The sequence below is a fragment of the Zootoca vivipara genome, chromosome 15 (assembly GCF_963506605.1).
Source record: "Zootoca vivipara chromosome 15, rZooViv1.1, whole genome shotgun sequence".
Lineage (NCBI taxonomy): Eukaryota > Metazoa > Chordata > Lepidosauria > Squamata > Lacertidae > Zootoca > Zootoca vivipara.
The window spans coordinates 42,764,089-42,902,737 of NC_083290.1; the positions used below are offsets into that span (position 1 = coordinate 42,764,089).

Below are 138,649 nucleotides of genomic sequence, written 5' to 3' on the forward strand. Positions count from 1 at the left end.
AATATTTGAGGGGAGCCGCCCCCAGTTGATGGTCATTGCCATTCAAATGGTGCGTGCCTGCTGGAGCCAGGGTTTATATTCGGGGGCTTTATGTGAGGGGCAGAACCTCAGTTAGTTAAGTATTTTTATTGATTTAGCTGCCCCCTGCTCCCCTGGCTATGCTCACGTGTGTCCTGCGTGATTGATTAGGTGGAGTGGGGCTTACCTGCTCCTCCCTCATATTTTATTCAAGTTGGCACCCCTGACATCACCTAAGATTCAGACCTGCATGAAGCCAGGGTGTCGGGGGACTGGTTTGCTGCAATGTGAAAGTTCCATCTGTGTAAAAAAGGTAAATAATAATAATTACATTTGTGTAATTATATATATGGCTACCCATTCACACATGGAAGGCAGAGCCAACCATTTAGTAGAACTTGAGAGCTTTTAAATTCATTTTGGGAAGCTCTCCATACCTCTTTCTGTCTGTGTTTGTGAACTGGTTCAATCCATGGGTCTCAGGAACAATACTTAACTGCCAGTGTGGGGGAACCTTTGGCCTGCTTGGTGTTGCTGAAATACAGCTCCCATCAGCCCCAGTATGTGCAGTGACCAGTGATGATGGGGACTGAAGTTCAGCAACATCTGGCAGCCCAAAGGTTACCAACACCAGCACTACTGAAATAAATGAGAGCAACATGGGATCTCTCCTGCAGTTAGACAATGGCCTCGCCTCCTTGTCCCTCTCTACACTGCCCAACCCAAGCTCTTATGGAACGAAAAATATGGTACATTCATACATACCTGAGATGCTAGGATAGGAAGCACCCACATGATCCCACATGATCCAGCCTATCTAAACACACGTGGTGATGTGTCAGGGGAGCATCGTTAGAGCAGCAGGCACAGTGCAAAGGTTGCTTGAATTGGTCCTTAGATGCCATGGCAGAGTCCAGAACGAAGCTTCTTCACTGAAAACACCACCCAAAACCCTCCCATGGTAATACTTTGGGAAGTGAGGAATATGGGGAAAAATAGAGGGGCGTGATGGTTGCATTGGAAGTTAGCAAGGAATCCGTAGGGACTTGAACCCCATCCTGGGAACCAGGAGCACCAATCACCAGCGTCTTTTGCTTTTTTTCCCTGCAATGCAACAAGGCGAAAAGCAAAACCTGAGAGAACACTCTGTGAATGTTCTCCTGGGGGGGGGGGACCTTAAGAGTTACCTTAAGAAATCTGCTGCAAAAGGCTTCCACTTCTGACAACTCAGTCACTGCAACCTGAAAGAGTCTTAGCACAAAGAGTTGTAAACGGAACGCAACAGAGATTTTCTCCCTAGCCAAGCAAGGGATACTCACCTAAATGTCCTTCAATCCTGGAATACCATTTTGACCGCCATTTTTGATTGACGCTAGATAAACCATTAATCTAGAGGGGCAGAACAGAGAGATGAGATTCAGACTTAAATCTCTGCCATTAAGCTTGGTGTGGAAAGAGGGAAGATTGCTCAATGCTCACCCTTTCGTTTGTCCATTTGAGGTGTGACTTCATATGTCTGGCAGCTCCTTCTATTGGGTTGCAATGTAGAGTCACTAGCTTGTTCCCAGACATCTTCCACCAAGGAACCCCACCGCCTCTGGGGTTAAATCCATGTTAAATTGGGGGTCGGGCTGGCATTTTGATTACACGGGAGAAAGTCCCACCAATCAGAATAGCTTACTTCAGAATAAGCGCGCTGAGCGCTCGGGGTGTCGAGCCTTAGGTTTTCTCTTTGCAAAAACTGACCCTGAAGGGAGAAGGGAGACCCATTGACTTCACTCGGGCTTGCCAAATCCCCGCTGAGAAGTCGCGCGCAAGAGCGGAGCACGCCCCTCTCGTTCGAGAAACTGCGCGCTCCCTAGTTCAGTGCGCCCTGCCTCAGGATCGCAGCCGGGTGGTTGTGGTGGTGGAGGAGGAGGAGGATTGGTGAAGAGGATCCAATGCAGCGGGGAGGAGCGCCAGGCACCAATCCCTGCGAGGGGCCCGCCTGCCCTCCGCCACCCGGTATAAATGGCCCTCCAGACGCGTTGGGAAGCCGAAAGCCGGACTCCGCAGCAAAACTTTGGCCCAGCGCCGGGGCGCCCCCTCTCAGGCACTCGGCGCCACAGCACCTGGGAGGTCGGTCATGCAAGCAGCCGAGCAGCGCCTGGGTGGCGGTGGCGCTGCCTGCCCCAAGCAGCTGACCTCTTTCCTCATTCGAGACATTCTGCGCCCCGGGGGCGCGCCCACGTCGGAGTCCGGCGGGGAGGCGCGTTCACCGGCCCGGAGGGATCGGGCCGGGGCCAGCCAAGCCCCCGAGAAGCTCTGCGCGGCGGACGCAACAGGTAACGGAGGGAGGAGGGGTAGCTACGGCTTCGTAGGGGCGGAAGCCGGTGTGCTGACGGTCGGTCCCGGACTGGCAGACCCTTGTTCAGTTCCCCACTCTGGACTTGGAAGTTCTCGGAGCAGTCGCTTAGCCTGGCCCACCTGGCAGGGTTGTTGTGCGGGAGGGAAATGGCAGGGAAGGCAATTTATGCTGCTCCGCGCCCCTGCGCGGGCAAGGGTTCAGCGAAAGGAGAGAAACCGATAGCTGGCCTGCAGGGCTGCAAGACCTTCAGCTCACCGATCGGGCGAGGGGACTGAGGCATCCTGCAGCTGCGGCTGCCTTGAGGCCTGTCTGTCCCGAAGTGATGGAGCAATTGCGTGTTGGGAAATTGGGTACCGTTTTGTAAACTCTTGTCCTTGTTTTAAAAAGGAGGTCCCTGCAAGAGGAAAACTAGCATGGTTCCTGTAGTGTGGCCCTCTGTCTGCCGTGCTAGTTTTCATCTTGCAGAAAGGTTTATATATGGGGGCTATTAAAGAAATGTTTTCGTTGCCCCATTTGCAATCTGAGATGGTGCAGTCTGTTCTGTCCCTTTGCTACCTGAGTCTGCCATGTGTAAGGTAGAATAAGTTGAGACTAGCTAACAGTCCCTCAGGGTGAGTTTTGTGGTTGAGTGGGGATTTGACCTCTCCAACTAAAGTCCAACACTCTTAACCATAACACCACACTGCCCCATTTGCACCTTACATCTAAAGCAGTATTTAAATAATCAGATTTCCCCAAAGAATCCTGGGAATTGTAGTTTCTTAAGGGTGCTGAGAGGTGTTTGGGACCTCTTTTCCCGTCACAGAGCTGAGTGACCACTCCCAAAGTTGGGAAGAGGGATTGATGGTTAAACCACTCTGGGAATGGCACCTCTGCAGGGGAATAGGGGCCTCTGAACAACTTTCAGCAGCCTTGATAAACTACAGTTCCCAGGATTCTTTGTGTGGGAGTAGAATTCATGATTGCTTAATATGGTATATTGCCATTTTTACATGCATGGTTCATATGGGGCCTTGTAAGCAATATGCAAAGATCAAGAAAATACACAAAATGCTGTGTTGTCATACACACATCACATGTGCAGTGTGATTGTGTGGTTTACAGTGCTGGGGAGACCAAGGTGGCCTAAACATGCCATTTGGTTGTAGGTTGTGTGTCTCTCTCTTCTTCCTTGCTTCCTTCCATCACCTCCCTCCCAATTTTTTGGTATTGTTTAAATAGGTCATAACTTTCCCCTTTCTGCTTCTCTACTAGATCAGACTGCAGAGGCCTTCCACTCTAATTCTGAGAACCCCCCCAAATCCTTACTGAGACTACCAAAGCAGCAGAAGCGTTCCCGGGCTGCCTTCTCCCATATGCAGGTCATAGAGCTTGAGAAGAAGTTCAATCACCAGAAGTACCTGTCTGCACCTGAGCGAGCCCACCTAGCCAAGCACCTGAAACTCACTGAAACCCAAGTGAAAATCTGGTTCCAGAACAGAAGATATAAGACCAAGAGGAAGCAGCTGGCTTCAGAATTTGGTGGGCTTGATAAGAACTCAGCAATTCCAGCCTTCAAAGAGTGTGACTTCTCCAGGGCTACTCTGGCCCTTTCTGTGTACCACAGCTACCAGTATAATCCATATGTCTACTACCTGAATGGCTGGAGTCCGGTCTTGTGGTAACTAATATACTGAGTAATCTACTTGCCACAGGGTCTAAAAACACTCTTCAGCCACCACCCAGTCACTGACTTTGCTACAGTGGGATAGATTGCAAGTCAGACTTTGCCAGAGAGAATTGGCTTCCTCCTTTTTTATTTTTTCTCCTCCGTCTTGGGACATCCAGGGAGCTCACAAGGTGCTCTTGATCTACAGCTATGGATAGTGCTGTGTTTGCTTCCCATGATGCAATCTGGGTGGCATGCAAAATAAATATTATAAAATATGCATCCATTCCTGCAAGGGATCACAACATCTTTCCTCGAAAGTCAGTCTGTAAAGTAATTCCCGACCTGCATATAATGTGCAGCATGTTTCACGTGTAGGGAGAGAGATACTACTATATTGTGAGAAATGCATTGAATGATGAAAACTCCAGAAGTGTTCATCCCTGCTTCAGGGGGAAACCAGCGCTCAGAAGGGCAGCACATCCTTTTTGTACAGAAAGCCCCCAGTTCAATCCCTGGCATCTCTAGTGAGAAAGATTGAGCAGTACAGCAGTCTTGAACCTTTTATGGCCTGACACACACACCCCTTGCTCCCAAACATGGATTTGGGGACCCACTTCTTAATTATTAATATTCTTTAAATTATAGATATGTATGGCAACAGGGCTGCTTTTGTGATCTGCCTTAAGTCAGGCTGTGATCCACTGGTGCAGAGAGCCAAGCTGATGCCATCCAGATGTTGTCAGACTCCACCTTCCCCCCATCTCTGGCTATTTGCCATGCTGGCTGAAGCTGATGAGAGTCCAGCCCCATCTGGAGGGATCCAGGCTGACTGTCCCTGCACTCCTGGGAAGGGATAAAGCTCGGGTTAGAGCAGCTGCTTTTCATGAGGAAGGTCCTGGGTTCAATCCCAGCATCGCCAGGTAGGGCTGGGAGAGAGATTCCCTGTCTGAAAGCCTGCAGAGCTGTTGCCCGTCAGCATAGTAAATACTGAGCTTGAGAAACCAATAGTCTGACTGGGTGTAAGGTGGCTTCCTATGACCCACCATTTGAAGACTAATGAGGGTGGGGAAGGACCTTTGCTTGAGACTCTGGAATAATGTCGGTCAGTGTGGTGACCTCTAAATATTGTTGGACTCCATTTGCCCACCAATCCACTAGCCAACATGGCCAATGGTTGGGGATCACATAATGGGCTATTTAACCATGTTTGGTGGGTGCCACATTGATTTCTTTTGCTATGAAGAGATCATAGCTGCCAAGTTTTCCCTTTTCTCGCGAGGAAGCCTATTCAGCATAAGGGAAAATCCCTTAAAATAAGGGATAACTTGGCAGCTATGGAAGAGATACTGGCAATCATGGTAGACAACAATGGGCAAGAGAGCCAAATAGTCCCTATTTTCATCAGAGAAATGTTCAAGGGTATGTACAATTCCTGCTGAGAGCACATACCCTCCAAGTTTGCCGATTTTCCAGGGACAATCCTGGAATTACAGAAGCTGTCCCAGTTTCTGATTTTCCTTTTTCCTCCCCTCACCGTATTGGAGAATAATTAAAAGAGTGTGTGTTTGTAGGTGCAAAAACGGAGGCCTGTTTCTACTGAAAATAAAATACCTGCACCAAATGCAGGAAACAGTGAATCTGGCATGTGAAGCTCTTCCTATAATTTTGAAGGAAAGGTCACCAGTCCACTTTCAATTCTTCAATTGCAATGCTTCAGCAGCCAGCCATTTTTTAGGAAACACATGGAGTGTTGATTCCTTTATTGTAAATGGAGCCTTACACTGTCTACACAGAAGTAAGTCCCACTATGGAGCTTACTCCCTGGTATGTTCCTGATCATTCTCACAGTTTCTATTATTATTATTATTATTATTATTATTATTATTTTATTATTATTATTTCAGACAATTGCTATATCCCACCTTTTCCCCTGACAGGGACTCAGGGCAGCTTACAGCTAGAATTTTATTTATTCTATTTATCTGTGGAAGGGGTTGTACACGATCCCTTCCCTCACACATTTTTTTCTTTACAACAATCCTGTGAGGTAGGTTTGGTGGAGAGGCTGCAATTGGCTCAAGGTGATGTGTATATGACATCTGTGTTTAGCAAGATCAAACGTAGGGGAAACTTCCTGGCGTGCTGTTGCTCCTTGGGGACTTGTGGAAAGTGCATTCAAAACCTGTGGTAGCAATGAGCCTTGCACACTAGGCATGCTAAGCTGTGGACAGCTGAACTTTTAGAAGTTTAAGAAGGAAAACGATTGGAGGAGCAAATGCAGCCCATAGCCATTAGACTGCCTCACAAGTACTTTTTTATTGGTTGTTTTAAAAAGTGCTTGTGCATGGATTTCACATTTAAAACCTGCCCAGAAATGGGACAGAGCAGACTTCAGGCTATATACACACCATACATTTAAAGTACATGACTCCCCCCCCCCCCCCCGCTCCAAGAACGCTGGGAACTGCATTTTGTTAAGGGTGCTGTGAATTATAGCTCTGTGATGAGTAAACTCTTTTTGTTCCTTCTACTTTCTGGAGTACTTGACAGAGCACTGAAGCAAGGCCTGCACCTTTCTTTTATTTTCTTTGATTGTAGGTTTGTTTGTCTTACGCAGAAGACACAGCTTCCTGTGATGGCAGTAAACATGCATCTCTTCTGTGATGCAGCCCTCTTCCACACATAATTTCCCTTCTCACTAAAATCAAGCATATTTGAGGGAACCTCCCTCTGCCAGCCTTCTCTGACATGCAGGAGCAAGAGCTGCTACCTTCAGTTTGAAGTGGTGCAATCAGAATCGGTGTTAGTGACTTATAAAAAGACAGGTTGCTCAACATCACACAATTTATGCACCATGAAAAGACCAAATCCAGCCTGTAAGCAAATAATATGCTTAGTCGCTTCCTTTAGCATAGTTTATGATCCAGTTGTTTGCATATTTACTTGGAAGTAGGTCCTCTTTTATTAAGTGAAGTTTACTCATGTGTATATGTTTCCAGGCTAAAGGGTCAATCTTCTGTATCCCTACTCAGAAGTCCAAGTGAGTTCAGTTAGGCTTCAGATAAGTTTTGCTTTTCAGAGCAATCCTATACATCTTCAGCCAAAAGCCAATCCTTTTCCACGCTGTGTTCCATGAGACATATTCCCAATAAGTGTGTTTGTTTAGAATTACAACCTTAATTTGCCATAATCAAGAGATGCTGACACTAATCCATGCTAGAGTCACCTCAAAGAAGTTGTTTGTTTTATTCCTTCTGTTCCTTTCTCCAAAGAATAATAAATTGAGACAATAAGATGTATAAGCTTCCCAGATAAGGGTGATTTTTACTTTTCTACCGTTGTTGGAATTGACTCTTTTGTTGGCAGCCACACAAAATGATGTTATGCATACATGCAAGAAATCTATCTGAACAATTTATTTGTTTAAAGCTACTTTGGAGTTCTGGATTTCACAAGTATATCAGCAAGTGTCGGAGCTGTGTGTTAGCCTTTCACACAGTTAGATGTGCCGCTTATGAGCACAAGAATAATTCCTATATCTGACAAACATTCACTAACTGTGCAATCCTATAGGTGGGACACTTGGAAATAAGCCCTGTCAAGTTCAACAGGTCTCTCTGAGTTCAGTGGGACTTACTTCTGAGTAGACATGCATATAACTGTGTTGTAAACCCCTAAGAAGCTTGTTTGATATCAGAAAGCTGAATACGTTGTGGGAGGGACATTTAGACTGTATGCACACTAACCCATTTGTTACACAAATGTTTCTTCTAGGGCTGCTGGTTGAGTTAGGTTTCTTAGCTGCTTAGTCCTCTGCCTTTCATTTTAACCAATCAATTGTAAATTAGTGTGCATACTGCTAAAATATCAACAGAAGTGCCTTTGTGAGATATTGAAGGAAGTGTGAGATAAGTTATGATTGAATAAATGTTGCTGTTTGCTGGAAGGAAAAACTATTTTTAGTATTTTCTGTTTAATTTCTCATTGCAGTCATTCAGCAGAACCAAAATCACCTCAAGAAATACAGAGAGAAGAAGAGAGGGAGAGGGAGAGGGAGGCAGATGTGTGCCCTTAAATCCCAGCCTCACCAGTTAAAATGTATATCCAGTCATCAGTGAAACCAGGGACTTTCAGATTTTTTTCCCTGAGAAACATTGGGGTTCCTTGAAAGCTCCTCTAGACCAGGGATGGAAGGAGCTATCAATTTTGGTGGATGGGGCTTGGAGAAAGTTGCCTGGGAGGCCAAAGTGGAGGTTGCTCCCCCCTGGTTCAAAGCTTGCTCCTTTGTTGGGGACACATAGTGTTCCCAACATTATTGGACTCCAGCTCTCACCAGCCCCAGCCAGCATTGCTCCTGGTCAGACATTATGGGAGTTGTAGTCCACCAACATCTGGCTAGCAACACATTCCCCACATCTGATCCAAAGGCAAGGTGGCATTATTAGACAGCCTAAAATTTCTTCACTGCACCACTGATGGGCATTTTTGTGCTCTGCTTGTTAGCATCAAAAGGCCATTTGGCTGGGTACTATTGCAGTTCTTCCGATCTGTCGTTCACTGTGAAATCATTGGCATGGCACCAAACTATGTGGGGGCCCACAGCACAGTGCTGCCAGTGGCCCCCTCCTACAGCACACACAAGACTGGGCTCCCTTCAAAAGTGGCACAGCTACCCAGCCTCTGCTAAAACATCTGCCTGGGCCAAGGCAGGCAGTAGCAGCAGCAGAGCTGGAAAAGGTCAATGAGGCTCCCTTCTGAGGGTCCCTCAGTCAGTGCCCAACTTGGCCGACTGCTGACACCAGTCCTGCAGGAAGCACTTCTTGGGATACTCTCACAGACATTGAGGCTGATTGCAATACAGACTTGGGATGGCCTTGTGCTTGGAGCAGGTCCCAGTACTAAGAGTAAAGAAGAAGCTTTGTGTGAACAGGGTCTATAAAAAAATAACAATTGCTTGTTTTCTAACCGTTCGGAATGTAGCTTATCCTATCTGCAGGAAACCTTTCCCAGCTCTTTTATCTTGTTATTAGAGCCTATATATTCTGGATGATGCAGCCCCCGCTCTTCACCAGCACAAAGAGCAGAAGGTCATCGCTAAACAGTTAGAACAATGTTTCGAAGCCCAGCCTGCTGCTTATCCACTTTGGAGAAGGTGATTGCGCAATGCAGAGCCAGAGATTGATTTCCAGTCTCTCTGCCTTTCACCAAACAAGATGCTCTTTTAAACACAAGATCAGGTTATTAGGACATAAATCTAGTGGGATGGAGGACTTATTTCAACACTCTCTATCTCTTATGGTGGTTGCACTCTCAAAGGATTGCTTTCTGCTGCCAGGACATCCGTCCATTTAGCTCAGGAATGTCTATATTGACAGGTGGTGACTCTGTGGTTTCAGACAGTCCTTAGCTGCAGTTGGCAAGGATTTCACTTGGTGCTGCAGCTCAGTGGTAGAGCAATTGCTTTGCATGCAGAAGGTCCCAGGTTCATCTCCAGATCAGAGTGGGACAGTCCCCTGTCTGAGACCCTGAGGAACTACTATCAAAGCAGATACTACTGAGCTAGAAGCAGCTTTCTATATTAAGCATACAGAGCATGTGCTCTGCCAGTGACCTACAGCCTCTCCCCGATAGCTACATATGTCATCTGCCAAATCACCAAGTCCACCTCTCTCAAGCATGAAAAGCATACAAAAGTCCTCAATGCCTTTTGATGCTTTTGGTGGCACATTGACAACACAGAAGAGATGGAATGTCAACCCTTTGCTTTACATCAGCGCTTGCCACTTTTCACAGGTGATGGGGCACATTTGGGAAGGGCCATAACTCAGTGGTAGAGCATACCTGTATGCTTTGCATGCAGAAAGTCCCAGGCTGAATCCCCAGCATTTCCAAAAAGGTTCAGAATGTCCCAGTCTGAAACCATGGAGAGCTCCTGCCGGTGTAGACCCTACTGAGCTAAATGGACTGATGATCTTGTTCAGTGCAAGGCAGTTAATTCCTATGGAGAAGGCCTATAGCTCAGCATTCCCCCAACATCTTCCAGCAGAGCTGGGAATGCCCTTTGTCTGGAACCCAGGAGGGCTGCTACAAGTCATCGTTATTCCATTTCTTAAGAGACAATGGAGCGTACCTCCAGGGGTGAAGTCAAACAGCTGTGCTAGCAGCACCAAAGTGTCAAGTCTGGACAGCATTTCTGGAGGTCCTGGGCTGCCCAGGTGACAAGACCTCCTCTGCCTCGCTGATGTGGTCCAAAGGAAAGCAGAGCAATACATTTAGCACCAGCTTAGCTGCAGGAATCATACAAGGTGCCACCCAACCATCTTAGGGACTCCACTCCAAATTTGTGTAGGGTTTACTCCTTAGCTTTTTCTTCTCCCGAATACATCCTGCAAAACAGCTCAGGTTTAGGATCAGAGTTTTCCTTCTCTTAGATGGGCTCCCTTCCCAGGTGGTGGAGCCCCACCTGCCCACTGCAAGGTACTGTAAGCAATACTCAATGAAATGCAGCAATCTGATTAGTTATGAGGCAGCTTCCTATGCTCCTGCTTATCTTACTTAAAACGTTCCTATGCCGCACTTCATTTAAATGATCTCAGAGCAGTTCACATAATGCATTAAAATCCACATAATAGTAGACTAGTTTCTTCACAATAAAAAAATTCCTTCAGTAGCACCTTAAAGACCAACTAAGTTTATATTTTGGTATGAGCTTTCGTGTGCATGCACACTTCTTCAGAATGTTCTGAAGAAGTGTGCATGCACACGAAAGCTCATACCAAAATATAAACTTAGTTGGTCTTTAAGGTGCTACTGAAGGAATTTTTTTATTTTGCTTCGACTCAGACCAACACGGCTACCTACCTGTAACTAGTTTCTTCACACACACACATCTCTCGCTATCCTCCATCCAAGCTAGCAAGAAGCCTTATAGTTCAAGGAGACTTTCCAGCTAGGCAGAAAACTGTATGTAGGAAGATACAAAGCAGGACCTGTGAGGTGTTGGGCCCTGGGGGAGAGTCCCATGGGCCAGGAAGAGAGGCCTGGGGAGCCACATTTGGCCCAGGTGCTTGACATTCCCCATCCTAGCTTTGCATGTTTACCTCGGTAGGCCAGCCAAATGTGCAGTTAGCAGGAAGGCATTTCCACAGCGGGGGTTGGCAGCTGAAGGTACGGCAGCCGTGTGCAGCATGGCAGGGGGGCACATGGCCTTGTGAAGCCCCGCACATATTTTTTTCAATTCATGAAAGGCAGTCATGTAAACTATAATAGGCTGTTCCTGAAACTTCCTACCAATTGGTAAGGAGAAGTGAAACAATATTTTAATCACAAAAGACAAGGTCAAAAATTGTTTTTCGGAGGGAGAGTAACAAAAAAGGCTTTATGCTTTGATAACCAAATAATCCAAGCGTGTTAATGAAGGATCTAAAATCACAACAATGTAAAATGGAAATGATACACTTCCTCTTGATGAATGGGCAAGAGGAAGACCCACCCCAGCTTATGGAGACATTAACGTTTTCTCCAGCATTAACACAACAGACTCTTGTTTGCAAGCTACTGGAAAAAGGAGGCATCATTTAATGTCTGTCAGCATGCGTTACACTCCACCGCTAACATCTCTATCCAGATGAAATGGTGTTGAAGGCTGATATAACATTTACACTTGTTCATGCCAAATTGTTTTATTTCACGCTACAGAAAAAGGAGCTGCTTTTGGATAATATTGGACTGACATTTGCATGCAATCCAATGCATACTTGGCAGGCAGGCTGAGCCAGAGTGCCAAGAGAAAGCATCTACTTAACAGAAGGAACACTTGCAGAGCAGAGAGATGTGGGAACCCATTGACACCAGCAGGCTAACATAGTTCATTTGCCTTCGGGCTGGTTTTGGGTTCCAGGTGGGCTCCAGGCAAGTGTTGTCTGGTGACCACTCCCAAGATCATCATCATCATCACCATCATCATCATTTACTTGTACCCCTCTCATCTGACCAGCCACTCTGGGCAGCTTCCAACAGAATGTAAAAGAACACATGGTACATCAGACATTAAAAGCTTTCCGATACAGGGCTGCCTTCAGATGTCTATGGAAGGTCATATAATTGGTTATCTCTTTGACATCAGATGGGAAGCTGAGGGCATTCTACTGGTGTCCTCCTGACATCAGTGCCCCATCACAGGCATACAGGAGCTCTGGAATCTGACACATACCATTTTAGATCTACCACAATGCCAGTTGGTCCTGGTTTTGACCCCACCCTCCTCCCTGCTGAGTTCTACAAGGGCCAATACTGAGACTAAGGAGGAAGAAGCTGACAGCCAGGACCACCTGCTGGGCTGGTTGCAAGGAAGAAGGCAGGTAGGTGAAAGCTGGCTTGGAGCAGACTGAAGTTAGTGGGGCAGTGCCCCATTTGCCCTAATGGACCAACCTCCACTGTCTAACAGTGAAGTGTTCTGAACCTTTCTGTGACCTCATAGTAGCTCAGCCAATGGCCTGGTGAATGAAAGCTCCCAGTATAGAAATACTAATGAAGGTAAATGAGGAGTGTGGTCATGTCCAGGGGACACTGTTTTGAGTTTTCTAAGGAAAGAGTGGGATGTAACAACTATCACCACCATCATCACCATCAATGGAAGAGTGTACACCACAGAAATAACCAGGGCCACCTATAGACCAAACAGCAAAACAGAGTAAGAGCATTTGTTCAACTTTTGAATACTTGCAGACCATTTCACAATCTGCTGCATGAATTATCCCCATCAGATAAGACAAATAATTTACACACTAAGTTAAAAAAAATCTATATTTATTCATGCAAATTGAACTGTTTATACCATTTGTTTTGGCTATTGCTGAGACAGTTAACCTTTGAAACCTATCTTTGAGATCAGTGTTGCCTCCCTCACCTCCAAGCCTAGTGCTGGAAGCAGTTGCCTGGGTCATCTGCCTCTAAATCTGGTCCTAATGACAACCCCTTCAGATGGATTGATACTTTTGGAATAAGCCTCCCTCATAATCTCGAACAGGCATCCCCAAACTTCGGCCCTCCAGATGTTTTGGACTACAATTCCAGTCTTCCCCAACTGCTGGTCCTGTTAGCTAGGGATCATGGGAGTTGTAGGCCAAAACATCTGGAGGGTCGCAGTTTGGAGAAGCCTGATCTAGAACATATATATCTCATATATTTGGAGCCTGGGGTCACATTTACAAATCTAAGAAACTGTTGTGGGCATGACATAACATCCATTTCACAGATGAAAAACAGGTCATGCTCAGAACCCGCCTGCCCCAATAAAGTTGGCAACACACACAACAAACATACACACAACAGGCAATCTCCCAACCAAACAGCAAAATGCAACAACAACAACAACAACAGCCCGCCAACAATTTAAAAACATTAAAAATGGTAGGACAAGGAGGCCTTGGCAGGCACCAAGGAAGAGGTGGTGGTACCATTGATGCCACGTTGAGAACCCCAGATCCATCATCCCTTGCAGCAATTTGATGGATTCAAAAATCAAGGAAAACTTTTGTAATTTTGGCAAATTTGAGCTAAGCCCCCAGAATACGGTAGTAGCACTGCTGACTAACTCTGACCTCTGACCATCTTTGGAGGATGTGTATAAAACACAGATTGCCAAAGTACTGTTTCCTGTGTTTTGCCATGGTGGAGTGGGGAGGGGAAAATGTTTTCAATCACTCCCCCAAAACCCTTGCTGAATTATTTTCTCTGTTCTTACCGGGGGGGGGGGGGCAAAAACATGCCTGCATTTCTTTAGTAAGGGATACCATGCCACAGAGACAAGCAGAAAAGGATAAATCAGCAAGAAAAATGAACCAGAAGGCAATTTTTCAAATATATCTGGACATAGCCAGCAAACCCAGGAGTTCTTGGAAGAGACCCAGATATTATAGGGAGTGGAAGCTGGAATTGAAAATTAAACTGCTGATATCATAACGCATTTATACACATCTATCATGTGACCAATATTCTAGAGTTGGAAACAGTCCAGAAAAGGACAATGAAAATGATCAAAGGGACTTTTCTGGACCAATAGAAGAAAAGATTTCTTTATGCAGCACGTAGCTAAAGTATGGAATTCATTCCCACCAGAGACAGGTTCAGTGGCTTTAAAAGAGGAGTGGACAAATTCATGGAGGATAAGCCTATCACTGGCTACTAACCCCGATAGCTACCGGTATGTTCTGCCTCCACTGAAATCACAATCAGGCACAGGGCTATTGTCTTGCTTGCAGGCTTCCCTTTGGCACCTGGTTGGCCATTGTGAGAATAGTATACTGGACTAGATGGGCCACTGTCTTGATCCAGCAGGCTCCTCTTCTGTTCTTCTGTGTTGCCCAGAACTAGACACACAGTGTGCTTTGTTTGAGAGGCATGGCTTGTGTTTTCAACTAGAGGACACAGAAGCATTGTAAGATACTCTACTGAAGGAGTTACCAGATAAATTGATTGTGTCATCTGAGTCTAAGCTGTAATAAAAAAAAGTTACATAGAGCTGGAACACATTTTTCATCTAATGCAGTTAGATTTTGTACCATTTGCATCTATTGGGTGTATCCATTGGCAGTTCTTCTGCCACACAGATAACATTATTGAATATTTGCAACACTTTCTGTTTTTGCTGGTCTTGTAAATGTTCTTCTCTGAGAGGCCAAAAGTAAGCTACTTTCTCACCTTGGCAAAGTATTGGGGAGATCCATCAATCAACTGGTCAGGAAACACTAACAAAGACAACCTTGACTGACCCTGAAGCAAACAAGGTATTGTTCTTATCAAGAGGGAAATTCCATTTGAAAGTGGAATGACATCACAGCCTCCCCAATGGGCATTCCGTATCAGAGGTTTTGCCAGCATGATTAGCTAGTGTCACTAAACCTAATGCGATCTGTAATTTTTAGCTGGTTAAAATTATAGGTGGAGAGTTGTATCCAACGTTTGTTGTTGTTGTTGTTGTTGTTGTTGTTGTTGTTGTTGTTGTTGTATTATCTGTACCCTACCCATATGATTGGGTTGCCCTAGCCACTCTGAGCAGCTTCCAACAAATATACTGTACCGTGGTACCTCAGGTTACAAATGTTTCAGGTTATAAACGCTTCAGGTTACAGACTCCGCTAACCCAGAAATAGTACTTTGGATTAAGAACTTTGCTTCAGGATGAGAACAGAAATCGTGCTCTGGCGGCACGGCAGCAGCAGGAGGCCCCATTAGCTAAAGTGGTGCTTCAGGTTAAGAACAGCTTCAGGTTAAGAACGGACCTCCAGAACGAATTAAGTTCTTAACCAGAGGTACCACTGTAAGAATCTGAAGAAGTGTGCATGCACACGAAAGCTCATACCTATGACAAGCTTAGTTGGTCTCTAAGGTGCTCCTGGAAGGATTTTTTTTTTTTACTACGTCAGACCAACACGGCTACCTACCTGTAACTTGTAAAAGCATAGGAAAACATCAAATACAGTCATACCTCATGATACGTCTGCTTCATGTTGCATCTTTTCAGGTTACGAACGCACCGAACCCGGAAGTCCGTTACTTCCGGGTTTGGCGCATCTGTAACCTGCGTGCATGCGCAGAAGCACTAAATCGTACTTTCTGCATGCGCAGAAGCGCCACATTGCATCACGCGCGTGCACAGATGCGACGCTTCATGTTGCAGCCTTTTCATGTTGCGAAGGGGCCACCGGAACAAATCCCGTTCACAACATGAGGTACCACTCTATTAAAAACTTCCCGGTACAGGGCTACCTTCAGATGTCTTCTAAAAGTTGTATAGGGATTTTTCCTCTGCCTGGTTCCCTTTAACCCCACTTCTCACAGTGAGGGAACAGCCAGAAGGCCCTCAGTGCTGGACCTCAGCGTCCAGGCTGAATGATGGGGGTGGAGATGCTACTTCAGGTATACTGGGCAGAGGCCATTTGGGGGTTTAAAGGTCAGCACTAACACTTTGAATTGTGCTCAGAAAAGTACCGAGAGCCAGTGTAGATCCTTTAGGACCAGTGTTATATGGTCCCAGCTGCCGCTCCCAGTCACCAGTCTAGCTGCCGCATTCTGGATTAGTTGTAGCTTTTGAGTCACCTTCAAATGTAGCCCCATGTAGAGCACATTGCAGTAGTCCAAGCAGGAGATAACCAGAGCAAGACAGTCTGTGGACGCGTTGGGTCTCAGCTGGCGTACCAGATGGAGCTAGTAGACAGCTGCCCTGGACAACTGTGAGTCCAAAATGACCCCAGGCCTGTTCTTTCAGGGACACAGTTACCCATTCGGGACCAGGGAATCACCCACACCCACACCTACCCATCCCCTGTCCCCCAGAAACAGTATTTCTGTCTTGCTGAGATTCCACCTCTGTCGATCAGCTGAGAGATCCAGCAGGACCAGGAAATAGCTTTCACCTCTGTCCTTAGCCTGCCAAAGTAGGTTAGTTATACTCATAGCAAGCACACCATAATTAATGGACATGACTACGGACATGACTATGGGTTGTATCCAATCATAGCCCTACTCAGAGTAGATCCAGCGAAAGTGCTGATTAAATACATGAAAGTACATTAGCCAACATTTGTTCCTTGCTCTTGAATCTTTTCCCTAAACGTCTGTACAAGATCCACAGGACAGGGGAGCGTGGCGCCCTGCGGGGCTTTGTAAGCCAGTGCCGGTTGTTGTTTGCCACCTGTGCCGTGGATTTTCCCACCCAATGGAGCCAGGTATGCTTTATGGTTAGTCTGCTCGCAGGCCCGGCACTTGCTTGGGCTACGCCCTATCTTGAGGCCAACGACCCCCTGCTGGGGCATTTGGACAATTTCATTGCTGCCCTGGAAGGCATGTTCGGGGAGCCGAATCGTGCTCAGATGGCTGAGATGGAGGAACTCCCGAAATTGTTATGGGAACTAAAAGAAATGAAGTACAACAGAATACAATACAGATTGGAAAAATAAACCAGAATTGTGTGGAAACTGAAAAAGGAGTAATTTCACCAGAGAGTTTAGAGAAGAAAGACGAACACTCATCGGTTCTGGATAATGCAATTGATTCTAAAGAAGAGGAGGAAGTGGCATGGAACATTGTGCTCCCAGTGAGAGTGGGGGAACAAGACCCATGCTTGACTCAAAAGGATTTTAAAGAAGAACCAGCATGGAATAATGCCCTTCCAGTGAGAGAAGGAGAGCAGGATCCATACTGGGGTCAGAATCTAAGGGGAACAAAAATTGTGAAAGGACTGAAAAGTAGAAATCTAGATGAATGATATCATGTTAGAGTTAGAGAATTGGGGAGACAGCAGGTGACGAAGAAGGACGTGTGGTGGATAGGATGTGGCAGAGTGGGAGTGGGGTGAGGAGTAATAATGGATGTTATTTTCTGACTGATCAGGATGGTCCGAAACTGGAATGGCCTATGGAGCTGGCTGAATCGTCTGGGAGACTCCGAGTCCAGGGGAGGCGGGGCTGAATCAGATCTAAGTGTATAAATGTTATTAGGATAGAAGAAGCAATATCTGAATTTATGGATAATTTTTGGGAATAAATTTTAGGCTAAGGGATGAAATAGAAGATAGAGGGTTGGGAAAATAATTTTTGATTGGGAATAATGGATGATTATAGGTTAAGGATAATTGATGTTTATAGATTAGGAATAACTGAAAGATAATGGGGAAAATGTTAAAATGGTCTAAGATACAATATGAAGATTGCTAAAGTTGGATTTGAAAATGGACCCAGTGAGGGGGGAATTGAGGAAGTCAACAATGTTAAGTAAAAATGAAAGATTGTTGTAATTGATATGTTGTTTTTTTCTTACTTGTGCTTTCTTACTTTGTTTTTTGTTTTTTCTCGTATTTTCTTTTTGTTTTCGTGCTTTTTTGTATTAAAGTGAATACGGTAAATATTATTCAAATTTAGGACTGTGTGGCTGGTTCCCCTGCACAGGGTGCTGAGCTGAGGGGGGGTGCCACCATAACTATGACATTGTGCACATGTAGAACAGAAGGTGCCAAATTTTGGGCTCACACAGGGCACTGGTGAAATTTGAAAGACCAAAGTCTGCCCTTTTCCCATGCTTTCCAAATAGACACTTATAACAACTGCACTTTCTCTCAAAGCGCTGATAACAGTTAAAGAGGAAGTGCCTGGACAGAGATAAGTTTAAGGAGTTTTTCACTGCCTGGTTGGGCAATATGGCCACGTGCTGAAAGAACTGGGCAAATGAAATAACCAGGTGAGAGTTTCCTTATTTATTATTTCAATCCTCAACTGCTTCCTTAAAGTGAAGATACTGCCACCTTCTCAAAACTCGAAGAAGCAAAGAGACCACAAGCAGCTCACTGAAAAACTGGGCTGTCTTCCAGACACCCTAGTACAGGCCCAGGCAACCTTGGCTCTCCAGATGTTTTGAAACTATAACTCCCATGATCCCTAGCTAAGAGGGCCAGTGGTCAGGGATCATGGGAGTTGTAGTTCCAAAACATCTGGAGAGCCAAGGTTGCCTATGCCTGCCCTAGTATATAAAGCTTCTCACCAACCATTAATGTTTCCTTTCCTCCCTGCTGGGTAAACAAACGTGAGGTTATCAGCATGATAGCCCTCATCTTTTTCTAGTGACTCAGAGGCTACTCATCCAAAGTTTGGTTTATTTCCTGTAAGGAAAAGAGGTGCATTTTATAGAGTTTTGTTCCAAAATCATAAAAAGTAAATAATTAAAATATTAGCTGTCTTCAAATTTTGAAGTGTATCTGAAGAAGTGTGCATGCACACAAAATATCATACCAATAAGAAACTTAGTTGGTCTCTAAGGTGCTACTGGAAGGAATTTTTAAATTTTGTTTCAACTACACCAGACCAACACGGCTACCTACCTGTAATTCAAATTTTGAAACAGAGTTCAAAAACATGCCAAGGAATATACAGCAGACCGATTCCTTTACATAATTTCCCCACTCAGTAAAATAAAGGGTTGTAGCCACTACAAGTCCTACTCAGAGTAGACGCTTTGAAGTTAAAGGACATGGCTAACTTAGGTTTTTTAAGTTCACTGGGTTTGCTCAGAGAAGAACTTGGTTGGATGCAACTGGAAATCTGCTGCAGACAATAGCTTAAACTTCTACAAACCCACCAACAGGAACAGAATGTGGTCTTTCACATTTCAGTGGCGCCCTGTGCAAGGCCAAAATCCAGTGCCCACACCTCACCTCTTGCCTTCCATTCCGCTCAATTCACTGCATCATGGTTGCGACACCCTGCAGTGCCCCCTAGGCTCAGCACCCAGGGCAGCACAAGCAGTCATGTTGCCCTAAATCTGCCTCTGCCACTAAGACCTGAAGGACCGGCCTTCTCTGTTATAGACCTGCACAGTCAACTTTCATAGACACATAGAATCATAGCATTGTAGAGTGTGGAAGGGACCCCAAGGATCATCTAGTCCAGGCACGTCCAACAGGTAGATCGTGATCTACCAGTAGATCACTGGATGTCTGTGGTAGATCACTGACTCTCCCCAAGAAAGCTCAACAACTTTGACCTGACCCCCCCCTCCAAACGGGGCTTTCCTACTCCCTAAAACAAGTTCAACAACTTTGACCTCAACCCAAAAAAGGGGGGTAGATCACTGCCAGTTTTTAACTCTGTGAGTAGATCGCAGTCTCTTGGGAGTTAGTCACCCCTGATCTAGTCCAACTGCTGCAGTGCAGGAATCCTGCCCACAGCCATCCCTGGGGTGGGGGGGTGGGCCACTAGAGCCACCTACCTTCTGGTTAACAGCCAGGTGCACCGACCCATTGCTCCACCTGAGGTCTTCATCTGAGATACCTAGAGCTGTGCCAAAATTTATGTGGGGGGGGGGGAATCTTCATAACATTTCTGAGAAATATTGGGGAAGGGGTTCATTTAAAGGATGTACCGCCATGGGATGGCAAGGCTCCCTTGCTCTACCTCTTTCCATGTGGCTGAAGAAAGCATCACAGCAGAGGGGCTTCCTTTTTTGCAGATGGGGATGGGCGTGTTGTAAGGGCAAGCTGTGGCAAACTGAACTTAAGACTGGAACAATTAGAAACTGAGAAAAACTGAAATTGACAGCTCCCTCCATCCCTAGCTGTGGAACGTTGCCTTCATGTCCTGCTCACCACTATGGGAGACAAGATGCTCACCTAGGTGGACCTTTGGTCTAATTTAACAGGGCTCTTCTTGTGCTCTTGTAAAGGTAAAGGGACCCCTGACCATTAGGTCTAGAACAACCACCAGAAATTATTGAGAAGTTTTTGGCCTCTGTCTGTCTCAAGAGACAATGAAGTGCACCTCCAGTGTTGAAGTCAAACCACTAAAGAATCTGCTGTGGCTGTTGTTGTTGTTTAGTCGTGTAGTCATGTCCGACTCTTCGTGACCCAATGGACCAGAGCATGCCAGGCACTCCTGTCTTGCTCTGCCTCCCGCAGTTTGGTCAAACTCATGTTTGTAGCTTCGAGAACACTGTCCAACCATCTTGTCCTCTGTCGTCCCCTTCTCCTAGTGCCCTCAATCTTTCCCAACATCATGGTCTTTTCCAGGGAGTCTTCTCTTCTCATGAGGTGGCCAAAGTATTGGAGCCTCAGCTTCAGGATCTGTCCAGCAATTCATAACTGCTGCCTCCCAAGTTGTTTTTGCAGCACCCAAGTGACTTCCCCAAGGTGCAAGCCTGGGCCATATATCTGGAGTTCCTGGGCTGCCCAGACAGCGTCTCAGCCTGCTCTCAGCCTCAATGATGGAGTCCAAAGGAAAGGAAAGCAATACATTTGGCACCGGTTTGGCTGCAGGAGTTGCCAGAAGGAGGCTTACAATGTGCCAATCCAGCCATCTTAGGGACTCGACTCTGGATTGCATAGGATTTACTCCTGAGCTTTTTCTTCTCCCGAAGATGTCCCACAAGGCAATGGGATGAGGCCAAAGAGACAAGAATTCCAAGTGCAAGGCACCACTGTGGGAAAGGGGACTTTCATGGGCCCTCACACCATGTATCCTACCTCATTCCATGATGATAGGTACCACCAGGAGGGCCTCATCAACCCACTTTAAAGCTGGTAAACAGGAGAAATGAAGAAGGGACTGGGGAAAAGGTATGGCTAACTGGCTGGCGTTTGTAACAGGAGTACGTCGTGCAGCAATATTGCAGGTTCCACAGTATTTATTGATGTGGATATAAGAGGGGGGAAATGCGGTCATTTATATTGTTGTGCACCCTGTAGAGCAGGGAGAGGAGGACCTATGGTCTTCCAGCTGCTTTTGGATTTCAGCTCCCATCAGCCCCAGCCAGCATTGCCAACACTCAGAGATGATGGGAGTTATAATCTAACAGCAGCTTTGGGCTCTTAGGTTCCTCACCCGACTGTAGAGCAGTGATTGTCAGAAACCATGATGGTATAGGAGACATCTTGTCTGATTCTAGTCAGACTTGATGCAAGGCAGTTTTGAGAGTTTTGTCATGGGAAAAGCTGTTATCAACTTCTGGTCTAAGCTAATAGCCACACTGAGCAGGTTATGCTGACAACCAAGCTAAAGAGTGTTTGTCCCTTCCAGGTGGACATATTTCTGTACCTTGTCAGGCTCCAGAGCTGACAACTCACTTAGGTTGCACAAACAAAAATCCACTCAGGGAGAATAATTCAGGGGCCGAACAGGAAGGATGAACTTGATCCAATGTTTTTTGTGAAGAAAAGAAACCCATCTCACAAATATCAGCATAAGATTCCTGTTAAAAGCCTGCTGTGTACCAGTTGTTGACTGTCCGTTGCTCTTGCAACTTTAGTACAGTTTGTTTTGTAGAGATTAGCAGATCGTATTAGCTGCCTCCATGCCAAGAAAAACACCCTTGCTGGGGTGGCAATGTGTCCTACTTTACGGAGGACAGTCCTGTCTCTGAAGGTGTTCTCTACTTGAAGTACTGCCCAGTCCAAGACTGGTTTAAAGATAAAGAACCCTAAGAAGGGAAGCCTTGAAGTTATCAATAGTGAAAACCTGCCCAGCGGAGTGGGCCAACACACTGGTCAACTGGTCACAGTCTTCTCACTAGGATGAGATGTTTGCCTATTTCAATTATAGCAATTATTGCTAACTTTAGAACTCCCAGCCCTGTGCCACCCCACCGATTTTGATGGGTTGGTCTCTTGGAACAGACCAATATAGCTACTGCTCTGGAAAGTAAGGGAAAGCAATTCCTTCCCAACTTTATGTTTGCTTATTTACTTAACAAGATTTATACACCACTTACTGGAACAAAATTCCTCTAAGTGGGTTTACAAGACCCTCTAAAATATTAATTTAAAATGCCAATAAAAACAAGCCTTAAAAGAAAGTTCATAGAATAATATTTGGAAGGCACCCCAACGGTCATCTAGTCCAACCCCCTGCAATGCAGGAATCTCAGCTAAAGCATCCATGACAGGTGGCCACCCAATTTCTGCTTTAAAACCTCCAGTGAAGGAGAGGCCACAGCCTCCTGGTGTTACATTAAAGAATATAAATACATAAAACAAAAGCAGTAATTTAAAGACACTCAGACTTGCAAAATCATATGCCTCAGGTTGCCAGAGGGGAAAGCGTTTAAAGCAGGTGCTGAAAACGAAATAATGAAGGCTTCTGCCTAACATCAGTGGGCAGGGAGTTCCAAAGTATAGATGCTGCCACACTAAAAAAAAAAATTGATTTCTTGCAAGTTGGGAATGAATATTCTGTGCACGTGGCAATTATTCAAGTAAACTGGTCTCAAACTGTTGGAGGCTATATACACCACTAGTAACACTTTGAATTTGATCCAACAACAGATCAGTGGCCAGTGCGGATCCCTGAACATGTTATATGCTGACAGATTCTTGAGGCAGCGGCAGCAGATTATGCATTCCTTGCAGGCCAGATCTGCTGCCCTGTGGATCCTGCCATCTGAGGCAGTCGCCTCATCTTGCCTCATGGGTGGGCCAGCCTTCACTTGCTTGTGGAAGAGGGAAACTTTGGAAGGAACTTTTAATGAGGACAAATTTGGAACTCATTCGGAAGGGCACATCTTAACGGTTTTACAGCCTGCATTTCCACGCTTTGTTTTGCTGCATATTTTGTTATTTTAAATCTGTGTTGGGGTTCTCTTACCAAAGAGCACCTGCCCCAAACTTGGATTTTGGTATGCAGGAATTCTCTTCCTTTTATCTTTTTCTCAAACCAACAGTAACAAGAGCTGTTGAAAGTTGTATTTTTCCCCAGAGGCATTATGGAAAATTAAAAGGGGCACCGCTCAGTGGGGTGGCTATTTAAATTTCCCATATGCCCTGGAACTACACTATGGAGTCACTGTGAGACACTGAAATGGCCAGCAGCCACCAGGTTAGAGGCATCTCTTGGAATTGTGGTATATCAGTTAATAAAAAGCAGTGGTTGTATGTCTGCAGCCATGGGTGGCTCCAGAGGAGACAGCAGCTCCTTTCCCTTCTCCAGTGCCCTGAAGGGGGGTATTTTGTTCCCTGAGCATTAGCCAGATTCTGCCTCTGTTCACACACACCATTGTGGAGCCTCTGCTTTTATTTGACTAGCTAACAGGATTCTTCCCCTCCCTTTTGAATGGCCTTTGGTTGGGTATTGACAATATGTCAAAAGCTTCTTGTCCTTTATTTGTGCCAATGAAAAGAGGAATTACCAGGAGTATTTATCTAATAAAATATCTTTCACCAGGGGACCGTTCCATTGTATTTGCAAAGCAGGCCTCAAGGTCCTAATCAGCTTTTACACATACCTTGTTGAAAACGATACATAGAAAAAGGATGTATAACCTTGAGACTTAAACAAAGGAGATTTAAGTTCTATGTGGGTGCAACTGTTCAGCCATCAGCCTGTTGGTAGAAGGACCACTTAGGGCGTTTGACCTTGTGGCTTAAGAAACATGATGGTGTCCTCTGGATGTCAGCTTCTTCCACACTGAACAGAAGAAACTGAAAATAAGAGTTACCACCCAATTTCTATTTTTTAATGCTTTTATTCAGTTGTGCATTCATAACAAAAAGCACTAAAGTCCATCTCCCGCCACTCACCCCACTGAGGAAGAACCCACGTGAAGAACCCACGTATTTTACAAATTAGGTTGCGCTACAGTTGTCCATGTGGAGATGGAGCCTGCTTGTTGTTGTTTAGTCGTTTAGTCATATCCGACTCTTTGTGACCCCATGGACCAGAGCACGCCAGGCACTCCTGTCTTGCACTGCCTCCCGCAGTTTGGTCAAACTCATGTTCGTAGCTTCGTAGCTTTCCTGCCATGCAGGAAAATAATAAAAAGACACAATATTTCCACAAAATTGTTAAGAGTCTTGAGTTTGACTAAAATCAGAGCAGTATTGCCAGGTTGGAACTTACCAGAACTTGATGTGGCATCATTAAGTACAGTGAAGACTGGTGAGCCCTGGACCTGGTGGGGTGTCCAAGGGGGCTACTGGAGATGGACCAGTCTGTTCTGCTTCTCTTCCCATCCTCTTCTCTTGTAACTATACTGAGAACACTAAAGCAATGCAGTTGTATAATTAGCTAGCAGGGCTGGCTCTAGGGGTAGGCTGGTTGGCGCAGGGTGCCGGGCTGGCAGGGGGGCGCCGCGCGGAAGCCGTGCTGCGCGCACCAGCCGTGGCAAGAAACGGGGTTGGGTGGGGGCGCCGGAGCAATCTCCACACCACGGCACCCGGGTGCCCGACATGCTTGAGACGGCCCTGTTAGCTAGCATCTAACTGAACCCTGAGAGAGGTAGGCTAAGAGATGCCTCTTCCTAGGGGTCCAACCTCCAGAGACAAGGGTGAAGAGTGGGACCTGTTAGCCATAGCAAACTGCATGGTTGACTGTACTGTCGAAAGCTGTGATTAGTCACAGAGGAAATGGACAGAAAAGACTCCAGAGAGTCTCTGAAAGAGAGGAAATTTAGTAACTTGACTGTGGGGAACACAGAAGTACTGGGTGCAGTGCTGGCTTTTGAAGCTCAAGAAAAAATACTGGTAGGGCTCTGTCACATCATATCTCTTCTAAAATTCAGATAGTTGTTTATTTCCTTGACATCTGATGGGAGGGAATTCCACAGGTTGGGGGCCACTGCCGAGAAGGCCCTCTGTCTGGTTCCCTGTAACCCCACTTCATTTCTTTTTTCCCAAATAATATTTATTGATTTTCTAACATTCCAAATTACAAAAATTCACAAAAACAAAAACAAGAAAAAAACATAAAAACAGGAATAAAAACATAAAAAAGAAAAACATATCAAATCTAACATTTTAATTAACATTGTAGACTTCCTCGATTCCCCTCACACTGGGTCCATTTTTAACTAAGATAATAAGAATAGACTTGTTGGGAAAAATCGGGATTATATTGGACTATAATGGTTGGAAAGAATTTGGAATTTGGACTAGAATGGCAGCAAGAATCGTTACTCAGAATCCTCAGATTTTGAAGCATGGGAAGTCAAAAATGTTATGATTTGGTTTAATAGATATGTATCTGTATAATTTGGAACAATTGATATGATTGGTTTGTAAGTGAAAATTTAATAAAAATTGATTTTAAAAAAATCTGGAAAAATCCACCACTCCACAGGCTGCCAGATTGGAGCTTCACGTTGTGAGGGTAGCAGATTGACTCAAGGCACCACGTCTCTACTCCGCTCTCTCTCGGCCCCCTTAATAGGGCTTACTGGGGGGCGGAGGAGACAGAAAAAGGTGCAGCTGAGTCCCTACATCTCCAGAACGCTAAATCTGGAGCTCTTTCGGGCGTCCGCAGCCCTCTCACGGCTCCCCCCTCCCTCACAGCGCCAGAGAATCTCGGAGCTCAAGATTCTCCCGCCAGTCAGCAATGGCGGTAGACCGAAAGTCCCCCTGTAACCTCACTTCTTGCAGGAAGGGAACTGCCAGAAGGCCCTTGGAGCTGGATCTCAGTCTGGGCTGGACAATGAGAGTGGAGATGCTCCTCCAGATCGAAGCCATTTAGGGCTTTAAAGGATAACACCAACACTTCGAACTGGGAGCTTTCCCTGGTGAGGCAATTTTAGATTCTGGACTTAATGGTCTTACATTGCTCACTCTTCGAATGCTTCCCTTTCTTCAAAATGTGGGAAGCCAGTCCAGCTGCTTTGGGGAGCCCTCCTGCTCATTCTGGGGTGTTCCAAGGGCCAGAAAGAGAGGCCAGGGACTGCATTTGGCCCCTCTGCCACCACAGCCCCCCCCTTGCCCCCAGTGTTTCTGAATTTACCCTTAAAGGAAAACTGGGCAGGGTGGTGGTGGGGAAGTCATGGTTCAACCATATGATGTATGGCCAGCCATACAAGAAAGTATCAGAAGGCCTGACCTGATCCTGTGCCTTTAATTCAGGTTGGCCAGACCCTACTTCCTTTACTACAGGATCTGCTTTCATTCTTCTTCTTTCATTAATGAATTGCTTCCTATGAAGCATCATCATTTCACAATACAATAAAAACATACATAAAACAACTGCACATGTAAAAGCAGTTAAAGACTGTTTTAAAACAATTACTTTTATAAAAAGTTTCATATCCAATACAGATACCAAATGGGATAAAATTCCCTGCTTAGAATGCTTTTCTTGAAAGAGGAAAGTCTTCAACAGACACTGGAAATGCAACAGAGATGATGCCTGTCTGATATGTAGCAAGAGCAGGGATGGGGAAAGAAATCTGTCCATTTCAGTTCTCTTGGTTTCCCATTCTTAAATTCAGGTTTCTGCATTTTTTAATCCTCATGAAAAATCATCAGCATTTTTGTGCTGGTGGGTAGTAAAATGAACACATTTTCTTATGCAATTTTGAGTAATGAACACATTTTTGCAAGCAGCTTCTCCTAATATAATGCATTTCTGCATGCAATTTTCACGAATATATTCATAACATATGCATTTTTGTAAACATTGGTTGAAGAACTGAATCACAAAATTTGAAGAATGCAAATTTCAAAGAATGGCTGTCTCTTGGTTCACATATTGTTTATATTGCATAGATATATTGTGTAGATAGGAAATAATTGAAACAACATTACTAGAGTTAACACAATTGATTTATTAATTTTTTTGTAATCTTGATGCAGCTTTGCTTAAAGTATGTGCACGAACCTTTCATATTTGACCAGGGATAGATTTCTGGTCAGTGTCACTTGTGCATTTGTTCATAAATCAATTCCATCATTTTTCTGCATTAATTCTTCTTATTGTTTTTAACCTGCCTCTCTTGAATAAGTCCAAATCTGCAGAAGGAAATCAGGGAAATTGCTCAAAAATGTGTATATCATAGAATTATAGAATTGTAGAGTTTGAAAGGACCCCTGAGGGCCACCTAGTCCAATGCCCTGCAATGTAGGAACCCTTCCCACAGCCATCACCAGCCTTCTTCTTTTTTGCCATTTAATATTTTATTAATTTTTAACAATACAATAGTCATTTTCAACTCATTTTTCCACATTTTATCCTTTTGGCTTTTTAAAGCCTTGACTTCCATCAACCCCTTCTAATGATTTTCTAACGTTTATTTCTAACATCTATACTTCACTTATCAAACATTGATTTAAGTTATTACAAAAACTTATCACTAAAATCCAAATTACAATGACTTTTCTCTTTTATAACTTACAAAGCTTCTTGCAATCCTACCAACGTAGTACTTTGAATGCAACTGTCTTTCAAATAGTCTGTAAATTTAGTCCAATCTTTGCACCACACTTAGCACAAACTATTTAAATACTTATTGTACCTCAAAGTATAATATGAAAATGAGCTTTAAATTTGTGCAATGTTCCACTCTAGTTCTGGAAGTGGGTTTTTATAATGTGAAAATTATCAGTTAGGGAAATGTCGTGAAAATGCAGTAAACCATCGTGCACATACAACCTAGGACAGTTCCAATCAGGATCCACAGAAATTGTCTTTCTCAAGCATGCCCATATCAGACACACAGGAATAATTGCAAAATAGCTGATAAGAATAGACCCATTGTCTTTGTTTTCACACAGTAGAGCAAAATCTGGTTTTTTGCCTCACTAGTTTCCCATTTTCTTCCTAGCAGAAATCTGAATGGACTTTGTGGACAAATAAATATATTGTCATTCTTTTCCTTTTTCATTTGCAGAAAAAACCACAGGTGTGGCTAAAAAAAAGCTCCCCTATACTTTATGTAGTATCTTGTCGTCCAAAGTAAACACGGGCTTTAATGACATTGTCAGGGAAGAGAGGTGAGATATTTGCCTCTGAAGCAGCAATAATATTTGATTGAGAAACAAAGCATCAAGTAAACGAGATAATAATCGCATGCGGTGAACAAATACTGCCCAGATCCTGGATTAAAGGACGTGACAAAAGTCATCCAATTCCAACTGATAGAACTTTGGCAGCCAGAGCTGGACACAAAATTGGGGGAAGGTGGGGGAGTTTTCGGAAACCAGTACAGCATGTAGTTATTTGATCTGTCATGAGCTGGTGACAAGCATTTTGCACAACAATCCAGAGGATAATTCTCTTGCACAAATCTCATTTCAATTCAAAGCAAACCACAAATCAGATTATTCTTCATTTCACAGATCCCCACCATTCATTCTCTGAACAGCATCCGTGCAAGAAAATGGTGACAATCTAGTTTCTGTTTCGCTCCGGATCTGTACCTAATACTGGTTGTAAAACTGCAATGCTTAAGTGCCTGCAGTATCTTTCCAAACAGGCACACCACCTTGACCCCTTGACACTGGGTGCCCGGGGCATGCTGACATCACCACAACATGCGCATGTGCACATGTGAAGTCAGCACACCCTGCAGCGTGTGTGTGCTATGGCTTAGAACTTGAACATGTGTGGGTTCCCACAGCCCCACATAGATGGTGCCTATGTTTCCAAGGGAGAAGGATGGGAAGAAAACCAGAACAGCTTGGTCTTGACCCCATGGCTTCATTGGCCATGCCTCTGGGACCTCCTAGCAGCCCCACAAGGTCCATTGGGCACCAGCCAACACTGGGTTGGACCAAAACTACACTGGCTATTTTAGCCTCCAAAATGCCCCAGGAGTTCAGCCAACATGTGGGGCACTGCAGGGGAGAAATGGGCAGGGCCACCAAGGTAAGCCTCCCCCACAGGGCTCTCCTGAACCCTAGGAAGGTCCAACATTGCAGGAGGGTTGACTCACTTTGCCAAGGCCTCTCAGCACCAAAGCTTGTCCTCTTGATAGATGACATGGATTCTCACATAACATATTAAGGCTGGATCTACAATGATCTGTAAAAAAATGCTTTTAAAAAGTAATATAGCTCTCAATGCAATTTTCTATTGACTGCTGTACAGCGCCCTCTGGTGTCACATTTTTATAACACATTTTTAATGTTTTATCTGAGCAGTGTAGATTAGTCCTAAGTGACTTTCATTTAACAGTCAGCTGATCCTGGGTTAGGGGAAACTCCTTTAAAAGTCTCGGCAGACAAGAAACAAGCTACTTGCTCCTGGTCCTTCAGCTACACTAGGTTATTCCTGAAGGAGAATTCCTTAGTGCAGCCGATCCCAGCTAATTGTCATGTTTTTGGCTCCACGGTGCTCTCTTCAAGCACCAACAAGCTGCTGAAAGTTGGGGCTGTGTCTGCAACCCCCCTTTTGACCCAGTCTTGACTTTGCCTGTCCCACACATAGCCTGGTGAGCCAAATGGGGAAGCCTGGAGGGGCTAATTAGGCATGTGGGCTGTGGGTTGCAGGTCCCCACCCCTGATTTAACCCAGTCTTCCCCAACCTCATGCCCTCTGGATATTGCTGGATTCCCATCAGCCCCAGCCCACATGGCCAAGGATAATGGGGCACCCACTTGGGAAAGGTGAATTTAATAGCTTAAGCAAACAAATGATGGATTCCAGGGTGTGTTAAAAGAACTGGTGCTCACATAACAGGTAAACTTTGTGGCATGTTCATCCAGAAAAAAATATATCCCCAAGGATATTAAAGCAGCCCTTTTTCAGGAACATTGAATACATTATTTTAAAAACTAAGCTCTTCTATTCTCTGTGCTCTTCGGAATCCCTTTGGCACATTCTCTCCTTTGTTAGAGCAATGGCTTATATTGAGCTGCGTCACCTTGATGGGGCAGGGAAGCTACAGGTGATTCAATATTGTTACAAGCCACCCAATCTCCGCCTTGGGGTAGCAAGAGATCCCAGGGTTCTAGGCACTTAACCAGGGTTGTGTTTCTGTTGGAAAATCAAGATACAGCGGAGACAAGTGTTTTGTGTGTGTGTGTTTTTTGAAAAATGGTTTATTGTACATGTATTTACAACCTGGGTTTTGATGGAGAGAGTTCACAGCATTAAAGGCATCCCTCCATTTACACGTGACCGCATAAATAATTAAATACTTCAATTCAAACCCAAAAATGGCAGGAAAGAGCTGGGGAGTCCCTGTGGTTCACGAGGAGATCCTCCCTGGAGCCCAAAGAGGATGTCGCTGAGGGTGGTGGAAGCCCCAAAGAGACCAGAGGTGCAGTGGGGCTTTGGTTATGCTGCTCAGCCTCCCCGCCTAACAGCTAATGGTTGTGCAACAGCAGCAGCCGCTCTCCCACACATCCTCCAGCCTCCTGCCAGTACCAGAGATTCAATTCTAGTTGCGGATATTTTGGGATAAAGTATTTTTTGTATGGATTGAAGAGAGCACGGAAGAAAGGGTGTTTAAAGGGTGCTTAGAGGGGGCTCCCCATTTTATGCAATTTCACTTATGTGTGCAGAATCCCGGAATGTAACCCTTGCGTATTGGGGGGGGGACCTATATGTAAAACTTGAAATTCAGTCATTTTCTTGTATTTAGAAGCCCCAAACTGTAGCTTGCTTAATTTGTGCATAAATTTGGGGCTGCAGGTTGGATCCAGTATTAAATGCGCAAACACTTTCCTGTACATGTGCAGTGCTCCAGCTTCATGGAGATGCATTTCTGCGCAGGTGGTGGGCAGAACATGCTGAGAGGTCACCTTTGAGGACAGGGGACTGAATCCAGAGGTACTCCTTCTCTCTGACAGCTGGTGTGGACTGCCAGCACCCATAGTATCAGTCATCTTTTTCACATGGAATATTCTCATAAGCAAGGGAACAAAACAAATGAAGCCAATGAGTTGCCCTCCAGATGCATTGGATTACACCTCCCCGGGCCCTGACCATTTTGGGGGGGGGGCTGATAGGAGTTGCAGGGCCCCATCTTGGTTTTCCCTAAAATGGAGCTTGGATGGGGGCTGGGCCAGAGATTGTTTCTCACTTTGCCAGTGCCAAACTTTAGGAAGTATCTCATAAGTGGACTTCTTTGCTGGTCCTCTAGCATACACACATGCATGCCAGCTAAAAAGGTGCCCTGGGATTGTGATGTCCCGCAATCTGGATTAGCCTGGTTTGCTTGACTGATGTGTTTACCTACAGGAGATGGAGCAATAACGTGTTCCTTATGCTTGATAAAATGTCTTGAATAAGTTTATATTTTGGATTTCATCATCGAATAAATATTTAAACACCCCCTTCCCTCTTTGTCATAAATGTGTGTGCTTTTCTGAAAGGTGAGAGATGTATGAGAACGCAATAAGAGCTACTGATCTGAAGATCTTAGGGGTGAGTAGTTGTGTGTGTCGTTTTTATCTGAATGTGTAATCTTCATTATGCGTAGATGTATTGCAAATCTGTTCTGGCACAGCACTTAGAATGTTAGTCTACTGTTTACCAACTCAGGAACAAACTAGGTATGATTTGAGGTGGCCCAACCTGGGGACCCAGGTGGCGCTGTGGGTTAAACCACTGAGCCTAGGGCATAGCTGCCAAGTTTTCCCTTTTCTCGCGAGGAAGCCTATTCAGCATAAGGGAAAATCCCTGTAAAAAAGGGATAACTTGGCAGCTATGGCCTAGGGCTTGCTGATCAGAAGGTCAGCGGTTCGAATCCCTGTGACGGGATGAGCTCCCGTTGCTCGGTCCCTGCTCCTGCCAACCTAGCAGTTCGAAAGCACGTCAAAGTGCAAGTAGATAAATAGGAACCGCTACAGCGGGAAGGTAAACGGCGTTTCCGTGTGCTGCTCTGGTTCACCAGAAGTGGCTTTGTCATGCTGGCCACATGACCTGGAAGCTATATGCCGGCTCCCTCGGCCAATAATGCGAGATGAGCGCGCAACCCCAGAGTCGGTCACGACTGGACCTAATGGTCAGGGGTCCCTTTACCTTTACCTTTAACCTGGAGAAGCTGCTAAATCTGCAGCACCAATGGCATGGGGGGCAGGGGGCATTTTCAGTCCAAAGGCCACATTCCCTTCTGGCAGCCTTCAAAGGGCCACATGCCAGCAGGGGGCGGGGCAAGAGGCCAAAATGAGCAGAGAAGGGAATGCAAGCCAGATGGTCCGCAGCCCCAGATCACTCCCTCGTGACTTGCACAGGTAAGAGCTCCACCGTATTGTGCAAGGAGCTGGCACTTGCCATGCACTTTTCACTCTGCCCCTGCAACCCAACTCAAGAGTGCCATGGGTTGAGAGTAACAGGCATATTAAAAGAGTACGTGTCAAAGGCAAACCATATGAATCACAGTTCCAGCAAGTGCAAGAAATGGTACCTTTCCTGCAATGACAAGCCCAAAGATGTCACGCATCAAGGCGTTTTTGGCTTTGGACAAGTCAGCCCCGAGGCAGGTTTCACCAGCTTGGTGCCCACCAGCTCTTTTGGACTCTTACTGCCATTAACACAAGGTGAAATTTCGTTTTGTCTGCATTTCATTGTGAACCTGCTTCATTTCCACTTCCTGAAGCAGTAGATGTATTGATCCTCTGTGTGCCTGTTGTACCGCAGAGGGCTTTTACAAACCATTGATCCAATCCAATAAGACAATCACTCCATCAAATTCCCATACACCTTGCCTGCCAAGGTATAATTAGTTAATACTGTTGTATCTGTACATACCAGTAGCATTAATGTGGTATACTCATTTATTATAGTCTCTTTGCTGCAGCTTATCCTTAATCTTTGTAAATACAAATCCGTATCAACAGGAGAGCTTCAGAGACAGCGTCCCCAGTGTGTGCCCTCAGAATCACTATAAAAACAGTGTGAAGAGATCAGCCAAATGCAGAAGAGTGCTTAAGGAGTAAGGCAGAAATTGGCTAGAAAAAGGCAATTGTCTTGCAGTAATTGCTCACATGCTGTAATGTAACTATTTGTACTTTTATTTTGCAGTCAGTAGAATCATGTGGATTAGCTTTTCCTGGACTTCAGACAACAGATGGAGGGGAGCAGGAAAAGAGTTGCATGTCTGAATTCACTCTCACTTCCCCACAAAGAAAACTACGAAATATGGACTCTCTTAATTTTTAGTTTCTTTAAACATGGCACATAGCCCTTTTAAAGCTACATGAAAGGGGAGCCAGCATAGACTTTGCATTCCAAGGCAAAGTTAGCAGATCATAGTGAACTGTAAAGAAAGAAAAAGAATGATTACACCCTGCCACCTTTTGGCAGAATGCAAAAAAAAAGTTTGCTTTCTTTGTATGCATGAACATAAAGATTTTTATTTTTGTATTTGAATTTTGGAAAAGAGAAGCTCTCCCTCCTCCAACCCCTTAGAACAGTGTTTCTCAACCTTTTTTGGGCCACGGCACACTTGTTCCGTGAAAAAAATCACGCGGCACACCACCATTAAAAAAGTTTAAAAAATTAACTCTGTGCCGCCCTATATTGACTATAATTATGACTGTAAGAAACACTTGCCAATTGCTGTGTTGGTTGCAATCTCCTGTAATAAGGCTTCACAAGCCGTCCGGCGGGTCAGTGTTGTGTATTGGCGGCCGCCAGGCTCGTTTGCACTGAGCTTTGGGAAAGAGGAGGAGAAATACTGCTTTCTGGCGGGTCAGTGATTAGTATTGGCGGCCGCCAGGCACGTGACAATGCAAATCACCCTTCTCGTCGCGGCACGTCGCGGCACACCACCCAGCGTCTCGCGGCACACTAGTGTGCCGCGGAACAGCGGTTGAGAAACACTGCCTTAGAAACCCCATATTTCAGTTTCTGAACCCCCAATATCTGCTTCCACAGTTTTAAATCTACTTGCACTGCCTCATGTGCTAGACATTATTTCATAAAATAACACAGGCTACGTTTTGTACTGACCACTAAATTCTGTACATTTATGAGTTTCTTATCAACTACCAGATCATGAAATCATTTCCTAGGGTCTTGGAGGGGGTCAGTGTCTTTCTATCACCCATCTCCAAATACACAGGTGTTATTTCTACATAGAGTGTGTTATAACATAGCACTGGGGCCTGCAAAATGGTACCCACAGACACCATCAGACACCATTTCCAAGCCCATCATGAGCCACTGCCATTCCCAATTTATATATTTTTTTTATTTGTCGGGAAGGGGGCTGTTTTTTGGCTGTGTTTTATTTGTTGGGGGTGTGTTCTACCTGCTGCTGTGTGTGGGGAGTCTCACCAATCACCAAATTTTCTTCTGTAAAACAGTTGTTTTGTGGAGCTTCCACATGCAAAAAAAAAGATAGGAGCCGCTTTGCACATCCATATGATGCCAAAGTCAACAGATATGCAGAAGATGTACCTCTGAACACATATTTGTGTGCTTACAACACATTTTAAGGCACATGTCTTCACTTTGATGTGAGTACCAGGTTTGTATAAGGGTTTTTTCCCCAAAAAATAGAAAATATCCTAGAAGTTGATAGGGAAAACCTAAGAGAGAGAGAGAGAAACCAAGCAGCCCAGTGAGGCCTGAGCATGCTGTGGCCACAGAACACTCACTGGCGTTAGGGTGGGATGGGAGAGAGGGCGAAAGGGGCCAAGGAATGGGCAGCTAGAGTCCTGAGCATCAGCACTACAACATTTTGCTCCAGGTTCCACTTGTTATTTCACCTTAATGCATAAATTAGTCTTCCATTTCGAGGGGCAAAATATTCTTCACATGTCTTCTCCAAGGTACCTATGTCAGCCGAAAACAAAGACAGAGGACACCCAGGTTCAAATCCCACCCCATCCCTCAGTCATGAAGCTCACCGAGTAATTTTGGGTCAGTCATTCACTGAGCCTGCTCTACCCACAGACAACTTGAGTATAAGTTCCTAGTTACCATTTACCTCCCTCCCCCCCCCCAAAAAAATCAAACAACATATGGAAATCAGATCAAATATTTTTATTTTAAGCTCCAGTGTTTTAACTGTAGCAGCATTTCTCAGAAAAACAACTTTCTCCTCTGTTAAATATATACATATATGTAGAAACATTCTTTTAAAAAGTAGACATTGGTAAATACATAAAAATGCAAGTTTAGAAGAACAAAATATCAATTTTTTAAAAAATCCACCTTTTTTAAAAAAAATGTGCGTTTATAGCATGCAAAGCAGCAATGTGTGCACTTGTCTGCTTTGTTTCTTAAAGACCTTTAAAAAAAACTAGAATATTTTAATTTCTTAGTAGAGAACTGTAAGCCAAGACATGGCATAGCGTAAGATGGCTTCAGAGCAGAGGTGGGGAGTGAGTAGCCCCCCAGATGTCATCGGGCTCCCCATTCCCATCAGCCTCAGCCAACATTACCAATGGTGAGGAATGATGGCAGGTATCCTCTGTAATCCCTGGAGAACAATTTCCTACCCTGCTTTAGAAGGTGAGCTCCAGCCCCAGCCACTGAAGCATTAATGAGTATTCAGATTTTTTTTTTTTTTTTTAAAGAACAAAGAATGCACTCAGAGAACATCCCACTGACGGCTGTCAGAAGCTCCCCCGGATCCTTCACAGATCAGCTTCTGAGAAGCCAGCCTAGTTCATGGTGACATCCTAGCCTCTGATCTAGATTGCAGGGAAATCAAATCAAATAGGCATCAAGGGAGACCAGTCTTTAAATGTAAGCCTGTCCCCAACTGGTGAGGTTTAAAGCAGAAAACACTATGGCGAGGCTCCTGAACCCTGGCCTCCCCATTCTACCCCTAAAACACACACACCTTCAGCCAAGCTCACTTACAGAACTACAATCTGGCTAGGGAAAATGATCTCAGGAGCCAGACTGCTGGTGTGCACATGTAGGGCTGGAACATAGCCAGCAGGAGGGTGGTCCAGCAAGCCCCGCCCCCATGCCTCTTTTGTATTTTGAATCGTATTCCCAATAGAATAAAAAATACTAGCCAGCACAGCTTTGGGCTGGGTCAGTTATATTTGGTTGATTTTAGACTGCAACTGTCCTTAAGGTCACAGGCATGTATTAACGGCAGCAGCATAAGGGACACGGCTACAGATCTCCACCCCACAGCAACTTCTGTCTTCTCATGCATGCATTCTGCAACATTATCAAGCAGAGATGCTGCTGTGAACTGGATCCCTGATTGGCTAGCTTGTGCTGCTTCATTTTCAGCCACACCATTAGTCAATGCGTGAGCTGATTCCAAACTGCTTTTCCCAGAGGCCTATTTTCCAACTCGACTGGAAGATTGCTTCACACTTTCTTGTGATAGAGGGTTTTGTGCATAACAAAATTTAAAATGTGCAGTGATTAAGCAGGCATATGGCACAACCAACATGCTACAGACCCTTGTAGCATGTTCCTGTAGTGGAAGACTTGTGGTTATCCACTTGTGGTTATTTGCTTGGGCAAAAGCAAAGTTGGGTCCAGTTCCAAAAAAACTATGTCACTAGTTCTGTGCACAGTTCATCCGAGGCAGATTTGGGCTTCTCATTGAAGAGCAAGCCCTGTCCAAACATACACATCCAACAAACATCTGAAAAGGAGGGGTTTTGAAAAGCAGTTAGTAGTAAGGCATTGAGCAGGCCAAGTGAGGGTGCATCCCTGCTATTCAAAGGTGGAAACAATTGGCCATGAATCCTTGCCTTAGTCCTGTGCATTCTGCTGAACGTATATCTGGGCTGTAGCCCTTCAGAATGTAAGATGGAGGTTTACATTATATATCAGGTGTGGTGGAACCTCCAGATGTTGTTGCACTACAACTCCCATCATTCCCAACTAGACTGGGCACTGGTAGGCTTAACAGGCGTGGGAGTCCAACATCCGTACAAAAATTCTATTGGCATAGAAATCTAGACTCTACGGGAACCTAGCCTAGTCTTCTGCCTGACATGCTGGGACAGGTATAGAAATCAATTTTAAATTTCAGTCCTCAAGACCAAGGTTATTGCTAAACTATCCTCTGGTTTTTATGACACTCCAGAATGTCTTTCCCCTCTACATTCCAAAGGCTGCAAATGCTACATACACACTGTTAAGAGAATGAAAAATAATCCTATTGATTTTGCAATCTAATGTCCATTTTCAGTTGAACAAACAGGCAACTAGCCATGATGCACACACATTCGTCTTCCAACAGTAGCTGCTATAATAATTCTGTTTTCCCAGTCAAGTAATGCACTAACCCTGCTTTTAGCCAATGTGCCTCTAGCTCTCATACATCTCCAAAAAGGTAACAGCAAAGATTATTCCCCCAAAATAGGAAGTTACTCAAGGACCAAGTTACTAAATGTATGTTGGGACTGCTGTCTGCATTTATATCCAAGTTATCAGTGTCTGTATTCAGAAGGGCAATGGAAATCAGCATGCAAGAATACTGCAGAAGAACATTTGACTGAAGGTATTGAGTGGTACCTTAAAAGAAATCCTTCAGCTTCCTGGAAATCATTCAGTGAGAAGTATTATCAGACTGGTTTTAAAACTTAGTGCAAGCTTGACAACAAATTCGGCATAGAAGCATTGTAGTTAATGGATATGTTTAGCTTAGGTTCATTAATTTCAATGGGTCTACTCTGAGTAGGATGCAGAGGAATACTACCCAAAACCTCCTTCTGCTCCAAACGTATATGCTAAGAAAGCCGAGAACCAACAGACACATGATTTTGAAAATGCTTAAGTAGTGATTCAAGAGGTGTTTTACAAATTCAACTGTGCACCTCTTTCAATCAATCTTTGACCACCAGGAAAAGAATCCTCTTTTTGCTTGGGAACACACACACACACACACAGAGAGAGAGAGAGAGAGAAGAGAGAAACCCACCTAAATCAAAATAAATGCCACAGCAGGGGGAGGGGAGATCAAAATTTGTCTGATATAACCATCAAATGAGACAGGACGCCATTTTCAGATTGGTTATCCCTCCACAGGCAGACCTTAGGACACCTTCAGAATGCAGATGATTATCCCTGTCAAGTAAAGGGCAATTCCAGATGTAGTGCTTTGGCAAGTGATCATGGCAAGTTCTAGGGCAGACCTCCATGTTATGCCCAACCCTGAAGACAACACTTGTGTCAGTTACTCCCCAATTGCCCATCCCAGTAGGAACACTTCCCCCAAGTGGTGAGATCAGGCGCCTGGGCTGTGTGGACATACAAGTGCAACATGGTAGAGGTGACCCTACTTACCATGTCAGGATGAGGTGAGGAAAATTTACATGGGGTGCTCTTTCAAGAACCAGCCCCATATATCATACACACCCTGTAGTTCTGCCACAAATATATTATAAACAGTGCTTTTTGTGACAGTATTGACCAGTATGGAGTACCTTTTTTCCTGACAATGGCAGCCATTTTGTACTGAAACTCAAGGCTCTTTTTAAAGATATGAGTACCGGCACCTTGTGGGTCTTTCCTACACTCCGCCCCCCCCCTTTACAAAAAAGCACTGATTAGAAACATTTGGGGTGGCGGCGAAAGGTAGCAGCCAACATGCAAATGAGCAGCAGCAGCTCTAAGCAAAGAAAGAAAAGGAACCTCTGAGGTATTTTTGTTTCACTTCTCGCTGCTGAGGAAGCAGACGTCTGGAATCATCTGAAGCAGTTGTGCATTAGTATTTATAATTAAATGATGCTGTACTGCTTTTAATATTCGGTTGGAAGCCGCCCAGAGTGGCTGGGGAAACCCAGCCAGATGGGCGGGGTATAAATAATAAATTATTATTATCATTATTATCATTATAAAGTGATCAGGTTGAGCTTTGGCACTTTCAAGCACAAAAGCAACACTTGGAGCAGCCTTCGTCAACATGCCGCCCTCCAGGTCTATGGAACTTCCATTCCCAACAGGCTGATCTGCAGCCAGTCCACCAAGTGCATTAAGATTACTATGAAATAGCTGCTATTTATAAGTAACTATTATTTATAAAGTGTACAGATCCAGGCACTTTGGAAGAGACAGCCCGTTACAATTACCGGTATTTCTTAGATATTGTTCAGTTAAATCCAAACAGAATTTCTTTTTAAGTACTGTATTGACCTGAATAAAAGCCGCACCTGCAAGTAAGCCATACCTTTAAAATTCAAAGGGGGGAAAGAAGAAAAGACAATACCTGAATATAAGCCGCTCCTTTAAAATTCTGCAGGCATTCACACCCATAATTGGCAAATGTGGAAGAAAGTCCTACGAGTACCATTCCCCCGCGCTCCCGGGCTGCTTCCTGGGGGGGGGGAGCCGTGCTGCTTTGCCGGCGGCCTCCCCCCCTTCCCCCTGATGGGTTGGGGGAGGTGTGGGAGCTGCAGTCGGGATGGGTACCATTGTCTCACCGCCCCCCCCGACAGCCCTCGTGGTGGCATCCGGCGGGGGGGGGGGGCATTCTCCATTCCGGCCTTGGAAGGCAAGGCAGGGCCACGGACCTAGCACAGCTGTTTCAGCAGCAATTTCGTAAAAGCCTATTTTTGTAAGGTCACGAATTTAAGCTGCACTTTAACTTTTCATAGTTGGAATTGGGGGGGGGAGAGAGTGGCTTATATTTGGGCCAATACAGTATCTTCCTTTAGAATTGTACATTTTCCACAAACAGGGATGTGTAGCACAAACAAACAGGACCATCCAGTTGCAATCCTGATTTGCTAACTCTCTATATAAAATATAAATACAGTGGAACCTCGAGTTAGAAACGCCTCAGGTTACAAACACTTCAGGTTACAAGCTCCGCTAACCTGGAAGAGTTACTTTGAGTTGAGAACTTTGCCCCAGGGTGAGAACGGAAATTGTGTGCCAGCTGCGCAGCGGCAGCAAGAGGTCCCATTAGCGAAAGCACGCCTCTAGTTAAGAACAGTTTCGGGTTAAGAACGGACCTCCGGAATGAATTATGTTCATAACTAGAGGCACCACTGTAAACTGTACTCTTTGTATGGACAAAACGTTTCTGGGGCAGCACAAAAGTTGTACATGTTCATAAAAAAGCAGACACAAAGCTATCACAAGTGCTAGAACTAACTCTACATACCTTCATTTGCACAGGCCAGAGGGCCAAGAGCAACATTGCCGCTCTCTTTGGAGGGGGGGGGGAGTGAAGTTTGTCTCCGCCTCTGCAAAGGCCTTTTGGTTCAGAGGCATTATAACTGTACCACAACAAAGAGCTGCCTTCTCTTGTCAGTCTTTTTTGCCTTTTCCTTTTTTAAAAAACAAAAACTAAGAAGTGATTCAAGGCGAGTTTTCCTAAGGAAATGTAAACTGATGCCCCACCCCTCAGCACACTTGCAGGAGTGAAATTTGCAAAACACACACACACACAACTGCAAAAGGTCTTGGACATTTGTGCAAGTCAGGCACAGGGGTCTTAGTGGGGGAAAGTCACACAACACCTGTTCAGAAACTGAGATGCAATTTGGTTTTAAAGTACCGTCAGAGGCATTTAAGGGTTTGCTAAAATGGAGTTTTATGCAAAACTATGTACTCTTGGTCTTCTACTCGGTATTGGTCAAAACTGGTTGAAGTTTCCAGAAGTGCCTACCATTCCCAATACATTGAAAGGGAAATGACTCGCATAAGGCAGTTTCTTAAGATTTCAAAGTTCTATGCCTCTTTGAGTATCCAGTTTCAGGAGAATTTAAGGAGCTGCTTAAGGATTGAGAATTCTTTACAACTATGACACTGGACAAGAAGCAATGATTAAAGCCATTCTGGTTTAAGGGGGGGGGGGGTAAATGCTATTCACAATTTTTCAAAATAGTGCAGAAGCCTCTTCTGACACGCACACAAAAAGAACTCTTGTTCAGCTGTTAAACTCTTAAAAGCCACCCAACTCACTGCTATAGAAAAATAAAAGGATAAACATTATCCATCAATTTATATCACATAATTTCTCTATATAAAACTTTGTTCAGCTAAAAGGCTCAATCTTTTATATTTTCAAAGAGGGGAAAGTCCAATCCACAAGTACTCTCTTTGCCCCTTGCCCCTCAGGGGCAGCCCTCAAAAGCGTTTCAGGGCAGAAACAAGTAGGCCTTGCAGAACCCTGTACAAACTGGTCAGTGTTATAAACTCTAAATAAAACTATAAATACTTGTTCAAGCCAAACAATCCCTTGCACAATATGGTTTAACAAAAGCAGGGGGGGGAGGTACATAATCAATTTCTCTATCATCTAAGAAAACACACACACACACACACACACACACACACACAGCAGACCCCAGGGGTGACTCTACCAGAAACCTTTACAGTCACATAAAGAGCCCTGGAGAATTCCAGCCCCCCCACAAAGGGACTCTGCCATCTCAGAGGTTTTGGGTTGCAGCTGCAGCACCAGGGGGGTGTCAGCACGGCGTCCCTTTCTCCAGTTCACGCTTTGTAAGTGCATATTTGAAGAATTCATACACAGACCAGGAAATGGCAGTTGAAGGCATCTGGTAGATCACCCTTGCCTGGACCCCCTTAAAATACCCAGCGACGCCCCCCAGCTGGTACACTGTCCTAAAGGCATTGGCCATTCCGGAGAGATGTCCGCTAACGTTCACAGAGCTCAACACCACGTTCTCTTGCGTGTTGAGAAGAGTCTTGCAGACGTCCAGGGGAGTCGTGGCGGCAGCCGCCACAGCCCCAGCCACAGCCCCCGAGAGGATGTGCGTGCTGGGATTGTACTGCCGGCGGGGGTTGAACTGCTCCTGCATGAACTCATAGGTGATGAAGTGAATGGCTTGGAAGGGGATGTTCATGGTGAGCTGGGTGCTGTAGCTCCGGTAGAAGGCACCCATCCCTTCCGTCCTATGCACCGTCCGGATGCACTCCAGGACGGTCTTGTACGGAGAATTGTACATCTGCATGCGCTGCTTCACCACTGGCTCAGTGGGCAGGTGTTGGGTGTGTCCCGAGCAGGGAAAGAAAAGAAATAAGAAAAGCCAAATCAGATGCAGTTCGCCAACCAATAACAGAATACAGTAGTAAGTAATGGCCACTGTAATTTCCCAGATAATATATTTGAGGAAGGCAGTCCCAAAAGTTTAATTTCAGAATTACAAGATCTGAAAAGTTTAAAATTTTAAACTTACAAAGCCAAAGACATCAACGTATCTGGCAGATTAAATATCAATCACCCAATCAACTGTCAAATTTAAAGTAGCTTCCATGTGGATTCTCAAGGCTGCCAAGCAGGGACATTTGTCAGTCACAAAAGTGTCTGTATCAGACAGAGGCCACATCCAGACCCTACCTTTACAGCACTATGATGCCAGCTTAAATAGTCATGGCTTCCCCCAACAAATTCTGGACGCTGAGAGCTTTTAGGAGACCCCTATTCCCCTCACAGAGCTATCATTTCCAGCATGGTTTGACAATCAATGCCTCTTCACGGGGAACTCTGGGAACTGTAGCTCTGTGAGGGTAATAGGGGCTTCCTACTGGCACCCTTAACAAACTACAGCTCCCAGAATTCTTGGATGGAAGCCGTGGCTGTTTATAGTGGCATCATAGAACTTAAAAGCATGGCGTGAAGGGAGCTAGAGTTGCCCTTTCTGAAACAAAACTACTGTAGTTGCTGTGAATGCACCATGTTTCAATTCCCAGGTGACCCTCGCAGAGATTTGGGGGAGCCATTTGCCAGTCAGTACAGACAATGCTGAGCTGCCTGTCTCCCAATCTGCAACATTTCATTTACTTATTTAACTCCATTTATGAATAGTTTCCCATAAAAACTCTTTTTTGGGGGGGGGGTCAACAATAAAACAATTTAAAATGAAAAAAACAATTCTGTATATAAAAACAATTTCAAATACAATACAGGTACAGAATGGGGTTTATCTTCACTTTAAAAACTTTTTGGAAAAGGAAGGAATTTGACAGGTGCCAATAGGACAATAGAGACAGTGCTTCTCCGGATAAGCAATGGGAGTGAGAGCTGCTGCCATGCTGAAGGGCTGAATCCTGTATGGTGCAGAATGAGCCCCCTGATGAAGTGGCATCAAGGCAGGTAATATCAGCCTGCTGCAACAAACTCCAAGGTCACACAGAGGAAAGTCTTATGGGTATCCTGACCCTTTTAATTCTCCCTTCCTCCTCTCAATGCCACGGAGCCATTTATACGCAAGGGCATTACCTTCAGCTGGATTCATAACACCATCATGGAGTAGGGTAGCTAAGCTCCCAGCCATTCCTGCACAAACATACAAAAAAGACAAGTCCCCTTTCACAAATCAATCCTCAACAATCCGCCTTTCCTTTTGCACCCAAAGGAGCTCTTGAATGCACAATATATAATCACCCTTATTTATGCAACATTATCAGGAATCACATTGTTCCTTAAAAAAAAACCTGCACCCACAACACTTTTATATAAAAAAGCCACAGTAGACATATGAAAGCATTCACCATTTGCAGAAATACAGCACAGCAACTTATAAGAGACCATCTGGGAGAAGAATGGTTCTTCTTTGGCAGTTCGTTCTTATGCAATTCATCTGTGCAGTTGTGCAAAGCAAGTCTGTGTTTTAAACTGTCTACCTGCCCATACTGACTTCCAGGTACACCCACCTATGATGAAGTTGTTATGAAAAAGTCAGCAGAGGGTGGGGAGGGGGAAAGCAACCGCAATCTCCAACCAAAACACAAGAAGATAAACCTCAAAAGATGCTGAACAAAAGACGCATTCTTATTTGCACTCCCAATTTCTGAATTAAGTCTTAACATATTTCAAATATGATATTGGATACGTAAAACATAACATTATTAAGATTATGTACAGCCATGACATGCTATTTAAAACACTTTTTTAAAGTGCCCCAATTGGATCAACTGTTATGCCCCAATTATGACACTGTTGTTGTTTTTTAAAGTTTTTGATCCCTCCACAAGGGAAATATGCTAAGTGTTTCTCCCTTCAAACAATCCTTAAATGTGAGGGGAAAGGCAGGGAACAAATAAATATATATATAATTATACCGTAATGTTGGGGTATGAGAGAGATTCCCCAGCACCAAGGAGGCACAGTTACCAAGTTAGCAAGAAGTAACACAGTCGCAGTTGTGACTGGCCACACAGCCAGCAATAGCTGACATGTCCCCTGAAATGGCCATGGGCAACTTTTGTACCTGAAGAGACATTGTGTTGCATCCAAAGAAGGTCCTCTTAAGAGTTGACCCACACAAAGCTCACTTGGGTCCATTCATTTTAATGGGCCTACTCTGAGTGTCTGCATCTGCTTGATATGCACTGGATTCTTTAAAACTGATTTCTACATATTAAATAAATATTAAATAATATTTCAGAGGCACAGTTTATATATATTTAAAAAACACCCTGCATAATACTATACACATTGACTTTGTACATCAAAGCTTGTATCTTAGACCACCAAGCCTGAAATACTGACTGCATTTAAGATGGATGTTTTTCTACATTAATCCATTAATCTGTGGTTACAAAGCCAGGCAGGTGCAAATTCAGAGAGCAGAGAATTTATCCCATGGGTTATTACTGTACTATAGTTCCCTCAAGAGTGGGAATATCAACACAGGCCCTAAATAAAACACCCCGAAAGAAAGGTCAGATACCCCCAAATACTGGGGGACAAAGGCATCTGGCTGGCTAGACTAGAACTTAGGCTTCTGTAGATGACAGCCAAGGGAGAGAGGGAGGGAGGCAGGCAGGCAAAGAGAATCGGGACCTTCTCCAGTTGGACTGCTCCTCCACCACCTCCACATACACAGGCCAACTTTATGCTATAGATCATCACTGCCCTACAGTGTCTCAAAGGCACCAGCAACCACTGCATCTTCGGTGCCCTGGCAGAAAGGCAATATATAAATGCAATGGATAGATTTAATAAGATTAGATACTGATTTAGAAGCAGAAGCAATTTGTGTCCCCCCCTCCCCGAAAAAAGCCCTAAGAACCTGCTTTCCTAGAGGCTGACCAAGCTTGACCGACAAGTTGTTTCAAGTATCTGCTTCCTATGGCCCCCACCAGAGGTGCTCAGGGCTATTTGCTTTCCCAGGGCCCCCAACCAGAGTTGCTCAGGGTCAAATGCTTCACCAACATCTAACTTTTGGAGGCTCTGGAGCACTACATAACTTCTGTATTCTTCATACACGTGACTCTAACACTGCTGATGCCTGTGGAAAACAGACAATGAGTTGAATGCAGCAAGAGAGTGCTTAGGTGGCCACGGGCAGAGTCTTCCCAGCGTCTTTTTTCCAGAAGCAGAAATGCAGGCGGAAGATGCCAGAGCGCAAGAAAAAAGTACACCATTTGAGAGGCAAGGGACCAGGATGGCACCCTGGGTTGGTTATGTCAATATACCGTTGGCCAGGTGGCTGTTCCCTCCGTGCTGAATAATGTCACTGAAACTCCGTTTCATTTTCTCATAGCAGGCAAAGTAGAGGGCATGCGCTGGGCCTGCTCCCACCACAGTCACGTTGATCCCTCGCAAGGGTCTCCAGAAGCCTTCCGTCTGGATCATCTTCTTCAGGGCCTCAAACACACTTCTGTACTGGGCTTTGGGGTCGGGCTGCAAACTCTGCATCCGGGTCTAGAAAGAAAGAATTGAAGAAGCATGAGGAAAGGAGCCCTTGATGGCCCCCAAGATTAAGTTTAGGGCACCAGGTTCTGCCACTGAGCTTTTTTTATCTTATCTATCTATCTATCTACCTATGCATTTTTCCACCCAAGTGCCTCAAAGCAACCTACATGGATAAAACAAAGACATTACACTCAGCAGCAAAACAAAACAGAACAAAACAAAACTACTCAGCAGACAGTGCATTTGAAAAGAAAAGCACTATCCACTCCACTTGAAAGAGGATTGCAACAGAGATTGCCATCTCTAGCTACCTTCCCAGTTAAACACAACATGTCTGGGTGAATAAGAAAGGTGCCTGGCGCCTAAAAACAGCCAGTGACTGTGCCAGGCATGGTCTCCGGGGGGAGGGGGGGAGCATTCCACAAACAGGGAGCTATCACGGAACAGGCCCCTTATTGAGTTGGCATATGAAGACGGGACTCAGACTATGTCCAGGTTGGTTCATGTGGGGAGAGGCAGTCCTGGAGGAGCTATGAACTCCTAATCTGTGGAGACCCATTTTAAAAATGAATAAAGTAAGCCAAGGAACTTTACACACAGGCTTCAACAGCAACAGCACGCCAGCAGGGGGCGCTATAACTCAGCCAAACAGGATAGCACTCTCTTCTCCCCACTAAACGCAGTTGCTGAGAACTTCATTGCTGTTACGCTCTCAATACAACAGAAGCTGCAAAAGAGAACTGAATGTACTTATCTCACATGTCTCAGTAATGAGCACCCACTTTAAACAAGAGTAGAAATGAGTAGGACAAAGCAAGAGCCTTCTGTGTCTTCAGAGCCACATTATTCTGGACCTGTCGTGCAAAAGCCCATTTTAATGTTTGCTGTAAAAATAATCATGCTGTGAAATGGTTTGGGGCAAAAGCAGCACAAGATCAAGTACCAGGGCTAAGGGACAAACTATAAATTAACATCATCAGTTCTAGTTGGCACAGATATGAAATTGTTGCTCCTCCAACAAAATGTGCAATCTTCACTCAAACTACCCTCTTGTAAGATAGCAAATCTGGCACCAATTTAAAAAAGGAATCTGGGGGAGCTCAGAAGCTGCAGATCCTTTGGCTTGGCTTCTGTCCCAGGTAAACTGGCCAAAAGCATGGCACTGAAGCTGGAATCAAGGGACGCGGGTGGCACTGTGGGTTAAACCAGAGCCTAGGGCTTGCCAATCAGAAGGTCAGCAGTTCGAGGTCCTGCAACGGGGTGAGCTCCCGTTTTTCGGTCCCAGCTCCTGCCAACCTAGCAGTACGAAAGCACGTCAAAAGTGCAAGTAGATAAATAGGTACCGTTCCAGCATTTCCGTGCGTTTCCGTACGCTGCTCTGGTTTCACCAGAAGCGGCTTAGTCATGCTGGCCACATGACCCAGAAAAACTGTCTGTGGACAAACACCGGCTCCCTTGGCCAGTAAAGCGAGATAAGCGTCGCAACCCCAGAGTCGTTCGCGACTGGACTTAACTGTCAGGGGTCCTTTACCTTTACCTTTAAAGCTGGAATCATTAAAATGAAGAGCGGGAAGAAGTCATGCATTTTGTACAGTCATGCATTTTGTTACTCTGTCTTGTACATATGTATATAATAAAACCCTGTAAAAACCAAGCACGGGGTTTGGAAGCTACACACATCACGTGAGAAAGCTACACACATCATTACACCAACCTGAGGCCCTTGAGTTGTTTCTGAACTTCAACTTCCACCAGCCCCAGCTGACATAGTCAGGGATGATGGGAGTTGTGGTTCAGCATCATCTGGAGAGCTACAGGTTCCCCATTTCTGAAACAGAGAAACTGGAACAGGTTCAGGAAGAAGACAATGAAGATGGTCAGAGGTATAAAAATAAGTCCTTTGAGGGGAGTAAACAGAGAATCTGGATATATATAGTCTAGAAGTTTGTGGGGATGTGGAGAACATGATAAAACTCTTCAAATCCTCAGCAATCACACAGAAGAGGACACATCCGCACCATACATTTAAAGCACATCCACCCCACTTTAACATTTCATTTATCAAGGAGCTCCAGTTTGCAACAGCCTAAACTACAGTTCCCAGGATTCTTTGAGGGAAAACCATGCTCAAGTACACCCACCTCACCCAACAACCCTATAAATCAAATGCTAATTATTACATTAGTGCTTTTTGGAATCTGTGTCCGAGCGCATGATCACGACATTGAGCATCTCAGGCAAGACTCTGGGATCCAATTCAAGCTACTTGGCTGGAAGGAAGAACCAAAGCTGCCAGCACAGACTGGACTTGTCCCAACAGCCTAATGTCAGCCTCAGCAATGTAGATCACTGTCATTCTGTGCAAATGCTCATTAGCTCTCGCTTCCCTGCTCATTAAACATGTCTGAAAATGTACCCGCTTTGGAAGTTTCCACTCTCAAACCTTTCAAGTTTTGTGTGCATGTGCTAATGATGTTCCACAAGGTACAGCCAAAAGGTCATGCTCCAGCTCTTGAGTGGCAAAGCTAGGAACTCACTAGCCAACCAAGAAATCTCCACCTTGCTGTTTTAATTGCTTAAGGCAATGCTTAATAGTCACCTGGATTGGTTCAGGCTTGGGCTGTTTAAGGTGCCGTGAAATCAAAGTAGAGGCCCAGCAAGTCTACTCAAGCCCCACAGAGCTGCTTGCTTGCGTCTCTCCTTTGAAGAACGGCATTCCAACCTGGAGCACAAAACCACTCTGAGTGGCAAGACACCATCTCTCACTCTGCAATCTCACAGCTCTGCCTCAGCAAGAAGAGGTGGTTTCCACCACTTTGCCACTGTAAACAGCAAGGTGCAAATCCAGGCTTCCTTCCTAACACAAGTACAGCAAATCCCACTTCAACACACCCACCTATTTTAAAAGAAAAAAAGATGCAATTCTAATCCCAGAAGATTGTCTCATTTGCTGCAAAGCCCCAGAAAATGCAAGAGAAGAATTACAGCAGATAAACACCAATTTGCCAGCTGCAAAAAAACTTGAGATTGGCCAGTCATGTGATGAACACATAACCAGCCTTGGCACAGCCTTCCTAGAAGCAATTAAAGGAACTGTGTGTTTATATCACATTTGCGTTTATATCATATTGGCATGTATTTATTTATGTATTTATTCATTTATTCCATATATCTCCCAACCTGCCTCCCAAAAGGGCTTGGGCCAGCAATCTGAAAAGCAAACAAAAGCCATACCGATGACTATGGCTATTTTTCAGGGGGTACTTTAGGGTACACAGCACTCGGACCACTTTTTTGGTTGCTGTTAAAAAGTGTGGCACTTACTGTAACAACTTCATGGTGAATCCCAGCACCTAACTTTCTAGAAAAAAGCACTGATTCCAAGGTATCTCGGGGCAGTAAACTGTCCCAAAACAAAGCAGTGTGTGTATTTGAGCATGAGAAGAGCACCATCCCCATCTCTGGATCCATTTTGTTTGTAAAACCACATTTAATCTTCATACACCAACATACCGTAGGTGGGACAACAACAAAAACCACCACCCCAGTGGCAAAAATTAATATTATTGGGATTTTATTTTACTTTACAGTCCAGGCACATTTTGTAGGCAAAAAGAAGTCTGTAAATGGTAAGTGGCTGAAATTTGGCAATATCGTTTTCTGCATTTCTGCAATATTTTAAGTTATCTACTGTTGCTTCAGTTTTATTCTACACTGCTTAGTGATATTTTAATATATTAAGCAGTATATAAATTAAATAATCAAAATAATCAGATGGCTGACCCATTCCCAGAGCATGCTCATTTTCAAGGCATGAATAAACAGTAAATTGCAAGAACTCGGGTTTTATTTATGTAATGATAGGATGAATTCAAATAGGAATCAATTCCAATATGATAGTGAGGCAAATAAAAATTAATTCCAGTGAAAAGAATCCCAGGACAAGGCCCTGTTTCGCTAATTCTTCATCAGCAATGTTTTAATGGTCAGAGTGTACCAAGTATGTTTTCAAGGCATGGCAAAGGAAACTTTGCAAATTCCTGGACAGATGCCAGAACTGGGGTTTCACGGAAAGGCTGTTATGCCAAGCCTAAAGGAAACCGGAAGATGACACTTGCCTTCCTTCTCAAAATCAGTCCAGATCCTAATGAAAAATCCAAGTGCAGCAAAACTCCCATCTTCTCTCTTTCCCCATTCTAGCCTGCCTGACCAAGACTTTTACAGCACAAAACACTTAAAATACGTGCAGATTATACATCTGTTTGCTCTTATCTGTCTGGGATTTCATGAACTTGTCTATTGTATAAGGCAAACATGCTTGTCATTAATGCCTTCCAAAGTAGGCAAAGTAGTTTTAGGAGACTGATCTTGAAGATCTTACACACACACACTTATATTATTAATAATTGCTTGATAATAATATTGCAGAAAATAGATAGCATCTATCATGGTAATTTCCGGTGTTGAGATGCTCCTTAAAAGTCAGACATCTCCTCTAGGCTTTCCATGTGGCTTCTTCCCCTGCCCTGTGGAACAGCGTCCCTGTTGAGATATAAAGAGTGGGACACACTCTTTATACTTCCTGGAAACAACGGAAGATATTCTTGTTTCCAGAAGCTTTTCCTAAAATATGTGAAACCAACGTTATTATGGCACTTGTAAAACTGCAAGGTTGGCAGATTGAAGTCAACCCTAAGACTTTGCCTTGTTCCTTGGGTTCCTCCACAGAGCCAGAAGAAGACAGCTCCCCCTCCAACCTACTTTAAAGTATAAATATGATGTATTACTGTTTCTAAGGATGTCCGGGGATATTAGACTCTCCTTTTTACAGATCCATGTCAAGATCTGCCTGGGAAATTGCCCCCCAAAGACAGTTCGTCTTGTCCTATTCAAGTCTCCAGGGCCAGATGAACTACATCCAAGAGTATTAAAAGAACTGGCAGAGGTGATTTCAGAACCACTGGCAATAATCTTTGAAAATTCCTGGAGAACAGGCGAAGTTCCAGCAGACTGGAGGAGGGCAAATGTTGTCCCTATTTTCAAAACGGGGAAAAGAGAGGACCCAAACAATTACCGCCCAGTCAGCCTGACATCAATACCAGGAAAGATTCTAGAGCAGATCATTAAGCAAACAGTCTGTGAGCACCTAGAAAGAAACTCTGTGATCACTAAAAGTCAGCATGGGTTCCTGAAAAATAAGTCATGTCAGACTAATCTGATCTCATTTTTTGACAGAATTACAAGCCTGGTAGATGAAGGGAACGCTGTGGATGTAGCCTATCTTGATTTCAGCAAGGCCTTTGACAAAGTGCCCCATGGTATTCTTGTAAAGAAGCTGGTAAAATGTGGGCTAGACAATGCTACCATTCAGTGGATTTGTAGCTGGCTTACTGACCGAACCCAAAGGGTGCTCATCAATGGCTCCTCCTCATCCTGGAGAGTAGTGACTAGTGGGGTGCCACAGGGTTCTGTCTTGGGCCCAGTCTTGTTCAACATCTTTATCAATGACTTGGATGATGGGCTTGAGGGAATCCTGAGCAAGTTTGCAGATGACACCAAATTGGGAGGGGTGGCTAACACCCCAGAGGACAGGATCACACTTCAGAATGACCTTAACAGATTAGACAACTGGGCCAAAGCAAACAAGATGAATTTTAACAAGGAGAAATGTAAAGTACTACACTTGGGGGGAAAAAATGAAAGGCACAAATACAGGATGGGAGACACCTGGCTTGAGAGCAGTACATGTGAAAAGGATCTAGGAGTTTTGGTTGACCACAAACTTGACATGAGTCAGCAGTGTGATGCAGCAGCTAAAAAAGCCAATGCAATTCTGGGCTGCATCAATAGGAGTATAGCATCTAGATCAAGGGAAGTAATAGTACCACTGTATTCTGCTCTGGTCAGACCTCACCTGGAGTATTGTGTCCAGTTCTGGGCACCACAGTTCAAGAAGGATACTGATAAGCTGGAACGTGTCCAGAAGAGGGCAACCAAAATGGTCAAAGGCCTGGAAACGATGCCTTATGAGGAACGGCTTAGGGAGCTGGGTATGTTTAGCCTGGAGAAGAGAAGGTTAAGGGGTGATATGATAACCATGTTCAAATATATAAAAGGATGTCATATAGAGGAGGGAGAACGGTTGTTTTCTGCTGCTCCAGAGAAGCGGACACGGAGCAACGGATTCAAACTACAAGAAAGAAAATTCCACCTAAACATTAGGAAGAACTTCCTGACAGTAAGAGCTGTTCGGCAGTGGAATTTGCTGCCAAGGAGTGTGGTGGAGTCTCCTTCTTTGGAGGTCTTTAAGCAGAGGCTTGACAGCCATCTGTCAGGAATGCTTTGATGGTGTTTCCTGCTTGGCAGGGGGTTGGACTGGATGGCCCTTGTGGTCTCTTCCAACTCTATGATTCTATGATTCTAACTGTTCTACCATTGTCACAGGAGCTCCCTTGTTGCAGCCATATGGTTTTAAGAGAGGTCACTATTTCACAATGGGATGGTGAGCAAGTGGCAGTGGCAGCTACAGCAGCTACCTGTCCTCTGCATGGCCATCAGGAAAGATGCATGGCCAACCTCTATAGTGGCACCTAATAAGGTGATCACAGCCTGCATGCAGAAGGTCCCAGGTAAGGCTGCAGCGGGGGAGCAGCGTTTGCACCCCCAGAGAGCCACTGCCTGTCAGAAAAGTCAATCCTGAGCTACAAGGTCCAATTGCCTGACTCTGTACTGTACAAGCGTTGTGCATCTCAAGGACATAAAAAAATAACACCCATCTTTAAGAAGCACGTTTTCATACCCTGAAGTGCTCCAAACATTGGTCTGGAGACCGCCCTTTTAGATAAAATAGAAAGCAAAGTCAGGTTTATCACCCTAAACGGCCTCGGTCCTGTATACCTGAAGGAGCGTCTCCACCCCCACCATTCAGCCCAGATACTGAGATCCAGCACCGAGGGCCTTCTGGCAGTTCCCTCATTGCGAGAAGTGAGGTTACAGGGAACCAGACAGAGGGCCTTCTCGGTAGTGGCACCCGTCCTGTGGAACGCCCTCCCAGCATATGTCAAGGCAATAAGCAACTATTTTACCTTTAGAAGACAACTGAAGGCGGCCCTGTTTAGGGAAGTTTTTAATGTTTAATGCTGTACTGTTTTAATATTTGGTTGGAAGCCGCCCAGAGTGGCTGGGAAACCCAGCCAGATGGGCAGGGTATAAATAATAAATTTATTATTATTATTATTATTATTATTATTATTATTATTATTATTATATCACAGCCTGATAGATGTAAAGGCAACAACAGAATTATGTAAGATGTCTTAGGGCCGGTTTGGGGGGGGGGTCCAGTCTGAGAATGGATTTATGAGTATTGGGCTTTGCTTCCTTTTACACTCACAAGAAAAACTTGTTAACTAAGCCTGTAACACAAAGGCAGATCACTTTCCAGGGATAGCTGGTCCAAGGGATAAATGCAAAGGGGGAAATGGAGCAGGGACATTTTTGAAATATTTGAGCACCACACCCAGTTTAGTCACAAGGAGGTTTATGTAAAATGAATCCTTCAGCTTGTTTACACTATTACAAAAGACACCCCTTTCTGCAAGACAGATCTGAAAATGTAGGCAGATATCAGAGCCTGCTGTTCCTGCTATATACACAACCACTTCTCATACACAACTGCCTAGATCAGGCAAAAGTCTATTGAGTCCAGCATTTTGTTTTGTTATGAATTACAAGTGGAACCTGGAGCAAGACACTGAGGTGTGGAGTGCTCTAGTTCAGGGTTCTAGCCAGCCATGCCCATACTCCATTCCAGGATTTTCTGTTCCCCCCAATTTCAATATTTAGTGCACTGAATCAGGGGCGGAGGAAGCCGCTCCAGCACCCAGGGGCGGCAGCAAACCGCTCCAGTGCTGCATGGGGACGGCGCCAGGACCCTCCGGTCACGGTGGCAGCCGCAAGCACAGAACCTCGGCACCATCCCCGCATGAAGCTGGAGCGGCACCGCTCAGCTTGGGAGTCGCGGGGGGTGCCAAGTGTTACCCCCCTCCAGGGTGGCAACCGGGGCGCCCCGCCCCCATCGCCCCCTTGCTATGCCACTGGACTGAATATGCTCAGTCCTCACTGGGTTCTTTTTTTTTGAGGGGCAGGGGGTCTCGCCCCACCCTCTGCAAGGAATGCTGTCTATCTGCAAATCATGGCGTGCCTGCAAGCCCACAGGTACCTCCTTCTGTGATTCAGGCAGGAGTAGGGAATCTCTAGTCACGAGGCCATTTCTCACCCACCAGCCCCACACATGTGATGTTACCCCGGATAGATAGGATCCACTTTGGAAGAGTGAACTTGCTGTTACTACTGCACAGGATAGTTTTACCCTTCAAAATGATCCCCCACCACCACCACCACCACCAAGACAGCTTGACAGATATAAACACGAGCCATTTTTTAAAGAACTGCACTATTAAAACTGCATAAGAAGAACACCCAAATGGAGCTTGCAGACCCCACTATGGTCTGAGGATAACAGTTTCAAAATATATTGCCAAGGGTGCTCTATCACTGAGCTACAGTCCTGGCTTTTGCACCAGTAAGATGAGCATGGAAGTTGTTAAAATGAATGAACACCCAGCTCTCTGTGCAGGATGTTGCAGGGAGTGCATTTGACAAATTATAGCATTTCTGCTATAATTCACTTGCAAAACATACTTTCTGCTCATCCCAGAGGGGAAGAAAGCTTTGAAGGGAACTGTGACACTTAGCAGCCCTGCTCAGCTGCTCTGATTTCATCACACCTAACCCATATGATTGCAAGCCTTCATAGCCATAGCGGAGGGTTTTTTAAGCTTTTAGGATGAAAGTGATTCTCAACTTCATGCCCGATTTCAATACAGTCGTGGAATAAGAGAATGCAGACCAACAGACACTGGAAGATCCTGGTGGCAACATACAGTATAGCTATCATGGCTGGTCGGCTTTGGCAGCCTTATCCTCCACAGCAAGAACCCTCGACAAAGATCATCACATGAGATAAACCCTGAAGGGCTGCAGATATCTTGTAAAGGCCCTGAGTTGCTTCCCATGCTGATCATACTCAGATCCACTGAAATTTGCAGACATGGCTAACCTAGGTCCAGGGATTCAATGGGTCTCCTCTTGAGTAGATGGGGCTCCTCGACCTGGGAAGGTGGAACTCTGGTCCTAAATCTCCACTGCCTTGTGGAACATCTTCAGGAGAAGACACGGCTAAGGGGCAAACCCTATACAAATCCAGTGGAGTGGAGTCCCTCAGGTGGTTGGAAGGCACTTTGTACACCTCCTTCCAGCAACTTCTGCACTGACTGCTACTCCTCACTGTCTCAGGTAAAGATATCTTTTTATGTTCCTCGCAAGGCATCCAATCCATTGGATTCCCACAGTTCTTGTCCAACAACTCTGGAATTTTATGCCTCTGTTTAGATCAGGGTTTCCCAAACTTCTGAGTTCACTGATCCCTTTATGAGCTTATAAAGTCGTTATTAACTGCAACCCAAATTCTTAGGAATGTAAATGAAATACAATCAAGAAATAGCAACCTATAACCAACATTTATCTATCAATCACCATTCGCAGGAATCATAAAATGGGTTTTTTTAAAGGAAAAGTGTTGCACTGTGGAATCATCTTATTAAATTTAGAAGTCCCTCAATGGCAACAGAAATGCACTCTGTACATGCCCACGCCCTATATTTCTGGGGCTCATAGTTCCTAATTAAAGTTTTCATTCTGTACCTCATAAACGCCTTTTCTAACCCTAGGCCTCCTCACCCTTTTCACAGACCCAAAAACCCCAGGGAGGGGGGAGGGGAATATCTACCTGGAAACACTGGCTTAGATTGCAACCCACACTGTTATTATGCCCATGAATCCAAGATCTGTGCTACCCATCAGATTTATCAGTTCAGAATCCAACATGATGCATATGCAGGGCCAGCCCAAGATATTTCACTGCTTCAGGTGAGGAACAAGATAGTAGTACTGTAGTAGTAATAAATTTATACCCCAAACCATCTGGCTCAGTTTCCCCAGCTTTTCTAGGTGGCTCCCAACAGAATATTAAAAATGGAATAAAACATCACACATTAAAAGCTTCCCTAAACAGGGCTGCGTTCAGATGTCTTCTAAAAGTCAGATAGTAGTTTATTTCATTGACATCTGAGGGGAGTGTGTTCCACAGGGCAGGCGCCACTACCGAGAAGGCCCTCTGCCTGGTTCCCTGTAACCTCACTTCTCGCAGGGAGCGAACTGCCAGAAGGCCCTCGGAACTGGACCTCAGTGTCTGGGTTGAACAATGGGGGTGGAGATGCTCCTTTGGGTATACTGGGCCGAGGCCATTTAGGGCTTTAAAGGTCAACACCAACACTTTCAATTGTGCTCATAAATGTACTGGGAGACAATGTAGGTCTTTCAGGACTGGTGTTATGTGCTACATCCCACTCCTTGTCTTACATGTTCAGAAGCTGACTGGACTAGCAATAATGGCAATTTTGGCCACCACAAATGAGAGTAGTAGGCATGTTTCGAGGGTGCATAGCACATAAAGCCATCTTTCCACCATCTTGCTGCCACTTCCTGCCCAGCATCTGATGCCTGAAGGAGCTGACTCCCTCTGCCTAATGGTAGTACTGGCCTTGGACATGCCTGCTTCAAAAATAACAAAGCATCTGCCATCCACATTGCAGTAACAAAGCACATATGACTAAGATCCATGAACGCTGGCCCTAGCATGCCTGTCTATGGAGAGATGCCACTAAAAAGCTATTCTAGTAAAACGCAACCAAATAAAACCCTTTTTAATGGTGATCTTTAGTTTCCATTTAGCTTCCTGCAGACTATTTTGAGACATTGCATTCTGAGATTTACATTCCTAGCACAAAGCTGCACTGGAAAACAAAATCTTTCACAAGGCTTTGGTATTGAATCCCCTTTGGTTATGTCAATAAAAGCTAAAATAAAGATGTCTTGCAAGTGTAGACTATGAAGCAGAACCAGTAGCAGCTTGTGCTTGCCCAAGAGTGGGAAATGCATGCACCCTGGCAACTGCAGCCTGTGTGAAAACGGGGCTAGAGGCAAGTGCTGTATTTTAGGAATCCAAGCAGTTATGCTCCTTGGACATTCTTCATACTGGAGGACTGGTAGTGATAACCATGTACTTTTAGTGACCGGTGCAGCAGGGGCAGTCAGTGCCTCCAAAATGTGGGGATGCTACAAGTCCCACTCATCCTGACAAGTCAATCCTCCACATCTGGGCTGTTGCTCAGTGAGTAGGTGCTTTGCATACAGGAGGTTACAGAGTCAATCCTTGGCAAACCCAGGGATGAGCTTTGCCCTCTTCGATCCAACAGCCCTTCAGGAAGTCATGGTACTTCTGCATCTTTGAACGTCTCCACAGCAGGAAGGCGCTCAGCCAACATGGCTGCTCCCATCACTGCACCGCCTGGAAAGGAGAAGCCCCAGCTATTAAAGTGCAGCCAGCTATTAAAGGAAATAGGGCAAGCCAGAGCAAGCAAAATAAATCCCAGCTCTCTAGCTGACTACACATTATTAACAGTTAATAAGCCTTCTGCAGGGCTGGCACCCAAATTTGAACACAAACTCCTTTAAAAAAGAAGAAGTCCCAGCACCTAGAGAGATGTAAAGGCCCAGGGGGGGGGGGCGGAATAATGGGGAGGAGGTCCTCAATTTTTCCATTTTTCTTCCAGGCCTTCACATATCTAGGAATACAACCCTCACGTTAAGCCAACTGCTGATGACTGGAAGATAAAGTAATTGAGCTTTTCTTTAGACGTTAATGGAGCTGATTTCTGGAGGAAGAGAATTCTGGGTGCAACCCGCAACACAAAGACACTTGCACAAAATAACTTGCAGAAGCCTCCCTTTGTTTTTCTCTTCTTTGAGAACGGAGATTCCCAGCAGCTGTCCTAACTCCAAAGGAAGGATCCTCATTCCAGTCTTACAAATGAGGCAGCTGCCCTCAAAAAGCCTCTTCAGCAGTACTAATGACACACAGAGATAAGGATGAGTCCTGATCCCAGCACTGGTTTAGCTTTTACTGTGAATCCACATCAGATTTTTTTCCTTAACTTACTGTGTGCTGCCCAAATAATCACCATTATGAGGCACCTAAAAAATAAACAGCTTAAAGGAGGCAACCCTGAACAACAGGACTCCACCAGTTTTGGCTGGCGTGACTTACTGGGCATGCAAAATTTAAGGTGTCACCAACTCCTCCTTTCGGGTAGTCTTGTTCATTTGCACAATGCTTCTGCAGGCTGTCTCAGTCTCATGCTCTACCGACTGAACTATGCCAGGTCCATCCCGGCTATCCTGCATAGCAGTGCAAGTTGAGCCCAGGAAGAGAAAGAGAGATGGGGGTAAGCAAATGGACAGTTGTCACAGCGGAGGGGAGAACGTGGTCCAAACTCAGAGCATCACAACCAAGGATACCCCTCTATAACCTCAAACAGATGCAATCTTTTTTTAAAAAAAAAAAGGCTCCAGGAAAGCTAAACGTTTGAAGGAGCAATCTATCTGCCTTCGCGCAAATAAAAGAGAAGCATTCTTTAAGCAAAGTCACAACTCAGTGGCAGAGTTAGTATGAGGTTCAAAACTCAATCTGTGGCATCTCCAAACTGGGCTGGCAAAGACTCCCTGCCCAAAATCCTGCAGAGCTGCTGCCAGTCAGTGTAGACAACACTGAGCTAGATGGACGAATGGTCTGACTCAGTATAAGGCAGTTTCCTCTGTCCTAAAAGCCACACATTCATATAAATAAGATTCATTGCAAAGAGCAGCAGACCACAACCACCACTGCAAAATGATTAAGAGTAAGACCCATCAGGAAAAGGCAGAGCTTCTCAGAAGCTTGGAAGGAATCCTCCCCGGAATCACTGCTCTGCAGAAGGAGGAAACACAAGCCAAAGGAAAGTCTCTCTTTGGCAAGTCCAGCCAAAGTTTACCTTGGCAAAGCACAGATCTACCGTAGTATTCCTTCACTTTCCATTTGCAAGCAAGCAGCCATGGCAATTGCACACACTCCATGTTCAGAGAGGCCTGCCATTAAAGGTTAGTCAACACGTCCACACTCAGAGCACTTCAAATGCTCAGTCATCTTTCCCAGCAGTGAAACAAGGTTACGTAGAAGCATGCAAGGTTACGTAAATGCAAGCTTCCCTTGCAATTGTGCAACCGACTGGCAGGAAACATTTGGTTCTGGCCCATGTTAAGAAGAGAAAATGAAAGCATTCCATTGACACATGTCAACCTAATTCACTCCCCTCTTTCCTGTTTAAATTTAGATTTCACACTTCTTGGGGCAGAGGCCTATCTTTTTACACTTACGTAAATACTGGGAAATGTCATGTCCATCAGTTGACACAATAATAAACACTTTCATCGAACTCTGAACTTTCCCCCTCTCTTCTTGGATAAGCAGCACAGGCGCAATACAAGCACAGCTCATCCACCACTATGTCAAGTACTCCCTAGCCCTGCTATGGCTCAGTTTGGAGTTGAAAAAGTCACACCAGGAAGCCCAAGAGGACCAGGCTATTCACCCACCATTCCTCCCTTCCACTCAATCCACAGATATATAAACATTTAAAATATAAAATCATTTTATCACCATTCATTTTCTAAAACTTTCAAGGTTGCTTACGACAGCCTTGTAACTTTTCATGGGCTTTTTTTTTTTACTGTTTCTTAACTGTTATTTATTACATTTATAGCCTTCCTTTCCACCAATGAGCTTGAGCCTAGTAGCAGCCTGCATCTCCAGACTTGTTAACGCAGGACACTACCCTCTTAGTAGCAGACTAATAATAATAATGATCCCTTCTACCAAGCCTGCTGGCAGACGAGGGTCAGAGCTGAGGGATGGGTTTCCCATCCTCCATGGCCAGCACGGTGTAGATCCATGGAGTAAGAGACAGAGTGATCTGCTCCCCCTCTAATGGACCACCCACTCGCCTGCATGGAATTCCTAGTCGCCTGTGGCCACTGGGTGAGTAAAAAACACAAGAGGTACAAGATCAATCAAGATAAAAAGCAGCAGATGAGACAGCTTAAACAGTACTAAGAACACATCACTGATAGAATTTTTAAAAGCTTGGGAAAATAAAAAAGGGGGTTGTTTTGTTACCAGCACCTAAAAGATAATGTTGATGCCAGGCAGCACTCTCTGGGGAGGGCATTCTATACCTGGACTCCTGGCAAGGCAGACTTATACCCTGTTGGGATGAGTCTGCTTTGCCACTGACAAGAAGATGCGCATGGACAAAGGGAGACCTTTGAGTCAACAGGGGCTGAAACTGATCCGCAAGCAACTAAGTTAAGGCATTTCCAGCATTGCTGGCCCATCTGACTGAAATTTCCTCCCCACCCAAAATGCAGTAAGCAGATCGTGGGAAAGTCCCTCCACATTCCAGAAAACAAAATCAATCCTTTGCTCATTCTTTTAAGAAAATGATTTTGTTGAGAAAAGAGAACACCCACAGATAAAATGCAGCAGGCAGGTTAAGTGGTTTTTTGATGCAAGAGCTTCTAGGATCTATGATGTCCATATTGCAGAAACAGAGAATAAGGCATCAGTGCCAGGTACTTTCCTGAGAATTGAGTCCTATTGGACACAGCAAGACTTATTCCCATGGACGGTACATGTACACAGGGTTCTGCTGTGAGTTGCTGTGATCACAAAAAGTCATCATGGGTTTCTGAAAAACCCAGAATTCCAAGCCTGGTAGATGAAGGGAATGCTGTGGATATAGCCTATCTTGATTTCAGCAAGGCCTTTGACAAGGTGCCCCATGATATTCTTGTAAAGAAGCTAGTAAAATGTGGGCTAGACAATGCTACCATTCAATGGATTTGTAACTGGCTGACTGACTGAACCCAAAGGGTGCTCATCAATGGCTCCTCTTCATCCTGGAGAGAAGTGACTAGTGGGGTGCCACAGGGTTCTGTCTTGGGCCCAGTCTTATTCAACATCTTATCAATGACTTGGATGATGGGCTTGAGGGCATCCTGAGCAAGTTTGCAGATGACACCAAATTGGGAGCAGTGGCTAATACCCAAGAGGACAGGATCACACTTCAAAATGACCTTAACAGATTAGACAACTGGGCCAAAGCAAACAAGATGAATTTTAACAAGGAGAAATGTAAAAAAAAAATGGGCAAAAAAAAATATGAAAGGCACAAATACAATATGGGTGACACCTGGCTTGAGAGCAGTACATGTGAAAAGGATCTAGGAGTCTTGGTAGACTACAAACTTGACATGAGTTAACAGTGTGATGCAGCAGCTAAAAAAGCCAATGCAATTCTGGGCTGCATCAATAGGAGTATAGCATCTAGATCAAGGGAAGTAATTGTACCACTGTATTCTGCTCTGGTCAGACCTCACCTGGAGTACTGTGTCCAGTTCTGGGCACCACAGTTCAAGAAGGATACTGACAAGCTGGAACGTGTCCAGAGGAGGGAAACCAAAATGGTCAAAGGCCTGGAAACGATGCCTTATGAGGAGTCTCTTCCAACTCTATGATTCTATATCCTTCACACAAGACCATTACATCTGCTTAACCCAAGTCACCTTTCGGTGACTCCCAGGGACCTGAGCCAGACACCAAGCAGCTGCTCATGCACAGTCATCATCACCGAGGCATCCAACCCCGTGTGCCTGATTAACAGCACACAATAGCCCCACAGCGGCCAAATGGCAGACGGAAGGGAAACATGTGCCAATAGCCTGCTTAATGTTAACAGAACAAACTGACAGCCAAGATACAGGTTTTTAGGAACAACCCTATTCCTAACAAAATAAAAAAATTCCTTAGAGACCACTAAGTTTGTCATTGGTATGAGCTTTCGTGTGCATGCACAGTTCTTCAGATGCACTGAAACAGAAGTCACCAGACCCTCATATATAGTGAGAGGGTGGGGAGGGGTATCACTCAGAAGGGTGGTATGAATGGGTGATTGACTGATAGGTGTGGCGAACCTGTTGACGACTGTTAACGACTGCAATTGGTCTTACAGGAAAAAGCAAGGGGTGAGTTGTGGCAAAGTTCAGATAAGTTGGAGCCCTAAAGACTGGGGAGAAATTTGCATAGGGAGAATTTCGTAATCCCTGTGCATAAAGGCCCAGAGCAACCTTCAGGACGGTAGACTCTTACGCAACAGAACAAGCTTCCACAACGGCTGCCCTGAATGGATGCCCTCATTGGCGGCAGCAATTTTAAAGGCACTTTGACCAGGAAGACTGCCAAAGCAAGGCTGTGGTGCAATTTAGGACTTTTGCTCTTACAGTTTCAAAGTTATTTAGTTCCAGTGGTGGCAGCAGAGGATGGGAAGGGAAGGGCAGAGAGAAGAGAAAATGCTGCTTTCAGTTTCTCACAGTCTCGCCAGGATTTTCAGTAAAGGGGGGAAAACATTTTTTGAGACATGAGGAAAAGTCCAAAGTAGTGGGCAGCACACCCCAAGAAGTGTCTTAACTGTTTCACAATCCTATCTATTTGCCCAGCATCACAATGGAGTTATGGGAGTGCCAGATCAACAAATTTCTAGCCCTCAACTGTACAATGTTTGATTTTTTTTAAAAAAAAGTTGTTGTTGTTGTTGTTGTTGTTGTTGTTGTTGTTGTTTTCTACATCTCCAACCGCTGAACTTCCTGCCCTTTCAGGAAATCCTCATATCATCCATGGAACTCCTCATGTTAAAGCAGATTCTGGAAAAGGATATATAATGCATGCAAAGTTCACCACCTCAAAAAGAGAGATCCGCTACACATACAGTACATGTAAACATCTGCTGTATACATTACTCCTGCTTGTTCTAATCGGCCAGGCACCCTCTCCATCGAAAAACCCTATTTCATCTCCTCCAAGTTTCTGGTTCTCCTCCATCACCTCCAGCAAAACAAGGTCACAGAGAGTGCCAAGGAACAACGTTTAGAAAAGTGCTAGTCTAGCAGGCACACCCTGAGTCGGAGGATACAGTAAACCAGTGTTTCCCAAACTTGGGCCTCCAGCTCTTTTTGAACTACAATTCCCATCATAGGGATGATGGGAGTTGTAGTCCAAAAACGGCTGGAAACCCAAGTTTGGGAAACACTGCAGTAAACATTCATATAGCATTTTTTTCAAGTGTCCCTCGCACAGTACAGTGGTGCCTCGCTAGACGAATGCCCCGTAAGATGAATTTTTCTCTTAACGAAGAGATTTTTCGAGCAGAGGTTGCCTCGCAAGACAAATTCGTTTTGCGAAAATTCATCTAGCGAATCGCAGTTTCCCATAGGAATGCATTGAAATTCAATTAATGTGTTCCTACGGGCAAAAAAAATTAAAAAAATTCAATGCATTCCTATGGGATTCACTAGATGATTTTTTCGTTATACGAATTGACCCGTGGAATGAATTAAATTCGTCTAGCGAGGCACCACTGTTTATTGTTGGAGGCATCATAAGAATAGTGCAAGGTAGGTCTATATTATTATACCCTTATGGTGGACAGGAGGAGCAAGGTTTGCCCAGCATGTTCACAGCAGAGCATGGATTTTTGGACCACTCCACATCCACACCAGACATTTTTCAGGTGGTTCCTTGTGAATGAGGATTGTTAAACTACTCTGGGAACTGCAGCTCTGTGAAGGGAATAAAAGGTAAAGGGACCCCTGACCGTTAAGTCTAGTCACAGACGACTCTGGGGTTGCGGTGCTCATCTTGCTTTACTGGCCGAGGGAGCCAGCGCTTGTCCGCAGAAAGCTTCCAGGTCATGTGGCCAGCATGACTAAGCCGCTTCTGGCGCAACCAGAGCAGCACACGGAAACACCGTTTACCTTTCCGCTGGAGCAATACCAATTTATCTACTTGCATTTTGACGTGCTTTCGAACTGCTAGGTGGGCAGGAGCTGGGACCGAACAACGGGAGCTCACCCTGTCACGAGGATTCAAACCGCCGACCTTCTGATCGGCAAGCTCTAGGCTTTGTGGTTTAACCCACAGCGCCAACCGCGTCTCTATCACCACCCGCATCCCGTGAAGGGAATAGGGGTCTTCTAATGACTCTCAGCACCCTTAACCTACTATAGTACCCAGGATGCTTTTCGGGAAGCCATAGATGTATGAGTATTATGCCGCTTCAAATGGCTGGTGTGGATGTGGCCCCAGAGGCTTCAATACACAGCTTAGTCTCTGACCCACTACACCAAACCAGGGATGAAATGGGAGACTGTGCCCCCTTTGGGCACAGTGTTGGGCCCTCCAGATGGTCAGAAATAATGAAAATTGCAGCCCAATCTGGAGGGCACAGTGTTCCTCACCCCTCAATTAAAAGTTCCTAGAACAGAGCTTTCCCAACTTTTCATGTTGGTGACAAACTTTTTGGACATGCATCATTTCACGACTCACTAATTCAGTTTACTAGCTACCCAGCAGGCTGCCCGCTCCCTTTCCAGCCCCAGGAGGAGCACGAGGAGTTTTCACACGACACGCGCCAACACACTAACGTGTCGCGACACACAGTTTGGAAAGCTCTGTCCTAGAAACACAGTCTGAAAGTTGTCATCCTCTCATTTTAGGGAGGTTTAGTTTTAGATTTCAAAAAGAGAGATTTCCCCAAAACTAGAACCAATAGAAGGCCTTGATTCACACCACTGGCTCTCCTGCTGCACATCACATAAGATAAGCAGACCCGTTTTTCATCCAAAAAAACAGGAAGTGCTCGTAAGCCATGCGAAGCAACTTTGTGTACACTTAATTCTGCCAAGCTCTGGCAACACACACTAGAAAAGCATGCCAAAGCACACTTTTGAATAACTGCATGCTGGATTAGAGCAGCGCAGCCAGCATGCAAAAGCTCCTCTTTAGCTACTTAATCATCATGAAGCCGATTTTGCTGGAAGCAGGAGAGCAGAAAAGGGAAGAGAACCAAACCTCCCCCAGTTACCATACTTTTCTGTGTATAACACACACACCCCTATTTTTAGGGACTCAAAATTAAGAAAAGGGGGGGATTCCCCAAAGTTGTTGAACTTTTGGGGGGGAATGCCAAAAATCGCTCATCCGCCAGATAAGACAATGCCGCTCATGTGCGTCATGTGCCTGCCCAATTGCTGCAGCAACAGCCAATCAACAACAGCCCTTGCAGCAGCCACCAATCCCACGGCCCCACAATGCACTACCCATGTGTAAGACGGCCTCAAATTTTGAACATGATTTTGGAATAAAAAAACATAGTCTTATACACAGAAAAGTACGGTATGTCATTTCAGAAGGCCATGTGCAACCTGCGAAAGAGAAAGAATGAAAGCATTTCACCCTGCGGTCTTTCAGTGGTCCTGTGCAACCTCTTAAACATGCAGAAGACACACTAAGCTCCGATTAAACATGATGGGCAAGCAAGCAAAAACTTAGCCAAGCAGCATTCCGTGAAGCCAGTGTATCATTCAAACTGGGTCGACAGGTGATGCACAGCACAGCAATGCAATGCTTGCCCAAGCTACAAGTCCCAGGCTGGCTGCTAACACTGCCAACTGCTGCTGCCGTCCCTGGTCTCTGAGCTGTCCCCCCCCACACACACACACCCCAAAGAGAGGTGCCTCACACTGCCCCACAGGGGCCTGGGAAGCACCCCCTGACCAGCCCCAGAGGCACCTCTCCGTGCAAGCCTTTGGGAGGCAGAGACGTGAGAGGGCATCAGAGGAGGGAGGGAAGGAAAGAGGGACAGAGGCCAGTGTTGCCTGCAGCACCCTTGACAATCTTTCAAGGCACCCCAGGGCATCCTGGAGCCCCTCTCCTGCACCTACTCCCAGCTGGTAGATTGGAGGATCCTAGCAAAACAAAACAAATAGGTCACACAAGTCTGAAATTCACACACACAGCATCATGTTTGAGATTTGGGCCTAAAAGCTGATCCACAATATGTGGATCAGATCACAGTTGGTTCACCACTGACAAGCACTGTATCTGCAAAATCAGCCTGGATCTTCAGGTCAAAAACAGGAGCTTCACACAAGCAAACTTTTGATGAAGACCACAATACTGCATGAAGGGCAGAACTTTCTTTCCCTCTTCTGCCAGACCCCAGCAATCTGATAAGATTTATGAGTTTATTTACAAAGTTGTGTGGAATACAATGTCCGACATGCAGAGGTCCCCACTGACTTCGATGGCTGGGACTGGTGGGAACTGGGGGTCCAGTCAGCAGCATCTGTAAGACAGATCCATGATCTAGAACAGGGGTGCACAACCGACGGCCCTTCAGATGTTTCTGAACTACAATGCCCTTCAGCCCCAACCAACATAGCCTGTGATCAGGGATGATGGGAGGGGTAGTCCAACAACATCTGGAGGGCCACAAGTTGTGCACCCCTGGTCTAGACTGTCAGCCACTTGAGGGAGAGGACCTGTGTTTTTGCTTACAAACTTCAACCTTCGGTGGCTGTAGAACAAATCCCAGTGTCCCTTTCTGCACTAGAACACACATCTATGCATGTCTGTGCAGAAGTAAGTCCCACCAAGTTCAACCAGACCAACTCCCATATGGCTTGCAATCTTGTACTCTGAAGACAGTCTCATTTGAAAGAGCTTTTAAGTGTCCTTGCTCGAAGGCTGCTCTTTTGTAGCCTATATTTCATATTTTAGTTACCTTGCAGCTGGATTATTTCAGATTTTTTTGTTACAGCTGTATTTGAAACATGCTTAACATGCCTTGTAGACTCCACTGTGGAAAGACGGAACAGAAAATATTTTAATTTTCATTGAAGTCCCACGAACATTGAGGTCCCTGTAATAATATGAATGATGTACCGTAATAGGTGGCTGACAGGGCAGATGTTGTTCTTCAGCACTTATGGTGGAACTGAGAGGCCTGAACACAGAACAACCATCTCTCCCAGCCCCCAAAATTAAAAGTGGATAGCCAACTAAGCCAAACTTGAGTTTCTTAACTCTACTGATTTCAATATTTCTACTCTAGTTTGGGTATCACATGTAGAAGTCATAGGACTTCTGAGAACCATGAATTTGGCTTCTGCTGCATTGCTTCCTGGATCCTTCAACACACATGAAGTGAATTCCACAGCCACAGGCATAGTTTTTTAAAAAGCAGATTTTCCAACTGCACAAATACCCAAAAGCAATATCCTGGACTGCTTGCTTACATTCTGTATGGGGGTGGAGGTGGGGGTTTCTCCCTAGGAGTCAATATCTCTTAGAGACAGAGATACAGAGACAGTTCAATAATGATTCTGCCTAAGTTCAGACACCAAAACAAGGAGCATATGAAGGTATTTATAACAAAGGGTCACCTGCCACTGAAGGTGAAAAAGAGACACTCCTGTCCCCCAAGAGTAGTGTGTTTTAATAAGGTTTGGGCAGTGTTAAGTATGGAATCTGAGCACATTCTACCTTAACGAAATTTGTTTAGCTGCTGTCCCTGACTTTGCCTGTAATTTAAGTGCTAGATAAACACACACACTGAACATGTCTAGCTTCCTGCCCCAACCCAATTTTTCCCCCAAAGTGGATATTATCAACTTTCCACCTGCACATACAAAAAGTCCTACTCCACATTTTGTCTGTAAATGCACACTAAACAAAAACTAGGCCGGAGGATTTGAAACTTTTCATCTTCAGACTCAGTTGAGAAATTTGGCATTTGCTGCAGGAAGAGAAGAGCTCAGTACGGATCATCTCCAAATGGCGAAGGACATCCTTTTTGTCCAAAGGGCTCCTGTTCAGCCACAGCACCTCCCAAGTTCTCTAGGAATGCAATTCAACCCCCCTGCAGCCTTGAAGAACCAGGTCACAGCCACACAATACATTTAAACCACTCTTATACCACTTTAATAGTCTTCCCCAAAGAATCCTGGGAACTGAAGTTCGTTAAGGGTGCTGGGAATGGTAGCTCTGTTAGGGGTCTCATAACTCTCGGCACCCTTAAGAAATTCAGTTTATAGGATCCGTTAAGGGTGCTGTGAGTTCTTCGAAGACCCTTCAGAGAACTATGATTCCCAGTACCCTTAACAAACTACATTTCCCAAGATTCTTTTGGGGAAGACATGACTACTGAAGAATAAATATGATTTAAATGTACTGTGTGGGTGTGACCCCAGTCAACACAGAAACACAGTGTTCACACACTGTGTTCAAACACAGCTTCAAGGTATAGGGCTCTAAGGGATCAGGGATAGAGATGTAAAATTTCCGGAAATTTTGAAACTCGGAAAAAACCCGGGTTTTCCCCCGGTTTTTTTCCGGGGGAAACGAAAATTTTCTGAAAAATGGAAATAAATGCTACATTAGCACTTCTTTTTTCTTTTCCAGATTGAAAGTCATTCTGTTACTTTAGAAACATAAAATATAACTATGGACAATTTTAATAGGCATAAAATTATCACAACTAGCATATTAAAAATATAGTGTATCCAAACAGGAACTGAAATTTACCTTGTCATTCATCACTGTTTGCTATGCAACATGCTTACTCCACCTCCCATGTTTTGCCCATGAGACCTTATGTATTTCCTCACACTGATGTGTGCGGTCTGTTAACCACTTTAGCTACTACTATATGCTTAAATTAGTTTATTTTTAAAGACTGTTTTACAGCATTTAATGTTTAAAATATTTTCATTTCTTTTTTTCTTTCATAACACTTTTCTGATTGCCACGACAGCACATAACACTTTCAGGCCCTTTTTGTTGCTCTATATTTTCTTCCAGTGCTTTGAGGCCTAGTGAAGAGAAAGAGAACCAACACATACCACACGCATGCAAAAACAAAACTGAAACCTTTTTCTTTTCTGGTGACAACAGCACCTCCTAAAGGAAGAAATGTATCTTGCTCTTGCATTGGAGAGTTCAGTTTGTTATTTAGGATTTGCTTGTCCTCACAGAAATTAGATACCATACATATTATTTTAGAAATGATTTATAAAATATTTGAACCCCTTATCTTAAAATATTTTATTCATCATGTTAAAATAAAATATTCCATAATCTATTTTTTATTTTTTTATTTTTTTTCAGAAAAACAAAACAAAAAAGGCTTCAGGGGGAAAAGGGGGGGCGGTTTTCCCCCAAATTTTTTCAGTTTTTCCCCCGGGCCTTCACATCTCTAGTCAGGGATGGAAAGAACAGGGGATAAATTGGACATGGGTAACCTGTGGCTCACAAATGCTACTGGAGTACAAATTGCATCAGCCTCAACAAACATGGTCAATAGTCACAGCTGCTGGAATTGTAGCCCAACCATTTCTGGTGGGACGAAGGTTTCTCATCCCAACCAAAGCCCAGAGTAGGGAGGAGATGTCCAAACAGGGTGAGGGATAAGGAAGATTAAGGGAACCCGTCAAAAAAGCTCTCTTGGCATGTGCAGCAGAGTTTGACTCCACCAAAAACTATAGTTCCTGTGATGGTCAACTGACAGCTGTCAAACATTCCATGAAACCACCAAGCTTCAAATCTGGTCTGCTTAGCACCTTAAAAAACTGATGTTTTATTTTTCTCTTTTTTTGTTATGTTTTTAACTGTAGGTTCACCCTGGGTGTTTAGGTGTATGTATATGTCACTATTTTACAATTAACATGAAATTTATTTGTTTTTGCACTTAGCACAGATCAACTTTCACCAATTACTGCTATACATTGAACTGTAAAGTGTTCAGCACATATCCACATTTTCAAGTTCACCGAGTAATTTAATACCAGTAAGACTCTCCCCGTCCCTCCTCCGCCCTTGCTTCTTTATCATGTTTTACAACACTCTAAACCTTTAAGCCTGCCAAATCACCACCTTGGAAAAATTAAAAGGAGCGCTTAAAGATGGTTTCTGATATTTCATAAGCCAGCTGACGTAGTTCTTCAAAGCAAGCATGTTCCTTCAGTCGTAGAGGAAATGATTTTAAGTTCCTTATCCATAAAAGAGTGAAGAAATTCCCCATCACCAAACTCAGAAGTCTCCACTTCCTCCTACATGTGATATACAACTCCTTAAACCTTCTGCTGAACTCTAACCATTCAGTCATCCCTTCCAAATTCTGCTCCAAATTCTGCAATGGAATTCGCCAGCCAGGAATGTGTACAAAAATGCATATACTAGTGTGCAGAAAAAAGCACAAAAAAATGCATTGTATCAGGGAAACATGCTTTGCAAAAATGTGTGCATTAGGCAACACTACATACAAATATATGCATATTAGGGAAAATTGCACTAAAATTCTGGTGAATTTTCATGAGAACATAAAATAAAATTCACAAACTGATGTAGAAATGTGGATAGCTGAACTTAACAATGGAATAATAAGAAACCGAGATGCTGAAATTGAAATAGTCCCTCATCCCCACACACTGGACTGGGCTTTGAAGTGGGACTCCCATTTCTCATACAGTGGTACCTCGGTTTATGAACACAATTGGTTCTGGAAGTCTGTTCATAAACTGAAGCGTTCATAAACTGAAGCGAACTTTCCCATTGAAAATAATGGAAAGTGGATTAATCTGTTCCAGACGGGTCCACGGAGTACTCAACCTGAAGCGTACTTAACCTGAAGTATGAGTGTAATTGGTTCTGGAAGTCCGTACTTAACCTGAAGCGTACTTAACCTGAAGCGAACTTTCCCACTGAAAGTAATGGAAAGTGAATTAATCTGTTCCAGTTACAGGTAGGTAGCCGTGTTGGTCTGAGTCGAAGCAAAATAAAAAAAATTCCTTCAGTAGCACCTTAAAGACCAACTAAGTTTTTAATTTTGGTATGAGCTTTCGTATCTGAAGAAGTGTGCATGCACACGAAAGCTCATACCAAAATAAAAACTTAGTTGGTCTTTAAGGTGCTACTGAAGGAATTTTTTTAATCTGTTCCAGATGGGTCCGTGGCATTCGTAAACCGAAAATTCGTAAACTGAGGTGTTCATAAACCGAGGTTCCACTGTATTTCACTAGGCTTTGAACTGGAGGGGTGTGGGGGTCTCATCACCTAACAATATGGAAGAACCCCAACCCCAAATTCTCTAGCACGCATAACGATCCTGATAAAAGGTCTATGACAAATTCTAGATTACGTCCAGCCAAGAACTCTTAAATGGGTATTTGGCTGATTAACGTTCTATGGCTTTTTAAATGTGTGGGAGGGAGGTTATTGGTTTGTTTTTGTTTTATTATGTATTTTGTATTCTCATTTTGTATTTTTATATTGTGAAGCACCCTGGAATCTTTAGATGAAGGGTGGTATGCAAATTTTAATACAGTGGTACCTCTGGTTAAGAACTTGATTTATTCCGGAGGTCCGTTCTTAACCTGAAACTGTTCTTAACCTGAGGTACCACTTTAGCTAATGGGGCCTCCCGCTGCTGCCCTGCTGCGATTTCTGTTCTCATCCTGAGGCAAAGTTGTTAACCTGAGGTACTATTTCTGGGTTAGCGGAGTTTGTAACCTGAAGCGTTTGTAACCTGAAGTGTTTGTAACCTGAAGTGTTTCTAACCCAAGGTAGCACTGTACTAACAGCAATAATAATACAGTAATAATAATGCTTCAAGTGTTTGTAAAAATGTAAAGGCGTGAAAATGTTCTTACCATCATCCACTTCTTAAACAGCAGTCACAAATCCAAATGAGTAGAGCTGTTTAATGTTAGTTTTCAAAAGCTTTGCTCACTTACATCTGGCATATTTAGAAAAGTCCCGCCATCCTCCAGCATTCACTGCTGCAAGCAATACAATCAGCCAAGGACCCTCCACAGCTCCACTGCAGAGCATCTGCCTTGTGTGCAGGAGGTCCCAGTTCCAATTCTCTGCATCTCCGGGCCGGACTAGGAAAGGCGCTTGTCTGAGACCCGGGAGAGCAGTTGCCAATTACGGTAAACAATACTGAGCTAGAATGACCAATAGTCTGACTCAGTAGAAGGAGGCTTCCTGCATTCCTGTGTGTTTTGGATGTTAAGATTTCATTGCATTGTACCAAGAGAAAAAGAAGTGCATTTGTTGAACCCACTCAATGCAAGGAGATGGGGAGTAAGAAGCTGTGCACAATTTGGTATAGAATCCTGCCCTATGTTTTGGGGGTGGTACACCAGAGGGAACTATCTATCATCAACAGCAAGCTTCAAATTTCTGGGAGTGAACAATGAAGACAATGCTTCCTTTTTTCAAATAATGGTACTTAAAGGTAAAGGTAAAGGGACCCCTGACCATTAGGTCCAGTCGTGACCGACTCTGGGGTTGCGCGCTCATCTCGCATTATTGGCTGAGGGAGCCGGCGTATAGCTTCCAGGTCATGTGGCCAGCATGACAAAGCCACTTCTGGCAAACCAGAGCAGCACACTGAAACACTGTTTACCTTCCCACTGTAGCGGTTCCTATTTATCTACTTGCATTTTTGACATGCTTTCGAACTACTAGGTTGGCAGGAGCTGGGACCGAGCAACGGGAGCTCACCCTGTCACAGGGATTCGAACCGCTGACCTTCTGATCAGCAAGCCCTAGGTTTAACCCACAGCGCCACCTGGGTCCCTTAATGGTACTTACCCAGGCTCACGTCTGCATGACAACCTTGTTACCTGCTTCTCTACTTCATTCTAAATGTGTTGGCGCAAAGCTACATTTGGCTCCTGGGTTTGGGAAAGGCGTTCTGCACCTGTTCAGTGCTGCCCTTTATTAGAAGGGTGTGCAAGTGCGTCTCTTTTTTCACTTCACCTACCCCACTGCTCCCACTTCAAACTCCTCCTACAAGTTCATGATCATCACCTTTGGCTCACCTACACCTGCCACCCTCAGCAAAAGATTACATAGAGATGACTGAACCACCACCAAACCAGTCATTAGGGCTTATTTACCAGCATTTCTCTCACACGCAAAAGAATTTTATGTGTTTAATCCACTTTACAAAGGGGTCCAACAGGTTAGCTACCTAGTTGCACAACATTGAGTATTATTAACTTGACACTTGGAAAAGGAAAGCAGGCAATTTGTTTTATAACAGCGGAAGCTACAATAGGACAATACAAGATGGACTCTGACCTCAAAACACCAAGGCTGCTTCTCAGGTTATGCCACCTGCCCCTTCGGCACTGTTCCATCCCCAAACACTCTCTGCTCTGCAGGGCTGGCCGACCCATGAGGCAAGGTGAGGCAACTGCCTCAGGCAGCAGGATCCACAGAGGCAGCAGATCCCGATGAAGATCTTTATTGCCTCCTTGTTCCCAATGTAGATCTTCACTCATTGTTTCATGGTGCCATTTTGTGGTTCACCTCAGGTACCAAAATGTCTTGAGCCAGCCCTGCTACTCTATCCTGGCTCTGCGCCCAGCCCTAAACTACCACGGCCACCCTCCAACTCAGAAATACCACTTCCCTCAGGTAGGAGCTGGGCCAATCAGATTCCTGGTACCTAATCACTAGATGCCCAGACACTCTGAGTTGGGGGGGCCTATCCTCAATACTATCTCCTAAAATTCTGGTGCAGGGTTCTAGGAATCTGAAATATTTTCCCAACTCTGATTAGAAGCATCATTCCTCTAGGTAGACCTCAAGTAAGGAGCTGAGAATCAACTCATTCAATCAAACGAGGGGCAGATATACATGCTATGAAAGATGAAATGGCGGTGGAGAAACCAATGTTCCTTGAAGTTCCATGGGAAACGTAGGAATAGGTTTTAAACATGTGTACAGGATTCCCACTGCTGCAGCAGAAGTCAGAGTGATAGCATGAACATAGGAAGCTGCCTTATACCAAGACAGGCCAGACCAATAATGTCTACATTGACTGGTAGAGGCTCTCCAGTGTTCTCCCCCAGGGATTGAACCTGGGACCTTCTGTGTGCAAAGCTCACACTCTCCTTTTGAGCTGTGGCCTTCCTCTGTTCACAGAGCAGGCACATTTGCTGTGTTCCATGTATAGCTGACAGGAGACAGCTACTCCCAAGTCAAGCCACGGAAAATTTCCTGGCATTCAAGATTGCACTTAGCAAAACCTGAGATCAGGGAATCGCCACCCAGCCACAAGAATAACTGAGGGAGGGAAGCCAGCCACCCAACTGCATTTTCCCTCATTCTTGAGCAACACACAAATTCCTGCTCCAAACCAGAGTGTGCTTCGCAAGGCAAGCAAGTAGCACATTGCCACATTTTTGTTAATGAGAGTTTTAACGTCAGGCACACGCCCATGCTGTTACTAGACATAACCATGCTGCCAGACTGCTTTTGCAATCAAGTGAGTGGCAGAAAGCATTAGCCTATTATACTAAATATCGCTAGAGAACTTAGAACGATACCATCTTCAAATATCTAAAGGGCTGTTGCATGGAAGATGAAGCAAGCTTGTTTTCTCCTGCTCTGGAGGGTAGGACTTGAATCCATGATTTCAAGTTAGATGAAAGGAGATTCCAACTAAATATCAGGAAGAACTTTCTGACAGTAAGAGCTGTTCAACAGTGGAAGAGTCTCCCTGAGAAGGTTGTGGACTCTCCTTTCCTTGGGGATTTTTAAAGCAGAACTTAGATCAGACATCCCCAAACTTCGGCCCTCCAGATGTTTTGGACTACAATTCCCAACATCCCTGACCACTGGTCCTCTTAGCTAGGGATCATGGGAGTTGTAGGCCAAAACATCTGGAGGGCCGCAGTTTGGGGATGCCTGGCTTAGATAGCCACCTGACATGGAGACTTTAGTTGAGATTCCTGCATTGCAAGGGGTTGGACTAGATGACCCTTGGTGGTCCCTTCCAAATCCACAGTTCTATGATTCTATGAATGTGTGTGTGCAAATGAGACTAAACCTGATCAATGAGGGGTGGGAAGAGTGGCTCTTTTTTGTTTTTGTTTTTGTTAAAGCAACGTTAACATTAGTCTGAGTTCTGTAAGCTGCAATCCTATGCATACTTACTTCCAGCTAAGTTTTGCTGGACACAATGGGACTGGATTCTGAACAAATACCGTGTTTCTCATATTTTAAGGCACCCCTAAAAAATAAGGCATGGCAGGATTTTCAAGACCTGGCGAAATATAAGGCATACCCCGAAAATAAGACATGCTGGTACGGTATGGCAGGGCACGCCGCGCCAAGTCCCGACCCAGCGGGACCCGGCAAGGGCAGCAGCGCGCGCTTTGCCGAGCCCCGACTGAGCGGGAACCAGCAAAGGCAGCAGCCCGCCGCCGGCATGGAGCTCCAACAGAGCGCGCGCTTTGCCGAGCTCCATGCCGGCGGCGGGCTGCTGCCTTTGCTGGTTCCCGCTCAGTCGGGGCTCGGCAAAAAATAAGACACCCCCGAAAATAAGCCATAGGCTTATTTTCTTGAGTTAAAATTAATATAAGACATGTCTTAAAATATGAGAAACACGGTATGCTTAGGATTGCACACTGGCAATTGATTTGAACAATGAACACACACACACACACACACATGTCAAGAAATTGGATACAGTAATGCAGTCTTGCTAGCAGATGGGCAGGGGAACTCCATGGTACCCCTTCAGCAATAATGCTAAAATGGGCACCAGAGCTCACTTCTAAATACTCCTGCGAAGTGTTTGGTAAGAGCCAACCACCAACTGAAATGACAGGAGGGAAAGCAGTTCACCTGTTCACCTAGGAAGGTGGTGCAGCCATCTCCAAGTAACAGAACGCAGGAGAAGGGCTGCTAAACTGAGAATGGGGGGGAAGCAAAGATTGAAGATTACCTATAAATTTAATATTTAGCAGCAGGAGAACACCAAGTCCTGCAGCCACCATTCCTCCTACTCTATTCTCACTAACATGAATTAGGCACATTCCCTCCTTAATCCTGACTGTGGTAACTAAACAATTCACGGGGTTAACAGCGCCCAGTGCATTGGGCTAAGAACTGGAGAAACTAGCAGTGGTGTGGAAGTCAAACACACATCCCTCCCTAAGGTGGGCAGAAGCTTCCTGGACTTTGGGAAGGAGGAGCCAGGCTTTAATACTCTAATTTACTAGGAACATTTAGGGGACTAGCCTAGTCCCCCTGGTCCACTGACTGCTTAAGAGGGGTGCTCTCTGCCAATGATTCACTGCACAGAACATCAGCATCTCTTAGGCTGTGTACACGACATACCGGTATATTTAAAGCACACACTCCCATAGTAAAATATATATTTAAAATCCTGGGAACTGTAGTTTGTTAAGGGTGCCAGGAATTGTAGTAAATTCCAGTTCCTGAGATTCAGAGGGTGGAGGAAAAATGTGCTTTGAGCCAGGTCCAGTATACCTGAAGGAGCGTCTCTACCCCCATCATTCTGAGGTCCAGTGCCGAGGGCCTTCTGGCAGTTCCCTTGTTGCAAGAAGCCAAGTTGCAGGAAACCAGACAGAGGGCCTCCTCGGTGGTGGCGCCTGCCCTGTGGAACGCCCTCCCATCAGATGTCAAAGAGAAAAACAGCTACCAGATTTTTAGAAGACATCTGAAGGCAGCCCTGTTTAGGGAGGCTTTTAATGTTTAATAGATTGTTTTGTTTTGTTTTTCTGCTGGAAGCCGCCCAGAGTGGCTGGGGAAACCCAGCCAGATGGGCGGGGTATAAATAATAAATTATTATTGTTATCATTATTATTATATGCATCCTTAGTCTCATTAGCAGAAACAGCATTTCCAGCTGCAGTGCTGAAGCACGATTATTATTAGACTGCATGAATATGCAGAATGAGTGGATCCTATTTGTAAGTAGTAGTAAATACAAGAAATGGCAATTTGAGGATATGGGTGGCGGAGGGCAGTCAGCAAAACACGCCCCTCTTGGCTTAATTGGGGGGGGGGGTTGTCAGTTGTTACCTTTAAAGAGATGTTGCTTGTAAGAGCCTAGATGGCACTGCCATGTTGCAGCGCAGCCCGACTTTTGCCCTGCCCGGGACCTGCCCCCCACGCAATGACGGGAGGGCGAAGGAAACACATGCATGGCAGCCGCTGCCACTTGCCGCTCGGACGGCTGAGCCCCAGCAGCTTTGGGCAACGAGGACTCGCCAGAAAGGGGGCAGCGGAAGGTCCCTCGCCCGGAGGGTGGCGAGGGCGCGCGCGCGTCCCCTGCCCCGGGACTGTGGCAAGGGGGGTCTCCTCGGCTCGCAGGCTCTCCCGCGACCCCCGCCGCGCGCACTCCCGGCTCACCTTGACGGAGTCCACGGGGTACATGACCGTGTGCTCCAGGATGCCGGCCACCGCCCCGGCCATCATGTGCGTGCCCAGGGTGGCGCTGGTGGGCAGGCTCTCGTAATCCTCCTCGCCGGGGCTCTCGACCTCCATCAGCAGCCCGGGACCGACCGCCGACGCGGAGCTGCCTGGCGCCGCAGCCTGGCTGCTGCTTCTTCCCCCGACGCCGCAGCTCAGCGCCATCCGAGCGACAACCAGACCCGAGGCGGCAGCTGCTAGAGGGAAGAGAGCGCGGAGGGAAGGAGGAGGAGGAGGAGGGGAGGAAAGGAGGGGGGAGAAAGTTCACTTCTTCAAGTAACACCCCTCCGCCCCCCGGCACGCCCCCGCGGACCAGGTCCAGCGAATGGCTGCGCGCAAAAGCGGGCGAACGATTGGCAAGAGCCGCCCCGCGCTGCAGCCTCCTGGCAGGCGCTTGCTGCAATCCTGCAGGCGCGCACCGTGACTCACAGGCTGGCCAGCAAATCCCCGGGAACAGAAAGCGCAAAGGCTCTCGCCCACTGGGCGGGATCGGGTCCTGTCTGTTCCCGCCCCGCTCCAAAGGGGAAAGCGAATTACTGTACTGTACAACACTGTACAATGTTGTTGTTGTTGTTATTATTATTATTGGTATTATGCTACGCTCAGAATGCAAGCAGGCACAGTAAAGTTGACGGGCTGTGGCTGGCTCGAAGGAAGACGGCTTAAGAAGACTTGCCAATATAAAATAAACCGTTCATCTTCTACGGAACGGGGAATGAGTTAAGGCACGCATGCATGCAGTCTGCGGGCTTGCAACGCATGGCATGGGAGGGTTGCTAAGAACAGCGCCTTGTGATGACTTCATGGGGCTACTTCGTGAGCGCATGCATGGGCACACTGAGACTCCGTGTGGGGTTTGGGGTGCGTTACCCGCTTTACTACAAGGGTATCCGCCGTGGCAATGAGGGAAACACATCCGCATGTTGCGTTACCCAATCTGTTTTAAATGATTTGGTGGATATGCTACTAATTGGATTTCTCTTAGTAGCTGCTCCTATGGTTATAGCATTTTGGAAGGTGCGAATGTAATGCTCGGTGCAAGAGAATATGGCATATCGCCCTGACAGAAAAATTAACTCACAAATAAACACTGGCAAAAGGAACAAAACAGGAGAATGATGGAGCTTCATTTTGTTTACAAATTCTCCAGAAAACCAAAGACCCATTCCAAAGGTTTTTACTAACATGTGGATCCACTCCACAATTCTATGATTCTACGAGTTTTATAGGTGTATACTGTTATAAGTTGTGGTGTGTAGTATATACAGGAATACAGATTTTCATAATGTATTTTTGTGGATCTCTGGTGAAATAAATAAAGTAAAAACAATAAAATGAAGAGGTTATCTAAATATAAATATAATTTTAAAACACATCCCCCCCAAAAATGTCAGTAATAAATTTAAGATGCAAGGTGAAGGCATTAAAGCAAGATGTTAAATGGAAAGAAATAAAATCAACTCAGATATCTTAGTATTCCATGCCTTATAGGGTCTTGATATCACTGTGCCTGAATGGTGGAAGAACAAACGGGGTACTAAGAAATATTTCAGGGAGCTTCCATCAAAGTCATCCAGTTTGGTCTACTTAAGCAAAAGAAATCCTGGACCTGTGCCTGGAGAGCACAGCACAAAAGGAAGTGTGGATGAGTCCAATGTTGTTTAGAAAGGACACCATGATTTTATCGCATACACTTAAGCTCTCACTGAATTGTCACAAGACTGTGCTTCCTGCATTTCATTGCCATTTGTCCCAACTGTATATGTTTCTTCCCTCTGCACCCATGTGCCTCCCAGCTGATGACAACAGTCCCAAGTGTATGATGCAGTGGTCTCTAAGCCCACAATTGTTCATGCCACAATAAATGTGTTGGTCTAGAACCAGGCTTTTAGATCCATCGTGTACATCAGGGATAGGGAATGTGTGGCCCTCAACATGCTGTTGGACTCCCTATGTCTATCAGCCCCAACTAGCATGGCCAGGGATGATGAGAGATGTAGACCCCCCTCCTTGTTGTACATCATATTTATGTCCACTGCCTGTGTGCCACTGATGTGGTTGTCCTTGCAGATGTGCTTGTACATCATGATGCTCCTCAAGCCTCCCCCAAACACAATGGGCCTGTCTGGTGCCAAATGTGCATATTTCCTGGTCAAGTAGTTGCTTGCAATTATCTAAAAGTAGAACTGGACCTAGGCCAATATTTTGTGATTGGGAACGTAATAATTTCTCCCAGAGAGTGCTTTCATTAATATAGCAATTGCCCTGTGGAAGTATCACTGCACAAATGCTCACAAGCACCTACTGGATACTTCTTTTCCAGTATACTTCTTGCAACCTGGGCTTTGAGATTAGGGAACCTGTGGCCCTCAAGTTTTGGGGGATGACAGATGCCTCTGGACTGTCACTAATTTGCAGGTAGGATTCACTCACATGCCACAACTTTAGGTTTGCACATTTGAAGTGGATTTTGTCAGGATCCTAGGACAATAAATCCACTTAAACAAAATCAATACGCAGAATTTTCATCACTTGGAAAGTGGTGGGGGAATGCATTGAAAACTGTTAATGACTAACAGGAAGGCATGTAAACACTCCATGAGTTCAGGATGAATGCTCATCGCTGTATAACATCTCCACAAACAAATCAGAACAAATGCTCAATAAAGACCAGACATAGTCTAAACCAGCGTTTCTCAACCAGGGGCCATATGGCCCCCTGCCTCCCCCCCCCAAGATATTCCAAGGGGGCCACAGGTGAAAATCATGTAAATGGAGGGCCACAGGATGAGGCTAGGGGGCCACAGAGGGAAGTGAGAAGTGAAGAAAACAAAAAAGTGACCGAGAAAAGAATACAAAAAACAAACAGAGAAGTGAAGAAAAGAGAAAACAGAGTAGAGTTAGTCTCGCTTAACTAGGTGGATAAGCCTCTTCCACTCTGACCTTCTTCAGCCTCCTTGTCCTAGCAAGCTGGCACACATCCACCAGTCTCCAAAAAGTACAGTTTGTTACTTTTCAACTGATTAGGAAGACTGAGCCAAGCTTATCTTAAGCTACTTTCTAAGGGTAGGAGGTGTGTATTGCCACTTCCCAACTTGGGCTATGTGCATACCGTCCGATAAAGAAGGTGTGGCCGGTTTAAAGTGGGAGGAAACTTTTCTGAGAAGTGAGACTAGCCCTGGTTATCTAGCAGATCCAGCAGGATCTCTTATCTTCGCTAAAAAGGACCCTCCCTAGATGCAGCATATGTGGGAGGCCAGGCACAGCACACCCTTCCCCACGAATCAAGTGATGGCACATCATCTCATGGGAACCTAGGAAACACTGATCGATCTAATTCATAAGGACATAAGAAGAGGCTGCTGGATCAGGCCAATGGCCCATCTAGTCTAGCATCCTGTTCTCCTGTGCTACTTTGTGGAAGCACCTCAGATGAGTGAATACAACTACAAAGTGTGATCCTTCTTTCAGACCACCTTTAGCTCTCTTGCAAAGCTATTCATTTCTCCTTCCATAGGGGTGTATTTCCTTCCTTCCTTCCTTCCTTCCTTCCTTCCTTCCTTCCTTCCTTCCTTCCTTCCTTCCTTCCTTCCTCTCTTTAAATTATAAAGCAAAGAAAGAAAAAAAACAGAGGTGGCTCACAACCCACCAACTGAACAGTCCTCCTGGGCCGTGTTCAGAAAGTGGTGGTGGGAGATGAGTGTTCAAACCCCTGGGCTCTTACTTGTAGGGTTCCCTCAGGGTTCTGTCCTCTCCCCCATGCTTTTTAACATCTACATGCAGCCGCTGGGAGGGATCATCAGGGGGTTTGGGCTGGGTGTCCATCAGTATGCGGATGATACCCAGCTCTACCTCTCTTTCAAATCAGAACCAGTGAAGGCAGTGAAGGTCCTGTGTGAGTGCCTGGAGGCGGTTGGAGGATGGATGGCAGCTAACAGATTGAGGTTGAATCCTGACAAGACAGAAGTACGGTTTGTGGGGGACAGGAGGCGGGCAGGTGTGGAGGACTCCCTGGTCCTGAATGGGATAACTGTGCCTCTGAAGGACGAGGTGCGCAACCTGGGAGTCGTTTTGGATTCACAGCTGTCCATGGAGGCACAGGTCAATTCTGTGTCCAGGGCAACTGTCTATCAGCTCCATCTGGTACGCAGGCTGAGACCCTACCTGCCTGCAGACTGTCTCACCAGAGTGGTGCATACTCTAGTTATCTCCCGCTTGGACTACTGCAATGCACTCTACGTGGGGCTACCTTTGAAGGTGACCCGGAAATTACAACTAATCCAGAATGCGGCAGCTAGACTGGTGACTGGGAGCAGCCACCGAGACCACATAACACCAGTCTTGAAAGATCTCCATTGGCTCCCAGTACGTTTCCGAACACAGTTCAAAGTGTTGGTGCTCACCTTTAAAGCCCTAAATGGCCTCAGTCCAGTATACCTGAAGGAGCGTCTCCACCCCCATCATTCTGCCCGGACACTGAGGTCCAGTGCCGAGGGCCTTCTGGCAGTTCCCTCGTTGCGGGAAGCCAAGTTGCCTCCTCGGTGGCGGCGCCCGCCCTGTGGAACGCCCTCCCATCAGATGTCAAAGAGAAAAACAGCTACCAGATTTTTAGAAGACATCTGAAGGCAGCCCTGTTTAGGGAGGCTTTTAATGTTTAATAGATTGTTTTGTTTTATTTTTCTGTTGCAAGCCGCCCAGAGTGGCTGGGGAAACCCAGCCAGATGGGCGGGGTATAAATAATAGATTATTATTATTATTATTATTATTATTATTATTATTATTATTATTATTTCTAGCCAGCTGTTTCAGCTGCAGAGCAGTACAGTGGTACCTCGGTTTAAGTACACAATTGGTTCCAGAAGTCTGTACTTAACCTAAAGCGTACTTAACCTGAAGCAAACTTTCCCATTAAAAGTAATGGAAAGTGGATTAATCCGTTCCAGACGGGTCCACAGAGTAATTAAACTGAAAGTACTCAAACCGAAGCATACTTAAACCGAGGTATGACTGTAGACTGAAGATTGTTCCCCCAGATTCCAGAACTTTTCAGACTGTTCCTTGAGCTCACCAGCCCTGCTAGATCTTCCAGAGGGAGCTAATGATGGCACACCAGATGATGCCCAGGCAACCCCCACTATTCTGTTGCAAATTATGGGTACCTTCAGATGACCTATTTATTCAGCATTCACCCTGATCTGCTTGCACAAAGCTTTCACAGGGGTCAGGCTGTCTTCATTGAGCATTCCTTCTGATTTGTTTATGGGGAAGTTATGTGACCATGAACATTCATCCTAAATTTATCCTGATTTGCTTGCAGAGTGTTTACATGTCTTTCCGTTCATCATTTGTTCATCCCATATTTTACAATGCATTTCTTCATCCATTTACAAACCACAAATACTCTTTCTCTCTCTTTAAAATAGTGTGGATTTGTAGTGTATTGTTATGAGTGGGGGGGGGTAGGCTGAATACCTGAGCCCCCTTCTAATTATTGGAATAGCCAAGCTAGCTTCTTGGTGAGGTAATGGACCAATAAGGGAAACAAAGGAAGTGGATCTGTGCGAGACAGAAATGGGCACACACACACCATTTGAATTGCAATGCCTATTAACTGGGGGGGGGGCTCTAATATTTTATTGGGCGACCAAAGGGACCTTGGCCCCTAGGAGTTGGCTCCTATGACTTTAATCCACTTTAAATTATGGCATGTTTTTTAGTCCTTCCTGCAAAATACTACCTGGAGGCTCCCTTAAAAATATGAGACATGATAATGGAACCTTCTGCATAAAAAGCATGCAGTCTATCACTGACCTATGATCACTCTCTTCTAAGCACAGGGGAAGGGGGGCCATTTGACCTTTTCTCCACTCACTGCTTCTTGCGGCAACTCTCCCCTCCCCTTGCAAACTGTTTCTTCCTTCCCAGATGTGTTTTTCCTCAAAGGAACATGTGCAGTAGGACACAATCAGCCATGTATGTGCATGTGTGGCTTGGGGCAGACTGCAGTGCAAGCCGTCTCTCTGCAACCCACAATTACCAGGATTCTTTGGGGGCAGCCACACGCTTTAAAGGTATGACATGGAGGTTATCCTAGTCTGGATATAAGAGATCTGTTTTACTTGATGGGGCTGCGATATTCTGGCAGTAGGTCTAAAGGTCCCTTGGCAACCTTATCTGCAGTGAACATTGTATGGCAGTCGGGTTGTCAGTTTTTAAACTACGATCGTCTGTCCCTGTAGCTCTGCATTTAGCAAATTGAGATATAGGCATTCACAGGAGATTTCAGTTATCCCCATTATAAGCCTGCTGATGTCTGAACAGTGTTAGGGTTGCCAAGTGACCTTTGACCATTGGCCATGCTGGCCGGGGTTGAGGGAAGATGAAGTCCAATGACATCTGGTAGGCCACAGATTCCCCATCCCTGTAATATAGTGAGGTGTCATGAATATCAAAGGGGATACAACTGGTCACAGTGATTTGAACTCTGTACCCATTTCTAAGAGTCGCAAAACATGCAAATGATGCAAAAGAGACCAGGGCTCTTAGGCCTTCTGTAGTTGTGAAGAAGGAGGCATTTCAGCAGGTGCAGCTTGTTCGACCTTCTGAAATCTCTTCTCCTATGCCTCTATTCAAAGTTCAGAAATCCTGTCCTCTTTTGCATCTGGACAACCAACTGCAACTACCAGTGGCACTGACTTGAGCCCCACACTTGGAATGCCCAGCGCACTCACCTCACGCCTTGAAGTCATGATGCCGCAATGTGATGTCGTAACATAACATCATATCACAACACTGCAACAGCAACATGGTGGCGTGAGGCTTGTGAGCGCTCTGGCACCTCGCGCCTCGCGGCAGCAACTAAACTGGTACCTGTGTCTCCGCTGCAGCTGGGGATAGGGGCCGGCCACCCACAGAAAAATTGCTGTGGGCAGAGGCGGCGCTAGCTGCTCTGGCACCCAGAGCAGTACACATGCTGTGCACCTGGGGGTGGGGTTAGCCGCCCACAGGGGCAGGGCGAGTGTCCCAGGGGGTGGGGCAAGCGTCCCAGGGGGGCGGCACCCACGGTAAGCTGTGAGCGTCCCATGGGGGTGGGGCAGTGATGTCACCCACCTCAGGGATGACACCCAGGGCGGAATGCACCCAGCGCGCGCCCCTTCCTCCACCAGTGGCTGTGTGTGCCCAGGACCCCCTGAAGTTGGCACCCCTGGCAGCCACCACCTATGGCCCTCCAGATATTGCTGGCCTACAAGTACTAAAACTTGTATTTGAGCAGGTGTAGTCCTGTCCTCCTTTGCATTTGGCTGCCCAGCCTCAACATTCCCACTAAAAGGGCCTAGTCTTTCAGCACCCACCTTTGGGGCCCATTCATATGGGAATTGGCAAGTTCTAAGGAGATGTTTCTCAAGCATCTGGACTGTGGAAGTCATTTGGCAGTCTGGCTCTATCAATATTCGGGAAACACTTCCAGCTTTTGTCTCTGGATTGGCAGTTTCCTGACCACAACAAGCTGCCCAACCAACTTCTTGCCTGTCCTACGGTCTTGGGAGCATAGCTGCCAAGTTATCCCTTATGCTGAATAGGCTTCCTTGCGAGAAAAGGGAAAACTTGGCAGCTATGCTTGGGAGTGTTAGTACGTAGGATTTGCTGGCTGGCTCACATCTGCTTGCTCATTTCATTCGCTTCCTGTAGGTTTTGTCCCTGAAGTTCAAAGAGGACATAAACCCCGATTCAGTTCGCTTTCCCTAGTGCAGAGCTTTCCTGTGACAGGGAGCGGCTCCACTTAGCAGAGTAATTATACCACCTTTTGTGTTTCTTCCTTGACCCAGTCTCTTCAGCAACTTGTCTTTCTGGTTTGGAGGGCCTCAGGTAACACAGGTGAAGCTGCGGTGTAGGCATGGAGAAAGCAGAAAGGCATGCAGAGCAAGTGACAATGCCCAGATTAATCGCACATGGCCTCTGCAGTGTGTAATGCATATGCACACCCTCCCGGCAGGGTGGGAGATGCAAAAAAGACCACCCTCCTGCATGTAAGAAGAGCCTGCTGGATCAGGCCAGTGGCCAGCCTCATCCAGCATGCCATTCTCACATTAACCAGCCTAATGTCCATTATGGGTTAGACCACAAGCAAGACAACTCCCATCACCCTGACCATTGTCCAAGCTGGCCGGGGTTGATGGAAGTTGAAGGCCAATGACATCTGGTAGGCCACAGATCCCCCATTCCTGTAATATAGTGTAGGTGCCTTGCATATCAAAGGAGATACAACTGGTCACAGTGATTTGAACTCTGTACCCATTTCTAAGAGTCGCAAAAGATGCAAATGATGCAAAAGAGACCAGGGCTCTTAGGCCTTCAGTAGTTGTGCAGAAGAAGGCATTTCAGCAGGTGCAGCTTGCAGGACAGGTTAGACCTGCTGAAATCTCCTCTCCTACGCCTCTCCTGTCTCCTGTCTCCTTTTGCATCTGGACACCCTTCTGCAACCACCACCTAGAGCTCTCCAGATGTTGCTGGCCTAGAACTCCCAGTCCCAGCATCCCTCACCATTGGCCATGCTGGCTGGGACTGATGGGAGTTGGAGTCCAACAGTATTGGGAAGGCTGTAGTGCCCAACCCTGCAGTAGTGGCCATTTCTGGCCCTTTTACAGGACTCTGATTTGTAGACAGAAACCAACAGGTGAAGCTTCATGACAGGAAGCTAAATGTGATTGCCTACTAATGCCTGGAGATATTGAACATGGCAGCTGATGGTATTTTGGGAGAGTTAAGCAATCCTGTTTAAATTAAAATACTGGTTCATAAACAAGCAGATGTTAATACAGGCTTCCTCAACCTCGGCTCTCCAGATGTTTTGAGACTACAATTCCGACCACTGGTCCTGCTAGCTAGGGATCATGGGAGTTGTAGGTCAAAAACATCTGAAGGGCCGAGGTTGAGGAAGCCTGTGTTAATAGGAGGGAAGTGTTATTATTACTACCCAGCAGTTAACCTGAACTTTGTATTAAATGCAGGAATATAACAACCAGCTGCTTGTCTTCAACATAAAATTTGTATCTGCTAATGCCAGTCATTCCGTGTTGTAACTAGATACTTGGGAGGAGAAGGGAGCAGCTGCAGATGTGTTTTGAACAGATAGGAGCTCACCCATCCTGAATGCAACAATGTCTTTCTCGTCTGCCAGCTTCTTGTCTTAGAGGAGCTTCATATCCAAAAAGGCATTTTTAAGATGCACCATAATTTCCAACACGGAAGAGATGCAAAAGGGGGGGGGGCGTTTACTTTTGGGGATTATCAAACAATATGTTGCCTTGTGGAATGCTGCTGTTCAGCCAGCCTGCCATGACCTTTTTCAGGATACTCCATTCCACCTACCCACCGACACTAATTTCCATTCCCCCTGCCACAACTGTCAGTCAGCGCTCCATGCCCTTAGTTTGCTAAGCACACTGGAAATGGTAGCTCTGTGAAGCAGAAACTACAGTTTTCAGGATTCTTTGGGAGAATGCTTTGAATTGATGCTAAATATGTTTTAAATGTATACTGTGGATCCGAGTTCTCATTGGACAGTATCGGTGGGAGGCTCTGCACACTTAAGATTTTTAGAACATCTGCAGATGTCCAGAATGGTTCAGGCAGGCTTTTGTGAAAAACCAGAATTTACCTCTGGAATAGAAAGGACAGAATGAAGCCTCCCGTTTTCACACACAGAAGGTAATAAGAGCTCCTTCAGTTACCAATAAGCGCCAGGAGTTGCTTAGAAGCCTGGTACACCTCTCTCACACTTGCACCAAACCCTGCAGGTCCTACTGTGAGCAAAATCTGCATTGCCACCTTTGCCTTCCGGGCCGGCCCAATCATTAGGCAAACACTCGGTGGCAGGGAGACACAGTCACAAGGTATGTGAGGGACAGAGCATGTAACAAAATGGCTTGCTATGTTGCCTATGCCTAAGCTGTCCTGTTACTGTGTGGTATGGTGGAAGATTTGTTCCCACTGCCAATGTTGATGTAAGGTTGCTATTGATTTGATTTAATATTGCTTTTGGTTTGTGTGCCACTTTTTCCAAGCAACCAGGTTGCGCTCAAAGCATCTCACAGCAATAAAAAGCCATTAGAAATAGTAACATTTCCATCTATATATAATCATGTCAAAAACACAGAAGCTCAAGGATAAGGAGCCTGTGCCCCTCCAGATGTTGTGGGACTAATGTGTCAGAAATGGGTGCAAGCCCAGTGTCTAGTGGCACAGAGTATTCACCAACTCAACAGTTACACTAGCACAGGCACATCCAACAGGTAGATTGTGAACCGGCTGCCCCCCAAGAAGCTCAACAGGTCTTCCTCCTTCGTAAAAAGAAAAAAAAGCTCAACAACTTTGACCTGAAACCCCCCCCCAAAAAAAACAGGGCTTTCCTTCCTAAAAAAAAAGCTGAACAACTTTGACCTGAACCCAAAAAAGGGGTAGATCACTGCCAGTTTTTAACTCTGAGAGTAGATTGCAGTCTCTTGGGAGTTGGCCACCCCTGCACTAGCACAAGCACTTTGGGCTGCTCAGTTGAACTTCCCCTCCCTCTCCTCCTTCCATGTGTCCCCTGAATCTGCTCCAGGGGCTTGTGGCAAAACCTGGAGCATATTCAGGGAGCACATGGAAGAGGGGAGGAAGAGGAAGCTCTGTGGCACAACCCAAAGTGCTTGCGCTAGTGGAAGTGTTTCATTTTATCTCACCCAAAATCCTGCTGGCCTTTCCCAGGGCAAACTACTACCGGTATTTCCATGAGCAAATGTCAGGGGCTGGCAGGATGCTGACGAGTGTGCACTGAGGGAAGGGGGGCTGGAGTCTACTCAGGAGAGGGGGGCAGTGGTCTCTGGGGACCTATACCAGCCAGGAGGCAAGAATCAGAGGCAGGGGGTGCTTCAGAGCTGGAGGAAGAGGCAAGCCAGGCAAGTGAAGGGCTGGGTGCTTCCTCACCCTCTCCTGCACCAGGAGAGAATTGAAGCAGGCAGAGCAGAAGCAGTTTCCACGCAGGCTTAGTCTCTGGCTACGTGCACACAGCCCTTCAGGAGAAGGTGCATCAGCTGGTGGAGGGGGAGTGTTCCCAGTTGCTGCAACTGCTCCATAGAGCACAGAACTGGGAATAGCTGCCTAGCCGCTAGATTGGTCTGTGGAGGTCTCCAGAGCTGTAGAAGTGACTGCAAGTGTTATAATTGACAGCAAAGAGTTAACTCTCTGCTGTGTGCATTCCTTGGATGGAAAGTGCCCATGAGAGTGAACTAGTGGGCAACTCCAGATTCATGCTCATGATGGTATCAGAGAGGTAATCCATGACCCACTTTCATGCCCTCCAACATTTCTCCCATGAAAATAGAGACGGGCCATTCCATAATGATAATTTTACTATTTATAGCACCCACATAGAAGCTTCCATTAGAAATAATAAAACCTTGTAATATATAATGGTGTGTCTTGTCTGGCCCAGTGAATAGCTGGATGTGCTGACCAGTTGTGTCACAAGAGACTTTATTGAGTTGGGAACTGCAAGGCTTAGTAAGCAACTAGATTCCTGGAGAGCTATTTGTGGCTATTACTCATTGATTCATGACCTTTTTATAAACTTTGTTTTTAGTTTTTAATGTACAATAACTATAAATAGAAGTGTCCCTTAGATAATGGTACAGAACAACCTATATTGGGGAATGTGGATCCTGGGAATTGTAGTTTGTCAATTGTCCTGAGAACTATAGGCTGGGGCAAACTTCAGTTCCTGGGAAACTGTGCAGGGAACCATGACTTTTAAAACTGGTATAAGAGTGCTGTAAATGTATGGCTTGGGTGTGACCTATATCAGTGGTGGGGAACCCCAGGACTGGGGGTGAATGTGGCCCCCCAGGCCACTCTATCTGGCCCTTGGGACTCTTCCTCCAACCATTCTTAAGCCACCCCCTCACTGGCCTTGCTCCACTCCCTCTCGAGTGTCTTTGCTTGGCTGGAATTTGCCCTTGAACTCCCATAGTGCCTCTTTGTCAGGAACTGGTTGGTTGGAAAGGTGGGTGTGGCAGTAAAAGTCCTAGTTGCTGTAGGACAGGCCATGCAGTATTAGGGGCCATTTTTGCCCCTTTCTACAGGGGTCTCCCACATTTTGTGAGCTGGGGGCACATTTGGAAATCTCCTATGGGAACTACAAAATACCAATATCACAGAAGAAAAATTGGTGATGCTCAGATATGCCCCCTCTGAAAAAAGGTAAGTCACGTACACATCCCAAATAAAACAAAAACAAAATAACACAAAAAAGCAGGTAACACCCATAACCCACATGAAAACAGGCAACCTCCCCACCAAACAACCAAAGCCTCAATTTTTAAAAATAAGGATTGGGAGGGGCAGGAGGCCTTGGCAGGTAATAAAGCGGGTGTCTGTTAGCGCCATGGATGCGATGTTGGGAGCCCAAGTTTGAAGGGTACACTGGCCCAGTTAAGCTGACAAAAAACGTCTAAAGAGTGGATTGTATCCGATGCTAATCCTACTCACAGTAGACCCATTGAAGTTTTTCAACATGACAAACATTTGTTAATTTAAATGGGTCTATTTCCTTGGTTGTATGCAACCCAGCATTGTACTCTTTACACCCCACAATAGCTGCAGTATTGCTATTAACGCAGAACAAGAAAGGTCACATGAACACCAGCTGTTTTGTCCAATATATAGCCCATTTTACTGTAACAATACGGTATTTGTTTTGCCTATAAACCCAGAAATATAGCTGCTCTCGAAGGGCCATCTGAAACATGGGGTCTGAGCTGCCCCCATCCCGCACCCACTGTGACATGGCACCCCTAGATGCAAGGAGCATGACTCGGCACTAGCAGCTGCATTAGACACAGCTATGCTAAGAGTTCCACTGCCCCACAGTGGTAGAAATGAATCACTGTGACTTTCTGTTTTGAGAGTTGGTGCAATGGAGTAGCTACAGATAAGAGCAGGCATCCCCAAACTGCGGCCCTCCAGATATTTTGGCCTACAACTCCCATGACCCCTAGCTAACAGGACCAGTGGTCAGGGATGTTGGGAATTATGGGCTCATCTGCACTTCTTCTTGTCCCGTGCTTAGAAAGTACAGATCCAAGTGGTTTCCCCCTTTCCCCTCTTTAGCACTAAATCAGAGCAAACATCAATCTGGAGAAAACCCAAATTGCCATTTGCTCCAATTGAGTGCTAGAGAGTGGTTTTCCCAGGGGAAAGCAGTGGGAGCAGAGAAAGTATGGGAAAGCCGTAAGCCTCCATGGACTTTTGGTGGCAATCTCTGCTTCCTGTGAGTTCCACAGTTTAATGATGTGCTGCTGTGTGAAGAACGGCTTTCTCTTGGGTGTCCTGATTGTTCCAACATTCAGCTTCATTAGATCCCCCCGAGTTCTAGGGTTATGAGAGAAGGAGGCAAACTTTTTTGTATCGACTTTCTCCACACTATTAATCATTTTATACACCTCTATCATATCTCCTCTTGCTCGCCTTTTCCCAAGACTAACAACCCCCAAATGTTGTAAGCTTTCTTCATTGGGACAGCTGCTCTAGCCACTGGATCATTTGGGTTTCCCTTTTCTGAACCTTTTACCAGCTCTAGAATATCCTCAGCATCATCCCGTGTCCAGAGGAGGGCAACAAAAATGGTCAAAGGCCTGGAAACGATGCCTTATGAGGAACAGCTTAGGGAGCTGGGTATGTTTAGCCTGGAGAAGAGAAGGTTAAGGGGTGATATGATAGCCATGTTCAAATATATAAAAGGATCCCATATAGAGGAGAGAGAAAGGTTGTTTTCTGCTGCTCCAGAGAAGTGGACATGGAGCAATGGATTCAAACTACAAGAAAGAAGAGTCCACCTGAACATTAGGAAGAACTTCCTGACAGTAAGAGCTGTTCGACAGTGGAATTTGCTGCCAAGGAGTGTGGTGGATTCCCTTCTTTGGAGGTCTTTAAGCAGTGGCTGGACAGCCATATGTCAAGAATGCTTTGATGGTGTTTCCTGCTTGGCAGGGGGTTGGACTGGATGGCCCTTGTGGTCTCTTCCAACTCTATGATTCTATGATCCCCAGCTAACTTAGCCACTTATCAAGGGTGATGGGGTCGCAGTCCAGCAGTGCTTGTGGGGGGGGGCATGACAATTGCTTTGGTTTGTAGATGTGTCCACAACCCCAAAATCTTGGCACCCCCCTCTCTGCTCTGATGGCCACACCCTATTTTGGCTGTAAAAGGCACACTAGCCGTTTAGGCTGTTGTTTTTCTCATCATTTGGAAATCCTACTTCTGACCACACCCCTTTTAATCACCCCTTTCCCACACCTTGCTTTACCTTCCTGGTTTAATGTTTGGTTCTGAGAAAACCCCCCCCCCCCAATTTTAAAGTTTCAAGCTCATATAGTGACACCCCACAGTACAAGGAACGACTAGCAGAAAGAAAAGAGACACACCAACTTGTGCCTATATCTGTTTTGCAGCCTTGTAGTACAGGTTGATTCATCAAAATGTATCTCTGGGGCTGAAATGAAACACGAGCCTCTGGCTGACAGAAGAGACCTTGTGGGACTGCTGAGAATAGGACCACCCACGAAAACCAGGCAGCATGGGGATGAGGAAACTGCAATAGTCAGATGCAAATTGTGAAACTTTAACATGAGGTTAGCTTTGTTGCATTGGAGCTGATCATTATTACAAGTGGACAGTTGGAATTGCTATGGCATTCCAGAGCTTGAAAGTGAACCTCTCTATCCATCTACTTTCCTTCCCAGGCAAAGCTCCAGGGGCACCAACAGAGGCTCCCGTCTGAAACCATGGAGAGCTATTGTCAGTCATTGGAGAAGATACTGAGCTGCAGGGAGTAATGATTTGACTCAGCCCTATGTTCCTATGGCTGGTGTTCATTCAGCAGAGATGCTGAAAGGGCTGTAGTGTTTTTAAATTGGTATTAACATTCATGCATAAGAAATCCACATACAGATGGGGACAATCTGGTGAGAAGGTGCCACAGTAAAGCATTCTTCTGCTTTTAAACATCTTTTAAGACATATGTTAAAAACATTCTACTCTTGACAGTTCCCACAGTGCAAGTGCCCTTCTAGGTATGATCCTGTCATTCAAGCTATTTGGTTCTTCCTCTTGTGAATGACTGCTTAGGACCTGTGTGTATTCAGCTGATTTCCACCAAGGGGTTGACACTATGACCTCCCTCTGTTTTTTCTGTCGTGTCCCTAAACATGACACCCTGGTACTTCGACCCCCTCGGCAGCACTTTAGCAAATCTCTCACCTAGGTCAAGTAATGCCAACAAACACCACTTCCTGTTGCTCAGCATGAAATAGCATTGTTTTGGTTTGGTTTTTTTAAAATACTTTTAAAAAATACATAAGTAATAACATAAAACACTGACATAATTTTAATACTGTATATGGCTGTGCGCACCTCAATATCCAAGTGACAAGAGGCTCCAGGGGTTCCAGCATTTACCCATGTGAAAAGATCTAGGGGTCTTAGAATCATAGAATCATAGAGTTGAAGAGACCACAAAGGCCATCCAGTCCAACCCCCTGCCAAGGAATATCATCAAAAATATCATACAAAAATATATAGAATCAATTTTAACAGCCCCAAAAGGTAAGAAATGCCAGAAAGCTGTTTTTTGTAATCACTCTGTATGTTTTGCAATGCTGTATTGAGTAGTGTTTCATCTATACATATTGTTTCTGCTTTTGTCCTATTGAGTCTTGTATTTTCCATCGGTTGTCTCTTTAAGAGTCCATAACTGTTTCCTTTGACTGATCACACCTGTTTATCTGCAGTTAGATCTTTATATTGGGCTAGTGCCCTTTCTAGCAATAGGAGCATCATTTGGCATTACACCTAGAGCTTTGAGTTAAGATTCTATCTTTGCAAGGTATGTACTCACATTTAGAGGATCATTTCTTACCTTTTGGGGCTGTTAAAATTGATTCTATATTTTTTTGATGATATTCCTTTATGATATTTAGCTACCGAGGAAGCCAACCGGGGCGAAACAAGGGAGATAACCCGGGAACCTTGTTTATGCACATTGGTTGTCACACCTGTTTGCCAATTGGATATACTGTTGCCACCTCTACACCTGATGTACACCTCTTCTTGTGGAATTCAAATATTTCTACTTCGAAAGTACTTTTGAATTGACTTTCTTCTACATGGATACCCCATGAACACTTCGTTTATTTTGGACTGAATCCTCGTTGATAATTTGAACATGTGGGTGTGCCATTTATGTTGACTTATGTTGATCTTGTTAATCTGATAAATTTTTGAACAAAGTTTTGAATAAGATTTTGTACATTCTGTTACAACAGCCAGTTACGCATGTTTACATAGCTACTAATTGTGTGCGTAACGGAACAGTTCTTACTGTCAGGAAGTTCTTCCTAATGTTTAGGTGGAATCTAATGTTTATCTATTTATATTTAAATATTTATTGACCACGCAAGGCCGAGTACAATATACAAAATTGTCAGCAGACATTTGAAAGTGGACAGAGATTATTCTAGTGCAGTGATGGGCAACCTTTTGAGCTTGGTGTGTCAAAATGCGCCAAAAAACTGAGCATAATTCGGGTGGTGTGTCGAGAAAAAAACCATAATTTCGCGATGTTTATAGTTTAAATAACAAAAATGTATAATTGTAATACGGTATATAACTGTATTTAATAAACCAAAACCTAATTATTTAACCAAACCAAACCAAAACCCCCTTATTTATCACAAAGTGCCCAGAGTTGTTGAGCTTTTGGGGGGGAGTTGCTAACCTTTGGAGGTTTTTTGGGGGGTGCAAAAGTTGCTTTGCTTTTTTGGGGGGGGGAGAGAACAGAAATAAATTGGAGACAACCTGTAGCGGAGACAAGCTGTAGGAGGAGCGGGAGAACAAATGGGGGGGACAACAACAACAAATGGGCCGATGGGGCGCGTGCCAGCAGTGAGGGCTCTGCGTGTCACGTCTGACACACGTGTCATAGGTTCGCCATCACTGTTCTAGTAGCAGGGAGTTCTACAGGGCAGGGCTTGCTACAATCAACATCCATTCCCTTGTAAAGGCTGCCAAACATCAGGGACCACCAGAAGTGCTCCATCAGAGCACTCATTCTTTCCTCTTTCACTCAAGGGATTGTATTCAACACTAGTCCTACTCAGAGCAGACACACTGAAATCAGTGGACTTAAGATACTCACGTCCATTGAATTCAATAGGTCTACTCTTAGTAGGACTTGCACTGGCTACAACCCTTAGATTTCATGCAATTGCAAACTCTGGTTATGTGAGATGGGGGGAATCTGTAGCCCATCCACGTTATATCAGACACTGTATCCCTTTTATTTCACATTCAGGGCAGTCATACCACATGAGCCTCTTTTCAATGCTATTTGTGTCAGTAAGGTTTTTGGGTGATCATGCTGCCTCATTTCCAATAAGTGCACACCCTGTAACTTCCTGCTGAAATCCCATAACTTTTCATATCATAAATGTCCAGCTGTGTGCTTCACTTTTGTTGCACCCAGGGTGCAAGTCTGGGCAGTGTGTATGGAGTTCCTGGGCTACCCAGACAACAAGACTCCCCTCTTGGCCTCGCTGGTGTGGTCCAAAGGCAGCAGCTTGGCTGCAGGAGTTGCTGGAGGGAGGAGTACAAGGCACCATCCAATCGTCTTAGGGACTCCAGTCCAAATTTGTGTATGGTTTACTCCTTAGCCTTTTCTTTTCCCGAAGATGTCCCACAAGGCACACAAAGCAGAATCACTTGCAATAAAAGACCAGTCTGGAGGGTTCCATTGTCTACACATGGAATGTCAAGAGCAGGGCTAATTCTATTGCTCAGTTTATTAGACTGATGCAAACCATCCTGCAGCATTGGATGCCGCTTGGGCTTGCCGATCGGAAGATCGGCGGTCCGAGGCCTCACGAGGTGAGCTCCCGTCGTTCAGTCCCAGCTCCTGCCAACCTAGCAGTTCGAAAAGCACGTAGTGCAAGTAGATAAATAGGTACCGCTCCGGCGGGAAGGTAAAGCGGCTTTTCTGTGTGCTGCTCTGGCTTTGTCAGAAGCGGCTTAGTCATGCTGACCACATGACCTGGAAAACCGTCTGTGGAAGTGAACCAACGACAGCTTCCTCAGCCTTTAAGGCGAGATGAGCGCTGCAACCCTAGAGTCGGTCGCGACTGGACTTAAATGTGAGATTTACCTTTACATTTTTAAAGCAGACTTGTACGACAAACTCTCCTTATGGTCTTCCCCAGCCTGGTGCCTTCAAGCTAGGCAAAGGCCGACGGGAGTTCAGAAATGATAGGATTCCACAGAATCATAGAATTGTAGAGTTGGAAGGGACCGCATGGGCTATCTAGTTCAACCCTGTGCAATGCAGGAATCCAAAAACTCTTGGAGGGCACTACGTTGAGGAAGAGATTTGCAGGCATGTGAAGTTGCACAGGGCGTCAGACCGCTGGTCCACCTTCCCCAACAGTAGCTCTCTGTGAATACTCTACTATGGAGCTCCTTCCCTATGAGATGCCAGGATTTGAACTAGGGAACTTTTCCCATCATTAGTTATGTGTTTGATTACTGAGCTATATGCACAGATAAACAAAAATAATCCAACGTATCACACGGAATACAAAATCAAATCAAAGGAAGAATGAGTTCTTTGCTCTCATCATGATACCTCTCAGCTAAAAATGAGGGGGCACTTGTTTTTGAATGGGGTCTAAGCTCTCCTCACAGCCCATGCTGCAACACCACTACAGCACTGTATTTTAAAGAAAACACCGGGTTATTTATGGTGTGATCAGCAGTGGAGTTAAGTAATTATCCTTGGGGAGGGAGGGTTCCTTAGATGGTTATGCAGTCAAATGTTCTAGCCTCACCACACAGAAGAAAGCAAAGCACTTACCTACTACAGTATACAGAATACAAAATTAAACATAATTATAGTTAGCCAGGGAATACCACGACAACAGCCAATCAGTTTATTACTGGAAGAGGCTGGCGGTGAAATGATGGAAGAACTAGATGTCACTAGTTGTACTATTTCTTCAGCAACCACAACACAGGGGATATAGCTCAGTGGTAGAGCATTTGACTGCAGATCAAGAGGTCCCCGGTTCAAATCCGGGTGTCCCCTCGTTCTTTTTTTTCCTCCTTCCTGGAAAAAAGGTAAATTTCCCCAATTAAATTTGCACCTCGATTCCTTCCTATTCCTGTACGGAAGGGAATGTGAGGCTGCGGCGAATGCATTCGAAGGGAGTCCTGCGCCGGCGCCGATTCCCACGTACAGCCCAGGCATACCAGAGAAAGCGTTGCTCCTCCTCGGTTACTGAACCGCCAAGGCGGGATCCCACGGGTTAAAGCAGCGGAGGCAAAGCCAAAGTCCCATCACCCCCTGCGCCAGGACTCTCACGCCGAGCCAGACTCCCATGATGCCCTGCGCCAGGAGAGCCCGCGGGGCGCAACGACTGGAGTGTTGGACTGGGAGATCGGCGTTCGAATCCCCTCCCGGCCGCGTAGGTCACTGGGTGACCTCGCCAGTCGTCATCTCTTAGCCTAACCTATCTCGCAGCAGGAGGAGGACCATATTTCAGTTCCTTGGAAGAAAGAGTAGTATATCAATGTAATAAATGAAATAGATTCCCCTTCCTTTTCTTTGTGTTTGTAGATCTATGTTTACACCGGAAGTGTGCCCAAAGGGGCCTGAGGCAATTGCGCACGCGATTCTTCGTCCTTCAACTACAGTTTTGGCGGCTCTTGCTTCCCACCCCGTTCGGCTATCGCCTTTGACGTCACTTCCGACACCCGGTCTTCCGAGACCCGGAAGTGGAGGGTGGCTGAGGTGTCGCTATGCGCCCTGCGTCCGGCGAGCGACCCGGAGAAGCCGGAGAGGAGGCGGCTGAGGTGAATTTTGGCGGCGGCGGGGAGTGCGTGCGCGTTTGTTGCACCGCCAGCTCGGACTCCCGGGTTCTTCCTTCGTGCCCAGTGGGCGCCACCGCGGGCTTCCCTTCCGCCGTGTCTGAAAAAGCGAGGAAGGAAGGGCAGGTTCCCAGCGGCGGGGGGAGGGGCCTCTCAGAGGAAGTCCGTGTTTAAAGTGCCATTTTTGAGGAGAACGAGGGTTTGGTCTGGGGTCGGCGGCGGAGTTGCGGAACAGCCGTGCGGGAAGCGCCAGCTGGGATGGGCGGGTGGCCCCCTGTGCTGGGCTTCGCAGAGGACGCGCCCCTCGTTCCAGCGGCGTCGGAGGAAAGTCCTCTGTTTGATTGGCTGTCCCGGCCCAGGCTGGTGTAAGGGGTAAAACGAGAGAAGCGTTCCTATAAACTGCGGTGAAACATGAAGTGTGTGTAGCAGCTTCCAACAGATGGCTGGCTATTGAAAACTATGATGGGCTGGATCCTGTGAACCTGTGACTCTCCAGATGTTGTTGGGCTGTTATCAGCCCCATAGCCAGTACTGAGGGATTATGGGAGTTGTGGTTCAGCAGCATCTTGAGGGCTATAGGTCCCCTGTCCCTGTGATAGCCGTCAGCTTCCTAAAATGCTTGTCATGTGGAAAGAACCAAGTGCAGGAAAGGGCATATTATCTAGCTCAGGCATCCCCAAACTTTGGCCCTCCAGATGTTTTGGACTATAATTCCCATCTTCCCCGACCACTGGTCCTGTTAGCTAGGGATCATGGGAGTTGTAGGCCAAAACATCTGGAGGGCTGCAATTTGGGGATGCCTGATCTAGCTGCTGCATCAACTCCCCTAGTTGGAAAAGTTGCAACATTGGGAGCTTTTTAGTTTAGCAAAAAAAGAGAGAGGCTAGCAAGGGTATGGTTCATCCAAGGGGCTTTAGTTAGAGGCAGCCAGGGTAAATCTTAATGTCTTGAAGCGTAGGAGCCCTTGTATTATTTTTTTAATCCTGAGACAAAAGGGACCAAACAGATGAACCTTTTTGCATATTTTCTTCCTCATAGGCCCCCATCCTTTCAAGTCTGGGATCTACTTGCTTCATTGTGCTGTTAAATGTAACCTAGCAACAGGGTATTATGCTGACAGTGTAACTTGGTTTTTAAGTTCAGCAGATCTGCTGATTTTAATGAAAATCACATTTTAATATCTTGTTTTTTCTTCTATTCTCCATTTAGTTTCTGCATGGTATGGCTTCCACCAGCATTCTTTGCATGGAACTATTAAGATATGTAATTTGCATTAAATAGCTGGTATAGTTTGCCGGAAGGTCACAATGTTTCAGTGGTAAGTAATTATAAGTACTTTATGTTGCGGTGTCTTAATTTGGAACATGCATGCTTGGAGTTCCATTTCAAACCGTAAATTGTTAAGTGGAAATTACTCATAATAAGACTGCAGAGTCTGCATTAATGCCTTCAACAGTGTTGGGAAACCTCTGGCCCATGAGACCATTTCCCCACCTGCCCCTTACCTGATGCCACATATGACAACAGGTGTGGAACAGGTAAAACACAGTTGCAGAGAAATAGTTGGAAGCCTTAAAATTCTCCTCTAAATGTTCTTTGGCAGGCAAAGTTTGTATGTGGTACCTTTTAAATGTGTCCCCAAATGCAAGCCTGCTGGGATTTGTTCCACATGGCAGCTCCCAAATAGAGCTTCTGAGTGCAATTGATCTATGCTGAAAGCAAGGTTTGCAGGTGCTGCCAATCACTGTGTTGAGTGACACCATCAAAATCTGTGCCTTTGTCCATGTAATTTGAAATCAAACAATGTGGGCAAAAGAAAATGCTTCAGCTGATGTCATAGTGATGTCAGGTAATTCTCATACCGTACATACATGAAATGGATTTCTTTAACATATTATGATAGTGTTGCATCTGCTAGCTGCCAATTTGTTTCTGAGCTCAACTCAAGGTTCTAGTTTGTAAATTTGTAATCATTATATATATATATATATATATTCTTTTCACACACCCAATTGCTTCAAATTCTGTTTAGAAAGTAGGGGTTAACTTGGTAATAAGACTTGAAATGTTATTGCAGTTAAAGCCTTGATTGCATAATGTGGGTTTTTGTGCTTTTGAAATGTTATTTAAAATTCAGTGTGCGCTGCTGATTATTTGTAGCTGGAAGTTGTAGTTTTGTTGCTTGCTTCAGCATCAAATTGCACAGATACAGAAGATGAATTTCAGCAAAAGTATGTTGGAAGGTCATCAAGCATCAGACTACATTCAGTATAGTGGGAAGTTTACATAACCTCACATTGCTCTGCTAGCTTCAGTGGAAGTAGTGTAAGCTAGCCCTGGGCTTCTTTGGGAGGAAGGGCGAGATATTAATTTAATAATAATATAATTGCCTGCATCTCCAATTTGTGAGTAACTGTGTTAGTGCACTTGCTTCCGATATGGGTCATTCCACATCAAATCAACGCAAAAAAACAAGGGTTTCGCCACCCACCGTCTCACATTTTGATGAAACTTGATATACACCCTTCCCTTACGGTTGAAAGAAACCCCCTTAATTTCCCCCCTCTATCTCAAATGGTTTTAATTTTATAGCACTTCAAAGTTTTGTGAAATCTGTGTTTCTGTCCCTCTTGAGATTCTCGGCCTTGTGTGCATTTTGTGTGCATCATGTTTTTGATCTCTGTAAAATTTCAAAGAGATCTGATCATTGGTTATGGAGAGAAAAAATAAAATAGGACAGTCTCATGCACATCATCCTGTACTTTTTGAAAGAAGGGTAGGATATAGATCGAGGATTGTTGTTTGCTAATTATTTGGTACATTGGTTTAGTTTTTGTACTCATCACATGTTGGATCTGAATGAAAGTACCATCTTTTTAATATCACTGCAATCTTTCCTTTTCAGTTCCTATTTGTACCATTGGTTCTGGGGATTATGTTTTGTCTTATGAACCTGTAACATCCGGCTGACAATAGGAGTCTATCTTACTGTACCTTGCCTGATCAAACTGTTCTGAAATGGGTAGGTAAGTATCTGAATACTGTCGGGGTGAAAGGAATAAGCTGAGTGCTTGGTGGGGATGAAACAGACTTAAAAGTATTTGACTTTGGGCTCCCTTAAATTTTAACCCTTCCTGTGCTATTTTTAGTTGATGAAGGTACAGTTGGAGACGAAACACATCACATTGTTAACAGGTAAACTGTTACAGCTGAATACTGAACTATACAAGATAAAAATAGGTACAAATAATGAATAAATAACAAAAAGTGCTGAATTTCCGTTGCTTGTTTTCAGCACTTGTGTCATGAAGAAATATAAAACATAAGAGGAGCTCTGCTGAATGAAACTAAAGGCCATTCTATTCTAGCACTCTGTTCTCGCAGAGTGAGAATTCTGCAGTCAGTACCTGAAATGGACTTAAATGGAAAGGACTCACAGTGGCATTGCATATAGATTGGAAAAGTGGGTAAATGGTGTTTGGAAATAACAGCACATATATAAATTATTTTTAGAATATTTTACTAGGTTTGTCATCTACTTAAAGCTTTAAAAATGAATTAATAAGATATGCATTTGAGAGATTGTGATAAAGGAAAAGTGTCTTTAAAAAATGTTGCACACCAGTAGCAAGCAGCATCATAAAGGAAGCATTGCCCTTTGTCACACAAGAAGAATGGTGGTACTTGCTTCCACAATTTAAAAAGTAATTTTATTCAAACTGAAATGAAAAGCTGCTGCTTTATTACATTGGGGCATCTTTTAGTAAATCAAAATGCATTTTATTGCTTAATTTAATCTAACTGATGAATGAATTGTGAAGATTCCATCTCTAATTACTGCAACTCTATACCATAAATGGAGTCCCCCTCATGTTGTAGTCCTGGAGTCTGAGGATATGACGATTTTGGCTTGCCCTAGGGTCGTCTAATAAGCTCTGCTTGACTTAACAGCAGAAATTACAGTACACAAACTCTTGAATATAGCAGTGTCTTAGAAGGCTACACTGTAGCAGCTGAAATTTCTGACCACATAAACAATTTTGTGTGACTAAGCCATATCCCCTGATCATCTCTTCTTCCTCCCAGCAGTCTCCACCCTTGTGGCTTCACTCCTCTGTCCCCAGGCAGCTACTTGTGTTCATAGCAGTACTGGGGCTATGCAAACTTAGCTTGCATTCACTCATCTACTTAAGCATATCTATGTTCTTAATATTGGATTGTTGCTTTAGTGTCAATAGTGATGATATGGATGTTTTAGAATTACTGTAATTTAGCATCATGACTGCAATAGGAGGACAACAAGGTATACATCTTCTAAATACATACGAAGTGTAGGGAAGCATTTCAAATCTAGGAATGGAGAGTTAGCAATGTGAATTTTGGGATCTTCCTTCAGTTCTTGAAACTGCAGAATCATTTATTTGAAGAGTTTATGATCTACTTAAATTCACTATGAAATTCTTTCTGGCTTAGAACATTTGGGATCCAGTGATTGTATCCTTTGTGTGTCAGTGGGTATACTGTAGCAATGTACCTTTTCAGACAGGCTATGTCTTTGTTTTCTAAATTTCAGGGTCAGTATTTCTTGCCTGTTTCCTGCTTCTTGGCACTTCAGCATTTCCCCAGTAGGGTGTCCACGAATATTGAACACCACGTTACGGCAGATTATTGTCATTGGGTTGCTCGCTGCTGCATTTTTCTTGCTGTACTATTCTGTTGTAAAATATGGCTACAGGGACAAAAAGTTGCACAGGTAAGAACATCTTGTAAGACAAAAAATATATATTCCAAAAATGTTTGTTCACATCTGAGAACAACACAAGTAATGGATAGTTGTGTTTGCTTTTAAATGTGCTTCTAAGTCCCTATAAATTGAATGCAATTTGCAGTGAGATCTTATGTTTGTTTACTCTTAAGCTCAGTCCCACTGGTTTCAATGAAATTTGCTGCTAAACAACACTTTGATGCTCTCTTCCAGGTATCTTGCTCGAGTAACCGACACAGAAGCTACAGATACCAACAATCCCAAGTTAAACTATGGTATTATGGTGGACTGTGGTAGCAGTGGATCTAGGATCTTTGTATATTGGTGGCCAAGGCACAATGGCAATCCACATGATTTGCTGGATATCAAGCAAATGAGGGACAAAAACAGCAAACCAGTGGTTATGAAAATTAAACCAGGTATTGGAGAAAAGCCATAACTTGTCCCCCGTCCCCCCCCCCCCCGCCCGCCATAGCTGTTTAGCAGCCAGTCTTAAAAGGAATGGAGTGATGGTAATTCATAAAAATGTAGCAGTTTCATTTTATTAAATATTTCATTGTGTTTTATCCCTGTTTTACTTGGGATGATATGTGTGTGCAGGCCAATTCTGCCCATGTTTACTTGGCAGTCAGTCCATACAGCCAAGAGTTTTGAGTTCATTCTAACCTCTTTCACCTCATTCTTGCAGACAGCTCTGCTTGCTGTTGTAACATAAAAACAAAGAGTTGTTTCCCTGTGGTTTGAAATTCAGCACTGGTTGGCCTGTGCTGGAAGGTTATAACTTTAGAAAAACTCTTTGAGGAAGGACCTATTGGTAGTTAACAGTGACTGATTCCTGGAAGCTACCTTGAGTATATATGAAAAGGTGTTATATAAATAGATTAGAAGTTGACATGTTATGTTTAGATTTTATTTGTTCTCAAACTCAATCTGTGACATCTGTTCAGTGTCCTTATTTTTTATGTGAATAAATATGATAAAGTCATACTTTTCTTTTCATCAATTAACTGTTTTTATATGCAATATTTACTAATACTGCTGTAGCATAAAATGACAATATAGCATGTGAAATTATGCTATTTGGCATATTTATGAAATTTACAGGGAATAGCTTTATGCATTTTTACTCAGGCACAAGACTGTTTAGTGAAACTTCCAATTTGGGGGGAAAAAAGAAAAAAATTGGAGAGCACTAAAAAACAAAACCTACCTATGAAATGTCCTGTTTTCTGGAATGAGTGAAATGCTTTTAAATATCTGGAATCCATGGACCATTTCTATTCAAAGTGCAAACTTCAGGATGCTATTGTCTTTTTCTGCTATAAGAAAAAGTGGCCTCAAAATTTAGGAAATAGGGGGATTGAACTGTTGGGCAGGCTTATTTGGGGGGGGGGGATGCCGAAAATCGCTCACCCGCCAGAACGCAGCACACAACTGCTCACGGCGCTTACAATCTCGGGCTTGGGTGAGCGATTTTCGGCATCTCCCCCCCCCCAACAATCATACGGCTTAAAAACTCAGCCTCGTGCTTCGTTCTGGCAGGTGAGTGATTTTCAGCACTGGCCGCTTGATTTTTGTGGGAGGGGGATCCTGAAAATCACTCACCCGCCAGAGTGTGGCACTCAACTGCTCACGCTGCAGCTGCCTGATCACCGCCATTAATCACACTGGTGGCGATCGGGGAGCTGACAACCTTTTGGTTCCGCTTGCGTCGCAGAAACCACCTATCAGCTCCCCGATCGCCACCAGCGTGATTAATGGCGGCGATTAGGCAGCTGTAGCGCGCGCAACTGTGTGCTACGTTCTGGCGGGTAAGTGATTTTCTGGATCCCCGCCACAAAAATCAAGCGGCCAGTGCTGAAAATCGCTCACCCATGAGCCTGAGTTTTAAAGTGGTGAATGGCTGCTTGATTGTTGGGGGGGGGGAATGCCCCCCTCAGCACTGCCTGTGTATAAGATGAGCCTAAAGTTTGAACCTCATTTTTGGGTCTAAAAAGCTCGTCTTATACATGGAAAAATACGGTATATTAAACTTCAAGCCGTATGCTTTTCCTAACACATAAATTGAAAGAAGCATCATTCAAGTACCTGTAATACAGTATGGCCTTTTCCCTGGCATTCAGACATACTATGTATGCATCCCTTCAAATAGATGGAATGATTATTTGACGTCTTGGGGCCTTTCTGCTCCATTTGATTGCATGGCTGTTACATGGACTCCAGTTATATATGCCTTTTATGCTTTTATAAAAAACATTCCAAGGTCCATTCTAATACAACCTTTGTAGCATGGGAGCCAAGGTGTTTTACCTTTTGCCTAGACTAATCTCAGCTCACATATCGTGGGTTTTTTCAACAACAGTCTTGACCTTTCCAGAAACAGGCTTTTTTAAAAACCAAGAAATCACTTTTGTAGTAAAGTTATGGCCACATGAATTATACTGGCTAGTAGAGCCTTTGCTCAGGCAGTGTTTTGTCTTTAATTGGATTGGCATACTGAATGTTACCCAGAAAATTCACCAAAACAAACAAACAGGTTATGCAGCTTCCAACTCTTACAATCAGAAACTCTTTGAAATAGTAAGGGTTTTTTTGTATGCTGGACTCCCACTTTCTGCTGTATGCATATATACACATATGTATCTCCATTGCTTTTTTTTTTTAGGCATTTCAGAATTTGCTACCTCTCCTGAAAAAGTCAGTGACTATATTTTCCCACTTCTGAGCTTTGCTGCTGCACATGTACCCCGTGCAAAACATAAAGAAACACCTCTGTATATCCTTTGTACAGCAGGGATGAGAATCTTACCAGAGAGGTGACTGAATATCTTTCTTCTATTACAGTTTAATACAGAGAATTGAGTATGTTAGGGGTCTATTTGTATTTTAAACATATTTGGAATCTTGCAGCCAGCAAAAGGCAATACTAGAAGACCTGCTAACTGATATCCCAGTGCATTTTGATTTTCTGTTTTCGGACTCGCATGCTGAGGTTATTTCAGGAAAGCAAGAAGGTAAGGAACTGCTTTTGAAAAAGACAAGTTTGAAATCACATTCACTAGACTGATGGAATTGTCTGTCCAGGGAGCAGGTCCCCTTCAGTGGGTGACAAAGAACTGTTGGACTGGATGGCCCTTGTGGTCTCTTCCAACTCTATGATTCTAACTGCTGCAAGAAACACAATTGTGAGAAATGCTGTGGATCACAACACAGAATGAGGAGAGCAGAGATATGTCCCTGTCCAGGATGTCTATATACCTAGTTGGCCTACAACCAGATTGTGTTGATACTAGGTCACTCCAATTTTAAGAAGCAAAAAACACTGGCAAATTGGAAGTTAATTTTGAAGGGGCAGGGCTCCTTAGATTGCTAAATTTCCCCTCTACTATAAATTTAAAAAATATCCAGGGATGTAGCAGGGTTAGGGAGTGTGAGGGTGTTAGTTTGATGGTTGGTTTTTTAGGTACGTAGAATATATTTGGTGGGAAGAAGAATGAATGTATGAGAAGTCTTCTCTGCATGATATAAGAGTAAAATTGGCTGGATTTGTGCAGTATCGAGAGAGGCTGAGAAAGGGCTTTATTGGAGATTCATCAGTGGAATGTCAAGTCAACAGTTGATCTGAATAAAGCAGATTCTAAATGCGATGCAGGTGGCGCTGTGGTCTAAACCACAGAGCCTAGGGCTTGCCGATCAGAAGGTCAGCGGTTCGAATCCCTGCGACTGGGTGAGCTCTCGTTGTTTGGTCCCATCTACCTGGATTAATTTTTTAAAAAGGAAAGTATTTTTCCGTACAACACAAGTTTCTTGGGGCTAATCCAGACGAGCAGTTGTCCAGTGCCTAGAATGCACTCTTTAGTGATAAATTGGAGCAAACAGCAATCCAGAGTAAACCTAATGGGCATTTGCTCCGATTCAGCAGTAAAGATCTGGTTTCGCTGGGTGAAAGTGACTGGGCAAGGGCAAGTCTGGTTGAGCCCTTGTTATAATACTGTTTTAATTAATTTTACTATTTTTAAAGGTGCAGCTTAATAACTTTTAATACTTAAAGTTGTTCTCTTAAATTTTCTAGGAGTATATGCATGGATTGGAATCAACTTTGTCCTTGGAAGGTTTGAGCATACTGATGATGGCAAGTTTCTTAATAGCACTCTGTGTGGCATACCAAAGGGAGAGATGGTGTTGGTGGTCCAATGGCTGTTGCTAGTGGACAATACCCTGCAGCAGCCGTGAATGAAAGTTGATCAGCAGCTGTGCTTGGTGGATTCTGATCCATAATAAAGATATAGAGTCTGAAAATATGTGTGTTTGCTAGAGAACAGAAGGCATAAAACAATACCCTAAGTATTTTCAGCTACAGAAGTTTTAACAAGGCTGTGTGTGTGTGTGTGTGTGTGTGTACACACATGCACCAGGAAGTCCCAAGAACATTAGCTTTTGAGAAGTATGGAGAGGACTTTAAATAAGTGCTTCAACCCCATATTATTTTATTTGCTATTTTCTGTATCTTTCCCAGCTCTGTGTTACCATTTTTGAAAATAATATACAAGGCATTCTAATTATGCCTACTTTAGAATACCATTGCAACATTTCCTGTTTTACTCCAAGCTTATTTCCTAATACTGTTAAAATACATAGCACATATTTTCTCCCACTGCAAGCTAACTTTCCTATTAACTTCCAGGACTCTTGTCACTATGGCTGTGATTTGGGATCATTGGACCATTCTGCTCAGAGAGCTTACCAAGAATGCTCCTTAAGAGTGTTCTATCAAGAATTGCATGTTTTGGTCAGCTATGCAGCCTAGCAAACTCTTGGCATTAGGCTACCATTGCAGGGTTGCCATTGCTACGTTGTACCAAGCTATAGCAGTGCAAATGTTTGAAATTCAGATCCTCAGAGGGGTTTGCCTCCCCATCTCAACATCCTTCACGTCTTGTCTTTCAGAGGATGATGCTGTAGTGGAGGTGCATATTCCTGGCAGTGAAAACAAGGAAGCCATTCTTCGAAAGAGGACTGTGGGTATACTTGACATGGGTGGTGTGTCAACTCAAATAGCATACGAAGTCCCTAAAACTGTAAGCTTTGCCTCTTCACAGCAGGTTATTATCTGTACAGCTTTTCCTTCTTTTTTGTTTTTCCCCTGTGTTTTAATCCATATACCATTGATTCTTTTTCTTTTGCGTGTTATGAGTTCTGTGCTTCACTACATGACAACTTCACCCCAAGACAAGAGGAGGTTGCATCTTGATGTCCCATCAGCTAAGCAGTCTGCCTGTACATGATTCATTTCATCAGTCAGTTTAATACAAATGTCCTTGAATTATGTTGCACAACCGTTAACTTTTCCTGGTGTTTAACCCCCATTTTGAATTGTGCCGTTTAAATTGTGACACTTCTGGTGGGAATATGCGGCGTTGTATGGATTGTGGGTGTCATTTATTTTGGATTGTGGGTTTGTTTTTATAAAGTTTTATTAATACCTTTCCTAATACATTGCAATTAAAAAACCAACTAATCTAAACAAAAACATAAACATAAAAGAAAGAAAAAAGAATACAACGTCCTCTTTCACAGATAAATCTTAACTTGTCACACACAGAGAAAGGTGAACCATCCCAGCTCTCACCTGGGAGATTCTCTTCCCTGCATCATGCAGGTTCTTTTGTCAACTACCCATAACCTTTATCAGCATGTTAGCACCTCTTTAACCCTGAATAGAGAGCCACAAATAATACAAAAGACCAAAGCAAAGCAGGAAGAAAAAGGAAGAAAACAAAAGAATATTAAAGAAAAGAATAAAGTGGAAATAAAAAATAAAAAGTAGATAAAAAGAACTTCCAACTATCCATCTATCAGTTATATATACAATTGTTCTTCACAACAGTCAAATGTTCAATCTAGAGTAGTATCCAGCTGTTCCTTCCTCTGCTAGGTCCTTTTTTCTAGTCTTCTATCTGGGACTCTCCTGTTTATTTCTTTCAGTGCAAGAAGTCCAAAGGAGGTTCTTCAATTATTATTATCTATAACAGTCAGCAATAGTCCAACATCACAGCATTCCCTCCAATTTTAAGAAACATTCAGTCCTTATTCCGTCCAGAATTTCTTCACTATGGTTATGTATTGAGACAACAGTCCATAATTATTTAGTTCTTATATAGTCATTAATCCATGCCCAAATTCATATCTTCCAATCCCATTTCCAGTTAGCTATTAGTTGTCAAATCCTTATTTTTTTTAAAGAATTTTTCTCTTCTTCCATTATTTTTCCAAAAATGTTGCAAGAGGCTTAGTAGCTTTTTCTTCCAATTTCAATCAAAATTATATGCACAGTCCTTTCTTTCTCAACTCTATCTCTTCCAGTTCAGGATATTTCTTAGTCTCTCCATCCCTGCCCACCACTTCCTCCTCCAACATAACTCCGGCATTTGGCTATTTCACTCCTTCGGTCATCTGTGTGGATGTTCTCTGGATTTCATCCTCTGTTGTCTCCAATTTTACCATTCCATTATCCTTTTCTGGCTGTTCCCCACCAGCATTTTCTCCAAGTATTCTGCAACTTCTCCAGCCTCAGCTTTACACAGTACAATTTTGTAAACCATTTTATGCATCTCCACTTTACTTTCTAACAGTTGCTTATGGAATAATTGCTGCATGACATTGACAGTTAATGTTTTTAAAATAGTTTAAAATTCAGCATCAACAGTGCACTCTCAGAAATCCACACAATTCTTGCCTATCTAAGAGTCAAGCAGTGCATTCCTAACGTTTCAGTCTAACCATAGGCAGCCATGTAGCTCCACTTTTCAAGCAACACATTAATCAGTGAGATGGAGGGTTGAAAATAGATCACAATAAGATGAAAACATCTCAGAAATGGAGAACCTCCCAGCTGTAGATAACTTTATTTGATAAATTACTTAAACACGCTTCATGCTTTATTGGTTTTCAGCCCCTTAATGATGTGTCTTCTTAAGCCAACTGGCAGGTTTTCACGTGAACATCTTAACCGACAGAGAACACCTCTGTAGAAATAGTCTCTGTAGTAATTTATAGTAATTTCAAAAGTAAATCAGGAAAGGAGGCTTTGCTGGTCTTTGCCCTAGAGACTAACCTCTAGGGCTATTAAGTGGTGTTTGCGCCAGGTGTTTCTTCTGCCCCCAGTGCATGTTCCTCCAAGATTTCTCTGTCCCATGGAGGGAGTAATCATTCCAGGGCATTCAGAAGTTAATATATCTGTCCCTTCCCTTCTGTAATTTTTACTTTATATGTGGTAAAGATGTCAAAGGGAGAGAAGGCAAAGAAGAGGCAAGAGTTAACGGGGTGAATATCAGAACATGTACAGTTCCCCCATGGGTGGGCTGCAATCAGTTTGGATCATAAATTGTGCAGATTTGGTCAACTAGCAGAGTTTTGGGTGTTGGTGCTGCTTTCTTTAGCAGGGGGTACCCAATGTGGTGCTCTCCAAATGTTAATCAACTGCAACTCCTATCAGCCCCAACCAGCATGTCTGATTGCCAGACATGATGGGAGTTGTAGTCCAACTGCATCTGGAGGTCACCACATTGAGTACCCCTGCTTTGACACTTGGGTAGTGAGTACAAAGGGTTCCTCTGGGGAAAGTTGTTGTGAAAATGTTTAGAGAGCTGCAGATTTGAAATTCCTTCCCTATATTCAGAGTTAAGTGTTACACAACACAAAGCAGAGTTGTTCATGCCTCTTTAATCTCATGTTTTGTGATCTGCAGGAGGAGGTGGCCAAGAACCTACTTGCAGAGTTTAATCTAGGGTGCGATGCTCACCAAACTGAACATGTGTACCGAGTTTATGTGGCAACTTTCCTCGGCTTTGGTGGAAATGCTGCCCGGCAGAGATATGCAGACAGCATATTTACTACCACAGTATTTAGAAACAGGTAATATTCTATAATTAACTTGATTTCCAGATCCAAATAATTTCCCTCCTTCAGATGGTTGCAGACATCTCATGTAGCTAAGAGCTGTTTGACAGTGGGACAGACTCCCTCGGAAGGTGGCAGGCTCTGCTTCATTAGAGATTGTTAAGCAGAAGGTGGATGCTTTAGTTGAGATTCCTGCATTGCAGGGGGTTGGACTAGATGACCATGAAGGTCTCTTCCAATTCTTCAATACTACGATTCTATAAGCTGCTTCCCAGCACCCTCTCCCCGTAGGGCTTTGGCTCAACTGGAACTCCAGTCAGGCTCGTTCTGCCCCCACCCCTTACCTCACACCTCGGTTCCAAGGAACTTGGAAGCCTCACTCTTAACTGCTATGTGTCTCCCCAGCCGTTCCTTATTTGACTTGTCTCCCAGCCATCATTATGGTTAATATTGCCATTTACTCAGTTTAGTTCACAAAATGAGAACACAAAATGCATAACAAACAAACCAATAACCCCCCTCCCACTAACAGATTTAAAAGGCTGTAGAATGATTATTCAGCCAAAGGCCTGGTTATAGAGAAATGTTTTTGGCTAGTGCTTAAATATGTTGTGAAGGCACCAGGTGAGTCTCTTTGGAGAGAGCAGTCCAGAAACGGGGAGCCACCACAGAAAAGACCCTGTTCTCATGTTACCAACCTCTGGACTGCCAGCAAGCCCTGCTGACCAGCATCCTGATCGTGCATCCACACAAGAGGAACATTAGAAAAAGCTTCCTCATGGGAGGAGCTGTATAGCACTGGAACAGCCTGCCTCAGGGAGTGGTGGGCCCTCCTTCACTGGTGAGGTGGTTGTCTGTCAGGGAGGATGTTAAGGATGTCTGTCAGGGAGGATGTTAAGGATGTCGCAGTTGCATCCTGCGTTGCCCACCACAGGCCTACTGGAAGTCACAGATTTTGCCCTTGTGTTGCTTTCCTTTCCCCAATTTTGAGCAAAACATGGCACTGTGCCTGCCCCCCTGACACAGCGCTAGGTGGGACCACTCTTCAAGGCAGAGCGATCTGGCATCCTGTAAACAGTTTTTGCCCATGTAACTTTGCTCAATCTTTTGCAGGCTTCTAGGCAAACAGATTGGTATGACTTCTGATACCCCCTATTTGGACCCTTGCCTGCCTTTGGATGCTGAGGATGAAATCCAGCAGAATGGGCAGAAGATGTATCTTCGAGGGACGGGAGATTTTCACTTGTGCCGTGATGTTATTCAGCCTTTCATGAATAAGACAAATGAGACGCAGACTTCTTTGAATGGCATTTATCAGCCTCCTGTGCACTTTGAGAACAGCGAGTTCTATGGGTTCTCGGAGTTCTATTACTGTACCGAGGATGTATTGCGGATGGGAGGAGAGTACATTGCTGCTAAGTTTATTAAAGCTGCAAAGGTAAAAGTTCACTCTGCTTTTGGGTGGTGAAGGGGCAGCTAGATTGTCAGACCAAGGACCTGGGAGGCTAGGGATCATCTTCTCAGTTAACCCACAAAACTAATTTGGTGATCTTGGGCCAATCACTTTTCTCTCAGCCTAACCAACCTCAGATGGTTGTTGCGAAAGTGAAATTGGTGGTGGTGTGTGTGTGTGTGTGTGTATGAGAGAGAGAGAGAGAGAGAAAGATAGAGAGAGCTTTTTATATGACCCTGAGTTCCTTGGAAGGAGATCAGGGCAAAATATAATAAAATTAATGCTACTCTTTATTACACATGTACATGAGTTGTGATTGATGTTGAAGAGTTTTGGTTCTGAGAGGCCTGAGTTTCTATCATTAAGGTAACATTCTGCTGTATACTGTAGGTATATTTATTTCATTTACGAATTGCTTTTCATGAAACATCCCAAATAAGAAAGATTTCCTAACCAATACAGATGCAAACTGAGATGGGAATATTCACTTAAAACGATTTTTGAAAAAGGAAGGTCTTCAGTTGGTACCAAAAAGGACAATAGAGACAGTGCTTGTATGATATGTAATGGGGTGGGTTCCAGAGGTATAGACATATACATGCAATACACAGATTTTCTGCATATGTTCAATAAAATCCTCACCAGCCAACTCCTTAATTTTAGGTTTGATTGAGAGGGAAGAGCAGGGGTGGTAGTTACTGTGATCAAACGGGAAGAGATTCGGGCAAGAATAGTGGCTGGAGGGAGCCTGGGTGAGAGTTGCTCATAGTGGTGGAGCAGAGATGGGTGGTGGAGATGGAAAGAGATGTAATTTTGAGCTAGTAGGCTCTGAAAGGTCATACTGACAAGGGAGAAGCAAGTTCTTTAAAAAGGTGCGAAATTTTTATTTGAGCCCAATTGACACTTTTCTTTTTACAGTGGAACCTCGACTTATGAAGACGATCCGTTTCACAGCCGTCTTCTTAAGTCGAGGTTTTCGGATGTCGAAGCGCCGCTTCTGCGCAGGCGTTGACCGCGCGTGTGGCGAAAAGACTTCCGGGGTTGCCGACTTTGGAAGTCGAAACCTTCGGAAGTCGAAGCGTTCGGCTGTCGAGGTATGACTGTATTTAGAGAACCTGTTTCTCCCTTGTGTTTGTTTCTGTTATAACCCCCACCCTGTTTCATTCCTGGAGGTTTTCATACATACTTAAGTCTCATTGTAAGTGGATGGAGGTGCATTACTTTTTGTTGGGTTTTGCCCTAAGCAAGGAGGAGGCATTCATGTTTGACTCCTCTTTATTGCATGCTGCTTTTTAAAAGAGTTTTGAAAAGGATGATCTCTATTTTATCCTCTGAACACAGTGAGCACTATACTATATAACAGGGGTGGCCAGCTCCCAAGAGACTGCGATCTACTCACAGAGTTAAAAACTGTCAGTGATCTACCCCCTTTTGGGACCTGAACCTTGATTCAGGTCAAAGTTGTAAAGCTTTTTTTCAAGGGAGGAAAGCTCTGTTTTTTTTTGGGGGGGGGCTTTTTTTTCAAGTGAGGAAAGCCCTGTTTTGGGGGGTTCAGGTCAAAGTTTTTGAGCTTCTTTTAGGAAGGAGGGAGGCCCATTTTTAGGGGTTCAGGTCAAAGATGTTGAGCTTGTTTGACGGAGGAGGAAATCCCTGCTTTTTGGGGGTATTTTATCCTTGCAATAATGTTGGGGTTGGTCAGGATGAGAGACGGTGACTTGACCATAGTACATTCCTTGCCTCCAAAAATGTGGTTGATAAACTATAATATTTTCACATTGCCTTCAAAATGATTATTTTACATTCTTTCTGTTTCTTTCTCAGGATTATTGTGCAACAAAGTGGTCAGTCCTAAGGGAACGTTTGGACCATGGTCTTTATGCGTCGCATGCAGACCGTCATCGATTGAAGTGAGTGTTCGTATTCCCTCATGGCTGGATCTGCTTGAGCATCCTTCCTGGGGAGAGAAGGGCTGAGAACAGATTGTACAAGTAGTTGCTATAAGGAAACACTTCAAGGAGGCTTAGAAGCATTCATTCTTGCCATCTGAACCACTAGTCATAAACTGCAGAGCTTTTTGGAACTGTGGTTGGGTGCCGTTTCATAAGAATGTAACGGATGTTAAACGTTTATAGCTATTTCGTATAACATAGTTCTAGTTCAAACAACCCCTAGGACTGTTGCAGTTCCCATGTGGTGGAGGGGAGAGACCTACCCCACAATGGGGTTGACCACCTACATGAGCTGGTTAGTAATGCAACTGTCTGATCCGTGAACTTCGGTCTTCCGAAGATCTGTTAAATGCTGCTATTCCTGGAAAAATGGAGCAGGTAGCACTGTGGTCTAAACCACTGGGCCTCTTGGGCTTGCTGATCAGAAGGTCAGTGGTTTGAATCCACACGATGGGATGATCTCCCATTGATCTGCCCCAGCTTCTGCCAACCTAGCAGTTCGAAAGCACGCCAGTGCAAGTAGATAAATAGGTACCACTGTGACGGAAAGGTAAACAGCGTTTCCATGTGCTCTGGCTTCCGACATGCCGTTGCGCCAGAAGCAGTTTAGTCATTCTGGCCACATGACCCTGAAAGCTGTCTGTGAACAAATGCCAGCTCCCTCGGCCTGAAGCGGGATGAGCGCCCCACCCCACAGTCGCCTTCGACTGGACGTAACCATCCAGGGGTCCTTTACCTAGCATTCTATTTGTGGAAATAATGCTGTCTATTAATTACCGAAAATTAACACGAGAAAGGCTTGTTAAAGTAGCCAGTACCAAACCTCATCCCACCTTTTTGTCTCTTTTGGGTTTAATGTTCAAGCCTGCTGGAGCAGATGTACTCCCTCTGTCATAGCAAACTTAATATATTCCATGTAAGCACCTCATGTTGGGTGCAATCCAGAGAATGTCTGTGTAAGTTTAAGTAGAAACAGTGTGCCTTTGAATATGCAATTAAATGCACAAGACGAAGGGAATTCAGTTATTCTTTTTAGGTTGTGCTTTTTATGTCTTAACAAGTTCTTCTTCTGTTTAAAAACAGCAGAAGTTGACTCCTTAATGTTTATTCTTTGTAGGTATCAATGCTTTAAGTCAGCCTGGATGTATGAAGTGTTTCACAACGGTTTCTCTTTTCCTGTAAACTATGGCAACTTAAAAACTGCACTGCAGGTCTATGACAAAGAGGTGCAATGGACGTTGGGGGCCATTCTCTATCGAACACGATTTTTGCCTTTGAGGTATAGCTTCGCTTTTCTTAAGTGTGGTGTTCAAAAAGAGCCGGTCACGACCAGCTATCTCCCTTTCAGTGGATAATTTTCTCCAGAAAACTGCATCTGTGATGCTTTCTGAGCATCATGTAGAGCTAGTGAGTTGCCCACCAGATGGTAGGAATAGAGGACAAATGGAATGTTAAACGCTAGTTGTTGTTCACCTCTGTCTGCCTTGTTCCTCGAAGCCAGCACAGCAGCCTTTGCTGTTGGGTTGCTAGGCATTCAGATAGTTTGAGAGTTTGAGAGGATTAAAAGAATTGGTCTAAGAGGAAAATGGCATTAGTGTTACAGCTGCTGACATCACAAAATAACCCCCCAAAAAAGTTCTACGGGGTAGTTTAGGAGTCGGGGCTCTTTCCCACTTGAAAATCAGCATATTCCTCAGTTGCCCCCTCAGCTTTCTTCTGGCAACTCTCCCCCCCTTGCAGAGGCTGACTTGCTGAGGTCTGGGTTGCTGTAAGATTTCTTTCACACTAATACTTTTGTTTTTCTTCTGGCCCCCTCCCTTTTCCCAGGGACATCCAGCAGGAGAATTTCCGAGGCAATCACTCCCATTGGCGCAGCTTTTCCTTTGTTTACAACCATTACTTATTCTTCGCCTGCTTCTTTGTTGTGCTGCTGTCCATCCTGCTGTACCTGCTGCGATTGCGACGGATTCACCGGCGAATGCTACACAGCAGCCAGTCCCCTTCCCTCTGGATCGAGGAAGGCCTCCCGCCACAGAAGATCCCAGGAGCCTCATAAGCTGCTGAACACTGGTCTTAGGACTTGCTAAAGAAAAAGCCATCATTTTTTGCCTCAGGGTTCTTCTCTCATCCCTAGAAACCGTTGCCCAAACCTCTCGCTGCAGTGTTGGAATCGAGAGGTCACCTGCACCTGGAAAATGAGGGGCGAAAGCAGGGTCAGCTCTGCTGGGCTAGACTGAGGGAATATCAGCCAAAACTATTTTAAAAACTCATACCTTAAAAAGTAAATGCACTTTGACTTTGAGGGGAGGGGAGATGTTGTGAAGGGAGGAACAAAAAGGGTAGGGCAGGGAAGACTTAATGCCAGTAAATGAATAAATGGGAAAGAAGCAAACTAGTCTGTTCTCCACTGTTCCCTACACAACTACTGCGATTGTTCTCTCAATATATGGTAAGCCAGCTCATAAAAGGTTCCTGTGGATGTGAGTGAAATCTTCCTAACCTAATCCATCCTATAAGGCAGGGGTGGGGAACTGGATGGGGCTGGCTGGCCAGACCATTATCTTCCCCCACTTCTCGTGCCCACATTGGGTGACCCGTTTTTCCCTGCACGGATTGAAATCAGACTGGGGGCAAAAGCACAGCCTGCAAAGCACACACTATCACACTATCAGGGCTTGCAGAGTGCTATGCACAGGCCATCCTGATAGGCAGCTGATTGACAATGCCTGAAAACCCCCTTTTGGCTGTCACTCATGTGATGTTCAGTGTTGGGCAGGTAAGCCCAGCTGAAATGGCCTGGTAGACTTAATTAAGCCCATGGGCTGGAGGCTCTCCATTGGAGTCCTAAGGACATCTCATTTGTCCCTAAGATGCCCCAGAGGCACACAGACATCAGACAAAGGGCCCTCTATTCATTCCTGGTGTGAACAGCAACATAGGCTTCAACAGAACTCTCCCTGGGTGCTCCTAAGTTCCTTGCTGTGTCTTGGCCTGCACAGAGGAACCAGCACCCGCGGAGAATTGCGCAAAGTGAGAGTCAGCAGCAGGATTCATAAACCCTTCACCACTGTAAGCAAATGCACATTGCAAGACAAGCCCTCCACCCAATCCTGTGCTGCTGCCCATGCTGGGAATGAGGGTGTTAAACAGCCTTTTTTTGTTGGTGTCTTGGCTTGCCTGCGAGTGTGTCATTGAACAGTGCCAATTTGGCTGGTCTTGAAGCCCTTGCTCTGTTCAAATGTGTTTAAAGATATTTTGTAAAATATGCTGACCAGGGCAATAGATCTTAAGGTTCTGAGCTGCTTCCTGAAAAGATGGTTCTTCAGTCTGTTAACGTTGTGATGTACAGTATTCTTGCAATATTGTGATGGAGCAAACCTGGCTAGCCATTGTAATGTACTGGTGTTGGGAAATGCACTCATAGCATGGCACAGTTGGCCTTGCCTGCAGTCCACCTTGTGTGCTTGGTAGCACTATTTGTGCTGCAGCAGAGAGTTAATATATGTGTGGCTTTCAATCTTTGGGCCTGACAGCAATTATTGATCCTTTTGTAGCAGCAAATAATTGAGTGAGACTGAAACACTGCTTGAATGTGTGCTGGAAAGATAACATGTATGCTGTCATGTCCTTATTTCTGGCTATAGAAACTGTTTTTTACTTGAAAGAACATGTTCATAATTTAAAGTGGCATTTGTGTGAACATCTCATAAAATACAAGCTTTATCATCTTAGAAAGCAGCATCTAGTTTCACTCATGCATGAAGGGGTGAGTGTGTGTGTGGAGAGAGAGAGAGATTAGCCTAATTCTCCCTTATGAGAATCTCTTCCAGACCTGTGAAGTTGGAGTGGGAGGATACATTAGAAATTAATTATAATGTTTTGACTGGAATCCCCCATGTGCATAGCTGTCAAGTTCTCCCTTTTTTAAAGGGAAATTCCCTTATGTGGAATGGGCTTCCAAGCGAGAAAAGGGAAAACTTGACAGCTATATAGGCCCATGTGTGCTATGGTCAAGGAGCATCTATTTAAGGAGGGGAGTTGCTCTTGCACATGTTGCTCATGCTTTGAATTTCTTTTCTTTTTGGCCTATTTAGATTCCCACACATCTAATTTTATTGTTACCCTTTACCCCCGAAAGACCCAGGATTGTAATTGGCCCTGAGTGTTAAAGTATATCAGTGTTTCCCAACCAGTGTGCCTCCAGATGTTTTGGGACTACAACTCCCATCATCCCTAGTTAGCAAGACCAGTGGTCAGAAATGATGGGAGTTGTAGTCCCAAAACATCTGGAGGCACACTGGTTGGGAAACACTGAAGTATATTATAGAAATGTAGGCAACAAGTGTAACTATCAGCCTTGCTTGGCATTTTGTGTTTTTTCAAAAAAAAAGGTCAAGCCTTTTGCTTTCTAATTTGCTTTCTATATACAGTGGAACCTCGGTTTATGAACACCTCGGTTTATGAATTTTTGGTTTATGAACGCCGCAGACCCATCTGGAACGGATTAATTCACTTTCCATTACTTTCAATGGGAAAGTTCGTTTCAGTTTATGAACGCTTCAGTTTATGAACAGACTTCCGGAACCAATTACACCCATGCTTCAGTTTATGAACGCTTCAGTTTAAGTACTCCGCGGACTGTCTGGAACGGATTAATTCATTTTCCATTATTTTCAATGGGAAAGCTCGCTTCAGTTTATGAACGCTTCAGTTTATGAACAGACTTCCGGAACCAATTGTGTTCATAAAACGAGGTACCACTGTAAATGCTTGTGATTCTACCATGAAAAATAAGGGAGGACAAATCTTGCAACTTTAGTACTTGTGCCGAATCGACAAGTTTTTAGCAGCTGTTGGAGGAATAATGAGCTGCTTTCTAATCCAAAGCAATCTGCAGTGACCCCCTCCTCTCCACAAAACAGTGAAACACAACACTCTTAATAGCCTTAAGCACAACAGTTTTCAACAGGATTCCCAGGTCTCGTGCTCCTCTCCATCCCAAAGGTCGTGTTTATACATTTGTGGGGGGGGGGGGGGTTATGCACTTAACAAGCTTTGCTTCAGCCTCTTTTCTCTCTCCACCCCCCCAAAAAAATCCATTAAGGGTAGCAGAAGTACAGGGGAAGAATGCAAAGAAAAGACCAGGGCTGTGCCCTCTAACCTTTGCCAATGGCCTTGCAGCCAGGTAAGTGACATCAAGACATATCCATCAGCATTGCTTCTGCTTCAGTGCTGCAGCTACAGGACCCAACCATTCTCTTAAATGCAGGAGGGGAGTAGCTTAAAAAAAGAAAAGATTTTTTGTTTTTAATTTTTAGAATTCTGCACTGTGTATATGGGAAAAACAGAGGTTTTTTTCTCATTTCCTTTCTATGACTCAAGGGTATGTCTTCTTTTCTCTTTTAAAGGTTGCCTGGACAAAACAGTTTGGCTAATGATACTCTGCCAAAAAGAGCATAACAAAGAGGTCGGCCAAAAAGTCTCAGTAGCCTGGGGACAAACTTGATCTGGGGCACACTGTCCCCTGATGCTGCTTTTATCTCTGCCATTGTTGCTGCTTAATGATGGGTGGAACTCTGCAAATGCCACGTACATGGTAGTAATGTTTAAAAGCAGCCTCACTCTCAAAAATATATTTTTTGGAGAAGAAAAAAATTCTGTTATTTTTCAGGTCAGCTTGCCAGCAGTGGAACCAAGTGCAAAGCAAAAGCTGCATTCGTGCCGAGCTGTTTTTCTTATTTATGTAATATTTTTAGTTTAGTTTAGTTTAGTTTAAAAACATCTTTATTCTTTTAAAAAGAAAAAAAAACCATACAAATAATAATACATAGAGCAACAAAAACAAGAACAAAACAAAACATGAAACACAAAATACACAAGATACAAAGAAAACAATAAAAAGTACAATAAAAAAGAACTTCCAGATATTTGGTATTGGATCCCTCTCTCCATTCCTAAACCCTTACGTTTCTTCCTTAATATATTATTTATGTAATATTTTTATATCCCACCTACCAGGAACTGGACAAGCCCTGGCATTCCTGGCTTCAGAAAGGGCATTGCAGTGAGGGCATTCCATTTAGTACCATAGGTTTGCAGGTCTAAGGAGAGGGCCATTGTTTAATGGCAGATCGTCAACTTTGCATGTTGTGTGGCTCTGACTTCACAAAATGTTTCCCTCTAGTTAGAAGGCACATTTTGATTCATAACTTTCCTTCCAAAAAGCTATAGCCTATTCTAGTCTACAGGAATAGAAAGCTAGTGGGGGAATCAGGAGAATGGGTTATGTTTAAAGAGATGTGCACAGTTCACTTTAGCAAATAAAATGGGATGGGTTAAAAGCCAGGGTGCAAATAAGGGAATAATGGGTGGAGAAAGATCTGAGCATGGGAGTTAGGTGGTAATGACAGGAAGGAAACCAAATAAGCTGAAGGGAAACTGAACAAGAGATGAAGAGAAACCCAGGCATGGGGCTGCTCCATTTTTGTTTCATTTTATTTAACAAAATGTCACTTAAGTGTAAATAAGCAGTTTACAAAGAATATAAAATATACTTTAACACCATCAGTAAACCTCCCCCCCCCCAGATAAAATCAACAGTTAAAAATATACATTTTAATACTTCTGTTGGAAGCTATCCAGAGTGGCTGGGGTGGTGTATAAATAACAACAACAACATTATAGGGTAAAATTACAGACTAAAATACATACAAACTTTACATGTCTGGGCACGCTTGCCTAAACAAAAGTTTTTAGCAGGTGCCAAAAAGAATCCAGTGAAGGCACTAATGCCAATGGGCAGGGAGTTCTAAAAGATAGGTGCAGCTACACTAACAAAAGGATTTCTTGCAAGTGCAGCTCAAAGATTATGGCCACTTTTAAATCCTCAGATTTTGCTGCCTGATAGTAAGCATTTTATTAATGAATTAAATACATCCTGCCTTCCTTACTGATCCCAAGGCAGTTTACAAGAAAAAAATGATATTGTTCCCCATCAAGGCTAGCCTAGTCCTTTAGTTAACTGTGGCAGAAAATTACACAGACACCTCTCCTCCTACCTGGCAGTAAAAATGTAATAATAATTTGTTGTCTTTCATGACATCCAAGGCCTCATTTTGCCTGATGGCGGGACCAGCCATCCTACTATGTTCCTCTATGTTATGCATCTGAAACTTATGGCTGAAAACAAGTCCAAGTTGAAAGATTCAGGTGTAAACTTGGCCACCGTTAGAATAACTGGTCTGTGGACCACCAGTGGTCTGTAAACATATGCATATTGATTTTTAATTGTCTTTTTATTGCTTCTTTTATTTCTTCTGCTATACAGTGGTACCTCAGTTTAAGTACACAATTGGTTCCGGAAGTCTGTACTTAACCTGAAGCGTACATAACCTGAAGCGAACTTTCCCATTGAAAGTAATGGAAAGTGGATTAATCCGTTCCAGACGGTCCACGGAGTACTTGAACTGAAGCGAACTTAACCTGAAGTATGAGTGTAATTGGTTCTGGAAGTCCGTACTTAACCTGAAGCGTACTTAACCTGAAGCGAACTTTCCCATTGAAAGAAATGAATGGGCAGAAATGAATTTAAGACTTGAAAAATGAGAATCCAATGGAAATTAACAGATTTGCCCATCCCTAGTCATCCCGTCTGATATGCTTTTGGACATTTCCGAATGTTCTTTGGCTTAGGTGGTAAAATGTTTTGGGTCAGCTCTGCACATGTCCATTCCCTTCTGGCCTGGTCTGTGTGTGCAAATTTGGACATATGCAGCACTGATGGACAGGCAGCATTTGTGCAGAGCTGCTCTTTGTAGGAGCTGGTGTCTTCGCCTGGGGCCTGACCATGTGGCTTGTGTCATTGTGCAACTAATCTGAAGTCCTTTCCCAAGTCTTTGCAACATTTTCTCACACCTGTTTCTGGTTGAAAGAAAGCAGGAGCTGAGGTGAGTGTTCAAGCAAATGAGGAAATTGGTGCAATATGGAGAAACTGCCTTGTATTTTGTTTCATATGTGATATGCTCTATTAACATCCAGGGCAAACAAGGTATAGCCAGAATAGTGTAGATCTTCTACACCTTTTTAACTGTCGTTGACAAAAGAATATAAAGGGACCTCTGATGGATCAGACTAAAGGCTCATCTAGTCCTGCACCCTGTTTTCACAATGGCCAAGTATGGAACGCTCACAAGAAGGATATGAATACTGAGGTGCCCGGTAAGGATGGAGGATAAATTTGATTCAATTTTCATTTAAATGTGCTCTTACCTAATTTACATATTTTTGAAACAAGGTGTGATGATAGAAGCATAGAATTGTAGTGTTGGAAGGGGGTACGAGGGTCATCTAGTCCAACCCTCTGCAGTACAGAAATCTTTTGCTCAACATGGGGCTCAAAACCACGACCCTGAAATTACAAGTCTCGAGGTTCCGGTTTCCGCCTGCAGGAATGGCGGACCTGTTTTCCATCTCTCTGACCTTCGTAAGGAATTTGGCGGTTGCTAGGGGAGTAAATGGCAACCCCCTACCCTCTCCGGGGGTTACGGAGAGGGGCCACTGGCCCGCGATGCCCCCAGACCCACTCCGACTGCTTTTGGAGTGGGGGGAGCTTGGGCTGAGCACTTACGAGGGCCAGGACTCCCGGACGCTAATCTGCATGGCGGGGATTTCCATGGTTAAAGAAGATAATTAGGCTTAAATCTATGGACATACTTCAGAAGGAGGGGAAGAAGCGCTGTTTACTGCTGAGAAATTTATGTTGCTGAGGGAGAGGAGTCAAAGATTGTACTGCATCTGGAAGAAGGATTGATGGGGACGGAGCGATAAGGGGAGTGAGTTTTTATTTTTATTTTCCTTCATATTGTTGCCTCGTACCTTCCCGGACGCGATGTCCTGGCTTGTTTGGAGTGAAGGAGAAGCAAAAGACTGTGTGAGTTGAACTTTATAACTGTTGTTACTGAGCATATTTTTTTAAAGATGTGGAGTTGCCGATGAGAAAAGCCCCCCCCCTAGTCGGACGGAAGGAGTTCTGGACGCGCTCGGAGGATTTATGAGCTGTGACGCACTTTAAATTGGAGCAGCGACCTGAAGCTAAGTTCAGCTATAGGGCAAGGAGATCCATTAATTTACCAAGAGTTTATGGTTTGATGTTTGGGTCTCCTGCCTGAAAAAGCTGTAAATTCTATAATGATCGTAAATCTTCATGGCTATGAGAGAAAGCGAAAGTGATTTGAGCTTTTCAAGATGGCGCTGCTTCGGGCTGCTCCGACGCAACAGGGAGCTCCATTAAGAAGATTTATGGGGAGGCTGGACTGATTAACTCACACAGGAGAAAGAACATCTGTGAAACTTTGTTTGATATTTATCTCAGCAACTGGGAAACAATCGGATGAAAGTGGAAAACATCTATGTGACTGTAAGGGGAAGATCTGGATTATTATGAACTTGGAGGACGATTTGAACTTTAGAAAAAAGACGGCAGTGGACAGTTGCGAGGAATTCCCAATTTCTTGAAGCATGGGAACCCAAATAAAAAATTCTTTAGATGATTTGGCATAACATTCGGTTTGATTGATATATATATGTGTATAATTTGAAATATTGAATGTGATATAATTGGTTTTAATTGGAAAATTAATAAAAATATTTTTTTAAAAGAAATTACAAGTCTCGTGTTCTACTGACTGAGCACTGGTGTAGAGTAGGGGGAGGGCATGGGACAGTTGCCCTGGGTGCAAGATTGTTAGGAGGCGCAAGATTTCAACACCCAATACTGCCTCAATACAGCTTTGTGCTTCCATCACTGGGTTCTGTTGAAAATGGCTTCTCCATGAGAGCCAGGAAGTGACCTCTCCAGACAATGGAACAACTCTTCTTATCTCTGTGGCTGCAATCTCCTGAGTGAGGTGGATGCAGTTAAGCAGTTGAATGCACATTTCCCTGCTTTTCATTCACTCCTCTGTGTGGCCCCAGGTACTAATAACCCACACTCTGCCACTGCAACTGAACTAGGCAACTAGGTCTAGGTTTTGGGGCAGGGACAATTGGAGCAGCCACAACACCCTATTGGCGGTCCATCTGATGGGGTGCAATTGGGCTGAGGGCACGTCAGTCAAAGGAGTCAGATGGACCACTATTTAAGCACTGCACGTGTGCGTAGAGAGCCACCTTCTTCGGCACAGTGCACCGGAACACCCTCTCAACTCTCCCTAATTTAGGGCTTTCGCTTGACCTTGCTATGCTGTCGTGTGTTGTCTGCCATTGTTGCAGGGGCACAGCAGGAATTTTCCCCACTTGGCTGATTGGCTGGTGCCACTTGGGTTTTGCCTGCTGCGTAGCAATTCATCACAACTTGTACGGTTGGCAGATAGGCTCTGGTTCATGCTGATAGGGGTGGAACGATCCCTTACCACCCTATCCACAGGTATTCCTCTTAAAGGATTCCATTGGACTACTGGTTGGTATTCCCCCAAGCGGGGTGTGCCCTCTCCAGAGTTCTGGGCACACATGGGGGAATCAGGCCTGGCACTAGTCAGGTTCCCCATCCCAGGTGTGGACCTGGCTGCTGACTTATGGTGCGCCCAGAGTCAGTGCTACCCTAGGTAGTTTTTGGAAACAGAGCCTATGCAATCACTCACTTTATTTGTAATCAATAAAATTGTGGCCTAAATTCTGCCAAAAACAAACCCAAAAATATGAATCATGTCTGATTTTATTTCTAGGCCTAAATTAAAGGGTCTCTACACGCAATGTGTAAAAAAACGTACATATTAGTGTAAGCTTTGCATATATTAGTGAAAGTAACATATAAAATGCATGTTAGGGAAACTTGCATACAGAAATTTGTATATTCGGAGAAATTTGCACTAAGATGCTGGTGAATTTTCATGAAGGCTTTTAAAATTAAATTTGCAAACTGATGTGGAGAACTGAATTTAAAACTAGGAAAATGAGAAACCAAAATTTGCCTCTTCATCCATCCCTAACTCCCAGAAATGGTATTCAGAGGCATCCTACCTCCAACACTGGTGGTCAACAAAAGAGGTTTAAAGACTGTCTCAAGGTAAATCTTTAAAAATGAAGTATAAACACTGACAACTGGGAAACACTGGCCTGCGAGCGCCCCAGTTGGAGAACAGCCTTTACCAAAGGTGTCATGGGCTTTGAAGACACTCGATCTCAGGAAGCAAGGGAGAAACGTGCTAAGAGGAAGGCATGCTTGGCAAATCCACACCGTGATCAACTCCCGACTGGAAACCAAAGTCCCCACTGTGGAAGGACGTGTGGATCCAGAATTGGCCTCCACAGTCACTTACGGACCCATTGTTAAAACAGTGTTTATGGAAGACAATCTTACTCGGATACGAGTGATTGGCAAAGAAGACGACGACCTCCAGCACTGAGGACAGAGCATAACTACCATAGCTCCTAGCTGCCATTGAGAATCTTATCCTCCATGGATTTGTTTAATCCCTTTTTAAAGTCATCCAAGTTAGTGGCCATCAGTACCTGAGTCCCGGTCCCAGAATTTGGTATCTTTAGAACTTCCAGGTTCCTAATAACAATAATAAGGGTTCTAGCCCTTATGAAACCAAAATAAGCTTCATGTTTGTGAGACTGTAATGAAATCCACCCAAGCCAGAGCTGACTGAGCTATGTCTTCAGTGCACATAACAACAGAGCCATAATAATAAAAATAATAAACTGAGATCACAACGTCTAGCTTTTCCTGGCACAGAATATTGGGTTGGCATAGGTTTTGGAAAAATAGTAATAATGCAGAGTGCGCACAGCTTCACATATAACAATGCACAGTCTGGTGACAGAGTGCAAGTGGAAATGTCATCTCCATCTTGTTGTTTCAATGTCTCATTGTACTGGATGTCTGGCTTCACTTCAGGAGGTGAAGTCAAGGTACAACCAGGTGATGATGTTGCTTTGGCCCTTGTGTATTGTATGTAGAAACATGCCTGCCTTAATTGTGCCAGGTGGCTTCTGCCCAACTAGCAGGTTATCTAGATAAAGGACATGGTACCCAGCCAGATATTTTTCAAAGGTGTCCCTTCTTTCATTAGTGCAAAGTATTTGCTTGTGGTGCCACGTGAGGTGCTTAGGATTGTGCTCAGCACACACCAAGCCGCTAGAGTGGTGGAGAGGGATGAAAAGAGACCAAAGGAGGATTGAGACTGGAGTTTAGGAACAAAGGAAGATTTCTGCTGGATCAGATCTAATCCAGCGTTCTGTTTCCAGGTGTGGCCAGTTGGATGCTCCCAAGAAGCTTGACAATTGCGGCATCAGGACTAGAGCTCATCCCAGTTTGTCACCACTGGAGGTAGCTCCAGAGCAAGAGACTCTTAATCTCAGAGTTGTGGATTTGAGCCCCACATTGGGCAAAAAGATCCCTGCATTGCAGGGGATTGGACTAGATGGCCATTGTGATTCCAGTTCTAGGATTCTATGAAAGCCGGATACTCATAGATATTATGATACCCCTCTTAATAGGGAAGCTCCATTTACTGTAGCTGTCAGGGTTTGTCATCATTGGTAGTTGCATCCAAGAGCAATCATTCTCTTTAAATCTTCTGTAATTGCAAATATTAATGAAAGTAACTTGCAGAAATGTGTTGTATTAGTGAAAATTTATTTGCAAAAATGTGCATATTAGAAAAGATTGCATAGAAAAATGTTACATTAGGATAAATTTGCATTAGGATGCTGGCGAATTTCCATGAGGACTTTTTAAACAACATGCAAACTAGTTTTGGATATGTAGAGAACAGGACTAAAATTAAAAGAATGAGAAACTGACAGAAAATGAAACTGACCGATTTGTCCATCCCAACCTGGGAGTAAACTGTATTTAATTCTAATAGAAGTTACTTCTGAGACAACATGGGTAGGACTATAGCTTAAAATATTTATTATGGCATAAACTTTCATGGGCAATCGTCCACACCATCAAGAAATCTTAAACAGCTTCATTGCTTCTATTAATTTCTGGTTTTATTTGGAACATGTTTGTTCCATGCGGCTGCGATTGTAAGATACCATCGCTCAACAGGGGGGAATTATATCCCAGCAGCCCTCAAGTTATTTGCGGCCAAACCACTAGCCCAACTACTATATGGCGCCCCATTTATGATAACCTCTAAATTGGATGCGTATGAGAAAATCCAATCGGGATTCTTAAGATCTATATTCCTCACGCCCAAATGCGTTCCTAATGCAGCCTTATGATTGGAAGCTGGACTACAGGAAGTAGAATCTAAAGTATGGCAATCAGCTCTACTGTACTGGCTAAAAGTGAATAAGACCCCAAATGGCCTTCTCCCCCTAATCTTCACTGATAGATTCCGATCTACATGGGAGCAGACCATCCAAAAGAAATTAATCTCTTATGGACTGCCGGTGGGGCCCACTCTGTCCATGGGATGGGAAAGGGCAAAAAAGCTAATTAAGGAAAGAATCTCGGATATTGATCAACAAAACAACCTAACCCGACTTTCCTTAATACATAGACAACTGTACGAGCATCGATTAAATCATCTAGCTAATTATTTAAAAACACTAGAAAATCCGAGATATCGGTGGGCCTTCACCAGGGCTCGTTTCAATGCTCTACCCTCGGCGTTGTTAACTGGTAGATATCTCCAGATTCCGGTAGAACAGAGACTTTGTCCTTGTGATAACAAGGAGATCGAATCGATAAGTCATGTCCTCCTCCATTGCACATTGTATCGAGACATGAGGAAGGAGATAATTGATCCCTTGTTAAAAAAACTTACCAGGCTGCTCAACAGTAACGCTTACTAGATACCTACTAGCGGATTTTAACCCAGAGTGCACTAAGAATGTAGCTAAATTCTGTTACTGCACGTCAAGACTTAGACATGCCGTGACATCAATCAATAACAATGATAAAGCCGCCTATTAATTCTCAGCGGACAATAGTTAAAAGGAACTATCCCTCATTAAATTTCAACCCAATTTTAACTTAAAATAGGATATCTGATTCAAAAACATCTGTTTCCAACCTCTGGGAGCCAGAGCTACAAAGTGAGCATTATGAAATGTTTCTTCAAATCTTGTAAAGTCTTGGGAGGAATGCAGTGTTAAAAACAAATGTTTATTAGGTTTGCTTCAGTAGCCAGTGCAAATAGAATAGAGGACTCAGAGCATTAAAAAACATGCTTTGTTTCATCAGGCCAATGACTGGGACAGAAAGCCATATATAAAGTCAGACTCCAACTCTCACCACCCCCAGCCATAATGGTTTCCCCCTCTGATCTGCACCCCAGCTTACTTATACTACAGAATGAGGTGGTTCCATGGACAAAACCACTTCAAAAATCAGGTTAAGGGGTTGTCACGTTTTGTTAAAGTCCTTATGAAATCAACTCCCTGTATATAATAACACTGACTAACCTTTCATGATAATACTGTTCAAATATACTTGAAGGTCTGTCACACACAAGAGGGAGAAGACTAATTATCTGCTGCTCTACAGAGCAGGACTTGATCTAAGTTTCACAAGAGGGTAAATTTCAGATAAGACAACCATCTTCATATTTCTGAAGCGCTGTCACATGGAAGAGGGAGCAAGCTTGTCTTCTCCTGCTCTGGAGGTAGGCCTTGAACAAATGACTTCAAATTGCAATAAACGAGATTCCAACTAAACAGCAGGGAAAATGTTCTGTCAACAAGAGCTGTTCAGCAGTGGAACAGTCTCCCTTCGGAAGGTTGTGGACTCGCCTTCCTTGGAGGTTTTAAAGCAGAGGTTGGATGGCCACCTGTCATGGAAGCTTTAGCAGATACCTGCCTTTCAGGGGGTTGGCCTAGATGACCCTTGGGATCCCTTCCAACTCTACAACTCTATGATTCTATGACTCAGATCTTCAATTGAAATCCAATGGGGCTCAGTTTGGCTCGACTGGAGTGAGGAGTCCCATGGAGACGTCAAGGTGGCCAGATAAGGAATGGGAGGAGCTTGGCGAATTGGTGGAGGCTGATCCAAGGGAAGGTCCTAGGGGTTGAGGAATGAGGGCTGTGGGTCCCAGGAAGGTTCTGATCCAGAGGAAGATCCTTGCTGCTTGGAAGGTGGAATTCTGGATCCAGGAGAAGGGCCTAGAGATCCATCTAAAGCTTTCAAAACTTTCAGCTATAGCAGCAATCTGATCTGCAGGTGGGGGAGCCAGAACATCATGCCCCTCACTTATATGTTTCTAGTGGGGTGTAAGGCAAGGAGCCCAATCAGTAGATGGAGCCAGAGCTCATAATAGGTGGGGCCAACTAATTCTAGTTTTGTCCCTATCTGCCTCCCTGCTCAGTCCTACAAGGGGCAATGCTGAGACGGAGGAGGAGGAGGAGGGGGAGGGGGAGGAGGAGGAGGAGGAAGCTGACAGGCAGGGCCATCCCTTAGACTGGTTGTAAGAAATAAGGCAGGCAGGAGGCAGACTGAGGTTGGTGAGGCAGTGCCCCTTTTGCACAAATGGATTGTAGTCATGGGAAATCCCTTTTTAAAAGGTTAACTTATCTCTCCTGGAGACCATTACTGGGAGAAGCGCGGTGTGGATTGCTAGTGCGCTCTCACAAGGAATAAGCTTGTTCTTCTCAAGCTATCACCTAAGTCATCTCTGTAGAGATCAGGCTGCTCAGAAGTTCCATTCATGTGCTTTAGTCAATACGAAAGGCTGAGGTGACCTAGATGAGGCTTGAACCTGTGGCTCCAGGAAGTCTAGATGATGCAGATAAAGGACCAAGGCTGTTAAATCACCCCTCCACAATGTTTGGAAAGAGCTAACAATTTTGAGAAGAAAGAATAAATGACCGGTTAGCGAGGACCAGGAAGCTAACATGTGCATCCCAAGGCCATGGATATTCAGTGGGGGAAGTCCAGCAATTGTTCACAACCTTGCTTTCAAACTATAAAGGTAAAGGGATCCCTGACCATTAGGTCCAGTCATGGATGACTCTGGGGTTGCAGTGCTCATCTCACTTTACTGGCTGAGGGAGCCGGCATCTGTCCGCAGACCGCAGACAGCTTCTGGGTCATGTGGCCAGCATGACAAAGCTGCTTCTGGCAAATCATAGCAGCACATGGAAACGCCATTTACCTTCCCGCCGGAGCGGTACCTATTTATCTACTTGCACTTTGACGTGCTTTCGAACTGTTGGCAGGAGCTGGGACCGCACAACGGGAGCTCACCCCGTCACAGGGATTTGAACCGCCAGCCTTTTAGCAAGCCCTAGGCTCTGTGGTTTAACCCACAGCGCCACCCACGTCCCTGCTTTTTGCCTAGCATAAACTTTGTTGGCACATCTGGAATTCTGAAAATCTCATATTTTCATCATCACCATCACAAGGTGTTTCTAGACCTCAAGGGTATGAGAAACTTGGAGTGCTTCCAAATCATCACTATTTTCACCCAGGATTCAGTGACATACCAGCAAGTTCAGTTGTGAAATTAAAGCAGATGTGGAGCCCTTGCATAACAAGCCGGTTTCCTCAAAACCTCAGGCTTTCTGGCATAAGGATAATGCACTGGAAAGTGCAGGGCAATACTTGCTTGATGCAACATCATCTAACCTCCCTGCAACCAAATTGGAATTTATCTATATTCTGCTTAATTGCTATGGTGCATCTAAGCAGTTTACAAGTATACAAGCAATTACAAAAAAGATCGTTAAAATAAAACACACTCATTAAAACAGCACAGTTAAATCAGCAATTAAATCAATTTAAAATAGGATTAATTTAAACAGGATTAAAGTTTATGCTCAATAAGCGGGAGATCTGGAAATGACTGGGGGGATTCACAATAATTGCTTTTAATTTAGTTGCCTAGAATAGGCAAAATTGGTGAATTTGGCATCTTGTAAACCTCACTTTTTATGCATAAATATGTTTCTTTATGCACTTTTTATGCATAAAGGACAAATAACGTGGGGGCAACAGAATGGCTGCTGGAAAGAGGGGAGTGGGCTGGAGTGGTCGAGAGACGGAGTAGGTTGATTCTCAGAGGACATTATAATTAAGGGATGGATGAAATGGTTTAGAATTGGTCTGTTTAAAGATGCTGGTCGGGACATCCAGAGAAATGTCACCCGGGTGAAGGAGGGTGGTTTTAGTATTGCATCTGGTTAGAATTGTTACATTAAAATTGTTAGAATGGAGAATTGAGGATATTTTTTAGTGAAAAATAAGAGGCTAAAGGAATATTTTAGGGATTAAAATGTGGGTAATATGATTTAAGGGATTTTATTTAAATTAGTATTATAAGATTTAAATCGATATTTTTGGAATTATGTAAGTAGAAGCATGAAAATTGCCAAGATGGGATATAATATTTTTTTTTTTAAAAAAAATATTTTTATTAATTTTCCAATTAAAACCAATTATATCACATTCAATATTTCAAATTATACACATATATATATCAATCAGACCGAATGTTATGCCAAATCATCTAAAGAATTTTTTTATTTGGGTTCCCATGCTTCAAGAAATTGGGAATTCCTCGCAACTGTCCACTGCCGTCTTTTTTCTAAAGTTCAAATCGTCCTTCAAGTTCATAATAATCCAGATCTTCCCCTTACAGTCACATAGATGTTTTCCACTTTCACGATTGTTTCCCAGCTGCTGATATAAATATCAAACAAAGTCTCACAGATGTTCTTTCTCCTGTGTGAGTTAATCAGTCCAGCCTCCCCATAAATCTTCTTAATGGAGCTCCTGTTGCGTTGAAGCAATTCGAAGTAGCGCCATCTTAAAAAGCTCAAATCACTTTCGCTTTCCTCTCATGGCCATGAAAATTTACGATCATTATAGAATTTACAGCTTTTCCAGGCAGGAGACCCAAACATCAAACCATAGACTCTTGGTAAATTAATGGATCTCCTTGCCCTATAGCTGAACTTAGCTTCAGGTCGCTGCTCCAATTTAAAGTGCGTCACAGCTCATAAATCCTCTGAACGCATTCAGAACTCCTTCCGTCCGACTAGGGGGGGGCTTTTCTCATCGGCAACTCCACATCTTTAAAAAAATATGCTCAGTAACAACAGTTATAAGGTTCAACTCACACAGTCTTTTGCTTCTCTTTCACTCCAAACAAGCCAGGACATCGCGTCCGGGAAGGTACGAGGCAACAATATGAAGAAAAAAAATAAAATAAAAACTCACTCCCCTTATCGCTCCGTCCCCATCAATCCTTCTTCTAGATGCAGTACAATCTTTGACTCCTCTCACTCGGCAGCATAAATTTCTCAGCAGTAAACAGCGCTTCTTTCCCTCCTTCTGAAGTATGTCCATAGATTTAAGCCTAATTATCTTCTTTAACCATGGAAATCCCCGCCATGCAGATTAGCGTCCGGGAGTCCTGGCCCTTGTAAGTGCTCAGCCCAAGCTCCCCCCACTCCAAAAACAGTCGGAGTGGGTCTGGGGGCATCGCGGGCCAGCGGCCCCTCTCCGTAACCCCCGGAGAGGGTAGGGGGTTGCCATTTACTCCCCTAGCAACCGCCAAATTCCTTACAAAGGTCAGAGAGATGGAAAACAGGTCCGCCATTCCTGCAGGCGGAAACCGGAACCTAAGATGGGATATAATAAGACTTGGGAAGGATGGAACGGGGAAGTTAAAGTTATTATAATGTCATTTATATTAGAATATTTTTCCCTTTTTTCCTTCTTTCTGGAAATTTGTCCAGTCTTTTTTTTGAGCTATTTTTGTCCCCCCCCTTTTCTCTCTCCTTTTTAATGTTTTTTTAAATCTTTTTACATAGTATCATGTGATGTGATGATTTGTAATCTTAAATTGGAAAATGTCAATAAAGATAATTTAAAAACAAAACAAAAACTAATGGTCAGGGGTCCCCTTTACCCCCTTTAATTCCCTGTTAGTCCAGTCCAGTATAAAATCCACCACTAATGTGCTATTATTACATCTATGACACGTTTCAGAACACACCAGCGAAAACAACCACAACAATTAGCAACACTCCAGTTTGGAAGTGCCATCTGTCTCCTCTGGGCCCTTGAGATCCTGCAGGTTCATTTTGCTGGTGCAAGGGGGGGCGAAGAGATCTATAAAAATGAGAATTCCTGGATACCAAGATCAGGTTCTTTTCTGTACATCAGTCAGAAAAGTTGCACAGGCAGTAATACTTAGTTGAGTTCCAAAGTAGTGAAAGCTCCTAAATTATTGGTATATAAGAACTCAGGAATGGTTGTTGAGAGCCATGCAGTCTAAGCTGGAGTGACCAGCTCAGAACCTCTTAATGCATTGAGCTTTTTGGGTAGATTGAGGAAGAAGAAAGACTCGATTACCTAGTTCCTCCCAAGATGAGCTAAGCCACAGCTATGGTATTAAACTCAGCAAAAAAGACAGTCACGGGATATATAATAAGAACAAAAATTAGAACCCAGCCGTGACAAATCCCTGAAACGAGATGAAATTATAGTGAAAAAAACTGAACTTAAACCAAACACCACTCAAATAATATAATGGGTATAAACCTCTCAAAAGACCAGATAAGATAAGGACATAAATTTACAAAATAACCTCTGAACTAAAGTCAACCCTGACGAGATGCCGGCTCATTACTCGTTTCACTGGACATAATGTCTGTTTCCTCAGAGGGAAATTGCTGAAAGAATAAGTTCATAATAACTAAATAGAAGCTAGGAAAAGCTATCAGGAATTAAACATAAACATAAATGAGCAGTTGGGGATAATTTCCCCCAAATAAAGTTAACGTTACTTAAACAGAAGGTTAGCTAACCTAAAAGCTTTAAATTACTGAGTATCATTGTTCCTGAAAAAATACAAAAGTTCCCCCAGTAAAGCTGTTACTACAACATTGTTCAGACTGCTAATGAGTGTTCCTGGTTCCTGGTTTATATACTAAATAGAGCTTCTTTACTTAAAGGGCTAGGACCATTTTTTATCCCAAGGCGTGTCCAAAGACACTTTAACTGTAACAAACTTACTTAATATTGGTTCGAAAGGACTTCTAACAAAGAAAATTTTAATATAAGGAGAATAAACTTATTATTATGAAGTACAAGGAACAATCATGGTTTGTAAACACGGGAAAACATTGGAAGCGCTCTAGATCAAAAAATTAGAAATACTATTGTTTGTGATACTTACCCCTACAAAGTTAAACTGCCTATCACTATGGCTTATTTTCGGGGTATGGCTTATATTCCTTGAATGCTTAAAAATCCTGCTATGGCTTATTTTCTGGCTACGTCTTATTTTAGGAGAAACAGGGTATAAGAAAGGACTGAAATCAATATTAGTGTTTAGGCCTGTAGGCATCAAGGATGTGAACCTTTATCTAGAATGTTTCTTTTTGTAATAATTTCAGTGATCTCATTGTGGGAGTTTACTATAGATCCCCAAGCCAAACTGAGGACACAAAAGGAAGTGAGATAGTAATAATGGGGGATTTAAACTATCCTGATATTTGTTGGATGTCAAACTCAGCCAAGAGCATAAGGTCGAACAGATTCCTCACTGGCCTTGCAGACAATTTCATTGTCCAGAAAGTGGGAGAAGCAACAAGAGGATCAGCCATTTTAGATCTGGTCCTAACCAAAAGTGATCATGCTCTTCTGGAGTTTATTATTCAGCGGAAAGGAGCAACCAAGCATGCTAAGACTCAAATCCTAGACTTTAAGAAAGCCAACTTCAGAAAACTTAGGGAAACGCTGGGTGAGATCCCATGGACAGAAATACCGTGTTTCCCCCTTTTTAAGACACCGTCTTATAACTTTTTTTCCTCAAAAAAAACCACGGTGTCTTATTTTCAGGGGATGTCTTAAGGCTTGGTGCTCTGTGCAATCACACATGACACTTTCTGGCACATGCAGATACAGATCAGCTGTAGCGCTGAAATCAGCTGTTCCTGGTTCAGGTGTAGCGCGCGCCCAGCGAAGTCAGCCCTGAGAAGGGAAAATGGCATTTAAAAATGCCATTTGAAGTGATTTTAGCCTGTCGCCCAGAACCGGCTGCTGCAGCGCGGAGCGCCCAGCAGCGCCCGGGGGGAGCGCCCAGCAACACGGACAGAGCGCTCAGCAGCACCAGGAGGAGCGTCCCACCGTGCCAGGCGGCGGGGTGGCAGGCCACCTTGGCATGGCGAGGAAGAGACGAGGCCGCTGGCTCGGGCGCTCCTGAGTCCTGACCCCAGCCGCTTCTACGCGGCAGCAGCAAAAGAGCCATGCGGCCACATGGAGAGGCTAGCGCCCGAGCGGGAGACGCGATCTCTGCAAAGCTCTGCACTCACTTCATCCGCCCGACGGGAAAGCGAAGTGGGGAAGAGAAAAAGAGAAAAAACCGAAGCGGCTCTTTTTCTCTTCCCCACTTCGCTTTCCCGTCGGGCGGATGAAGTGAGTGCAGAGCTTTGCAGAGATCGCGTCTCCCGCTCGGCCACATGGAGAGGCGAGCGCCTGAGCGGGAGACGCGCTCTCTGCAAAGCTCTGCACTCACTTCATCCGCCCGACGGGAAAGCGAAGTGGGGAAGAGAAAAAGAGAAAAAACCGAAGCGGCTCTTTTTCTCTTCCCCACTTCGCTTTCCCGTCGGGCGGATGAAGTGAGTGCAGAGCTTTGCAGAGAGCGCGTCTCCCGCTCAGGCGCTCGCCTCTCCATGTGGCCGAGCGGGAGACGCGATCTCTGCAAAGCTCTGCACTCACTTCATCCGCCCGACGGGAAAGCGAAGTGGGGAAGAGAAAAAGAGCCGCTTCGGTTTTTTCTCTTTTTCTCTTCCCCACTTCGCTTTCCCGTCGGGCGGATGAAGTGAGTGCAGAGCTTTGCAGAGAGCGCGTCTCCCGCTCGGGCGCTCGCCTCTCCATGTGGCCGCACGTCTCTTTTGCTGCTGCCGCGTAGAAGCGGCTGGGGTCAGGACTCAGGAGCGCCCGAGCCAGCGGCCTCGTCTCTTCCTCGCCATGCCAAGGAGGCCTGCCACCCCGCCGCCTGGCACGGTGGGACGCTCCTCCTGGTGCTGCTGAGCGCTCCGTCCGTGTTGCTGGGCGCTCCGCCCGGCGCTGCTGCGCGCTGCAGCAGCCGGTTCCAGGCGGCGGGGAGGCAAGCTGAAATCACTTCAAACGGCGTTTTTAAACGCCATTTTACCTCCTGGTTCCAGGCCCCCAGTTGGCAGGCATGGGGGTATGTCTTATTTTCAGGGTATGTCTTATATTTCTCAAATGCTTAAAATTGTTGCCCTGGCTTACTTTTTGACTACGTATTAAAAAAGGGGAAACACGGTACTAAAAGGGAAGGGAGTTCATGATGGTTGGGAGTTTGTTAAAAGGGAGATATTAAAAGCACAATTTCAGGAAATACCAATGAGATGGAAACATGGAAGGTGCCTAAAGAAGCCAGGGTGGCTATCTAAAGAACTTTTAACTGAGTTAAGATTCAAAAGGGGTATGTACAAAAAATGGAAAAGGGGGGAAATCACCAGAGAGGAATTCAAACACATAGCCAGCACAAAAAGGGCTTTTATGGGTATGTCCGTAGCAAAAGGAAGAACAAGGAAACAGTGGGGTCAATTAGAGGAGAAGATGGTGAAATGCAAACAGGGGACAGAGAAAGGGCAGAACTCCTCAATGCCTTCTTTGCCTCAGTCTTCTCCAAAAGAGAAAACAATGCCCGACCTGAAGAATATGGAGCAGATGATTCAGCAGGGGAAACACAACCCAGAATAAGTAAGGAGGTAGTACAAGAATACTTGGCTAGTTTAGATGTATTCAAGTCTCCAGGGCCAGATGAACTACATCCAAGAGTATTAAAAGAACTGGCAGAGGTGATTTCAGAGCCACTGGCAATAATCTTTGATAATTCCTGGAGAACAGGCGAACTTCCAGCAGACTGGAAGAGGGCAAATGTTGTCCCTATTTTCAAAAAGGGGGAAAGAGAGGACCCAAACAATTACCGCCCAGTCAGCCTGACATCAATATCAGGAAAGATTCTAGAGCAGATCATTAAGCAAATGGTCGGTGAGCACCTAGAAAGGAACGCTGTGATCACTAAAAGTCAGCATGGGTTTCTGAAAAATAGGTCATGCCTAATCTGATCTCATTTTTTGACAGAATTACAAGCCTGGTAGATGAAGGGAATGCTGTGGATATAGCCTATCTTGATTTCAGCAAGGCCTTTGACAAGGTGCCTTGCTGGTAAAATGCGGGCTAGACAATGCTACCATTCAACGGATTTGTAACTGGCTGACTGACCGGCCCCAAAGGGTGCTCATCAATGGCTCCTCTTCATCCTGGAGAGAAGTGACTAGTGGGGTGCCACGGGGTTCTGTCTTGGGCCCAGTCTTATTCAACATCTTTATCAATGACTTGGATGATGGGCTTGGGGGCATCCTGACCAAGTTTGCAGACGACACCAAATTGGGAGGGGTGGCTAATACCCCAGAGGACAGGATCACACTTCAAAATGACCTTAACAGATTAGACAACTGGGCCAAAGCAAACAAGATGAATTTTAACAAGGAGAAATGTAAAGTACTACACTTGGGCAAAAAAAAATGAAAGGCACAAATACAGGATGGGAGACACCTGGCTTGAGAGCAGTACATGTGAAAAGGATCTAGGAGTCTTGGTAGACCACAAACTTGACATGAGTCAACAGTGTGATGCAGCAGCTAAAAAAGCCAATGCAATTCTGGGCTGCATCAATAGGAGTATGGCATCTAGATCTAGGGAAGTAATAGTACCACTGTATTCTGCTCTGGTCAGACCTCACCTGGAGTACTGTGTCCAGTTCTGGGCACCACAGTTCAAGAAGGATACTGACAAGCTGGAACGTGTCCAGAAGAGGGCAACCAAAATGGTCAAAGGCCTGGAAATGATGCCTTATGAGGAACGGCTTAGGGAGCTGGGTATGTTTAGCCTGGAGAAGAGATATGATGGCCATTTTCAAATATATAAAAGGATGTCATATAGAGGAGGGAGAAAGATTGTTTTCTGCTGCTCCAGAGAAGCAGACACGGAGCAATGGATTCAAACTACAAGAAAGAAGATTCCACCTAAACATTAGGAAGAACTTCCTGACAGTAAGAGCTGTTCGGCAGTGGAATTTGCTACCAAGGAGTGTGGTGGAATCTCCTTCTTTGGAGGTCTTTAAGCGGAGGCTTAACGGCCATATGTCAAGAATGCTTTGATGGTGTTTCCTGCTTGGCAGGGGGTTGGACTGGATGGCCCTTGTGGTCTCTTCCAACTCTATGATTCTTTTGCAGTATATCCAGGTTTGGTTCTTCATGAGTATGTTTATAGATAACAAACCACCTGAAGTCTGTGAATTCATGGTTGGCATTTACAAAGTGTGATGTGAGCGGAGCTTCGATAATTTGGTTTGCTATGCGGCTTTTGTGCTCCATTTTTCTAGTCTTCACCATTCTTATAGTGCTCCCTATGTACCATAGATTGCATGTGCATTGGATGGCATATACCACGCCTCGGGAGTTACAGTTTGTAAAATTTTCTAATTGGATCACCTTATTGGTATTAGGGGTGGTGAATTCTTTTTGTTCGATGGTAAGATTACATATGGCACAACGCCCGCCTTGAATCTTATTAGGCCGAGGTTGAATCTCACTAGTCATATCCGCGTGTACTAGAATATATTTCAGTTTCTTGGTTCTGTGGAAACCAATGTGTGGAGGTGTACTAGGACAACCTGGGACCTCTTGTAGAATATGCCAGTGTTTTCTAATAATTCTGGCTATAGAGTTGGATAATGGGGTAAAGTCTAAAGACCAAGTCAAAGGATGTTCTGTAGGTTTAGAACGTTCTACACGTTCACGCGGATATGACTAGTGAGATTCAACCTCAGCCTAATAAGATTCAAGGCCATTACAAATGCAGGCGTTGTGCCATATGTAATCTTACCATCAAACAATAAACATTAATAAACAATAGGTTTACCTTGAGGAAAACTTAATATAATATAATATAATATAATAATAATTTTTGAAAGTTGTTGTTTACTCACTACGCATTTTGATACCTCTTAAGCAAGCATAAGAAAATTTTGCATGCTAATTCCTGAGATCAATTAGCAGGTTTTAATCTATGTTTGGATACAAGTGGGCACCATTTTGAATCAAGATGGTGGACTGAACCTTTCAAAACTGCACAGATTTTAACCACTGATTTAAAAACTGGGCTGATGTTTGTTTGTTTGCATTTCCTAGCAATGCCGGGAACAAGGCTGCCGCCAGTATATATCAATTTGCTGCTTTTCAGATAATAATATACTGTACTGTAGTTAGCATTTTTCTGATAACGGATATGGGAATGTAGCTTTAGAAGGTTACATATAATCCTAAAATGGTTTAACAGTTCTTTACAAAGCAGAACAGTTCTGTTGGAAGCTGCAATGCTAGCATCTGCCGTGGTTTGCCTCAGCTGTTACCTTGACAAACAGTCCAAATGGGAGCAACTGCCGACAAGTTACGACAAGATCCACGACTTCACCTCAAGCACTTCAGTTCATTTTCTGTCAATCTCTCACTTAGCATGGAAATCCAACCATTCCATTGGCAGAATGCTGGATGCCTTATCCTTACCCGACCTTCCACTTTAGCTAGGCATGCTGTAAGCATTCCTGCTGGGGGCTGCCCTTTGCCTTTCCATGCCTAGACTAGCGGCAGCGCTTGCATTCCATTACGTGCCCAACCTGAAGGGAGTTTCCTT

At 44.5% G+C, this 138,649-nt stretch overlaps 3 protein-coding genes and 1 non-coding gene across 12 annotated transcripts; 3 read left to right on the forward strand and 1 right to left on the reverse strand.

Moving 5' to 3' along the window:
- The first annotated feature begins 2,143 nt into the window (after positions 1 to 2,143).
- Positions 2,144 to 4,257, forward strand: NKX3-1 (NK3 homeobox 1). Its single transcript, XM_035138988.2, has 2 exons — positions 2,144 to 2,342; positions 3,620 to 4,257. Exons 1-2 carry the CDS (start codon positions 2,144 to 2,146, stop codon positions 4,027 to 4,029), a joined length of 609 nt encoding a protein of 202 aa, XP_034994879.2. The 3' UTR covers positions 4,030 to 4,257.
- Positions 4,258 to 35,175: 30,918 nt separating this feature from the next.
- SLC25A37 (solute carrier family 25 member 37) lies at positions 35,176 to 77,222 on the reverse strand. Of its 2 annotated transcripts, XM_035139213.2 has the most exons (4): positions 76,875 to 77,222; positions 45,526 to 45,754; positions 43,325 to 43,381; positions 35,176 to 42,070 (listed from the first exon to the last, which is right to left on the reverse strand). In XM_035139213.2, the coding sequence occupies exons 1-4, from the start codon at positions 77,097 to 77,099 to the stop codon at positions 41,550 to 41,552; spliced, it is 1,032 nt and encodes a 343-aa protein (XP_034995104.2). In that variant the 5' UTR covers positions 77,100 to 77,222; the 3' UTR covers positions 35,176 to 41,549. The 2 variants fall into 2 exon arrangements, with proteins under 2 accessions (XP_034995104.2, XP_034995107.2); XM_035139216.2 differs by lacking the exons at positions 45,526 to 45,754; positions 76,875 to 77,222 and adding an exon at positions 43,597 to 45,512.
- An 18,808-nt stretch (positions 77,223 to 96,030) lies between these two features.
- TRNAC-GCA (transfer RNA cysteine (anticodon GCA)) lies at positions 96,031 to 96,102 on the forward strand. The gene has a single exon. It is a non-coding gene; the product is annotated as a tRNA-Cys (tRNA).
- A 659-nt stretch (positions 96,103 to 96,761) lies between these two features.
- ENTPD4 (ectonucleoside triphosphate diphosphohydrolase 4) lies at positions 96,762 to 116,685 on the forward strand. Of its 8 annotated transcripts, XM_060268644.1 has the most exons (16): positions 96,762 to 96,869; positions 98,094 to 98,202; positions 99,790 to 99,910; positions 100,034 to 100,079; positions 100,180 to 100,347; positions 101,458 to 101,637; positions 101,863 to 102,068; positions 104,315 to 104,465; positions 104,560 to 104,663; positions 105,722 to 105,781; positions 106,597 to 106,751; positions 109,397 to 109,563; positions 110,662 to 110,986; positions 112,823 to 112,908; positions 114,068 to 114,229; positions 114,778 to 116,685. In XM_060268644.1, exons 5-16 carry the CDS (start codon positions 100,307 to 100,309, stop codon positions 115,004 to 115,006), a joined length of 1,866 nt encoding a protein of 621 aa, XP_060124627.1. In that variant the 5' UTR covers positions 96,762 to 96,869; positions 98,094 to 98,202; positions 99,790 to 99,910; positions 100,034 to 100,079; positions 100,180 to 100,306; the 3' UTR covers positions 115,007 to 116,685. The 8 variants fall into 8 exon arrangements, with proteins under 8 accessions (XP_060124627.1, XP_060124626.1, XP_060124630.1 ...); XM_060268643.1 differs by having other exon boundaries at positions 100,034 to 100,347; XM_060268647.1 differs by having other exon boundaries at positions 100,034 to 100,347; positions 106,597 to 106,727.
- Positions 116,686 to 138,649: the final 21,964 nt, after the last annotated feature.

Coding starts and splice junctions, on each gene's coding strand:
- NKX3-1 (XM_035138988.2), top strand. CDS start 2,144: ATGCAAGCAGCCGAGCAGCGCCTGGGTGGCGGTGGCGCTGCCTGCCCC. Junction 2,343..3,619: donor CTGCGCGGCGGACGCAACAG/GTAACGGAGGGA, acceptor CTTCTCTACTAG/ATCAGACTGCAGAGGCCTTC.
- SLC25A37 (XM_035139213.2), bottom strand. CDS start 77,099: ATGGCGCTGAGCTGCGGCGTCGGGGGAAGAAGCAGCAGCCAGGCTGCG. Junction 43,382..45,525: donor GAACAGCCACCTGGCCAACG/GTATATTGACAT, acceptor ATGTTTGTGCAG/GAATGGCTGGGAGCTTAGCT. Junction 42,071..43,324: donor TGTTATGAATCCAGCTGAAG/GTAATGCCCTTG, acceptor CCACTGAGCCAG/TGGTGAAGCAGCGCATGCAG.
- ENTPD4 (XM_060268643.1), top strand. CDS start 100,307: ATGGAAAGGACTCACAGTGGCATTGCATATAGATTGGAAAA. Junction 106,752..109,396: donor GCTTTGCCTCTTCACAGCAG/GTTATTATCTGT, acceptor TGTGATCTGCAG/GAGGAGGTGGCCAAGAACCT. Junction 114,230..114,777: donor ACACGATTTTTGCCTTTGAG/GTATAGCTTCGC, acceptor CCCTTTTCCCAG/GGACATCCAGCAGGAGAATT.